Source organism: Cololabis saira, chromosome 7 (assembly GCF_033807715.1).
Source record: "Cololabis saira isolate AMF1-May2022 chromosome 7, fColSai1.1, whole genome shotgun sequence".
Taxonomy (NCBI): domain Eukaryota; kingdom Metazoa; phylum Chordata; class Actinopteri; order Beloniformes; family Belonidae; genus Cololabis; species Cololabis saira.
Window position 1 is genome coordinate 6,919,848 of NC_084593.1, and position 144,179 is coordinate 7,064,026.

Sequence of the window (144,179 nt, forward strand, 5' to 3'; positions counted from 1 at the left end):
AACCTTGACCTGTCTTAAAATTTTCTGTGAAAAGGTAAGACTCTAATATCACCTTTTTCAACACATTAATCTCATCCACCATAACATCGAGCTCCTGCCTTGAAAAGTTCCTGCATCTCTTTTTCTCCTTCTCCATGTTTAGTGAGTGACTGACGGTTAAGACGCAAACTACCTGTATAAATGTTGTTTGTTGGCGCGTGCAATGCAATGACATATTTTAAGAAGTTCTTAAGTAGGAAAAATAAGAAATTTGTAAGAAATGACAGTTCTTAAGAAAATATTGAGGAATTGCACTTAAGAACTTCTTAATTTTAGATCTAAAGACATTTCTTAAGATCGTTCTTAAGAACATTTTGGTGAATCCGGCCCCTGGTCTTTGGTTGCTGGTGGTTCTCCACATGCTTTTGCATCACTTTGTGTGGTTAAAAAAAGAAGAGAAAAAAACAAAAACATTTTAATTGTGCGATGCATTTTGTGTGTCATCAACATGCAAATGAAACCTTTGTTTATTTAACACTGTTCTTTGTAATATTATTTATCATAATACAGGAAAAGCTCTGGTTTCTAAACAAAACGATTTAGAGTTGCACTCTGTTTTTTTAATTAGTATGTACAGGACCTTGTCCTGGATCGGTGTTTATTACGGTTACCAGTATGCTTGACTGGACCGGTGCCAAAGCAAAATGCACATAATGGTACAGCCATTGTGTGCATTTTGTTTCTGTTACATGCACATTCCTCTGTGCCGAAGCATTCATCTATACGGCCTGGAATAAAGCCAGGCTTGATCATCTTTGTTGTAGCATGTTCGCACGCTAGTGTCCTTGTTAAGAGACACTTGGAATAGGGTTGTTAACATATTTCAGTTTAGATAGGGCGTCATTTGTGCTGGGCCTCTTTGAAGTGTTAATATTCTTTCCAATAAACTCGATCTTGACCACTGTAGCTGTTATAATATTGTTGTTGGGAGTATTTATGGAACTGCAGTCCTGTTGGAAGATCAAATTCTATACAAAGCCAAGTTTTTCCACAGACTACCCAACTCTTTTCTTTATTCTCCAGAACCTTAATACAGTCATTGTTTAATTACGTGATTTACTTTGACAGGGTTGCCTGACTAACCCATTGAAAAACAAGCTCAAAGTGTTGTATTCCCATTATCATGCTAGACCATGGGTACGGTGTCCTCAGCCAAACCATGTGTGAAAATTATGTCTCTAGTCTCCCAAACACTCTTTCACAAGTTTGAGCCCAATGAGTCCTGGTATTCCATCCATCCATTCACTTTATATACCCAGTTACTCCTTTAAGAGGTCACGAGGTTCTGCTGGAGCCTATTCCAACTCATTACAGGCGAAAGGTTGCCAGTCTATTACAGGGCCACATATATAGACAAAAAAACACATTTTGTTTTAACCACATTTTCTCCTTGGAAAAGGAGGATTCTTCTTTGCTAAAGGCTGAGTTATGGTTCTGCGTCAAAACAACGGCGTGGGCTACGCCGTAGGGTACGCGTCAATGGTACCCTACGGCGTAGCCCACGGCGTCACTGACGTGCACCTCCCAAAAATTGTAACTACGCGTCGAGGTGACGCAGACTAAACGCAGACCGAGAGGGCTGTGATTGGTTCGCTTGGTAGCATCGCATTTCCGGTTCCAGTTTGAAGCAGTCGTGAAATTTCAGAGCTCTTTTCTTCGTGTATGTGTGATTTCTTTTTTTTTTGTTTTGGTTTTTTGCACAATAGTTGTCCTTATCTCTTTGATTCACTGTGACCAGATAAACTGGATGATGACGACCGGATAAACCATTCAGGAAAAGATCGCTAACTAGCGGTCACGGGGGGTACTGCACCGCAGTGAAATGGAGTGACAGAGAAGTCCGAAGGGTTCACGACAGCGCCACGGCGACGGCGTAGGGACGGCGTCAATTTGACGCAGAACCATAACTCAGGCTTAAGATGTTGTGGCTCTAGTTGCCTGCATATAAAATGACCACAGGCCAGGAGTGCCCGTCAATCAAGTGAGTAGTCCACTGCCCCATCCTTCCAGGTTTTGATAACCAATTTTGTTAAGTTCTGTTCGATGATGACGCATAATAATATGGTCCCTCTGAAATGGAGAAACATTTTCTTCATGAATACAGGAAGATTCTTACAGCTGGATTATTTAAGGAATAAAAGACTTCCCTGCGTAATTCAGATTTAAATAACTTAAATAAGTTAGCTGAAACGCTTTAATCACTGCAGCACTTTTGCAGTAGGGGGTTCTAAACCTGTTTGAGTCCAGGTGGTGACTTTCCCTGTGGCGGAGCATATTTCATGTTGTACAGAGAAATTCAGCAGATATTTGACTTGAGTGAAAGAAGTCTTGTTAATAGTTCCAGTAAGCCGTCAACCCAACCAGTACGAATGCAACCACCACTCTGCTAAATGAAGCAGTTGTTGTAGATGTTATCAGTTACACCTGCACGTTCCATGATGTGAAAGGGGTCTATTCATGCTCTGGATTTAACATTTTACTGACCTTTGCTGTGATAACACCTACACAGCTTCAGTCTGCACTGGCATTAATTAAACACCCAGTTTTGAACCCGATTCATTGATACTTTATGTATCATGACCTTTCAGGTCCAATGATGATCTCAAACTGCATGTTCCTTTTCTGCAAAACTATCTGTATTTCCTTCATTGTGATAATTATTTTGGAGCACCTTCGTTGGAATCATCAAGGCATCGTGCTCAACACAAATCAATAACTAAAACAAACGCTTTAGTCTTTAGCCGTTAGACTTTAAAGATGAAGTCTATCAAAGAGCTTTTTGTAAAAGGGAGCAGGTTTGTGTCCCAAGATGTATTGTATGATGGTATCACAGCCAAGCACTTTCAGATGGAGCTCAGTGGAATTACTTCCAAATGGGTGTGGGGTTTTCCGGCCTTATCCCTCCTTTTCAAACTTTTTTTTTTTCCCCCTAAAGGAAAACCAAACACTGATTGTAAAGTCGGTTGTGGTCATTAGATAACAGGAGTTCCTCTCTTTCTAGTCAACTTTTTCATTATCTTTTGTTTTTTTTCAGCTGCCCCACGCAGCACGATTGTGCAGCTGAGAGAACGAGACTGCAGAGCGGGAGTCTGGTAACAATATCAAACAGCCATCAAGCTGCAAAAGGAGCTTTTTGTTCCCAGCGTGGGTGTGACTGGGTTGGCTTGCTCTCCAGTCACCAGGCTACCAGAAGTGAACCTTTTAACCGATAGCCTACGCCTTTCGAGGCGCATGCAGGGGCTCTGGCTTTGGGTGGACATCATGAAAGCTGTGTGTGCATTTTTCTGCTCCTCTCTGAAAATAAATCTTGACCCCACAAGCTGGTTGTTTCACCGCCGAACTGCGGAGCTCCTGGTTGTTTTGTTTTTGGGTGGTTCTGAGTTCTGGCTGCCAGCAGAGTCTGCTTGCTTCAAGACAAAAGACCAGGGGATTCGTGGCCAGTTCAGGCCACTGTAGGGTTCAGAGCGAAATAACAAGAACCAAATGTTTATGAGATACTTCTGTCTTTGACTCATTTCCCGCTGAACGTGTCTCAATGATCAGTTGATCAGCCATTCATCATAGTGCACAGACAGAATGTAAAATAAACAAGATTCGTTGAAAGGTAGGCGCTGATTGCAGAACATCTGTAAGGCATTGATCTTGTGACATTAACATCTTTGTGTTTTGATAAATAACTGCTGTGTAAGTACTAAAATGCCCCAAAGTTTTTGCTCTTGTAATAATTATTCAGTTGGCAAAATAAATAAATTGACAGAAATATCAGATGTTTATACGCTTAAGTAAAGGTTTTATGGTTACTTTGCATGTTTTACTCTTATAATTGGGTTTAAGATAACATTCCCGCTGCAGAGTTTGTTCACAAATGTAAACAAAGAAAAAGACATTGTTTAAAAGGAGAAAGAGCCCGACTCTCTGTAAGGCATATAAAGTTGTGGAATTGCTTCCAGTATCATTCAGACTGAAATAAGAGCAGCTACAAAACATCTCTAGTGTTTGGAGCGTTTCCCATTCACTTGAGTTGACCTTTCATTGTACTTTGTTAGTTTGGAACGGAGCAGGAGCAGCCTCGGCGGCGTGAAGCCTCGGGAAATGTGGATCAATCCAGCTCAGTGAGCCCCGCCACGACAGTCCAAGAAACTAATCCAAGATGAACAAGACTTTACAAGAGCCTGAAATGGATACAGACAGAGCACCACCAATATGCTTCATAAATGTCCTTAAGAAAACAGGTGTGTAACCTTTCCTGCAAAAGCCAAATACACCTGCTGCTTTTTCAGATCTGATTTGGACTGAAATTTTGAAAATATCTCCTAGCAAAAGCAGTACTTGTTGGAGGAATCTGTTCCAAACAGTTTTCCCAGCTTAACCTTGGATATTTCTCTATTAGCTTGCTTATATTACCTCTCCTGATACGGTTCCTCATATTTAATCAATAAAGATAAACAGATGGAGCATGTGATCCTGGAACGTGTTCCCCACGCTCAAAAGTATTTAAACAAGATTACAAAGGATATCAAGATAGTAAGTAAAAACCGGTGGAAGATCTTAATCATGACTCAAGAGAAACAGGTTGGATGCTGAGTCAGCATTCAACCAATAGATAATAATTGAGTTGTTTCCTCACACAAGAAAATACAATGACTTTTAAACATTTATGTCATGAGAACAAATATTTTACACGTTCTACAGAATTAACATGATCACTCGTATGATATAGACCAGCCTTTCTCAACCGGGGTGTCGCGGCACCCTGGGGTGTCATCTGACTGCTTCAGGGGTGTCGTCAAAAAATTACCTATTCTGACATTTCATATATAAATACCGTATTTTCTGCAAATTTCCCCTCTGTGGGACTATTAAAGGATTTCTTATCTTATCTTTTCGCGACCATTCGGCGCGCCGTGTGGAAAGACGTACCCTCAGTTTTGTGTGTCATTTCTGTATTTAAAACACACACACGGCGCACCAAACCTAAAGGCGCCGTCTACACACACACACGCGCCTCAGAACACACACACAAGCACACAAGTGTGCGTATTTAAAAATAGAGCGGGAGTAAAACTTTGTTTGATTGTACTTTATTTTAGTTTTTACATTAATCAAACCCATCGAAGTCTCATCCTCTGTTTCTGCATTAAAGAGCTCCGCTAAATCAGCTGTGCCAGTCCGAATTCCTCGCTGTCAGATTCACTTTCCGTGCCGTGCGGCGCCTCGGACATGCCGGCTTTTGCGAAATCTCGCAAAATAGTCCCAGCAGAGTTATCGTGTTCAAGTTATTGATACAAAATAAACGGGACATATGCATTTACAGTCAGAGCGATGCAGTTTGGTTTTTAATTATATTTTACTCTGGGATGGTATGCGAGCAGCAATAATGGTGGGTGGAAAACTCACCAGTGGGAAAAATACACTGACATTCCGAACAAACACTAAACTTCATGTTCCTTTAATTTTGAGGTATATTCTCTCAAGCTGAACATCTCTCATTGTGAACCACCAAGTAAGCAAGTCCACTCTTGGCATACTCAAGTCTAGAGAAATGTTTTAAATTGTGCCAGCACGAATCCAAACCAGAATCCCATCCAGAATCTGTGGATGGGAATTTCAGAACACATTGATGTCTGTTCTTAAAAAAAACCGGAGAAGAGGAGCTTTTGAAAATCCCAGGCAGGAAGTTTGTTTGCAATTAAAAGATTAAAGAATCATGGTCTTGTTTGGTAATTTAATAAGTAAATAAAGGCTTTTCTGATGATTATTGTTGTTTAAAACACTATGTCTAAAAGTGTTGTTAAAACATACGTTGTTTTTTTTTTTTATTTATTAACATACAGTGGAAACAGCGACAAAAGACGACATCAGTTACAATGACATGTATCTAGGTGTGTGTGTGTGTGTGTGTGTGTGTGTGTGTGTGTGTGTGTGTGTGTGTGTGTGTGTGTGTGTGTGTAAATTAGTGATGCACCGAAATGAAGATTTGTGGCCGAAACTGAAACCGAAAATAATAAAAAAACACTTGGCCGAATACCGAACATGGTTCTTCAGCAGTTTTTCATTTATTTTGCCAATTTTTTCACCATTGCATAAATCAAATACATTTGATTTAGGCATGCTTTTCAAAGAAAAAAATCTTTTACAAAATTACAAGGTAGAAAATATTTATTGAACATAAAAAAATGATACATTTTTTAATTTCCCAGCATTATGTTGTTTTGGTTCCACCTCCTGGTGAATGTTAGGTAAAATTCTTATGGGGTTCGTTTTTGGTTGGCCAACGATTTATGTAGTGCGCAACGTTACGGGACGGAGCGGCCAGTCTATTTCCTTATTTTACAACGCCGTTATTAATTGTTCGTTTTTTTCCCCACTTATTCCACCGAACACCGAAAGTGTTTTTTTGCCATTTTCGGCCGAACAATTTCGGTTACCGAACAATCGGTGCATCACTAGTGTAAATAAGATGATGAAAGTAGATTCATAATAAAGAAATATTAATTTGAGAATAAATAAGTAAACAAATAAATTATCATATAGAGTGGTGTAGCACGATATAATATCAATATAGCGTAATAATATAGTAATATCCTAATATAACATCATTTTTATAATAATACAACATAACAAAATTATATCACCATACTATAATATATAACTATTGTAGTTTAACATCCCATGAGATTTCATAACTTAATATAATAATACACATCACATCATGATAATGCCAGGAAAAATTATTAGAGTTAGAATTGGTAATTTATATATTGCAATGAGGGGTGAGGTCAGACCGGGGCGTCAGGGAACGTAAACGTACATTGTTGAATTGTAAAGCCAAGGCACTGATGAAAAAGCTGTGGGACCAAAAATCACAGTGACATTATACAATTGCCAGGTGACACAGAGACCGTCAGAAAATAGGGGAGAAATAATGTAGATTTGGCTCAATTACACATCATACGGGGTGTGCAGAGTTTTCGCTTCACCTCCCTTGTTGCTGTTCATTTCCCCGGCGACTGCTGCTTTATGAGTTTCAGTCATCTCAGCCTCAATTTACAAGCTCATTCATTGTTCACAGGCGAATAAGTCGGGAGGTAACGTTTGTGGTGGGAAACCGAAGCTGCCAAGAGGACGACAGGTGACTGTTAACAGATACATTTTAGAGAGCTATTACATATCCAGCTATAGTTCACGAGGAGCCCACCAGATTCTCGACCTCATATATTCAAAATTCTGCCAAAATTCCTTATGTTGTAATTTTTTCTGAATGGGATTCAAGTGCATATTGGGACAACATCTTTAACCATTTACATCTGAATTGTATTAAAAATTAGACTTCCTAATCAGTCCATCAGAAATAAGTCATTGCTCCTCATTAGTTGGGACAATCATTTAATCCTGTTTGGGCCCTGGAAGACTGTCGTAATCCCGGTTTAATCATCTGGGTTTTACCCCTCCCCAGCCATCAGAGATGGGATTATCATTTATGGAAACACATCTGTTGCCAATTTAAGATGCTCGCTGTCGTGTCAGTGACCCTGCGAGATTATACAAAAGATAAAACACACTGCATTGAAGTCTCCTTTACATGTAATCCTCTCAGATCTCAGTTTTGAAGCTCTAAGACATATCGTATATCCACTAATCATTTTCTAAATTGTTTATTGAAAATACCCCCTGTCTGGTGGATGGGAGCCCGAGGGAAGAAAGAGCTTTTTCTATATTTGCACACGGGATCACGTTCCGTTACATGTTTCGCCTAAAATATGCTAAACACACCCCGTTTTGGACTTGTTAATGGAAAAAAGAAATGTCCACTGTCATTTTGTTTTATTCACAAATGCAGATTCCCTCCACAAAAACTGTCTTGTTTTGAGTTTCTCAAGAAGTGCCGTAAAAATGAAATGTACTCCTGAGAACTCAGTACATTTACCAAATAAACAAACCATGACTGGAAACATTTGGTCATTGCGAAGGAATGAGAAAAGACAGTCATTTGTTTTTCCTGCATAGATTTCCGACAAAGAAAGGAGAAAAAATATCATGCACTCATTTGTAACGCTTACTAAGAATATGAATGTTTCTGTACATGATGTGCAAAAGTTAGTACCACTTCGGTTAATATTAATTCTTTAGTGGGTTTTTTCTGCGTCAAACATCTGATCGCTATGGGGGTCTTATCGGTTGGCAAAAAATATCAGACATAATAACTTTTATGAACAAAAATGTGGCCTCATTTAACTGACGGAGGACTATAGTCTCCGATTTAGAGGTGCTGGTTCCCATCCCAGCCACTTCACATTCGGCCGCAAACCACTTCAGCCAGCGTGAAGGCAGTTAATGTTGCAATGGTGGAAGGATGTAAGCTAACTGGGGGATGCTTACAAGAGGAAAAAAAAAAAAAGGACAGTGGACAGCGAATAATGAAAAACAAGAAGGGTATGAGATATTTTGGTGTTTTCTTTTCTTTGAGGATTGCAGGATCTGACCGTGGGGTACACTTGCTGGGATGTCCACACTTGTGAATCATTTCTCCCACTGGAAAACGAGAGAGGAGACCGCACACTCTTGCTCCCCAGTGCAGATTTATTTAGCACATCACACGTGACGTTTCGAGCGCATTTTGCTCTTACTTCAGACAGACAGAAGTCTGAAGAAGAGCAAAATGCGCTCGAAACGTCACGTGTGATGTGCTAAATAAATCTGCACTGGGGAGCAAAAGTTTGCGGTGTCCTCTCTTGTTTTTCCTGGATCTATGCTTTGAGAACAGTACCTGTTGAGATATTGGATGTGCACGACCTATTTTACCCTTTGTTCCTACTCATTTCTCCCACTGGAAATTGTTTTGTTACTATTTCTAGATTAAAGGAGACCTATTCTGGCATTTAATGTATATTTTAAACAGGCCTTGAATGTCTTAAAAACAATCTAAAGCTTGTTTATTCTACAGAAATCAGAAATTTTGCCTGTGAGCCATGTCTCTAGTTTTACCGCTTCTAACCTCCTTTTCTATGCTGGATTCTGAGGAGAGGAGGGGCTATGATAATGAGGCTCTGTGCTGATTGGCTGCCTGAATGACGTGTAGCAGGGGAGGGAACAAAGCTTATTAAAGCGTGTCCCATGCGATGCGATCGAACTTCAGTGACAAAATCAATTCCATTGCTTTATTTTTTTGTATTAGACTGTCCTAACTGGCCGCGGGTTTAACGGTTTCAGTGTGGACAGAGAGCGTCCGATGTCACGCAGCTCGACCTGATAGTCGGACGCTGGGATCTTAAGCCTGAATTACGGTTCTGCGTTAAATCGACGCGTACCCTACGCCGTAGGCTCTGCGTTGGTGTAACGCAGAACCATAAATCAGCCTTTAGTTACCTGAAGAGGGATCCGGGTCACCTCGTCTTCACACTAATTCACACAGGAAGATTTAATTGAATTCTAAACACGTACACCACAGTTCTTTACTCCGATTCCTCATCATTTCATTTGTTACAAGACATCATGTTAACTGTAAAGAAATCACAACACTGAAGGTTCACAAATGGCAACTTTATTGTTAAAAAAATAAAAGAACATAAGATGTATATAAATAACATTTATGCACTATTGCTGGCTCAAGGAAGGACCGTGCATCTTCTGAAGGTGTCTGAACAGCTGCAGGTGCTTGGAAGATCTGAAACCATAAACAGAAATAAATGTATTACGGTACTAATAGAGCTCCGTAACAAGGAGTAACACCGGAGCTAAGCTAAATACTTAGCCCATGCAAAGATCATACTTGTAAACAAATATAAAATAACATAAAAAATTAACGTTCTTACCACTGACTCGTGTGCAGTTGCCGGGTCCGTACTGTTGGTACTGATCCTTTTATGAGGGTAAGTGTTGATACAAAACCTCATCTTAACTGTCCCTCGAGTTATTTGTGGGCGTGGTTTCAGCAGCGGAGGAGACCGAGGCGTGGTTTGCATTTTGGTGACGTAACGAAAATGCACAAATCTGAACGGCTCGTAAAAGTCACATGACACTGGAAGGATCCTCCGGGCGGGGTGTACAGACACTGCAGAATTTAGTTGCTTTCCTCCTTGTCTGAGTTGTCAGGGTGAGGGGAGACCACTTTATATATGTTAAAGCAAGAAAAAACCTGTTTTTTGATAATAGGTCCCCTTTAATGTGCAGCTTCTTTTAGATTGTCGGTTTATGTCTTTCCCTCTTGGCGTTGTCTTAACGCAGACCTGAATACTCCACAACAGCAGAATGCCAAAAGGTCTTTAAAAGCTCTCCATATCTGCTCATGACCAATTTATTTGATGACTATCAGCACCTGGTTGCAACTTAGCCAATTAAGTCTCGTGGAAGCATTAAGTGAGTGCTTAATATTGCCCACATGATTATTTTTTGCTTTTGGCTTGTTTTTGGTTCAATAAATAAAAAAATAATGGCACAATGAAGAAAAGTTGTATGTTTTTACTTCATCGTGCATTCGCATAGTACAATAATTATGTTTTTACCCAAACAAACTATTTGAGGATGTTGTACAAACTTTTAGAAAAGACTGTAGAAGCATTTTTAAATTTGGATTAACTCAAATAACCTTTCAGCTGGCAGGTCGTGGATTTTTAAGGTTTATTTTGGAATCTGCTCAATACTGCAACAAACTGCTGAGGAACAAAAAGGCTGAACTCACTTTCTGCTTTCTTTTTTTGCCAGCAGTGCTGTTGTATATTTTACAGTGTAGTAAAGGATCTGCCAGCAACACCAGCTGAACAAATGTGGCGTACCATCACTGAAAGGGTTATGGTTAGGTGATTGATATCTTGTAAACCAGCAGCTTGGACTCATTAATTATCTGTATTGTATTGGGGTTATTGAAAGCAGAGAGAAACAATATTTCATATTATGAAAATCAAAAAAGGAGAAAGATCCAATTCTGAGAGTTATCTCTTTGTCTTGGTTTTAATTTTCTCCCATCATGCCGTAAAGCCATCACAGTCACCCTTGCCAAAACACACGGGAACAAAAAATAGATAAGTCACAAGACTCGCTGCATTCATGCGCAGTGTTGCTCATCTCGCCCACATCACAGTATCTCAAACGGAGCGCAACCCCCTCCCAACGCCACCTTCTCCCCTCAGTTTCATGCAACATCTGGCGCTGTGGGACCGTCTCCAAGCTCCAGTGGAGGTCTGTGTCGCTGCACTGCTGCGGGATGTCTCGCAGAGAAACCACTGCGGGATCAAGACGGACTCCGCTGGCAGCTCTGCAGCAGAGAAGCCCGCCGAGTTCGTCTCGCATTATCATCCGTCCACAACTCAGCGGGATACACAGGCATCGCTTTCCATTTTCGAGGGCAGAAAAGCCCTTGCCCTGTTTTGCTATTGTGAAGTGCGGAATTAGTGCACTCATGCTTGAAGATGATTATGCACTGCAGCATGCAAAGAGTGCGTTCCTGCGGTCGCATCTTGGGACGACTATAGTGGAGATTCATCATGGTTACGTTGCACACGTTCGTTCTGGCTGGAATACTGTGAAACTGGAATTTCATGTCGGTTTAATCTTGTGTATGCTTTACTTTTGTCTGGGAGCGTTCCAGTTGTGGTGCAGCAAATAAGGCCTTGAAACTTAAAAGGTGAAAGAAAAACGGATCAATCTTTCAACTTGAGTGATTACATCTTCAAAATCAGAGGATGCATCATTCTGAGATCATTTACACAACATAAGTTATCTCAGAATGATGCAACGTAGAATATACTCAGGCCCAACAATTTATTTTAAAGCATTTTGAAACGATCAGCAGGATGATTTCTCCGACTCCAACAGGACCGCTGCCCGACAGCTTGAAAAGCTAAAAGTTGACGTTGTTGTCTATATGATGTAAGTAAAGCATAAATGTAAGGCTGCATATTAATCTATAACTTATGTAAACAATTTGTAATTCCTTTGGAAGTCAGGTGTGGAAAATGAAATCTGTCTGTCTGTTCATCTTATGCTTATCTGTGTTCGTGTCACAGAGGAAGGAGCCTTAGCAGAAAAGCCCAGACCTCCCACTCCCTGTTTACCTCCTCCCTTTTTCCAGGGCAACACCATGACATCCCTTTTCAAGCTAAGAGATGTAATCCATTCACCGTGTCCTTGGTGTGCTTTAAGGCCTGATGTGCCTGAAAAGCTGTCCTGTCTCCTAAACAGATACTTTATCTGCTGAGCAACACGAATCCCTGGACTCAACTGTTCCTCCACAGACACACACCTCAACGACATGTTGAATGAAAGAGCATCTTGGAAATCGTTGCTTTATGGGATTTTTCGCTTATCTATTCTGGAGCACTTTCATGTGCTCATTCTGTGCTTCCATGAAGTTACATTTTTAAATAAAATGAATGTCACTTAACACTGCTGACATTTTTGGCATAAAAGAACTGGACAGCGCAGCTTCACTCATAAGTAGCTGATTGGAAACTAAATGTAACACCCACTTCAATATAGAAGTGATTAATCGGGAACTTAGTTTTTTATATTTGTGTCAATTTTAAAATAATATGAATATGATATGAACTATATGCGGCGCATAGGGGCACCACCATAGGAGGGGCCAAAGCGACGGGGGGGAAAAATGATTTGGAGAGTGCATTTTCTGTATTTAACAGCATTGATGTGTAATGTATATGATTAATAACAGCAGCATGTCAGTGATTAGGCGCCTCTGCACCCCCGGTTGCACCCCCGGGGGATTTTGAGTCAGTCACTGTGGTATAAATCCACACCATGGAAATGTGGGTTCTGATGTTCTCCTCTCAGAGTATGCAGAAGAACGGTAAGTGCAATTTTATCCTACCACCTAGCAAGATCAGCAGAGTTCAGGCAGTCCAGAGGAAATCAAACTCACCAAATCAGCAGAAATTTGAGGGTCCTGGTACAGTTGGCTCGCCACCTCTGGGCTGGATCAGCACGCAGAATCATACATCCAAAAAAAAACCTGACCTGTACAACAGTCAAGAGCGATATTCAAAAATATATTTAACTTTCTTAATCTTTCAATCACAGTGGTTAGCTCACATTTTTACTGTTTGATTTAACAGTGTAAACATAAAGTCATAAGACAAACCAAAAGTGATGCAAAAGGTTTTCTTACCAAAAGGAATACGTAAACAGGCTCTCCTGACGTCTCAAAATGGTGACGGTTCGCCGCCGACACACTACAGAACAAAATGCCTTTTTTTCAATGCATTGTAGTGTGCATTTTAGTTTCATTTGGTGCACAAAGGCACATACACACACTCTACAACGTACATATAACCCAGGGGTCGGCAACCCGCAGCTCTAGAGCCGCATGCGGCTCTTTAGCGCCGCCCTAGTGGCTCCTGAAGCTTTTTCAAAAATGTTTGACCTTTTTTTTTCCCTTTTTTTCTTCTTTTTTTCTTCTCTTTTTTTCTTCCTTTTTAATCCCGACATTTCGACTTTGTCGACATTTTGAATTTTTTCTAGACATTTCGACTTTTTTCTCAAGATTGTACTTCAACATTAATCTCGACATTTCGACTCTTTTCTCGAAATTTTGACAATTTTCTCGACATTTCGAATTTTTTCTCGACATTTCGACTTTTTTCTCAAGATTGTACTTCAACATTAATCTCGACATTTCGACTTTTTTCTCGAAATTTTTACCTTTTTCTCGACATTTTGACTTTTTTCTCGACATTTTGACTTTTTTCTCGACATTTCGACTTTTTTCTCAAGATTGTACTTCAACATTAATCTCGACATTTCAACTTTTTTCTCAAAATTTTGACCTTTTCTCGACATTTCGACTTTTTTCTCGACATTTCGACTTTTTTCTCAAGATTGTACATCAACATTAATCTCGACATTTCGACTTTTTTCTCGAAATTTCGACTTTTTTCTCGAAGTGCATAATGAAAAAAATAAATCTTCCCCCAGTTCTAACTAATATAGAAACATGCAGCATGTGTTGTCTTCATTCTAAGACTTATAAAAGACTTTTCATTTTTTTGCAGCTCCAGACATATTTGTTTTTTGTGTTTTTGGTCCAATATGGCTCTAAAACATTTTAGTTTGCAGACCCCTGGTTTAACCAGTGTCACTTAAACAGCATCACGTGGTACAACTAATTAAGAGTCTGCTCACAACAGAGCGGCCGCCATTAAAGTCATAACAGCGAATTACTCATTTAGAAACAGTTAAACTCACCCAGAAGAGTCCAAAATGAAGACAAAAATATCTTCACAGAACAGGGTTCGCTTCACCGGTGGTTATCCAGGTCTATCTGACAATTTTCTAACAAAGAAAAATGTCACCTCCGTGTTTTTTTTCTCTCTCGTCTTTTTTTCCAAACCGTCTTTAACTCAGACACCGGAAGTGGCGGAGTTTGCCTTCCTTTCTCTTCCGGGAATTTCAAAATAAGATGCATGTGTTTCCTTTTTAATAAAACTCACATTACATGATTTTTTTTCCACATGCTCATGAACATTTTTATCCTTTTTAACATAACATAGTAAATGTTTATATGAACAGGGTTACATAAAGGCTAAAGGAGACCTAGATGAGCGATGTTCCCAGCAAAATGGTAACTGGGATATGGGATATGGACGCTACCAAAAAGGTTTTGATTTGTTTATTTTAAATTATAAGATTTTTTTAGATCGTATTTAGCACTAAAATGGCACTTTTCCACTACAGGACTGTCTCAGAAAATTAGAATATTGTGATTTTCTGTAATGCAATTTAAAAAAAAAAAATGTCATACATTCTGGATTCATTACAAATCAACTGAAATATTGCAAGCCTTTTATTATTTTAATATTGCTGATCATGGCTTACAGCTTAAGAAAACTCAAATATCCTATCTCAAAAAATGTGAATATTCTGGGAATCTTAATCTTAAACTGTAAGCCATAATCAGCAATATTAAAATGATAAAAGGCTTGAAAAATTTCAGTTGATTTGTAATGAATCCAGAATGTATGACATTTTTATTTTTTTTTAATTGCATTACAGAAAATAAAGGACTTTATCACAAATTTTCTGAGACAGTCCTGTAGTACCTACTCAGCGCGCCTCGACTCGCCACGCCCCCGTCTTGCGCTTCTCCACTAGGGGTGGAGGCGAGTGGAGGCGTGCAGAGTAGGTACTTTTTCTGTATCTATTCTGCAGAGGTTCTAAGCGTGCTGAGTCGGCCCTGGATCTGACGTCATCACCCTCCTCGCCACCGATTGGTCGGGGGGCCATCAGACGTTTGAGTCAGGAAGCGGGAGTCAGCGCGAGAACGACTCGCAGCGATTTTATTCAACAGGCAATGGGAGTGCAAACGTCTGTTTCATGATCCAACTCTGAGGTGCAGATGTTTATAAACCTGGTGGCTGAGGAGAGAATTAAAAAGGGATCTAGACGGGCGATAAGGAACGATCAGATCTACCAGGAGCTCTGTCACTTCATAGCTGCTTGCAGCTCCAGCTGATTTCTCATGAGCGCCAACACAGACAAAAAAAAGGCGTTGCCGCTTGAAGCTTCTCCCACTCTCATTTTTTAAATGGATATTGAACACAAGTCACAGACCAAGCAGCACATAGGCTATATATAATCTCCTCCATGTTCTACATCTTTAGGGTTGTCTTCTCCGTTTAGATCACACAATCAAATACGTCACAGCAGCTTCGCTTCAACCTCCTACTTCTCACCACTTCTCTCCTGGGTGTCTAGAAACAAACGAGGACGAGGACGAGGACGAGGTGTGCCGAGTCAAGTCGTGCTGAGTAGGTACTAGTGGAAAAGTGCCAAAAGTTATATTCCTCAGTCCAGGTCCTTGGGTACCACAGGCCTGCATGATCCAAATGTTTCCCTGTTTTCCCCTGTTTCCCTGGTTTACCTTGCAGAACACCTAAGATGCCTAAACCTCCTCACCTTTGGTAAATCTGAAATGGTTCTATGATTCATTTTCTTTACAAAAGTGGAAAATCTGTTAATTTAAGCCAATACTTGCTGTTTTTGATCTTTTTACTTCACCCAGTTGCCATTAAAAGTGGATTATCTCTACGATGTTGACTGAGTTGTTTAACAATATTAAGACATTACTTTTAAGACTAAATCAAGAAAATAATCTGTGCATTAGTCAAAAAAAAACGCTGGTTTGTTGCAGTAACTGCAGTTATACACCTAAAAATATTGTTGGCCCTGAACATTTTCCAGCAGAGAAAAAACTACATATGGAAAACAGAATATGGCAAACATTATGACACACAATGAAAAATACAAGATAGATGGTCATATTTGGTGAAACTCTGTGGTTTGGATAGAAACCTGTAAGTGGAGGAAGACAATCTACCTCTGCAGTACCGTGTACTTTTCTTCTTGGCCTCGCGTCTCCTTGTGTTCAGGAGAACAGGGAGAACAGGGACAGAGGTAAAGTCAGGTCTTGAGTGTTTAATTCGCCTGCATCCAGTACAATTTGTTGCCTTCGCTGGATTTAAATCATAGAGTTTGAGAGTAAAGAGTCTGCTGCTTGAATGCTTACTCCACAGAGAAACATCTTCAGCTGCCAAGTGGCTTGCAGTAGATGAAATAAGAAGAACACTGTCATAGGAATGAAGATTTAAAAACGATGGAACAACAACTTCTGACATATTGACAATGTACAAATCAAACTGGATGACCGCTGGCTGGGAGAAAAGGCTCAAAAAAAGAAAACGTGTTTAATGCTTCTTGGACAGAAACTTTACTGAAGAATGCATATCTGGTCTTGGATCTCTTAAATTTGAATCAACAATTTCATTATCAATTTTTGGTCAAGAAGATCTGTGACACCCAGGCTTATGGTCTAGAGCGGGGGTCAGAAACCCGCGGCTCTAGAGCCGCATGCGGCTCTTTAGCGCCGCCCTAGTGGCTCCTGGAGCTTTTTCAAAAATGTTTGACATTTTTTTTCCTTTTTTCTTCTTTTTTCTCTTTTTTTCTTCCTTTTTAATCCCGACATTGACTTTTTTCTCGAGATTTCAACTTTTTTCTCGAGATTTCGCCTTTTATCTCGACATTTTCGACTTTTATCTCGACATTTCTACTTTTTTTTTTTTCTTTTTTTCCCTTTTTTTCTCTTTTTTCTTTTTCTTTTTTTTCTTCTTTTTCTTTTTTCTTCTTTTTTTCCTTTTTTTCTCTTTTTTTCTTCCTTTTTCCTTTCCTTTTTAATTTCGACATTTCAAATTTTTTCTTGAAATTTCAACTTTTTTCTCAAGATTTCGACTTTTTTCACGAAATTTTGAATATTTCCTCAATATTTCGACTTTTTTCTCGACAATTCGACTTTTTTCTCGACATTTTGACTTTTCTCGACATTTCGACTTTTTCTCAAGATTGTACTTCAACATTAACCTTGAAATTTCAACTTTTTTCTAGACTTTTCGACTTTTTCTCGAAGCGATTAATGAAAAAAAATAAATCTTCCCCCAGTTATAACTAATATAGATAAATGCAGCATGTGTTGCCTTCATTCTAAGGCTTATACAAGACTTTTCATTTTTTGCGGATCCAGACATATTTGTTTTTTGTGTTTTTGGTCCAATATGGCTCTTTCAACATTTTGGGTTGCCGACCCCTGGTCTAGAGTACTTTGGCATTTCACAACCTCCTGGTACTAGCCTAGTACTGGACCACAATACTCAGATTTTCAAATATTTATTTCTAAGGTGGAAATTTGAATGTTTTGTTTCATAAGATAAATAGGGAACATGCCAAATCTTCTCTGCCAAAGTCAAACAGCATGACTACCCTTGACCATCAAGCTTATTTTGCACTAGTGTCGTCAACACGTGCACTGCAATCGGAACATCAAAAAGAACATAATGTTTAGTTATGAGTCCAGAATCTGCCCAGGATCGTGGGATCTTAATGCTGACTGCTGCGCTGACTGGGTAACAGCTTTTGGCAGAGGCCGTGTCAAGGTTGTGGGGTGCCCACTCCCTCTCTGGAAAAACAAAGGCTTGTCATCATTGGAGGCAAACTCATTGCAGACATACTGACATGAGATTCTGCAACCGGTGGCATTTCCGCATCTCCACAGTCTGGGACTGAACTCTATCCTCCGAGATGACAACAATCTCCACCAGAGAGAAGGGTGGACCAGAGACTGGCTCCAGAGTTTGGGAGTGGAGAGGATGAAATGACCTGCCTGCAGGCCTGACCGCAACTATGTTGGAGGTTCAGCTTGGGCGTGCTGCTGTACGTGCCAGAGTGACCAACACAACCACGTTGGCCGACTTGCAACGGATGCTGGTTGAAGAATGGGATGCCATCCCACAGCAGGGTGTGAACAAGATGGTGACCAGCATGAGGAGGAGATGCCAGGCTGTTGTGGCTGCGCTTGGTTCTTCCACATGCAACGGAGGCTCCTGTTTGTTGAATGGATACATTGTTAAACTAGCAATATATCTTGCTTTTCAGACTTCAATCATCCAGTCCAATAAACGGCAGAAAACCAGAGTCAATAGCAAAATGAGCCGTTTGGCAATAGTAGAGAGGATTTGGCAATTTGTAGTCCTTTATGGGTGCAACCCACATACTCGACTCTGCTGCTCAAGCCACAAATGCATGTTCCGTACAAATGTGGCACCATTTACAGGGAAATAAACAGGGAAGATTTATTGCTAAGAGGCATGTTGTACACAAATTTCCTTGGTTTTTCTGTAAAGTTGTGTGTATGTGTGTGTGTGTATGTATATATATATATATATATATATATATATATATATATATATATATATATATATATATATATATATATATATATATATATATGTGTGTGTATATATACATATGGCAGTTTTCCAAGTGGGGTGGGCTTCAGCAGAGTGAATAGTGTAGGTCTTAACTACCCGCCAGCTTTGATCCCCCCCACCCCTCAGCTATTTCCAACAAAAGGTTCACTCCCTCCCAGTAGCCTTTCCCAGATGGCTTTGGCCCAGTCCCAATCCCCCCCTACTCCTACTTTTCAGCACTACCCCTAAATTTTGCGCGTTCCCGTGAGGGTAGTGGTGTCCCAATTCCTATTTGCAAGTAGGGGGAGTGCACATATCTAGGGTTAGGGGGCATCAATCTAGCCCTACTACAGAGCGAGGGTTTTCAGATGCACACTAGCTGACCGAGGGCTAGAAAAATTTCCCAGAATGCTTTTCGTCGTCATTTGCGGACTGAATAAAAAAAAAAACATGACGGACATTTCTTATTTTTTAGTGAATAAAATCAATATTTTGAGTTAGTTTCTGCATAAAAATGTGTTTTGATTACATTTATTTTACTTTCATAATATTCACTCAGTGAATGTACATAATCACTCGCTTGCCCGTTTTTGCGTTGTATCTTCAGATCTCGCCAGAATAAAGGCTGATTTATGGTTCCGCGTTACACCAACGCAGAGTCTACGGTGTAGGTTACGCGGCAACGCGGCGACGCGGCGACGCGGCAACGCGCGCCGTACGCCGTACCCTACGGCGTAGGCTCTGCGTTGATTTAACGTGGAACCATAAATCGCCGGCGGCTCTTCTCATCTCCGAAAACATCGGAGCAAATTTCTTAACAGGCGTTATTTGGATAAACTGAGCCCACATTGGGGATCTTAACGGTTACTTTTACGCCTGAAAAAATATTAAAACTTAATTAAGTGGCATATTAACAGCGCTACAGCTGAAATTAAAACAGCTTTTATCTCTGGGCTTCCTGATATGGTGTGACGTTTGTGCAAACGTAACTACGCAGTCGCTTACGTACCCGAACGTAAACCACGCAGTGACGTAGCAAGTGGTGTCCCAATCCCTAGGGAACATTACAAGGACCCTACGCCTGTGGTTTCATTTTTAGGGCTAGTGGTAGAAAGTAGGGGGTGTATTGGTATTGGCCCTTAGTGAAGTTGACATCAGGGAGGGCGCACGTGGAGAGTGGTAACCTGAGGTCCAGGTCCAGTGACAAGTACAAGTCCAACGTTGGAGGGACAAATGTCCAAAAGGTCTTCCAAAGGTAAACATATTTGCTGATCTTGTATAGAAGCTCCAAGGCCCATAATATGGTATTTGGGCCGACCCCATACAGCTCTCAATGTAAATGTTCCCATGGAGGCCAAAACTCAAAAATCAGGAAACAGAAACATTCCAACTAAAAATAATAATTTGCAAATGAGCAAAGTGTCATGCATTGACTCTGCACAGACACATCTCTATCTTTAGAGCATCCTGAATGTTCATTAATTACAGTTTGTGGTCATACTGGGTGCTCTGTCAGTACCAGAGCTCTGATAATGATTACTTTATCCTGCATCCTGTGAACAACAACAAAAAAGAGAGAATTTCCCCCAACTAGCAGGAGGAGCAGCGAGGTAGCGTATTCTGCAAAGTGGAAACTTCACCTCATGTACAGATAATAAAGAGCGTGTGCAGCTGGAAGATATTACAAGGACCAATCACCCTCGCTGGAGAACAAAATACACGAGGAAGAAAAAGAAGAAACAAGAAAATAAGAGACAACCTACAGATACACTCACATGTTATCTATTAGAGGAGACGTGCCCCCCTACAGCTCATTATCGGAAGTATGCCAGCATGGTGACTGAACCCTGCTAGATTTAGTCCTTTTTATATGCTCTGACTCAAGAAACGAGCTGACAAATGCTGCTTTCCTCAACTATCACTGTTGCAACATGTTAATTGCTGTGTGAAGGTGATCAGACCACGGGAATGAGTCTGCTGAGCTCATGGATGTTTCTCGGCATTTGACAGCGGGGTGAAACGTGGACTTTGACTCATCCACTGGGACATCTTGATTCTTTCATTTTCCAGTTTTACTGTTAATTTGTTCATGTGCTTGAGATAATTGTCCTGTTGATTACATATTATTTGATCTGTTTTTTTCTTTGTAACTGAGTATTTTGCTACACATTGGAGTGATTCAGTGGCTAAAAGATGCTGCGGGGCTCTGCTGCTGCAAATTCAAACCAAATCATCACCTCACCTCGGTTGCTTTTTACCCGAACATGGCAAAACAATTTGCCCAAAGGTTTTGTCGTTTGTTCAGATGCACAGCTGCAACCATGACATACTGTACTAATGCAGTCTTTGGGCCAGTCCCAATCCCCCCCTACTTTCTACCACTAGCCCTAAAAATGAAGCCACAGGCGTAGGGTCCTTGTAATGTTCCCTGGGGATTGGGACACCACTTGCTACATCACTGCGTGGTTTACGTTCGGGTACGTAAGCGACTGCGTGGTTACGTTTGCACATACGTCACACCATATCAGGAAGCCCAGAGCTAAAAGCTGTTTTAATTTCCGCTGTAGTGCTGTTAATATGCCACTTTATTAAGTTTGAATATTTTTTCAGGCGTAAATGTAACCTTTAAGATCCCCAACCTGGGCTCAGTTTATCCAAATAACGCCTGTTAAGAAATTTGCTCCGATGTTTTCGGGATGACAACAGCCTGCCGGCTCGGGAGCTGATTTATGGTTCCGCGTTAAATCGACACAGAGCCTACGCCGTAGGGTACGGCGCGCGTCGCCGCGTAACCTACGCCATAGGTTCTGCGTTGGTGAAACACGGAACCATAAATCAGCCTTTATTCTGGCGAGGTCTGAGAAGACTTATGATTATGTACATTCACTGAGTGAATATTATGAAAGTAAAATATATATTTCTTGCTAGAAATGTAATCAAAACGCATTTTTATGCAGAAACTAACTCAAAATATTGATTTTATTCACAAAAAATTTGAAATGTCCGCCATGTTATTTGGTTTGATTCAGTCTGCAAATGATGACGTAAAGTATTCTGGACCTGCACAGTAGAATCTGGGATTTAGTCATTGGGTTTTGCTCTTTGTTTTTTTGGTCAGGGTCTGTAGAAAAAGTAGGTGGTTATTTATTCTACCCACCATTTGTCACTTCTTCCTTCACATTACATGTTTTCTTTATGTTCGTTTAATTTACTTGCTTTTGTAGTAGTTTTTCACTGACCGTCCCGGGTTTGTTTGTTTGGTACCATGATAGCAACCAACATCACACATGTAGGTAGATAAAAGCAAACACATGATGTTAGTTTTATTTAGCTATAGGTTGAATATTTTTTTGTTTTTTTATTTAACCTTTATTTAACCAGGAAAAGAAACCCATTGAGACTAAAAATCTCTTTTGCAAGGGTGTCCTGGCCAAGAGGCAGCACAAGATTTCAGATTTCAGAAATTTACAGAGGTGTGATGTGAAATATTAAAATCAAATAAAATCAAATGAAAAAAAAAATGGAAATCATTTAAAACAGTTACAACTCAGAGATGCTGTCTCAAGTGCACTCATTCTAGACTTAAAATCACTCAGTGGAATAAGTTCTGTTATTTTTAAATCCTTTTGAAGTTGGTTCCATGTATAAGGGGCAGAGTATGTGAATGCTCTTTTTCCTTGCTCTGTGCGCACACATGGAACAGAAAGCAATACATGATCATTAGAGTTATTAGATATTGAGTTGATTATACTTGCAATTTGTTTGCTCCCTGTCTCTGACCAGCATATAGTGTTCTTGAAGGGCCAGCCCAGCATCTCCTGTCTTTTAGGACATTGGTGATGTCATTCTTGAATTATTGCCAAGTGGAGGCTTTTTCTTTTAAGTCATTTTTGTTTGTTAGTTTGAAAGCATAGGAACTTGTAAATTAAGTTAAGAGTGCATGTTTAAATAGTTTGGCTAAAGTGTTGTGACCTGTTTTTGGTTCATGGTTCAGTCAGAGTCTAAGCCTACAAGTGTAACTTGCTGTGTTTTAGGAAATGTAGTTTTGTGTTCAGGAGGGATGACGTCAGATGATCCAGTCAAAAATGTGATGGATTGATGGTTTCTCTGTGGAAAATCCTCCCTGAGAATATAAAACATCATCTGCATTGGCTCGTCAGTTTCCCTTCTTTGACACTCAAGACACACTGCTTTATAGTCTGACCTAAATATGAACTTACTGGGACTTCCACTTCATGAAATATTGTTAGCCGTGTTTAATATTGTTGACCAGTGAGTAATCTCTCTTATGGATCTTATTCAGATATGGCCTCATGGCGCTTCCCACAATTTATGGACAGCAACATTACATTTTCTGTGATTACTGCTGATGTCTTTCCTCTTCTGCCTTGCATTATCACACACCTGAATGCTCAAGAGCAGCAAAACAACCACATGGTCTCTTAATTAAGTGCAGTTGATTTCAATGGAAACAAAGGAATTCAACAAACTTCATGACTTTACACTATAAACTTGTCTATTTTGTTTGTATTATGTAAACTGGAAAGTCGAGAAAAACACAGACGAAAAAACAAAACCATGAATTAGAAATGAAAAAGAAATAACGACAAAAGGCTTAAATATCTGTCTGAATAACTGTATCTTCACCCAGAAAGACTTTACTTTATGCCCCATAAGTATGCTATTAGAAAAGCAAATTTTGATTAACCAATGGCTAAGCACTTTTTTGAAGCACATGACAGCAACCCAGGTTCACTTGAAGGCCTAGAAAGTATTCAAAAAAACATTAGAGGTGGTGACAGACTCAAATTACAGAGAGAGACCTTTTATATTTACCAAATGAAAGACACTATCTATCTTGGTTTAAATGAACACATTGATTTCAGTCCTTTTTTGTAACTTTTTTCATTACAGATAGTGTTCTTTCTTCTCCTATTTCCAGTATTTAATTGTTTAACAATTGGTGGAGCCATTTATTGGTCATTATCTGTTTATTTCTCTTGTTTATATTTGCCCTCCCACCTACCCAGGTGATTTCAATCACCCCATTTAAGGAGAATCAATGACTACGTTTACATGCAGTCAAAATTCGGGTTATTGCTAATATTCCGGTTACTGAAACATTCTGAATATTCCGTTTACATGGTAATTAATCATTTGGGATATCTGGATCAAACCAGCGACGCACGGAGAACATCATGACGCAATTCCCGTCATTTCTGCTTCTTCTTCCTGTATCCAAATTCAAAACAAATGCTGCTTCGCGCAACTTTTCTCTCTCCTTCTTGTAAATCTTCTATCCCGGTACTTTCTACCGTCTACAAATGCAGAAATGTTCATATCCTTCATTACATTTATGAAGTGATTAGTCTCCTCCTGGTCTTGCGTTTCTCCGTGTTTATAAGAACTTCCTGGACTCAAAAGACCAGGATTCCTTGTGAACAGAGCATGTGCAGAAAACAAATTCCTGTTCCGTTTGATGGGGATATTCCGTTTGGCGTTTACATGACCCAATATTCAGGTTTTAAAAGAAGTAACCCAGGGCTCATATTCAGGTTTTTAAAAACCTGAATATGAGCAAATTACATGGCCGTGCAAATTTGGGTTATTGCTAATATTCGGGTTTTAAAAGGGTTATTGACTGCATGTAAACGCAGTCATTGTGTTGAGTGTTACACCCTGAGGAAGGCTGTGGCCGAAACGCATGGGCTGTAACCCAGTTTTTTAATCTTCCACATGAAATAGCCATTTAAAAAAAAAGGCTTTTTATATTTGAAGAAGAGTGCCTTGGATTTTTCTTCTTTTTTGACAGTCATTTATGTGAATTTCCCTGGAACTGAACTTTTCAGCACCCCACCCCCCCACAGCCCCCCACAGCCCACCTCACTTCTCCCCACACGTGTTGCTCATGTTATACAGGTTACACAGATGTACCTAAATGTACCCAAAAGGCACTGGGAGAGGAAGTGCAGCAGCCGTGCAGCCATGATGGCGAAGCGCGGCGTGGGCGTGACGGCGCTGCGCTGTGGCAGCTCATACATGGGAACATTTTATAACGTTCAGGGTTCGCTCGCAGTGGAGACGCCAGCTTCATTTCCTTACTACGAAGCAGGAACACACTCGATATCGCAGTCATTAGATGTGGCGAAGGAACTAATGTAAAAACCTTCCTTATTTTTCACTTGGAGGATGAAGAGAACCTGAAACACTGGCTGGTGATCTTGTGACTGCTCATAAATCTAAGAGGCAAAGAGAAAGGGAAGACTTTCACTCACACAGATTTTGATTCCAAAAGAACTAATTTCAGCAAAGTACATTTACTCATGTAGCAAGATGGATAAGACAGGCTGAGACAAAAAACAGGATTATCCACTGTTGCAACCCCTTGAGGGATAAGCTGAAATAAGATCTAGAAGACGCTGAAGTATCCATGAAGCTCCAGTGTTTATTTAGACTCTGCTGCTTTTACTGACAGATATTTTTGCTGCACAGATGAGTCTTGTTTTAATTATTTCCGGTAACAATAAAGCTAAATGGAAACTGAATTACCCAAAATGTGTAAAACTTCAAATTAATGTCTTAGAAAGCATGAATTGTCGTCATCATTTTTACAAAAATGTAATTTGGACAAAATTAGAATGAATGTGATTATCTACGGATTCCAACAAATTGGACTAAATTGAAATATAACTGGATTGGATCTGACTGTGTTTAACTGAAATCCACAGCACTTTTGTTTTGTGTCTTGACATTGCTTTTGTTATGAATTGGCGCTACACAAACAAACTGAACTGAATTACTTCTTATTTTCATGTGAGAAAAATAACTTTCCTGTCTGTAATTCAGTTCATGTGAAGAAGATCCTTTTGTTTTATTTCTTTTGCATCAAATATCCAAAAACTGAAATAATGCACTTTGTATATTAATACATTCACAGGCGTAAATATCGGCGGTGCAACTGGTGCAGCTGCACCAAGGTTTTTGTGAATGGAATCCAGTCACCTTAGTAGGCGATCTGTCAGTCATGTTTAGTGCATGATGACACGATGACGGGAGTTTTTTAGCAAGAAAAAAAGTGCAGGCGGAGACTTCCCCAGGATGAATGTGGCCAGTAGAAACGTTAGCCTACAATGGCAGTTCTCTGCAGTTCTCTGTGCAAGTGTATGTGCGCTTTTGTTTAGGTCAGGGGTGGGGGGCACAAAAAAAAAATATTTGCACCAGGGCCTATCACCATGATGTTACACAACTGAATACATTTCTCATATATTTCTCAACACCAAGTATACCAAGATGGGAGTTGTATGATTGATAGTTTATACCAGGGGTCGGCAACCCAAAATGTTTTAGAGCCATATTGGACCAAAAACACAAAAAATAAATATGTCTGGAGCCGCAAAAAATGAAAAGTCTTGTATAAGCCTTAGAATGAACGCAAACACATGCTGCATGTTTCTATATTAGTTATAACTGGGGGAAGATTTTTTTTTTTTTCATTATGCACTTCGAGAAAAAAGTCGAAATGTCGAGAAAAAAGTCAAAATGTTGAGGAAAAAAGTCGAAATGTAGAGGAAAAAAGTCGAAATGTCGAGAAAAAAGTCAAAATGTCGAAATTAAAAAGGAAAGGAAAAAGGAAGAAAAAAAGAAAAAAAAAGAGGAAAAAAAGAAGAAAAAAGAAAAAAGGAGGAAAAAAGGGAAAAAAAGGGGAAAAAAAAGAGGAAAAAAAGGGAAAAAAAGAGAAAAAAGAAGAAAAAAAAGGTCAAACATTTTTGAAAAAGCTCCAGGAGCCACTAGGGCGCCGCTAAAGAGCCACATGCGGCTCTAGAGCCGCGGGTTGCCGACCCCTGGTTTATACAATACTAAACCTGATGAATTTGACTTAAAAAGCCCTATCTTCATAAATCAACTACAAAATGGAAATCTATCATCAAAATGTCATTATACAATAACCAGTATTTAAAGTTCAAGTGGAACTTTCTCCTCCTCCATTAGTCCTACTTCTAGTCTACACAAGTCTCATTTGGATGCATCTTGCATAAATGGACAGAACAAAAATGGGCTAAATCAGACTCTGAAGTGGAATAATGTCAGCTGCTACTGTTTTTGTGAATGTTTTATGAGTCTAGAAAGAACAAAAGAGCAAACAAGAACACATATTGGAAAATGTGTCCACCAAAACGTTACTCGGGTCCCGTGCAAGTTTAGGCTAATGCCTTTAGGAGCGATGCAGTAAAATCCAGGTTCACACGGGCCCAGGTTCCAGCCTCTAAGTAACAAACAGCGCTGAATCATTTCTGGGTAATAAACATTTTAGGAAGCAGGAGTATGGTTCCCTCTGATTACTGGAATCCTGTCTAAGGGGTACCACATGGTTAAATTACATGCACTGACCACAGCTTCATTGTTCACCACAGGTGATGGATGTAAATGTGAAAACATGTTTTGTCATAGTTGGCAGTGTGTCAAGTGTAATATAGCTGCTCCCACGGAGAAGGGCTGACATTTTATGTGTTATTGTATAAAGAGAAGTACTATTGTTTTCCTGTGCAGGTGGGCATACCTAAATCATTGCTTCAAATTAGTTTTATTACCAAAATAATCAAATACTGAAACAAAAATGTATAAAATAAATGTCAATAATGAGGCAATGACATCATTATGGGAATGAAACCAACAAACCAACGCTCAGCTGACTCACTTTGACTTTGGGTTCTCCTGGGCTTTGTCAGAGTTCAGTCCTAGCTGGGGTTGCCACCAGTCCCTTGAAGTCCGGAATTGTTCCGTAATTGGGAATTAAAAGTCGCGTTCCGTATTGAACCAATACAGACACATATTATGCTCTTATTTATTTATGTCATAATATACAGGTGACGGTCTGAAAATTTGAATATATTGCAAAACTTATAAACACCATATTCTAGTTGAATTATTGAAATAAGTTAACTTTTACACCATATTCTAGTTAAATTATTGAAATAAATTAACTTTTACACCATATTCCAGTTGAATTATTGAAATAAGTTAACTTTTACACCATATTCTAGTTAAATTATGGAAATAAATTAACTTTTACACCATATTCTAGTTGAATTATTGAAATAAATTAACTTTTACACCATATTCTAGTTGAATTATTGAAATAAATTAACTTTTACACCATATTCTAGTTGAATTATTGAAATAAATTAACTTTTACACCATATTCTTCACCTGTAGCTATATTCTACATCTGGGCTGATGTGGACATACATAGCATAGGAGGATATTTCAGTTGCTAGTATGGTTGTCTGTCTGTACAGTCATGCAAATTCAATGCTATTAAAGCACTTTAAACTTTAAATCAAAGCATTTAGTTTTTTCATATAAAATAAACACATTTTTATGCAGTTTAGAAGTTTTGGGGCTTTTTTTTTGGCTCCTGCGCTGCTGAAATCGGGACGTCCCTTATTTCTGAAAGGTGGCAACCCTACCTCCAGGCCAACTGAGCGACTGTTGCAGCGGTGTGTTGTAGTAGTACAATAAGCAGCACAGAAAAATATATCATCTTTAAAATAAGATTGACTACACACGGTTAGGGCATTATGGTCATTTCAGTTGACCACAGAGGTGGAGACAGGGGTGTGTGTCGTCTTTCAGGATGGTGAAAGTCTGCATAGATGGTCCTACTGGTCATTTGATGAAGTGCAGTCTTTCCAAGTTCCACATTTTCATTTCTGATACTATAAAGAAATGGGTCAATACATGTTCTGGTGTCTCCCTCCTTTCTTTTTTGCACAAAATCACTTAGTCTTCGCTTTTAAAAAAAAAATCTGTGTAGCCTCAAACCAGCTGAAATTATGACGTGGCACAGTCTGGGAAAAGTTTTATAGGCATGCTGTTGAAAAATGATGCATCAGTCTTTAATTCCTGAAACTGAAAGATTACTGTTTGAACGGTAATAGAAGCTTAATTTTGTTTACCACATTGTGCAGTATTTCAAAATCCTACTTGTCAGATGACGTTTGTGCTAAAACAGTACAAGTCTTGTTCTTGGTAGTAGTAAATTAAAAGAAAAAAAAAAACACAGAACAAAACATCACACTTACAGAAGAGGGATGCATAAATTCAGAGAACTGTTATCTGTTCCCACATTATTCCTCACAAATATACTCTGTCCCGGCTTTGGTTGGAATCTCCTAACATGATCTGCCGTTCCAGCAATGAGCGAGAAGTCGTGGTAATTTTTACATATCTGTGTGAAATGAGGCAATTGACTGTGTTCCAAACATCGTCAACTCCAGATCTGCCAGATATGAAGCCACAGAAAATGAGGCTTAATATCAAATCCTTTTCAATCATAACAGCACAAAGTGGCCTTTTCATTGTAGGTGAAAACTCTTGCAGTTTTATTTCACCAACCGCCTTATGATCCGTCAAGAGAAGAGAGTGGAAGAGGAATTTTGGTAAGTGCTGTTTTGCAGTAAAACTTCCCCATTGTTTCTCCTCCATGACTAACTGAATGATATGCGATTCTACAATTATATGGTCGCACAGAGAATAACCAGTTTTGTCATCACCCACTTAGCCGAGCCAATCAGCGTGGATTTAGCGTCATTAGATCATCGTCTGGAAGTGTGCCATCCCTCCAAATGTGGTGTCATAAAAAAAAACAAAAAACTGGAGGATTGTGTGAATGATGGATAGCGGTTCCAGAAACTGCTCCAGCTCCAGCTCCACTTCTCCAAAGACTCGGGACACATGTAGATAAATTCAGTGACTTACACTTCATAGCAGTCCCATAACGGCCACGAACAGTGAAGTTTTAAATCCCAGAGACTCGTCTGTCTGTCCGCCAATTTGAAAAAAATATATATTTAAAAAAGAATATGATCTGATATGTTGTGGGGACCAAGGCGAGGTCAACATTTTAACAAGTTCTCAGAAAGGATGAAGGCACAAAGACATTTTTGGAGCTTCTTATGACAGTAAATTATGAGTCACGTTCTTTGGTTTCTGATGTCATGCACTTCTGTTTAGTCTGTGAAGGCATATGCCACATTCAGTCTAAATTCATGTATATATATATACAAAACCACAACAGTGGTAGTGGTAAAAGCGGGGCATCATGCAGCTTTATTCGCAACAAATGTATGATTTGCAGTAGTGTCAAAAGTATTCACATTCATTACTCAGGTAGAAGTATAGATACTAGAGTTTAAAAATACTCCTGTAGAAGTTGAAGTATCAACTCAAGTTTTTTACTCAAGTAAAAGTATAAAAGTACTGGTTTTAAAACTACTTAAAGTATAAAAGTAAAAGTAATGTAAGGGGGAAAAAAGCCATTAAAGACAAAAGCCATTGAAAATGAATGCATCTTAGTATAATGCAGATATATTAAAGAAGCATATATGTGTACTATTGAGCATTAACATGTGTTTCAGAGAGCAGGAGATATGATGACTAGTTGCCTATAAGTATTGTAATGGTGCAAAAAGTCAAACTTCATGTTCATGTTATCATTTATCCTAACCTTTATTGGAATGTACATCCAAGTTTAGTTGCAGGAATCTGAGGGAACGGATGTAAGAACAAAACTGGACAAGAACATCTGAAACAACCACAACCAAATTCACTCTATCCGGATGGAGCAATTTAACTGGATAGTTTTTTTTTAAAGGCCGAAATGAAATAGAGTAACGAGGCTGTTTTTAAAATGTAAGGAGTAAAAAGTACAGATAATTGCGTGAAAATGTAAGGAGTAAAAGTAAAAAGTCGTCCGAAAAATAATTACTCCAGTGAAGTATAGATAACCAAAATTTCTACTTAAGTAAGGTAACAAAGTATTTGTACTTTGTTACTTGACACCTCTGATGATGTGACCAGCTATACTCTGACAAAATAATTACTTTTTACTCTCTGCTGCTGTATTTTTATATCACGGAGAAAATTACCACGTGTTGGTTCAAGTCTAAGCAGTGCAATGTCTTTGTGCAGACACAATCTGTTTTAATTAACTCTAATCACAGCAAGAAACCAGTAAACAGAGTGGAACTTTTTTGATTTCTGCATATTCAGATCTATTTCATAAGAAGAAAGAAATGTTGATCCATACCAAAGTGGCACCACTGCGAATGCTGGATCTTTTTTTTATTTCTGTTAACGCATCCTATATCCATGTGTGAATAAGGCCTTGACTGTTGGTGATTAACTTTTAGAGCTTCTCCAACAATGAACTTTTATGAACTTCAACAAATCAAACCACATGGTGTACAATAACACACACATGCAATCTGATGTCTCGAAGGCTTTAAACGCGAACAACCTGACAACGACAGGCTTTGAGACGAAACCAGGACGAGCGCTCGATCTGGATGCCATAAATTTCCTGTGGGTGGGCTGGTGGTTTCGTGTGGAGTTCTGTGCATTTTGCACAGCTATCAGTCACCGCGACCCTATAACCTGACTTAACGTTGGTTTCGTGAAGCTTCCTCCTCGACCAAACCACTTCCTGTTTGCTGTGGGCAGATGAGGCAGACAGATGTTCTCTAGGATTCATTTGGTTTGTGCTATTGTGTGTCTGTTCAAGGACTTCTTTACCCTTCAAAAGATGAATGGCCCTTTTATGACAATTGCCAGATGGATACATCTCACTAACGCACCATCATCTCTAACTCCCATTTCACAGATATGATCCACACAGGATTGCTGATTTTTCATTAATGTTTTTACCAGCACCAGGATGACATTTGAGTTTTGACGTGTTTAAAAAATTGTAAAATTAACTGCAATAAAGGTGGTAGAGAATTTTTACTTATTGTTCCCAGAGAGGTAACCAAATATCCTTTATGATCCCTCAGGTGTTAACTTAAGCATTATCTGGGTCATCTCCATATCTGACTGAAGGTAAGAAACTGCATCTTGTATAAACAGTCATGGTTTGATTATGACGGAGTTAGGGCCAGTTCCAATCCCCCCCCTAGTCCTACTTTTCAGCACTACCCCTACATTTTGCGCGTTCCCGTGATGGTAGTGGTGTCCCAATTCCTCTTTGCATGTAGGGCTAGTGGACATAACAAGGGCTAGTGGGCTTAACGAGGCCTAGTGTGTATCAGGTAGAAGTATACATGTAGATACTAGAGTTTAAAAATACTCCTGTAGAAGTTGAAGCTGCGTGCTGGCCTGCGGTCCCCACCCCTGGTCATCCCGTTGCTGCTTCCACCTGCCTGCTGTGCTGTTGCCGTCCCTGACCCACCAGTCTGGCCCTCGGCAGGAGGGTCCCCCCTTATGAGCCTGGTCCTGCTCAAGGTTTCTTCCCTCCTAAAGGGGAGTTTTTCCTTGCCACTGTTTGGCTTAAGGTTTTTCCCTACTAGGGGAGTTTTTACCTGCCATTGTTTATGTAATAACTGCTCGGGAGTCATGTTCTGGGTCTCTGGAAAGCGTCTAGAGACAACTCTGTTGTATTAGACGCTATATAAATAAAATTGAATTGAATTGAATTGAAAATTGAATTGAATCTAGCCCTTCACAGTGAGGGATTTCAGATACTGACTCGCTGACCGAGGGCCAGAAAAATTTCCCAGAATGCTTTACGTCATCATTTGCAGACTGAATCAAAAATAAAACATGGCGGACATTTCTAATTTTTTGTGAATAAAATCAATATTTTGAGTTAGTTTCTGCATAAAAATGCGTTTTGATTACATTTCTAGCAAGAAATATATATTTTACTTTCATAATATTCACTCAGTGAATGTACATAATCACTCGCTTGGTCGTTGTTGCGAAGTCTTTTCAGATCTCGCCAGAATAAAGGCTGATTTATGGTTCCGCGTTACACCAACGCAGAGCCTACGGCGTAGGTTACGCGGGGACGCGCGCCGTACGCCGTACCCTACGCCGTAGGCTCAGCGTTGATTTAACGTGGAACCATAAATCCGCTACCGAGCCGGCGGCTCTTCTCATCCCGAAAACATCGGAGCAAATTTCTTAACAGCCGTTATTTGGATAAACTGAGCCAGGTTGGGGATCTTAACGGTTACTTTTACGCCTGAAAAAATATTAAAACTTAATAAAGTGGCATATTAACAGCGCTACAGCTGAAATTAAAACAGCTTTTAGCTCTGGGCTTCCTGATATGGTGTGACGTATGTGCAAACGTAACTACGCAGTCGCTAACGTACCCGAACGTAAACCACGCAGTGACGTAGCAAGTGGTGTCCCAATCCCTAGGGAACATTACAAGGACCCTACGCCTGTGGCTTCATTTTTAGTGCTAGTGGTAGAAAGTAGGGGGGGGGATTGGGATTGGCCCGTAGCCTATTTTATTCCACTGCTTTCCATGAAAGTGTGGAGGGTGAACTGGCTTCTCTGCCAGTAAGTGCAGGGAAAGGTTTCAGTTCCTCCTGACGCTGAACAGGACTGGAATGATATGGAAAACGGGTACATAAGTACATCTATTCCTGTAATGAACAGATTCTGTGCCTGTTATTAAACACCGACATGCTTACAGAAAGAAGTTAATTTTTCTTAATTTTGGTCTAACAGGAATTTGATCCTGGGGGTCAGTAGTGGAACTGCTGGTCTGGATCCAGACATTTTGAAATCAATATATTCACAACTTGTCCACCAAAGTCTTATTTAGGGGCCGTCAATAAACTACCAACTGCTCTAACATCGCAGCTTTTTTTCCTTTCTTACCAACTGACCAAGGGCATCATTTATAAAAGAGTGTGTAGGATTCATACTAAAAGTGCACGTAAACCCAAAAGCCGAAAATGACGGGCGCAAAAAAAAATCTGGATTTATAAAACCATGTGCACGCACATCGGCACGCAATGTTCTCTTTATAAATCACAGTCCAGCTGGAAGGTTGCGCAGGTGAATTTGCCTCATATCCCGCCCTCTACACGCCCACTTCATACCATAAATGGGCAATGCAAAGTAGTATTTGCATAAGAATGAGCCTGCTGAGCATGCGCAGCGCCAAATGCAGTCTGTTTCTGCTGTGCATCAGGATGAATGAGATGTGTCGAGCAACCGTGCCGCTAAATTTCACGGAGACTGAGATGGAGATGTTGTGGATGAGGTGGAGGACAGGAAAACCACATTATTTGGTGGTCACAGTAAAAGTAAAAAAAGTATATTCATACTATAGAATAAAGCGAGTGAGTGGCAGCACTTCGTTGCTGCGCTAAACGCCGTGAGTGCCACGGACAGATGGTGCAGAAAAAAAAAGAAGTGGTGTGATTTGAAGGTGGAGGCCAAGAGGTACGGAGCCCCTAAAGGGACACAGATTTTTTTATATATATATAATGAGTTTTACGTGCGCGCGTGAAACCTTTAAGGCTGATTTATGGTTCTGCGTCACACCAATGCAGAGCCTACGGCGTAGGTGCGCGTCGCCGCGTACCCTACGGCGTAGGCTCTGCTCGTTTTAACGCGGAACCATAATTTAGGCTTACGCCCGCGCGTAAAGGTTTCACGCACGCCTAAAACTCATTATATATATTAAAAAAATCTGAGTCCCTTTAGGGGCTCTGTAGAGTGTCCCGGCACGAGTGTCCCGGTGTCCTCAGTCTCTCTCCAGTTGTCGCGGTGGGTGACGAGGAGGTTCCCGGCGTGTCCTGCACCGCGGCTGCAGCAGCACCAGAGTCCTGACTGACGCTGAGCTTCAAACACAGAGGGACACGATCAGCGCTATTCTATTATAAGTCTGATATGTGATGACATTAACAGTATGACATGAATATGGCTCCATTTCACCACCTCACCGCCTGCGTCGCCAGTTCCCCATATCTTCAAAATGTTTGTGCGCGAGGGTCAGGGTTGGCGTAGGGATACACACATTTTTCGGTTAGTTTTTTCTTTTTAAATCCCAACCCTTGCGTAGAAGGTGGCTTGCGCATCTTTCAAGCCCTGTTTTGTGCGCAAGCAAGCTTTATAAATGAGGCCCCAAGTCCCTCTTCACCGCAGCCAAATAGCTGTACTGATCGAGTCAAATAAAACACATTTATTGTGTTTAATATTGTTTTTAAGGACTTATTTCATTTATAAAAGAATTATACGAGGGAAACAATGTTTGTTATTGATCCTCGCCTGTTGTTTTTTCCTATTAACTTTGACATAGACATGTCACATTTACACCGATTTCTCTGGCTCTTATAAAAGTATGACACACAGCTCCATCCTTGCACTTTAATCCTGGTAAATTAACATTATGAAGCAGCAGTGGGGCCTGGGGTGAAGGTTTTAGCGTGCAGCCAGCTTCGCCCATGTACAGAGTCTGTGTTCTTTTCCCATGTTCACAACATAACGCACATAGCTGTATAAACATTCAACGAAAATAAAATTTCAGCCCAAGCTCGCCTGGCAAAGTCTCCATTTGGTTTTGCGTCTCTCACAATAAACCCTCCCTCAAAAATGAGCTACTTTCTGCTGCACACCCTGTCATTACAGTATACGTACCAAACAAAGACGCCTGCATTCTGTTATAGAAGGCCTCAATGTGGCTCACTCATCATGTCCATAAAGCTTTGTGTTTGTGTTTGACACACAGCGCTGTGAAACTCGACTTCCCATATCCTCAAATGGATTTGCCCAATGGGATTATTTCATCACAAATTTATTACCATCTAACCCTCAAGATCTCTGTCTTGGCGTGGTGCTTCTTTCAAACAAACAGACAAAAAAAAAGGGCGGAAATGGCATATAAGCCCTTAATCATCCTGGCCTCCACTGATTCATCTGGTGAAAATGGGGCTCTTCCTCTTTTTTTTCTCATCACTGGTTTAGCTCTTTTAAATTTTCAAAGGACAATTCTCCATAAAGACTCTGTAATTAGGGAATTGTCTTTGAGGATTTGAATAGAACAGCAAAAGGATGGCGTCATAGGATTTTCAAGAGGCTTCTGCAATCCAAAACTTCTGTCATCAGTGGAAAAAACAAACAAAAAACAAAACTGAAAGTGGTAAAAAGGTTTCATATTTGAAAATTTGCTTTTTTTTCTGAAATATAATGGAGAGAAATCATAATGCAATCTCTCAGACGTGACAAATGTCTCAACCGTAAGAAAAGCACATCGAACATTACAATGAAATTACTCACTCACTCACTCACAATGAAATTATTGTATTTCAAATAAAAAATCTAAAGTCAACTCTTCACCTTGAAGATGATGCTTGTATTTCCACCTACTGTACCTCATCACGGTGACTTATTAGGGAGAGCTCAGTGCTGGTCAGAACACCATTTCACTCGTTCATCTTCATCCATGGCTTCTCGGCAGAGGAAGTCCAATAGGGTGAGGTACTCTCCCGCTGGGTCCATCTGTTCGGACCGTTCTGTCATGGTTCGGTTTAGTTAGGACCCAAGTGCAGGAGAGCAGAAGCCAGGAGTTGCAACAAAAAAGGATTTATTCCACCAAAAAACAAGAACTAAAAGCGCTGCTTAGCAGGATCGAAAAAGGCAGACAAAGAACCAGAACTTAAACAGGATCAAACTTGACATGCCACATGGAGGGAGGAAACAGTACGGTCCGACAGGGGACAAAGGAATGACAAGACAAGATATACTGAGGGGATAACGAGACATGACGAGACACAGGTGCAGACATAATCTGGGCAGATGGGACACAGGCGGGGCAAGACAGAAACTGAAGGCTGGGGGGAATGTCAACCTTGACAGTTTGGCTCTGGACTACTTACAACAATTTATATATCTTTACCATCTAGTAGTAGAAATAGTTTTTTTTTTAACCCCAGAATATTCCTTTAACACTCCATCAAGTCTGTATTTTGAGGCTGGAGTGTAAAACGTTTTCTTATACGACTGACCAGCGGACCTGGATTCATCCCCTGTCCAACCCAATACTTTTAAAACTCCCATCTTCATTTAAATTACTTTTTACTTGTATTTTTCACCAACCGGTTGGTTGGATTTATGCTTCTGGGTTACAAAAACACCGTGCTCTTCACAATGTGCGCCATGTGACAGAAATCCCTTTTCTCCAGGTTACCAGGTAATGAAACTGCCAGAAATGTGATGCCTTCACAAAAGAAATTTCCCACAGAAATAAAATAGTTTTGAAATTCTGCTGGCATCAGGAGAAAGATAAAATGCTTGTGTCACTCAGCAACATTTAAAGGATTTTAATTTTGTGCCAATGCCACCGTTTACTGATCTCAGGAGCCTCTATTTTAAAAGTGTATTTGAATAAGAATCAGTGAATTCGTAATGCACAAAGTTAATTTCTACTGTACTGAACAAATCAAGAGCCTGAAGTGAAGCTGCATTTCTTCAGCCTGCTGCCAGGTACCATCTCTTGCCCGACTAATGTTTTGAATAACAGCCTTGGACTAAAATATATTATTTGAACCGAGGACTGCAGTTGACGAAGCCCAGACCGAAAAGAGAATGTCATGACAAGTAGCCGTGCAATAAACAGAGTAGTGAGTATGTGTTGGATGACCTTTTTTAGCCATAACATACAACTAAAGAGCTCTCTGGGATCAAGTCGGCATAAAAAAGAATACAATGTTTGGTCACAAAATAAAAAAAGGCATAAAAATCCTGGAAGCTGAAACAATAATTTGGATTAATTGTACTGAAAAAACCTTCCTAAATGAACAAGTTGGATGCAACTTGCATAACTACCATCCAAGCATAAGATATTTTTGGCACTCGTCTGAGTGTTTAAAGTGTATTTGTTTATAGTATTCATGCAAATCACCCTTTAGGGAGTGTATTGGAATGGGACTTCACGTTCATATTGCTCAATTTACTCATTAATGTGGCAATAAATGTTAAAGCCAACATTCTGTTACTAAAAAAGGTCCATGTTTTCAGTTTGGATTTTCAAGCTGAGTCTTGTCAAAATAAAATATTTATAGTTTTCAAAATGTGTTTTGTAAAATAAGAGCTGGTTTGGGACTTTAAAGCAGCACAATGTAACTTTCAGCTTTTGTTGAGTTTGGCGGCTCCTTTGGACAAAAGCGGTAGTGCTTTACCAGAAAGAACTACATTTCCCATGAGCACCAGCGCGTACTGCCGGAAAACTCCTGTCCCCGTCGCTGCATTTGTTTTGATAGTGAATGAGAGAAGACGGGACGGACTTTCAAAACTACTTTTCTGTTTTCAGTGGTCGTTTGCAGGATGGATAGCGAAGAGGTAATGTATCTATTTTTGGCAAAACAATATAATATGACGATGTTGAAAATCACTAAGTTCAACTTGGTTTTATTACGTTGTTTCAGCGAGATAATGCGCCCTACAAACTCATACGCTCTGCACCTTTTTCCTGTCACGTTTTATAGAGGGACTTCGTCATAAATTAGTAGTCCAACATACTTACTGACAAAATAAAAAAATACTTTATAACCTGTGAATAACTGAATGCCCATTCCTTATATTTTGCAGATCAGCCCTGCACAATTTTACAGTTCTCAGGAAAAAAACTAGAACCCAAGACGAATCCCCTGTATGTGAAAACATTGCACCCATGCATGGCATACATCGTTACATGCGTCTCCATCGTGCCTCGATGGGCATTACTTTTCTCAGTCAAAATGAATGCAATACAACCCTAAACACCTCAAACTGACATAGAACCACCCCAAACACAACCACTACAGCCCCAAACCAAAGCAGCAAGAGGGGACGAATGGGCAGTAGAGCATGCCCATATCAAAATTTCCTGAAATTTTCTAGTTTTGATTCTTATTGAACATAGAACTCTACATTTACATTTGTATCATAACAATTCTGTCTCTCTTGTCGGACATCCCTCAGCTTACGCCGGGCCAAGGTTTATTCTTGTCCGGGCATTTTTTATTTATTTTTTTTCCCGTTTGGCATTTAGCTTGTTACTCTCCCGCTTTCTTTTTTTCGCCTTCTCCGTTAAAACTTTTATTTTCTTTGGTTTTTCCGCTGCTTCGGCCATGACACCAGCTTCTGCTGAGCTCTGCGCTCCACGCCCCGCCCAGCTTTGGTCTGGACTACGAATCGGGAAGGAGGGGGAAGTGACGTATGCCGTAAAGCAGTCAAAGCCGTAAAAATGTGTAGTTTTTTAGTGTGGAAGGGTTCCTACCATGCTCCTCAAAGTTACATAGTGCCAGTGAAGGCGATACAGACCCATCAGACCATGACAGAGGTTCATTAAACCTGTTGGAAGTTGATGTTCCATCACAATGACTCTGGAAATATTAGATTAAGGTGGAAAAGTTACATAGTGCTGCTTTAAACTTGAGATTTGGTAAAGATTATATTGATCCCTGATTGTTACTTGCAACACTGCACAAAGACTGAGGCATCAACGGATGGAAAAGGTGTTCCTTTCCTTTTCCTACAGAGGTTTTCTGTTCACACCACTTTCCCCATAGCTCGACCTCAGCTTCATCTTTTTTTTTTTCTCAATATGTCAGATATTCCGACTTCTTGGTGGGATCAAGCTTATGAATTCCCAGACAGCAAAAGAATCCTTAAGAAAACATGAAACACTTCTGACTCACTCACATCTGCATCCACACATATCCCAGCATCCTCCCTGATTCCATACAGTAGCTTGTATATCATACAATATCACACAGCCTTTATAGAGCAGTGTGGGTGGTTACGAGCGTATACAGTTAGTACACCGATAAACTTCACAGCCAAGAGCACCAAAGTTCAGCGCTCAGAACCCGCGGCCTGAGAGACATTACTTATCAATGCTCTAGTGAATAACAAACCTTGTCCTTTAATGTGGCTTCTGTGATCACGTCAAGCTGCACAAAGCAGTCGTTCAACCCACAGCAAAGTGTGGTTTCAAAGGAATCCCTTTTACCCCCTGGTCTTAAACCTCAGAAACTCTCCTCCATGGGGATTCTGCTTCCCCGTTTCTCGGGGTACTGCAGATGTGGAGTTTAAAACCTGGCACAAGCTACGGCATATGACTTTGTGGGCTGCAAAGCTTCATTGTGGCAATGGGGATGGATTGGAGTGGACTGCAGACACTAAGTGGGCTGCTGCCAGTGCTTTGAACTGTGAAAATAAATACCAGGAGAACTACGTGGTGCTAGCCAGGCCCTGCGTCCCTATGTTCATCTGTCTTGGTATACACACCGGTGGGAGTGTTTGCATTGGACTTACGCCACCGCATGTGGTAGCAGCAAGAGTTTTTTTCATGCTGGATCACTTTAATAAATGTGGTTGCTGAATATGAGGGACAGGAATTCAGACTCAGTTTGTCCGTGTGATAAGTTTCCCTGGTTTCTGCTCTCCAGCACCGTCGAGCTGTCGTCAAAAACGCTGCTTCTTCGTGCATATAAGGTAAACTGGCAGGGATATGCTGTGTTCAAGGCAGGTGGAGATAAAAACCATTTTAAAAAGGTCTTCACAGCAGATCTAAGCATATTTACAGCCTGGTACCAAAAATGAACAATGTCGAACTCCACTGCTACATTTCACATTCATGACAACTGAAATGTTCTATACATTATCTGCAGTACTCGAGTTGTAAAAAAAGAAAATCAGGGGGGATGGTATATTTTATCATATGGGGACAGATAATTTGTGCTGATTACAAATAATATAATATATTACAAATAATAGCAGTGACCAAAACACCTGCAGAAATACTGCAGGAATGACATAGCAGCAGTTAAATGCAGCCTTCTGTAAGCTTTAAATATCCACTGGGCTTACATCAAATACATCAAAACACAACAATAAAAAACACTTTTCTGAACTTATGAATATGACTCTGTCCTTCACAGGATAAGTAAAATGGATCACTGCAAAAACTCTAAATCTTAACAAGAATATTCGTCTTATTTCTAGTTAAAATGTCTCATTTTAGTAAAAACATCTTATTACACTTAAAACAAGACTCATCACTGGAAAAAACAACAATTTTCACCTGTTTCAAGTAGATTTTCACTTGAAATAAGTAGAAAAATCTGCCAGTGGAAAAAGATATTCTTGCTTGTAATGAGAAGATAAATCTTGTCCCACTGGCAGATTTTCCTACTTATTTCAAGTGAAAATTTACTTGAAACAGGTGAAAATTGTTGTTTTTCTGGTGATGACTCTAAATGTTGAAATAGAAGTAAAACCACATTCATTGATGAAATGACATAAGGGATGGCAGTTTTACAGGGGGGGGTGATTTTGACCGTTTTTATTTCAGGACGGATGCCGTCCCCCCTTCATCCCCCCTCATCTCCAGTACTGATTATCTGGTGAAATTAAGTAAAGCCACAAATTTGGATTTTATTTTCTGTTTTTCGGCCGGCAGCTGTTTGCAGGTTACAATATTAATGGCTGGTGCCACTACTTTAGCTTTTTACTGCTTAGCGTTTTTGGTGAACGTGACATCTGAGCTGTGAAGACAGACCTGACAGCATAAATCACACTCATTGTAAAGATAATATGGCTCCTTGCATTGTTAAATGTCCTCAAAAGACCACCACGACCAGCTTGGGGTCAGCCTGGAAGTTTCCAAGGACAAAGCTTAGCTGAGGAACAGGAAGTAGCTAGCTGTTCCCACGGCCAGTGATCGCTAGTGGGGGTCTAACCAAAGAACGACATCGAGCTTGTCAGCCGCTAGCCCTGGAAACAGCTGGAAACAGCTGGAAACAGCCAGCTCTTCCAGCTGAGGAATCTTCCATGTTGGTCTGGATCTTTCCAGATCGATTATCTGCTAGTTAATAGTTGACTAGCCAACTTTACCTTGACCTCTGCTGGGACGGGTGTCAACTAGTTCCAGTGACAGTAGATCACCATTTGAACTCTGGCACGTCTTTGTTTTGGTTCCAGCATTACACATTTCAAATCAGAAATAAGGATAACGGCCGAATTTGATCGGAAGGAATGTAAACATTTATTAGTAATAATCAGGATTCAGTGTGAGTTAAAGTTGACCTATTATGAAAAACCCCTTTTTTTCTTGCTTTAACATATTTAAAGTGGTCTCCCCTCAGCCTGCCAACTCAGAGAAGGAGGAAAGCAACCAAATTCTGCAGTGTCTGTACAGCCGCCCGGATGATCCGTCCAGTGTCGTGTGACTTTTACGAGCCAATAAGATTCTGCTCCTGTCGTTACGTAACGGCAGGAGCGATGCGTGAAACCACGGCCACAACAACTCCGTCGGCCGGAGCTTCTGACATTTTTTCGTAGTGGCGTATCGCTTCATTCAGGCAGCCAATCAGCACAGAGCCTTGTAGCACCTTATAATGTAATAATTTCCTGAAAATGTAATAAAATTTGCACTTAACTCAATCAAAACATTTAATAAAACCCAATAACGTAATAACTTCCCCAATAATGTAATAAAATATCCTGACGGATATTGTAATAATATTTTTTACCAATAATGTAATACCTTATTACGTTATTGGGAATTTATTACATGGTACTCAAAGTCTGCAATTTAACCCAATAGTCATTCTGGTGTTTCAAATCCAGCGTATATAACATTCTTAGATACTTAAAACACAAAATATTAAACTCTGACTGAAAATTATTACATTATTTGTCAAGTATTACATTATCAGTTTTGGAAGAAAAGAAAAGACCCACCTGAAAATGTAATAAATTCCCAATAATGTAATAAGGTATTACATTATTGGTAAAAATGTTATTACAATATCAGTCAGATATTTTATTACATTATTGGATTTTATTACATTTTCGATTGAGTTAAGTGCAAATTTTATTACGTTTTCAGGCGTTTTTACATTTTCAGGAAATTATTACATTATAGGGTGCTACATGCCTCATTATCATAGCCCCGCCCACTCAGAATCCCGCATAGATAATGAGGTTAGAGAATGGGAAGATAAAGACATGGCTCAGAGGCTGAATTTTTCATTTATTTAGCAAAAACAATCAAAAGCTTGTTTTTAAGACATTCAAGTCCTGTATAAAATAGGTATTATACGCCATAATAGGTCCCCTTTAAATCACAGTAAAATGACTAACTTGCCATGACTGCGGTTACATGGGCTTGTTGGTTAACATTTGTCTAATTTTTAATTAACTGGGGCTGGGTGGAGTCACTTTCTACCAACATGGCATCAACCACACACATTTATAAAAAAAACAAAAAAACAAACCAACTGTTCATAAAAGCCTGTGGGTGATGTCAAAGATAGTTTGTCAAGTTATTTTTCTACCATCTATGGCCTCATCTGCAGTTTAAAAAAATGCAATAGAGGCCAGAAATTTCCCACTTAAAAAAAAAAACCAACATACTGTTGCACCGATCATGTCTATTAGTATAAAAGCTCTGTTTTTTGTGTTAATATGAAACCAGTTTGGACAAAAGCAGACAGAGCAGGGGATTAAAATACTGAATATCAAATAAGAACTTAGATAATGTTTGGGTTTGATGAGTTTTAGAGATGATTATAGGGTATGCCATATGATCTTTAGACTAAATAGCCTGCTCTTAGTTTTGATTGGAATGTCCCTCGGCAGTAAAAGGGGTTCGGTTGCTCTCCACAGACCCAGACAGACAATCTCTGGCATGTCATGATGTATTAATTGAACACCTTGATCTTCTGTGAGGGTCTTGATTTACAATGGCGTACCTCTGGCCGCATTTCACTCAGCAAGAAAAATATGGATTTACCGAGAACGTGTGTGTGCTTTTCAGTTCCACGTCATACAGTTGAAAGACATTAGTCTGGCCACAAGGCAGCTTCGCCAGAGCAATTGGAGTAATCCTCCCAACTCATGGCTTCATTCGAACTCAGTGCAGCTGCACATGTTGGCAGTTTTCATTGTGAAGGTTCTACATTAGTGTTTGTTGTAGCATATTAAGGTCCATCATTTGATTTTCTTTCCAACTTGGCTGTTTTTTCCCCTCGACCAGTTCGCTCTAAACATCAACTATTTTCTGCTTCGTCTTTTAGAAACATCATAAAACGTTTAAACTGTCTTTAACCGTGGGAAAAGCCATTTGGAAACACTGAAGTACTTTTAACCTAAAAAAAATAAAATAAAAACATAAGCGAAATGGAGTATGTTTTCTTATTTTGGGTAGTTAGTGTAGTAAGACTAAATTAAAGCTGCAAGCAGCGATGAACGGGCCCTCGCACTCACGGCCACCGTCCCCCATAAGCATATCAGAAATGACACCACCCACGACTCTTTATGTCAAACCTTTCAAAAGTTATGGCAGAGAAATGTTTTCTAGGGGGCGCTGTTGAGCCATTAGGCCACGCCCATTAATGCAAACCATGAAATATCAAATTTATCCCCAGGCCTGGCTTGCATGCAAAATTTGGTGACTTTTGGGGAACTATCAAATATGGACCAATAAGGTGAAGGGGGGGTGCGCTTTTTGGCGTCTAGCGTCGCCACGGTAAAACTTTTGAAAGAGAAAAGTAATGCGCGTAGTCGCAAGATGGAGACGCACATTTTGATGTATAATACACCTGGGTGCACGTTATGGTTCGGGCCGTATTAACTGCCGAAGGAATGGCATAAATTGCTCCAAAATTACGCGATTAATTCAGAATGTTCAAAATGGCCGACTTCCTGTTCAGTTTCGGCCATGGCGCCAAGAGACTTTTCTTTAAGTTGCGACATGATACAGGTGTGTACCGATTTTCGTGCATGTACGTCAAACCGTATTGTGGGTCTTGAGGCATAAAGTTTTCTAGGGGCCGCTGTTGAGCCATTTTGCCACGCCCATTAATGCAAACTATTAAATATCAAATTTTTCGCCAAGCCTGGCTTGCGTGCAAAATTTGGCGACTTTTTGGGCACGTTTAGGGGGACAAAAAGGCCCTCCTTTCGTCAAAAGAAAGAAACAAGAAAGAAAGAAAAATTCCTACAGATACAATAGGGCCTTCGCACTTTAAGTGCTCGGGCCCTAATGAAAAGAATAATTACGTTCCTGAATGCCATCTGCAATGAGAGTCAGTCAGAAACTCACAAACACGAACTCCATCATCGTCCAAGAGAGACATCTTGTATTTTTCTATTTTTCTGCTGCATGCTCTCAGCGCGTAAATGTCCATTTTAATAGCGCTGAGCAATTCTGTTGTCGTGGCACTGAGTTCATTCGAAACAGATTGGATTTCAGTAGGAGAAATGAACCATCAAGGTCCTGTTGACACTTTATGGTAAAAAGTTGAGGCAGATGTTTGTCTCTGACTTTCTGTCTTGAAGCAACTTTATCCCCTCCAAACCCCGGCGGTGGATACATTTGGGCCGAATCTGGGCTTTTATTTGGTTCAACTAAGTCCCTGGCAAGTGTTATGTGGGTCAGACATGGTCCAAAGAGGATGAACTGGGCCGGACTCTGGCCCAGCTTTCACATTTTACAGCAAGTGCTCAAATGGCAAAAGAAAATGCAGTTTTTGGTCATGTCTTTCAGATTATGTGGAGTTTAGCCATCTATTCTCATCCTGGGGTCAATATATCCAAATTTGGACATGTTGCCATCTGGGTAACCATTTGCCATCGTCTGCAGCGAATGAAACCTTAAGACATGTTGGACATAAAACTGCAATATATCTATGTGAAACCACACTCTCTGCGTGAAAAACAGATGCAGCAGGAGTTTTACGAGCATTTTTGTATGAAGATTTGGAGGAAGATTCAAAGATCCTGTATCTTAAGTTAAAAGGAGTTATGGCAAGCTTTCAAAAAAAGGACATAATGGTTATATCTCTGACATGAAGGTATAATGATAGAGATAAAAGAACCAGATGTTGATTATAAATCTAGATGATGTCAACTGTCAACCGGAGGAATTTCTTAAGAAGGATTTTTGGGGTTCAGAGGCTAAAGGGAGCGTTACAATGTACAAAAGATGTTCATATACATGTTCATGCTGATACAACCACAAAGGGCCAATCCCAATCCCCCCCCTACTTTCTACCACTAGCCCTAAAAATGAAGCCACAGGCGTAGGGCCCTTGTAATGTTCCCTAGGGATTGGGAACCACTTGCTACGTCACTGCGTGGTTTACGTTCGAGTACGTAAGGGACTGCGTAGTTACGTTTGCACAAACGTCACACCATATCAGGAAGCCCAGAGATAAAAGCTGTTTTAATTTCCACTGTAGCGCTGTTAATATGCCACTTTATTACGTTTTAATATTTTTTCAGGCGTAAAAGTAACCGTTAAGATCCCCAACCTGGGCTCAGTTTATCCAAATAACGCCTGTTAAGAAATTTGCTGCGATGTTTTCGGGAGCCGCCGGCGATTTATGGTTCTGCGTTAAATCGACGCAGAGCCTACGGCAGTGGTCGGCAACTGGCGGCCCACGGGCCAAAATTGGCCCCTCTCCAATAATATCTGGCCCGCCAGATGACATTGAAAATCTGATTAAAAAAAAAATAATTTTATTTTTTTTTTATTATTTACTATCACAAAAACGACAATTTCATAGAGAATTCAAAGCCTTTATTTAGAAAAGATAAAATAAAATAAAAGTAGAATCTTCATGATTCCGGACGCACACAATTCTGTATAGTTCCCTGTAGTTCCCTGTTCCCTTAATTAGAGGTGCACACAAATATTCAGGAGTGACGTAGGCACAGACTGCCGGCAAAACTCCTGAAGCTGTTGAAATGGTAAGACGTATACAAGTGATTTGTTGTGGTTTAAACTGTGAAAAATACAACTGATAACTTACCTTGAGTTTTGCTGTTGGTCTTTTAAATGGTAAACGTCCATTATATGTCTAAAAATACGTTGGAAAATCCGCCTCATTTGCATATCCTCTCACTCGCTTCAGGAGACACAGAGAGCTGCTGCTCCGTGACTGTCCCCTGTGCTACTGTTCATAGGTGCGTCATGGGTTTTTTCATGTGTTTAATGTCGTTCTGTGTATTTTAAAGAAGGACTGCATTTGTTAGTAGCTTGGCAGAAAATAATATTATCACCAAGTTACTTATAAGCGGTTTCATAACGGAGCCACAGAGTAGCGCTAAAGCAGTAAATAATAACAGTCTGTAGCAAATTCAAGTTACTTTATTTAAACTAATGACTTTCTTAAATTACTTTTTTGTACAAGATATAATAGTATAATAATACTAGTAGCCTATAGATAAGGGGAAAAAAGTTTTGTTTAGTAGAAAAAAAAACATGCTTCGCCTGATTGATGTGATGTTCTGGCCCACCATTCAGTTGCTCCGAAAAAATTTGGCCCGAGGCCAAACTTACTTGCCGACCCCTGGCCTACGGCGTACAGTAGGTCACGGCGTAGGTTACGCGGCGATGCGCACCGTACGGCGTAGGCTCTGCGTTGGTGTAACGCAGAACCATAAATCAGCCTTTATTCCGGCGAGGTCTGAAAAGACTTCGCAACAACGACCAAGCGAGTGATTATGTACATTCACTGAGTGAATATTATGAAAGTAAAATATATATTTCTCGCTAGAAATGTAACCAAAACGCATTTTTATGCAGAAACTAACTCAAAATATTGTCCGCCATGTTTTTTTGTTTGATTCAGTCTGCAAATGATGACGTAAAGCATTCTGGGAAATGTTTCTAGCCCTCGGGCGGTGAGTCAGCATCTGAAATCCCTCGCTGAGAAGGGCTAGATTCATACACACTAGCCCTCGTTTTCCCCACTAACCCTAGGTGCAAAGAGGAATTGGGACACCACTACCCTCACGGGAACGCGCAAAATTTAGGGGTAGGGCTGACAAGTTGAGCTAGGGGGGGATTGGAACTGGCCCAAAGTGTTTATCATTGCAGCCAACCACTTTGAGTAGATTATTATCTGATGTGACACAATATCTGCAAAAATCTGTAATAATTATAAGGATGATAAAAATCATCTGATCATAGCGGGTCTCAGGATAAAACAAATACAACCTCCGACAATCTGCATATATATTGTGTGTCAAGACATTCATATTGCTTATGATAGATATGAGCTGCAGTCTTGGAGAAGCAGTTTTTTTTCTGCACATCAGTCTGCAAGAGGTTAGAAAACCCATTTCTAAGAACTTGAAGTTCAACATAAGTGACAAAGATTATTCAGAAACAGGAAACATTAGAGACAGTTTCTTCTGATCCCAGGAGTGGACGCCCCAGCAAATATACCCCGACATCAGGTGTGCAATTATCAAAGAAATAGAAAAAGAAAAGAAACAAACCCAAGAGCTACATTTCAGACCCTACAGTCCTCGATAAGTTTGTTAAATCTTCAAGTCTACGACAGCACAGTTGGAAGAGGACTCGACCAATGGGTGGGATGAATGAGATGGATGAAGGAAAAGGAGCAAAGAGGCACCGCTGAGATTTGCAAAACTCCACCTCAGCAAACCCCAATCATTATTTCAGCAGAAACAGCCGTACTGACTGTCAGGGACGACAGCAGAGTGGTGATGATTAGGGGCTGTTTTGCAGTCAGTTGACACTTTTCTGTTTTTGACCATGAACTCATCTGAATACTGGAGTAATCTAAATGCAAATGTGAGGTCATCTGACCAGCAGCTGAAGCCTGGTTGAAAACACTCCAAAAACACGACAAATGATCTGAACCACACCAGCAAATCTACATCAGAATGGCTGAATTAAGGTTTTAGCATGACAGAGTTAAAACCTTAACACCACTGAAATGCTGCGGCGATGCAATGTGAACACATGCAAATGCCCCTAAACCTCAGTAAAATGAAGTTTAGTTGCAAAGAATAGGAACTGTCCCAAATCATCCACAGTCATGTGAGGCTGATGATGACACTGCTGCTAAACACACTCAGTACGTTTACATGCAGCAGTTCAATCGTGTTTCTGATCCTATAAGACATCGTTCGGACTTTTAAACTGCAATATAAACACCTGAACCCGATCTAGTTCGGACCTATGTCGGACATTTAGTAATTGGGTTGCAGCACCTAGATAACCCATTCGCAGTCGGAATGTTAACGTCATGTATCTGCGCATGCTCGAGAATTTCCTCTGGGGCATTCTCCCGGAAGTGAAAGGAGGACGGAGGGCGGAGGCTCCGGCACCGGAGCAGATCAAAATAACGGTGAGTTGCTAACTTAGTTGCTAAAACTTGTTGCCTTTGTTCAAAGAATGTTTTGTTCTGTATGTTTTGTAATGTTATGCACGTCGCTTTGGATAAAAGCGTCTGCTAAATAACGATTTAACTGTACATTTACATTTAACCCCCAAGTGTGCGGGGGTGAGGGGTTATTCAATGTAACTTATGCTCATGTTATGTTTCCCTACCAATAACACATTACATGAATCAGTGTCTCCCAACCTGGGGTCCGGGCCCCCCCTGGGGGGGCGCCAGAGATCTCTGGGGGGGGGGCGCGAAACTTTGTCTGCTTTGAAATTATGCAGTTGTAAAAATTATATTTGCGAATGAATCATTCATAAGACATTGTTAGGAATCATTTATGAATGTCTTGAATATCTTTTGTTTTTTATACACTGGTGACAAACACAGGAAATTATTTCATTCCTTATTATTATATCATTACTTAACATTTAATCTACTCCGACAGGTTGTTAAAGGAAAAATGTTAAAAAATGTTGGTCTCATATTAAGAGACATTTTTCAGAAATATTTTTATGTCCTTTTATGTCCTTTTGTGCGTATTTTATACATTGGTGACATTGGAGAAAAACAAAGTCATATGTATACAGAGTAAACCAAAGAGAAATGTATCAAAAAAACATAATTAATGTTCATTTCTTCAATTAAAGACTATTTTGGTGCCAGTACGTACGGGTCGGGGGGCCTGCTGGTCTTAGACACAAGTAGGAGGGGAAACAAGGAAAAAAGGTTGGGAACCACTGACATGAATTATAACCTAATTCTGTGTTAAATGTATTATTATCCAACTGCATTCCCACTTTACAGTACTTTTTTGGGCATTATTGTCTGACTTTAATGAAAATGCGTTTATATTATAACACACTGATCAGGTTTAATCAGAATACTGATTTAAAACCAATCACAGCTGTTTTCCTGGGTCAAAATGAACCCGGTGTGACTGTTTATAAATCAAAGTACCTAAAACACAGTTTAATGAAAGTAGTCATGATTATATTTGCAAAGAACATAATATGGAACCAATAATGTGATTATTCTGACAACTAGAATTCTTTACCCCTCTTTCCCGCCTTCCTCCCGTATTAGTATTTTCCCGTAAATTTCCCGTTTTATAATATAATAATTTTTAAAAAGGGTTATTGTGCCTTTTGCGCCTCTCGCAAGGTTAGTGGCAGCAAAGGGAAGAAACTCGGAACAACAAATCAGACCAGGTCGTTGTACGACATCTTTTCTTGTTAAGTGGAGGTCAACCGGAGGTTGCTCTTTGTTGAAATGGTTACCATGGTTACCATGGTTACAGCGCCACATAGCGTTACGGAGTCACCTGAATTTTTTTTTTTTACAGTTTCGATTTTTTTTTCGGTATCAGATCTTTTTTTTCAGTTTCAGAACTTTTTATTTCAGTTTCACATCTTTTTTATCAGTTTCACTTCTTTTTTTTCAGTTTCAGATCTTTTTTTTTCAGTTTCAGATCTTTTTTTTTCAGTTTCAAATTTTTTTTTCAGTTTCAGACTTTTGGCCCCGATGTGGCGTGACTGAGGAACGTCCCCCGCCTTCTCTCTTATGCTGTCACTCATGATGCCACGCCACTCTCAGTTGATGCTACGCCCCCCACGCCACATCGGGGCCAAAATTTTGAAACTGAAAAAAAAATTTGAAATTGAAAAAAAAAGATTTGAAACTAAAAAAAAAGAAGTGAAACTGAAAAAAAGATCTGAAACTGAAATAAAGATCTGATACCGAAAAAAAAAATTGAAACTGTAAAAAAGAATTTTTAGGTTCAAATTTTATTTTCAAATTAGAAAAACTTTTGGCCTTGATTTGGCTCCATCTCTTTGCTGCATGTAAACGTACTGAATGATGTGCGGCTGATGATGACGCTGCTGCTAAACACACTGAATCACTGGGGTACTTAGTATTGCCCATGGGATGTTTTTCTTCCTTTATGTCAGATAAAGATAAAGATAAAGATAATACCACAGTCATAAATTATATGTTTTAGAACCAGTTAAGATTGGTGTTGTAGGTCACAGATCTGTGAGCTTTTCACTTTAACAGACACCAAATCCTTTCGAATTACACTTTCCTGCAAACAAGGGACAGAAGGGGATCTGGATCTGCTTTCAGAGCAAAGCAGTGACGGCCAGAGGAGGAGAAGGGTCTGGAAACATGACTTGTGTGAATAACAGTTTACCAAACCCTCTTGTCTGTTTAGAATACGATTGGCAAGCAGCTGGTCCCGTGTTAAGTGGGATGTTTTCAACAGACCGTGCTTGTTTCGCATGCCCGGTACAAAGTGCCAGGCACGGTTTGGCTGAACTCCGGGCTGCCTACCCGCTGCACCACACGTGGCTCTGATTCATATTTAAGGCTCGGATAGCAACATCTTCTTGACATCACAGATGTTGGTCATTAATAGCACATGTTTGTCTCTTCTCCTTTTTCATCCCGTATACTAATAGCTTTCAAACTACCCTTCCTTTTTTTATCACTTACGTTTCCTGGATTTCTTGGACGCACATCTGAGAAAGATTGATGATTTAGTGCCTTGTTTGAATGAAGCTCACACGGAAAGTGGGGTATAATGTCATCCTCGTGTGAAAGTTATGCCTTCTCAGTGATGACTGAAGCCCTTGTTAGAATAGTTGATTTCCAGCTTTTGCTTGAACAATTAATTAAAACAAGAGTTAGAAGATGTTGGGAGGCTTTTATGAAGCAGCTGCGAAGCTCCTGATCCTGAATCGAATTTTTTCTGTCTTCGCTCACTTCGTTACAGGATATGACAACATGTCGGACATTCAGGAAGTTCGTATAAGCCGGCCTTGTGTTGAAAGTGTATAGGTTGTGTTTTTGTTTGACAAAGAAAAAGATGTTTGTTATTCCAAAGACGACAGGGTCATATTTTTCTTATTATCATTATCCGACTTCTTGTGTTTGCAGCTTTTACATAACCGTGATGAGGTGTGGTTACTTAAACAACAGCAATCTCAGAAACGTATATATACACGCAGGGGCGATTTTAGCATCAGAACTTTGGGGGGGCTCAGCCTCCCCAAAGTTCATGGACCACAGAACCCCTAGGGGGGTCCGGGGGCATGCCCCCCCGTAAGAAAAATTCGTAGATTTTAAGTAAAAATGGATCAATCGTGTGCACTTTGAGGTCAAAATGAAGAGACTAGATCTATGAAGACTTATACACATCAATATCTTCTTTACTGTTCTGTGGTTTTACAGCGATGAAAAAATAATTGTTTCCCTATATATATTCTGCATACAGGTTATGGTAGAATTTTGCTTGCATAAATAATACCAAAATCACTTCAGGGGAGACTCAAGTAAAGTAACATTTTGCTTTGTAGGCAAAACAAAAGTAAAATTAAATCAAATCAAATGGAACTTCCTAACTTATTGGCTAGAATATTATTCCGACAAGATAATAATATACTGTAAGCTAAAGCAGGAGTTTGCAGTCAACTAGTTGAAATTAATATGTGGCAGTATTTGTGGGGGTCAAAATCTATTTAGGGTGTACCTACTACCACAAATAGATCAGTGTATTGGAAACACTGACTATTCAATTGTGTGACTAGAAAGACACCAATAAATCTGAGAAAATGTAAGGGGGAAAAAAAAAATTGTCTCAATTTTTTGGGGGGGGCTGAGACCTCTTTTGGGGGGGCTCAAGCCCCCCCAAAAAGGGCCTAGTGGCGCCCCTGTATACACGTCTGTTTCGTGTTTAGTCAGAGAATGGAGACGCATGAGTGTATTTAGTGAAATAAGAGCTGTGCTGAACGTAAATACAGCACACTTACAACACACTTATTTACTTGAGAGGAAGTAACATGTTTTTCCACAAGGAGGAAAAAGTGAGAGAAATTATCCAAACGTGATTTAGCTGCTGAGGGAAAGTTCTCAAACACGTACAGTTGAAGTGGTTTAAAGGAGGGGTGTCGAACTCATTTTGCTTGGCGGGCCGGATTTGACCAATTTTTTTCTCGCGGGCCGGACGCTCAAAATAACAAAAACAGTGCAAATTTTTTTTTTTCTAATTCTTTTTTTTTACTATTGTTATCTAATCCAATATCGGTTTAGTTAATTTTAAAGGAAATATGCACTTTGTTTACACTATAATTATGTAAAATATATTTCTTCAGGATCTTTTCTTGAAATTTCTCGTTTTTTTTCAAATTATGTAAGATACTTTTAATATCATTTTACAAAGATAAACAGAAACAAGTATGTTTCTTTTTATATTTCGCTTTTTTATAGGAAATTTAATTAAAAGCTAAATCTTTCTTATTACATCCGATAGTGTTTCTTTGTGATTTAGAGATTTTTCCAGTACAATTAAGTGTTTTTATTTTTAAAAATTGGCGCGGATATTTACGCCAGTGTGCCGAAAAAGTCATCACTCGTATTCAAAACTGAAATTCTCAGAATAAATATCTTCTATCATCTTTTTTAACAGTGATATTTTTCCTGCGAAAATATATAATAGTAGTCAGTTAATAAAAATAAACGACCGTCTACAAAGAAATAGAATCGTCAAATGCATTCTAGAAAACTAAAAAAATGTCAAAAACTGCTCTATTTGTGGAATAACGATGGATTTGTAGAAGAAATATATTATCGGATATGCTGCGATTCATGGCAATTATTTATGCCTTCCTTTTCAGTAAATTAACATTGCATTTTTTTACGTTGGAAACTTCTCACGGGCCGCATGAAAATCTCTCTCGGGCCGCATGCAGCCCACGGGCCGCACATTTGACACCCCTGGTTTAAAGGAACTGTATTATTTGCTGGAGCGATGCAGCTCTACATGGCTGTGGAAGGATTGTGGACACACGTAACATTCAGGGACTTCAGGAAAAACAGCGGGATTGTTTTACAGTGAACGGTGTCGTGTAGATGGGGGGGAGCATCCAAGCGGACAATAGTAAAAATGGTTTTATCATCCGTGTTAGCGCTGTGGCCTCAGAAAGTTCCTGTTGAATCCCGCCAGGAGTGTTTCTGCGTGGAGTTTGCATGTTCTCCTTGGGCTTGCGTGGGTTTTCTCCAGGTGCTCTGGTTTCCTCCTTCAGTCCAAAAACATGCATGTCAGGTTGACTAGTTTTCCATAGCAGTCACTGTGTTGATCTTTGTCTATATGTGACCCTGCGATAGACTGGTGACCAGACCGGGGCGTAGTTCTGCATTTCACCTGAAAAGAGCCGGGGTCACCACGAGCAGATCCTCACCAACCTAGATAGGAGATGGATGGATGGATGGAAGGATGGATGGATGGATGTAAAGCATGAATCCAAAAGGTATGAGTTTAGGTGGTTGATAACTTGCCAAAAGCACTTTTTTTTCCTGCTCTATTCTGACTGCAAGTGCTGAGCTTCATTTTGTCTACTTGCTTTATTTTGTTCGGGTAACAATGGAGAAAATGAAGCACTTAAATAAAGTGTATCCTATCTTATCTTATCTTATCTTACTTCCCATCTGAGTTGCAACTGAGAAATGTTGAGCAAGACTAACTTTTACCGACAAGCAATCATTCCATCTTGCTTGAAATTATACAGAATTAGTAGTAATGGGAAATGCGTAGAAGGGAAAACAAGGCCACAAAGAGACCAGTCACATTTCTTGCATTCCAAATCAAACCCTTATAGTTACGATTCTGGGGATGAGCAAGTCAAGCTCCAGCAGAGCAGGGGGCGCTCAGCTCTGCCAACACACGTACGTTGTCGGTTCCACACAAGAATAAATCACTCATTATTGGTGTCTTTCAAAGCCAAGAATCTCGCTACAGTATATGGATTTGCTTCGTCTTAACCTCAGTCTGTCTATCCATCCATTTTCTGGGTGTAGAGTTTTACCTGCTGCCGAAGAGGGAGGATACACCCAACCGATGACCAGCCCGACACCAACAACTGATAATAAAGACATCCTCAATATCACCTTCTGACCACATTGAGGCTGCATAATCACACGAAAAGTCATGTCTCAGCCACTGACATGAGACACAAGGAAGTGCACCTCTACTGGATCAAAGTGATATTACAAGAAACATCAGACTGTTGCCAGACTCGTTAGCAAAGTTTTGTCAGTAGCTTTTTCGTCAACACAAGAGATCTATATGAAACTGTGTGGTTACCAACGTGCTACTACATAGAGTGCCTTTTAAATACATTTCTTTCACAGCACTTTAATTAAGACACAAACAAACAAGTTGTTTCCTTTGGAAGTTGAGGACTTTTTTTTGTTTTGGCCAAAGAAGGACCAGTCCCAACGGCCCCTAGTCCTACTTTTCAGCCCTACCCCTAAATTCCTTCCCGTGAGGGTAGTGGTGTCCCAATTCCTCTTTGCATGTAGGGCTAGTGGACATAACGAGGGCTAGTGGACATAACGAGGGCTAGTGTGTATGAATCTAGCCCTTCACAGCGAGGGATTTCAGATTCTGACTCGCCGAGCGAGGGCCTGAGAAAATTTCCCAGAATGCTTTACGTCATCATTTGCAGACTGAATCAAACAAAAAAACATGGCGGACATTTCTAATTTTTAGTGAATAAAATCAATATTTTGAGTTAGTTTCTGCATAAAAATGCGTTTTGATTACATTTCTAGCGAGAAATATATATTTTACTTTCATAATATTCACTCAGTGAATGTACAGAATCACTCGCTTGCTCGTTGTTGCGAAGTCTTTTCAGATCTCGCCAGAATAAAGGCAACACAGAGCCTACGGCGTAAGTTACGCGGTGACGCGCACTGTACGGTGCACGTCGCCGCGTAACCTACGGCGTAGGCTCTGCATCGATTTAACGCGGAACCATAAATCAGCTCCCGAACCGGCGGCTCTTCTCATTCCGAAAACATCGGAGAAAATTTCTTAACAGTTTATTTGGATAAACTGAGCCCAGGTTGGGGATCTTAACGGTTACTTTTACGCCTGAAAAAATATTAAAACTTGATAGAGTGGCATATTAACAGCGCTACAGCTGAAATTAAAACAGCTTTTATCTCTGGGCTTCCTGATATGGTGTGACGTATGTGCAAACGTAACTACGCAGTCGCTTACGTACCCGAACGTAAACCACGCAGTGACGTAGCAAGTGGTGTCCCAATCCCTAGGGAACATTACAAGGACCCTACCTATTTTTAGGGCTTGTGGTAGAAAGTAGGGGGTGTATTGGGATTGGCCCCAAATCTCCAGAAGAATAGATCTTAATAGGGGACAACAAAAGGTTAAGAAAATCAGTGGGCTGTTGGCAATGCCCACTGATTTTACTGGTAAATTTAAGGTTTCATGATCATGATTTAAGGTTCGCTGAATCTCCGTTGACTGTATTCAGGTCAACGGCATGTCAGGGAAAATAGACCTTTCACTGTCAGTGCCCGGTCAATATCAGCATTTTCTTACATCACAGTTTTATTCAGCTGGTAAAAAGTTCACATGCACCTGGAGACATTATAAAAGAATAATAAGAAAATCCACTTATTCGTATACTTCCAGTCATTATAAGTGGCTGCATCGTTTGCTGGATTATATTGTTTTATATCTCCTTCAAATTAAATTTGCCCAAAGGAACAGGCTGATAAATTGAGTTGGAAGCAGCTGGCACGGCGAGGAGGACGCAGGCTTCCTGCCCTCGCTGGTTTCAATGGGTTTCCGTTACCAGCAGCGGGTGGGCCGTCCTGCTAATAATGCAATGAGGGACTCCGGGTGAGAGAAGGTCACTCTCGCTGTGAGGAAACTAGGCTCTCTAGAAACAAATGGAAAATATGTCTGCACGTTAAAAACAGCCTTGGAGGCAACAGTGGCAGGATTGGAGCCAAACTATTGTTTCAGGCCGTCTGTTTCAGTTTCCCTTCTGGTTTTTACCTTTGGTTTTCAGACGAAGAAACATGTCTGTTTGGTACGGAAGAGTATTAGGGCCAGGCAGGAAAAAATTAAAAAAAAATATTTTAGAGGAGGAAGATTTTTATATAATATAATAATAATGTTGAAGTACAATTTCGAGAAAAAAGTTGAAATGGCAAGAATAATGGTGAAGTACTATTTCGACTTTATTCACGAAATTTTTACTTTATTCTTGAAATTTTATTTTAATATTAATCTCGAAATTTCGACTTTATTCACGAAATTTTGACTTTATTCACGAAATTTCGACTTTATTCTCGAAATTTCCACTTTATTCTTGAAATTGTATTTCAACATTAATCACGAAATTTCGACTTTATTCACGAAATTTCGACTTTATTCTTGAAATTTCGACTTTTTTCTCAAAATTGTACTTCAACATTAATCTCGAAATTTCGACTTTATTCTTGAAATTGTATTTCAATATTAATCTCGAAATTTCGACTTTATTCACGAAATTTCGACTTTATTCTCGAAATTTCAACTTTATTCTTGAAATTGTATTTCAACATTAATCACGCAATTTCAACTTTATTCTCGAAATTTTGACTTTATTCTCGAAATTTCGACTTTATTCACGAAATTTCGACTTTATTCTTGAAATTGTATTTCAATATTAATCTCGAAATTTCGACTTTATTCTTGAAATTGTATTTCAACATTAATCTTGAAATTTCGACTTTATTCACGAAATTTCGACTTTATTCTCAAAATTTCGACTTTATTCTTGAAATTGTATTTCAACATTAATCACGAAATTTCGACTTTATTCTCGAAATTTCGACTATTTTCTCGAAATTGTACTTCAACATTAATCTCAAAATTTCGACTTTATTCACGAAATTTCGACTTTATTCTCAAAATTTCGACTTTATTCACGAAATTTCGACTTTATTCTTGAAATTGTATTTCAATATTAATCTCGAAATTTCGACTTTATTCACAAAATTTCGACTTTATTCTCGAAATTTCGACTTTATTCTCGAAATTTCGACTTTATTCACGAAATTTCGACTTTATTCTTGAAATTGTATTTCAATATTAATCACAAAATTTCGACTTTATTCACGAAATTTCGACTTTATTCTCGAAATTTCGACTTTATTCACGAAATTTCGACTTTATTCTTGAAATTGTATTTCAACATTAATCTTGAAATTTCGACTTTATTCACGAAATTTCGACTTTATTCTCAAAATTTCGACTTTATTCTTGAAATTGTGTTTCAACATTAATCACGAAATTTCGACTTTATTCACGAAATTTCGACTTTATTCTCGAAATTTCGACTATTTTCTCGAAATTGTACTTCAACATTAATCTCAAAATTTCGACTTTATTCACGAAATTTCGACTTTATTCTCAAAATTTCGACTTTATTCACGAAATTTCGACTTTATTCTTGAAATTGTATTTCAACATTAATCTTGAAATTTCGACTTTATTCACGAAATTTCGACTTTATTCTCAAAATTTCGACTTTATTCTTGAAATTGTATTTCAACATTAATCACGAAATTTCGACTTTATTCTCGAAATTTCGACTATTTTCTCGAAATTGTACTTCAACATTAATCTCAAAATTTCGACTTTATTCACGAAATTTCGACTTTATTCTTGAAATTGTATTTCAATATTAATCTCGAAATTTCGACTTTATTCACAAAATTTCGACTTTATTCTCGAAATTTCGACTTTATTCTCGAAATTTCGACTTTATTCACGAAATTTCGACTTTATTCTTGAAATTGTATTTCAATATTAATCACAAAATTTCGACTTTATTCACGAAATTTCGACTTTATTCTCGAAATTTCGACTTTATTCACGAAATTTCGACTTTATTCTTGAAATTGTATTTCAACATTAATCTTGAAATTTCGACTTTATTCACGAAATTTCGACTTTATTCTCGAAATTTCGACTTTATTCTTGAAATTGTATTTCAACATTAATCACGAAATTTCGACTTTATTCACGAAATTTCGACTTTATTCTCGAAATTTCGACTTTATTCTTGAAATTGTATTTCAACATTAATCACGAAATTTCGACTTTATTCACGAAATTTCGACTTTATTCTCGAAATTTCGACTTTATTCACGAAATTTCGACTTTATTCTTGAAATTGTATTTCAATATTAATCTCGAAATTTCAACTTTATTCACGAAATTTCGACTTTATTCTCGAAATTTCGACTTTATTCTTGAAATTGTATTTCAACATTAATCACGAAATTTCGACTTTATTCACGAAATTTCAACTTTATTCTCGAAATTTCGACTTTATTCACGAAATTTCGACTTTATTCTTGAAATTGTATTTCATTATTAATCTCGAAATTTCGACTTTATTCACGAAATTTCGACTTTATTCTCGAAATTTCGACTTTATTCACGAAATTTCGACTTTATTCTTGAAATTGTATTTCAACATTAATCACGAAATTTCGACTTTATTCACGAAATTTCAACTTTATTCTCGAAATTTCGACTTTATTCACGAAATTTCGACTTTATTCTTGAAATTGTATTTCATTATTAATCTCGAAATTTCGACTTTATTCACGAAATTTCGACTTTATTCTCGAAGTTTCGACTTCATTCTTGAAATTGTATTTCAACATTAATCATGAAATTTCGACTTTATTCTCGAATTTTCGACTTTTATCTGGAAATTGTACCTCAACATTAATCTCGAAATTTGGACTTTATTCACAAAATTTCGACTTTATTGTCGATATTTCAACTTTTTTCTCGAAGTGCATAATGAAAAAAAAATCTTCCTCCTCTAAGATATTATTTTTATTTTTCTCCTGCCTGGCCCTAATACTCTTCCGTAGTTTGGAACCTCGAGGCTTGAGTTCTCTTTGCTTTTCCAGCCACTCAGCACACGGCTGCACCTCACTCTCAGGGATGTTAGATCAACATTTTTGGGGTTATGTGTGCCGCTACGCGTGAGCCCCGTGCTGTAGGTCGCCAAAGCCTGTGTGAATCAAGGGCTTGATCAGGTAGTTATGCAGGGTTAGCTAAATGAAAAACCAAATATACTCTCGGAGAGAGTAAACGGCTTTATCTTAAGCCTAACCAGTCGTGATCCTATGAACTCATTATTCTCAGAAACGCATGCCTGCCTGCATGTAGTGCCACGAGGACACATGTGGAGAGTGGGATGCGTGTGTGGCACCCCTTTGTACTGAAATAAAGCTTCAAACCGCTCCGATGAATAGGAGTTGTGTGCTCATGCTCACTGGGGATTTCCTGTCATATAGTCTCCCTATATTGCAGCCAGGGGTAAAACCTGATCGAGGGGCCCCAAAAAAATGAAACATGCGAGATCCTTGGCACGCCGGCTTAGTCATAGAGAACTGTGTCAAAAACATATTGTTTTCTTCCAGAAAAAAAAGTGCAATAAAGTGGAGTATAACATGTCATACAGTAGAGATGCATCAGGTGTGATGGAAAACACCTGGAGCCTGCAGGGTGGATAAGTCAGACAGCGGAGCCGAGGGTCAGCAGGTGGATGGAAATGTTTTGCAGAGCTGATCACAGAGAGCAGTGTGTTAATGAGACGCAAACCCCTCTGAGTATCGCCCGTCTTAAATCAGTCACCGCTGGTTTTCATTCCACCAAAGAAGTTAACCCTTCCACACGTGACGTGTCCAGAGAAGGGCCTCAGACAGATTTAGTTCATGGCTCTTTGTATCAGTCCTTTTGAAATGAGTGTCTTTTTCCTTCAAAGAAGTGGAGCCAGTTTGTAGGAGAATCTGAGTCACAGTAAAAAAACACAATGTACTTCATTTTCATTTCATTTAATTTTATTCTTTATTTCATTAAAAAAATAAAACAAACAATTCAATACAAATACAAATACAAATGTTCATAAATTGTGAATGAAAAGGGAGCAGAAAGAAGAAGAATCTTATCTAATCTGCCCCTTTTTCCAAGAAATAAATTCACAAATAACATAAATTAAAAAAAAACAAAAAAAAAAACAACTAAGTGTCAGGGTTTTGACACTTCCTCCCAGTTTTAGTTTCAGTTCTGTCTTGCCCCGCCTGTGTCCCATCTGCCCTGATTGTGTCCGCACCTGTGTCTCGTCTTGTCTCGTTATCCCCTCAGTATATCTTGTCTTGTCATTCCTTGGTTCCCTGTCGGTCCGTACTGTGTCTTCCTCCATGTCTCCTCGTACCTTTTTCTTGATCCTGGTTTTTTGTTCATCCTGCTTTGCAGCGCCTAGTTTTGCCTTTTTGGAATAAACCCCTTGTTTTTGAGAACTACTGCCTCCAGCCTCCCTCTGTCTCCTGCACTTGGGTCCTAAAACAACCTAACCATGACAGAACGGACCGACCAGGTGGACCCAGCGGGAGATTACCTCACCCTTTTGAACTTCCTCTGCCGTGAAGCGGGTAAAGACGTGCGCTGGGCCGAGGAGGAGTATGCTGACCCCTTTTGGGGAACACGCCTGGCTCTGGGTGGGCCCAGGAGCCTGCAGAGGCAACGGCGACGGCGTCAGCTCCAGCCTGTTCCGGCTCCAGCTCCTGCACCTGTTCCTGTGGTGGTCCCAGACGCACCTCCCCATGTTCCTGTGGTGGTCCCGGACGCATCAGCCCCTCCTCCGGTGATGGTTCCGGACCCCCCTCAGCCGGCTCCGAGGACTCGTGTCCCCCCCCAGCCGGCTCCGAGGACCCGTGTCCCCCCCCCAGCCGGCTCCGAGGACCCGTGCCCCCCCTCAGCCGGCTCCGAGGACCCGTGCCCCCCCTCAGCCAGCTCCGAGGACCCGTGCCCCCCCCCAGCCGGCTCCGAGGACCCGTGTCCCCCCTCAGCCGGCTCCGAGGACCCGTGTCCCCCCTCAGCCAGCTCCGAGGACCCGTGCCCCCTCTCAGCCGGCTCCGAGGACCCGTGCCCCCCCTCAGCCGGCTCCGAGGATCCGTGTTCCCCCTCAGCCAGCTCCGAGGACCCGTGCCCCCCCTCAGCCAGCTCCGAGGACCCGTGTTCCCCCCAGCCCGCCCTGGATGTGGACTGTGGGGACATCTGGGATCTGTCCCTTGAGGGGGGGCCAGCGCCCCGGACCCGGGTACCCCCGCAGCCGGCACCTCGGACCCGGGTACCCCCGCAGCCGGCACCTCGGACCCGGGTACCCCCGCAGCCGGCACCTCGGACCCGGGTACCCCCGCAGCCAGCGCCACGGACACGGGTCCCCACTCGGGCAGCTCCGGGGATCCTCTGCCCCCCGACGCCGGCTCCCCGCATCCTGTCTGCTCCTGTCCCGGCTCCCCGCCTCCTGTCAGCCCCGACTCCGGATCCTGAGGCGGTCCGGCAGCCCTCTGTTCCTGAGGCGGTCCGGCAGCCCTCTGTTCCTGAGGCGGTCCGGCAGCCCTCTGTTCCTGAGGCGGTCCGGCAGCCCTCTGTTCCTGAGGCGGTCCGGCAGCCCTCTGTTCCTGAGGCGGTCCCGCAGCCCTCGGTTCCTGAGGCGGTCCCAGAGCCCCGTCAGGTTCCCGAGCCCCGTCAGGTTCCCGAGCCCTGTCAAGTCCCCGAGCCACGCCAAGAATCCCCGTCACGCCCCCCGCCAAGACCCAGGCCTAGGCCTCGGGGACGCCCCCCCGAGCTGTCTCGCTGGTCTGCCCGGTTCCGAGGTCGGCCCCCGGAACTTTGGCCGTGTGTGGCTTGGGCCCTCCTCCAGGCCCCCTCCGCCCACCCTGGGTTAGGACTCTGTGGACATCTGGGATCTGTCCCTTGAGGGGGGGGTACTGTCAGGGTTTTGACACTTCCTCCCAGTTTTAGTTTCAGTTCTGTCTTGCCCCGCCTGTGTCCCATCTGCCCTGATTGTGTCCGCACCTGTGTCTCGTCTTGTCTCGTTATCCCCTCAGTATATCTTGTCTTGTCATTCCTTGGTTCCCTGTCGGTCCGTACTGTGTCTTCCTCCATGTCTCCTCGTACCTTTTTTCTTGATCCTGGTTTTTTGTTCATCCTGCTTTGCAGCGCCTTGTTTTGCCTTTTTGGAATAAACCCCTTGTTTTTGAGAACTACTGCCTCCAGCCTCCCTCTGTCTCCTGCACTTGGGTCCTAAAACAACCTAACCATGACACTAAGTGACTAAAAAACTAAAATAAAATTACCGCCGTCTATGGGTATGTCAATCAAACTTAACTAACATATTTCATTATATTTACTTAACATACAGGCTTTAATTGTTCTTTTGAATGTAATGTTTGATTTTGATTCTTTGTTTTCTTTATTCAGATTGTTCCATAAACTGATTCCTTTCACAGAAACACAACGTTCCATCAATTTAGTCCTGAATCTTGTTTTTTTTTTTAAATCTCTGTTCCTTTTAAGTTATACTTGCTTTCTCTTTTTTCAAATCTTTTCTGAATGTTGATTGGTAAAGTTTTTTTATGAGCTTTAAACATAATTTGCAGAATACTATAGTCTACTAGTTCATGAAATTTCCACAATTTTAACTGAAGGAATAATGGATTTGTTGGATCTCTATATCGTTTTCTACTGATTATTCTTATGGCTCTTTTTTGCAGAATGAAAATTGATTGAATACTATATGTTTTACAGGCATTTCCCCAAACTTTAACACAGTAGGTCAGATACTACTTCAACACGAACAACTGCTCTTGTGCTGGAAGGAAAAGGGGAAAGGACCTACAGACTAATTAAAAAAGATCAAAAGTAATCTCAAAGTGTTTAATCAAAGTGTTTAATCAATAAATCCACACTTGTGTCCTGGGAATCTGGTCATTTGGAATAATTTCAGAGGACGTCTGTGATATTAATCCAGTGCTAATGCATTTGTTTTTTCTGAGCATTCCCTACCAATTTCAGCAATTACAGAGGTCATAGGATCATTTTTCATCCAAGCCACTTCCAGTACCATAACTGATGATAACTGATTAAATAGTTAGATTATTTAGCCCCTGTGGGTTGTGGCGTTGGGTCTCTGTGGATTGGGTTGTTCTCCACATATGCCATCAGTTTCCATTGGTCTCTGGGGGGTCTGGAGACCAAATTAACACCTCAGACTCTGTTCTGTTATTTCAGCACTTCCTAAAAGAAACTGTTGAGGGCTCCACTGCTGACCTGCTACTGGAGGAGAGTGATGCAGCCGTGTCGGGGATGTAACCAGTACTGGAGTTGAGGGGGGATGAGGGGGGATGGCATCCCCCCCTGAAATAAAAACGGTCCAAATCATCCCCCCTGAAATAAAAACAGTCCAAATCATCCCCCCTGTAAAACTGCCATCCCGACTTTCCATCCCTTATGTCATTTCATCAATGAATGTGGTTTTACTGCTATTTCAACATTTAGAGTCATCACCAGAAAAATAACACCAGAAAAATAACTTATTTGACCATTTTCACCTGTTTCAAGTAAATTTTGACTTGAAATAATTAGAAAAATCTGCAAGTGGGACAAGATTTATCTTCTTATTACAAGCAAAAAAATCTTGTCCCACTGGCAGATTTTTCTACTTATTTTAAGTGAAAATCTACTTGAAACAGGTGAAAATTGTTGTTTTTTCCAGTGATGAGTCTTGTTTTAAGTGTAATGAGATTTTTTTACTAAGATGAGACATTTTAACTAGAAATAGGACAAATATTCTTGTTAAGATTTTGAGTTTTTGCAGTGCAGGTGGAAGCAGCAACAGGATGACCGGGGATCGGGGGGGGGGGGGGGGGCGGGACCGCAGGCCAGAACGCAGCTCCCGAGGCTCCGGCCTGCAAACATGCACAAAAGAGAAAAAAAGGGGGGCCAGCACAAGAAACTACAGGGGCGATGGACAAAAAATGATAGCTATGAGATACTTATAATAAATAAAAATGGAAATGGAGAAGAGAGGAAGGGTGAGAGGCACCGCCCAGCGGATCATGTTGGTCCCCCCTGCAGCATAAGCCTATGGCAGAATATCTACCACAAAGCTGTATTTGAGACTAACTATTATAGTCTTGTTCTATAGCTGCAACTATGACTACTGACTCTAACACACTAGAGTTTACACTAACTAGAGATTTACCAACACCAGCTGTCAAATGACCCCAAGAGAGTTGTGTGTGCCAGACATAACTGTCTGAGCTGAAGTACTCTCAAAATAATGGTCAAATATGATTCCTGGGAAAGCAGAGTGGATTTGATGTAGTCAGGGATGAGACATGTTCTTCAATCTGCAACCTGCACGAACCAAGCATCTAGTTCTCGTCTCCTCTCTGGATGAAGGCAACACAGAATATCCCAGTAATTGCAGACACTGACTGAAAATTTGCAGATAGATAATTACCTAATAGAGAACAGTCAAATGATTGGAAAGAAAGTAGTGATCAAACAAAATGTGTGGTGTTAAATCTAAACTACTGTATGAAAATATTTCCTTTATGTCTTACTGTAAATATGTCCAGATATGAGGAGAGCAGAGTTTACAAAGACGAACTCAATCACTGAAAGAAGAAAAACTTATACGGTATGTTCTTGTTGCTGTACGAGTATAATACAATACATATACAATACAATACACGATACATGTTTACTTTCAGTTCAAATAATGAAGATAGTCGTAGAAAATTTTATTTTAAACATAATCTCTTTGCCCAAACAACTTTAAAGCAGATGAGTGTTTCTGTTGTTGGAGTTAAGTTATGGAATTCATTACATGATGATTTAAAGGGCTGTATAAACATATTTCAGTTTAAAAAGAAATGTAAAGAGAAAAAAATAGCAATGTATGGATGAAATAGTTAAAATTTATAATATATGCGTATGGAGACAGACAATCTATCTTTGATTTTTTTGTTTTTCTTTCCTTGTGATGTTAACTAAGTAATTGTGCAGACCATCTGTTATTATTGTTCAGTTTTGTTTTGAGGGAGGGGCAGGTATAATAAGATTTTCTTCTTCCTGCTCTTCTCTGTTTTTGGAATATGCTTTTGATTGTGTTGTCATTTTACTTGTTTGTTTTTTTTGTTTGCATATTACCATGATCGGAATAAATAAAAATGAAATGAAATGAAAAATGAAAATAATCAACAGAACATTACCATCGTCATGGTTACTGGCTCTCAGTTCTTACATTGGCACATTTTGGATCATGGAACAAGAATACTTTAAACACACGTCACTTTTAATACTCCAAAGTCAACGTCATTTTGTTTCCATTTTTTATTTGGGGACATCTGTTGTCTGATGTGTTTCAAATGATGAATAATTTAGACACACGAGTGGTTTTCCAAACTTTAAACATTGCTGAGTCGACATTAAAGGACAATGAACTAACTTATATTCTCCCAGATGGCAACAACAGGAACCTAAACCTACATGTCAGGAGCAGCTGGTGATTTTGAGGATTGAGCTCTGGTGTGTGGTGGAGTTTCTTTCCCCCAGAAGATTCAAACTCAGACTGATAAATCACTCCCGGCTCTCTGGACAAAACTTCCTGACTGATTGATTTCAGCATAGACCTGGATAAAAAATAAAATAAAAATACAAAATCAAACATTTGGATCAATTCCCACATCTATAACCAGGAGCATTTTAATTAATTCAAAAGATTTGTCCAATCTTCTACCCTTTTAAAAAAGGGAAGCACCACCAGTCAGTCAGTCAGTCAGTCAGTCAGTCAGTCAGTCAGTTCCTTCCTTCCTTCCTTCCTTCCTTCCTTCCTTCCTTCCTTCCTTCCTTCCTTCCTTCCTTCCTTCCTTCCTTCCTTCCTTCCTTCCTTCCTTCCTTCCTTCCTTCCTTCTTTTTTCCCTTCCTTCCTTCTTTCCTCCTGCTCTCTCCTTCCTTCCTTCCTTCCTTCCTTCCTTCCTTCCTTCCTTCCTTCCTTCCTTCCTTCTTCCTTCTTCCTTTCCTCTTTTCTCCCTTCCTTCCTTCCTTCCTTCTTTTTTCCCTTCCTTCCTTCTTTCCTCCTGCTCTCTCCTTCCTTCCTTCTTTCCTCCTGCTCCTTCCTTCCTTCCTTCCTTCCTTCCTTCCTTCCTTCCTTCCTTCGTTCCTTCCTTCCTTTCCTCTTTTCTCCCTTACTTCCTTCTTCCCTTCCTCTTTCCTTCCTTCCTTCCTCCCTTACTTCCTTTCCTCTTTTCCCCCTTACTTCCTTCCTCTTTCCTTCCTTCCTTCCTCCCTTACTTCCTTTCCTCTTTTCTCCCTTACTTCCTTCCTTTCCTCTTTTCTCCTTTCCTTCCTTCCTTCCTTCCTTCCTTCCTTCCTTCCTTCCTTCCTTCCTTCCTTCCTTCCTTCCTTCCTTCCTTCCTTCCTTCCTTCCTTCCTTCCTTCTGCTCTCTCCTTCCTTCTTCCCTTCCTCTTTTCTCCCTTCCTTCCTTCCTTCCTTCCTCTTTCCTTCCTTCCTTCCTTCCTTCCTTCCTTCCTTCCTTCCTTCCTTCCTTCCTTCCTTCCTTCCTTCCTTCCTTCCTTCCTTCCTTCCTTCCTTCCTTATTTTTTCGAATTTTGAAATAGTCTATTTGGAGAGAAATGCTGAAAATTAGAGAAAGTTAAGAAGGTAGATATTGGAAGTTGAGATAAGCATATTCAAGCATATTCAATCCTTCCTTCCTTCTTCCCTTCCTCCTTCCTTCCTTCCTTCTTCCTTTCCTCTTTTCTCCCTTACTTCCCTCCCTCTTTTCTCCCTTACTTCCTTCTTCCCTTCCTCTTTCCTTCCTTCCTTCCTCCCTTACTTCTTTCCTCCCTTACTTCTTTCTTTCTTCCTTCCTTCCTTCCTTCCTTCCTTCCTTCCTTCCTTCCTTCCTTCCTTCCTTCCTTCCTTCCTTCCTTCCTTCCTTCCTTCCTTCCTTCCTTCCTTCCTTCCTTCCTTCCTTCCTTATTTTTTTCCCTTCCTTCCTTCTTTCCTCCTGCTCTCTCCTTCCTTCTTCCCTTCCTCTTTTCTCCCTTCCTTCCTTCCTTATTTTTTCGAATTTTGAAATAGTCTATTTGGAGAGAAATGCTGAAAATGAGAGAAAGTTAAGAAGGTAGATATTGGAAGTTGAGATAAGCATATTCAACTTTTGAAGACGGTTCTGAGAAGTACTGTAACCTTTGAAAACACTAAAGTGTCTCAAAATCTTAGCTAATAAACAAAGATGTCAACCAGAAAGTGAAGGATTACTTGGAACCTTGAAAGGTAACTCAAAGAGCATGGAACACCAGATAAATGTGGATGTTGGTCTTATCAATCTGTGTTTAGGAGGTATTTTGGCTGAAAGACCACCACATTTGTTCAGTTGAGGAAACATGGAGGTCAGTCTGTACTGCATGGCAGCCACTCGTCCACTGAGCCTATACCTGCTTAATGTATCCTAAATGTTTCCATTCATAGCTGATACTTTTTCCTCAGGGCTGTGTGGACACGAAAAGTCAGTTGTCAAATCTTACTTCCAGACCGGACATGTGTCCCTTCAGTATCTGGCTCTAGATCAGACGCATATCACATTTATGCCCTTGTAACATCAATGAACGACAACATTGTTGAATTCCTGGGAGTTTTGCCTGTACATATGTTGTGAGTCATGTAGCGGATGTGCATTTCTCAGCAGTCATACAAAGGTTGGCCTAACACCAACAGCACAGCAACGATGGAGGCTGGTGACAGTCTCCAGTGGCGAGACGTCACCAGAAACATCTGCTGTCGCTTTATTCTGCAAAAACGTTTACTGTTGCTGTGACTTTTCACTTTCAAATAAAAGAATGATGCAGGACATTGTAGTGACTTGTAGTGAACACGGGGAAACTAAACGCTTGTGCCCAGAACACAGCTCAGACTTTCTGGAGAGTTAGCTTGTAAAGATAGAAATTGTGTATTTATGTTCCAGTCAGGAAGCAAATAGTTTGTTTCTTACCTCGTTATATCCAAGCATTAACTTCAGCTTCAACTTTAATGACATTCTTCTTTATCCTCCAGAGAGAAGGCATACAGAGGGAATAAAATGTCATTCCTACAGAGTGAGTGTAAGACAAAAGGAGCTATAAAAATTAAAGACTTAAAACTCCCTTATTAAGTAGGAAATGGGATTTACAGAGAGTACAAACAAGGGATAATAGTGCAAGAAAAGTGCAGAATAGGTTCAAGTATCCGTGTGCATTTTGTACATTTCTTGTCCAGTGTATCGCTTTAAATGTAGAGTGAATTAATGAATGAATGAAAAAGCCTGGCAATTGGCCGGCACACACCCACCTTACCTCAGTTAGCACAAGCTATCTATTTTAGTTCTGCTCACACCAACCAAATGTCCTACCTACAGTAGCATCATCTTATTCATTGTGATCAAATCCAGCCTTTGTTACTCATTTCAGGTGTCACTAACAAAACAATATCTGAAATGTGAATTGTTGGCATAAATGTAAGAGTTAATACAAGTAACACAACATGGAACTACTGTTACCATACCTCAAACACATGTATCCACACCTTAAACAAAATCGCTGCTTTGCACTCTAGTTACAACTCTGCAAGACACTTACTCCATTATGCAACACACTTGGTCCTGCAAACTACACTATTTCATACATAAGACACTTTTTCTCAAAAATGAGATGTCAGGCTGCCATTTGGAAAACACAATACAAAAACATCGAAATACAAAACACATCAGGTAATTGCAACTTCTCAAATACACACCTGAAGCCACTTACTTCCTAAACTGAACACCAGTCCACCAGCTACAAAAGGACAGTCAGTTTAACCATTTCAGGAACTCTCCAAGAATGGATGACGACATCGTCAAGGTCCAAGTCCAAGTCAAGGTCAAAGAGGCCATGCACGGACCCCTATTTCTGATGATATTGGAGCAACTTTGGTGGACCATGTCATCAACCACGGCTTGACTATGAGGGAAGCTGGGCAGAGAGTCCACCCACATCTAAGCCACTTCACAGTGGCATCTGTAATAAGAACATTCCGACTGGAAGACGGGTGTGTCTTCACCTCTCTACCTTCTACTCTACTCAGATAGTATTTATAACACTGTACTACAGTATATCCCAGTACCACATCACAGGTAAAGGATATTGCATGGTGCTAATGCTCCTTTTGCAGTAAAAGTGGTAGTTTTTGTGAAACACACTCTGATTACTTATATTGAGATGTTGAAGCATTGTCATGGTCGCATTAGGCAGTTTCTTGTTTCATTTGGGAGAAGACAGGTTGAGGGTGTGTTTGGTTTTGTTAATTTAACTTTAAACAGGCCCTAAATAGTTTGTTATCTTTTTGAGTTTTTGTCAAAGAAAATAAATGTAACCTATTTTTTGATAAGCTTTTTGAGTCTGTGTCCCTGTGTCGACTACTGGGTCCCTCACAAGCATGATACAGTAAAGTGCTGTAGAAAAAAAAAAGCAAACCGATGACAAGTTGTGGTTGTATTTCTCTGGAGTGACTAGAAGACCTTCAGGGGAGGACGCCCACGCCTGTTCACACAACAGCAGGAACTTGCTATCCGTCTCCACCAGCTAGGACAGAAAATACTTGCAGACAGGCAAGAGTTCAACAACATAAACCATGTGAGCATCACCGCCACCAGACAATCTTGGGAAAACAAAACATCACCATGAAGCATCTCTACAGGGTCTTTTGAGGGGAACTGTCAAGGTTGACATTCCCCCCAGCCTTCAGTTTCTGTCTTGCCCCGCCTGTGTCCCATCTGCCCTGATTGTGTCTGCACCTGTGTCTCGTCATGTCTCGTTATCCCCTCAGTATATCTTGTCTTGTCATTCCTTGGTTCGTACTGTTTCTTCCTCCATGTCTCCTCGCAGTTTTTCTGATCCTGGTTTTTGTCTTGATCCTGCCCAGCAGCGCTTTGTTTTTTGCCTTTGTTAAAATAAACACTTTTTTGTTGTAACTCCTGGCTCCTGCTCTCCTGCACACGGGTCCTCAACAACCACAGCATAACAGAACGGACCGACCCCATGGACCCAGCAGGAGAGACTCTGGATTTGTGGGAATTTTTCTACCCCAACAGAGTGGAGTTCCTCCACCACTTGGTGAAGAGGACAGGGGGCTGTTGCCAGCCCCAGCCTGCTCTCATCGGGGTCCTGGACGCACCTCACTTTGTTCCCGAGGTGGTCTCGGACGCACCCCATCCTCTTCCCCCCTTCTGGGGAACACACCTGGCTCGAGGGGGGCCCAGGTGTCTTCGACCCCAGGGGAGGCGACGTCGGCACCCGCCCCCTGTTCCTGCTCCGGCGGTGGTCCTGGACGCTTCGCCCCCTGTTCCTGCTCCGGCAGTGGTCCCGGACGCCTCAGCCTCAGCGCCGAGGACCCGGGTTCCCCCTCAGCCAGCGCCGAGGACCCGGGTTCCCCCTCAGCTAGCGCCGAGGACCCGGGTTCCCCCCGAGCCAGCTCCGAGGACCCTGTCTGCCCCTGTTCCGGCTCCCTGCATCCTGTCAGCCCCTGTTCCGGCTCCAGCTCCTGCTCCTGTCCCTGTTCCAGTGGTGGTCCCGGACGCACCTCTCCATGTTCCAGTGGTGGTCCCATCACGCATCAGCCCCTGCTCCGGTGATGGTCCCGGACCCCCCCCAGCCAGCTCCGAGGACCCGTGTCCCCCCCCAGCCCGCCCTGGATGTGGACTGTGGGGACATCTGGGATCTGTCCCTTGAGGGGGGGCCAGCGCCTCGGGCCCGGGTACCTCCGGAGGCATGTCAAGTTCCAGAGCCCCGTCAAGTTCCAGAGCCCCGTCAAGTTCCAGAGCCCTGTCAAGTCCCCGAGCCCAGCCAAGAATCCCCGTCACGCCCCCCGCCAAGACCCATGGCCTAAGCCTCGGGGACGCCCCCCCGAGCTGTCTCGCCGGTCTGCCCAGTCCCCATGACGGCCCCCGGAACGTTGGCCATGTTAACACTTCATAGAAACAAAATAGATCGAGGGATGAGGTCTGAAAGATCTGTTTTGAAACGTTGCTTAATACGTTACGCCATTGAACACAACCCTTTCTGTCGGCGAGATAGAGCAGCAGGACAAAAGGTTAAAATAGCACTAATAAATGCATATATTGATCTTTTCCATCACATACATCTACCCACAATATAAATATACATTTTATGGTCACACTTTGTCTGTTGAAAAATGAGCGGATATATGATTTCTGAACCCTAATGTCAACATCTTAACCCTAAACCGGAAGGATGTTACCAGAACTTTTTTAACTTTTTTTTAAACATTTTTTTAGATATGTTTGCATAACTGTATGTGTAGAGCTGTAGTAATATGTTTTTGTTAGAGAATCGTGACAATGGATGGAGCTGCACAGCCCCATGAATTCATTTTGATTGATCCAGCTGGATTCCACCTGAGCAAGCAACAAGACAACGGGATCCTAATGTACAGTAATTGGCCAAAGGGCAATTGTGCACTTCCCAGATAACGCAGGGTAAATATCACATTGTGTGCCGCCATAAGCATTCGACAGCTTCTGCATCATTGTGCAAAACTATGTCCATACAATAGCCAACACGTACTCACATTTCTAGATGCTCTCTATAATATAGTTGTACAGACCAGATCAGCCCAGGTTTGCTGTGGTCTGGGATAATGTCAGTTTCTATCATGCTGCTCTTGTCCAGGCCTGGATCCCCAACCACAATCAATTTGAAGTGGTATCCTTGCCCCCGTACTCACCATTTTTAAACCCTAAAGAGGAATTCTTTTTGGCTTGGAGATGGTGTGTATATGACCGCCAACCACATGCCCGCATGCCTCTACTGCAGGCAATGGAACAGGCCTGGGGCGACGTTCAGGTGACGGCAATCCATGGATGGTTTCGACAAGCAAAGGGATATTTTCCCCAGTGCCTAGCGGGAGAAGACTTGCGACATCGATGAGGTCCTGTGGCCAGACCCCAACAGACAGTGGGATCCATGAGCCCATATATGCACAATTGCCATGATTTTCTGTGTTTAAAATATATTGTTTATATATTTATTTATTTTTTTCCTTTATCTGAATTCATGTACCTGCAGTGTACAATATTGAGTAGGCCTATTTGTGTTTTTTGTTGTTTGAAAATGAATTAATGAAATCAAAGACTGGAGTGTTTTATATAAATATGACTAGTATGTTCCCCCTGATTTGACAGTGTATTTGTGGCAGGGTGGAGGAGCAGCCACTCAGCTATCAACCTCTCCACCTTGCCTGTTTACTTGAACAGCGGCTGCACACAAGCAAGGGGCTCTGCTGGGAGGAAGGACAGAGCTACTGAGGGTGCTGTCACACTTGTGTCTGGGTGAATAAAACGTTTCCTGCACGAAACCCTGTGTCCTCTGTCCTGTCGGTTGGCCCCAGTGCCAACGAGGTTGCTACAGTGGCGCCCAACGTGGGGCCCGACAGGATGAAGGAGGAATGCGGGGAGCGGACCCTGGAGGCGCTGGCACAGGTGCTGGCAGACCTGGCAGCCCTGTTGCAGAGCAGCTGCCAATTGGCTAGGCCGGATGGTCCCCGGCCTAAGTCGGGCGATAGGGGTGTGTGGCAGGGTGGAGGAGCAGCCACTCAACTGATTGGGCACAGGTGTGCCCAATCAATCTCTCCACCCTGCCTGGTTACTTGAACCACAGGCAGGGTGCACACCAGCAAAGGTCTCTGCTGGGAGGAAGGAGAGTTTCTGAAGGTGCTGGCATGCGTGTCTGGGTGCAAATAAAAGAATCTAATTTCTGCACTAAACCCTGTGTCCTCTGTCCTGTCTGGTGACCCCCAGTAGCACGAGCATTGCTACAGTGTTCATATGATGCAAGTCTGTGTGATTTTTGTCATCAGAGTTACATTTTGACAAAGGATTGTTAGGTTTCTATAGCAGAGTTTCAATTTTACCCAAATGTGTCTCAGTGTTGTGTCATGTTTACCGGGCAAAAACTATTCCTGTCACACCAGCCTATCATTGCATCTCTTAATGTGATAGTGATCAACTCAGCACTTTTTTCCAGCTCCTCAAGTATCCTGTAAAATAAGAGGAGTAAAAGGAAGAAGCCTGAAGCTCAGTAACACAATAGTTGCTTATTGTATAACTATATATTTTTTTTCTTTTCTAAGTTGCATTACTGTCTTTTAAACTGCAACTTTTAGTTCCTGCCACTTTCTCACTGTTTGGGCAGAAGTACAGCTGCCAAATATTCTTAGAAATCTTACAAATCTAATTTATGGCCCAGTGAGGAAGATCAGAGGACTGTCTTTTCTTCATTACGCACAAGGCCGTCGTGCCACAGACGTCTGTAGAGACGTTCCTGACTAGATTTAACAATGCATATTTCAGCGAAGCCTTATGGATGAAAACCAGGCGAATGAAACATCTATGGTATGAAAGAGATTTTCTGTAACATGTACATATAAAAATCTTTCCTGTTTTGATGAAGTGTAAACTTTGACCTTAATATAAGTTAAAAGGTATTACAAGTTGTGCAGTCCTTTGAGGAAATCTCAATTTAATGGAAAGTTTATCATGATGAGTCAGAAAGAAGTAGAAAAAGTCAAAGTTTGTGGCCAGTATTATCGACCCCTTTTTGTTATTTTAATTACAACTTTGAAGAGCAATGGAAAACATGGGAAGATAGAATGGGGGCTGTCATGCAACTACAGCCTGTGACCAGACTTCAATCCAGATCGTTAGGGTTTTTCGGCATGTGTTTTAAACCGCCGTGGCACCAGGGCACCGCGTTTGATGGTTTTGTTGTAGGAAAGAAACAATGTTCAACTCCTAGGGGTTCGTGTCATGGCACCAATAATAAAAATAAACCACGGAGATGGCATTTTTACATGATCTACACAGGAAGAGCTGGGGGGGGGTTGGACTGGGATGAACAGTCGTCCCATTTGCAGACTTGTTCCTCAAAAACAATTGTGCTTTGTTGCTGAATCAAACCTCCACATATTTTCCAATTTTGTGATCCTGACATGATGTTTAACATATTCGAAATTGTTCCACTTAAGACAGTGCAAACAAAGTGAACAAAATTTCACAACACGCACATTTTCAATTGTAGTCTACTGTTAATGTTATCATTGGTCTCTTCAATCGGCTAATTGGTGACAAAGCCTGAGATGACTCGTAATGTAATATGATATATAATAAACATGTCAGTACTTGCATTGTTTTGGATTGACTACAGCGGCCACAATTTCTTCTTCTACATCCCTGCATTCAAGAAAACTCAGTTACTTTGGACCACAGAAATCGAGATCCGATGACAACTTTAAAAGACACAGATGTCAAGAGTAGAATTACATTCATCAGGAGAAAACTGATTTTGAAAGAAACATTTCTGGCATTAAAGGGGACCTATTATGGCATTTAATGTATATTTTAAACAGGCCTTGAATGTCTTAAAAACAATCAAAAGCTTGTTTTTTCTACATAAAACAGAAATTCAACCTCTGGGCCATGTCTCTATTTTTACCACTTCTAACCTAATTTTCTGTAAGGGATTCTATGGGGCGGTGAGGCTATGATAATGAGGCTCTGTGCTGATTGGCTGCCTAAATGACGTGTAGCAGGGGAGGGAACAAAGCCTCTCTGGGCAGAAGAGCAGCGGCTGCGTACACAAAGCGTGTCCCATGCGAGCGTCAGCGACAAAATCAATTCCATAAAGCCTGAATTACGGTTCTGCGTTAAATCGACGCGTACCCTACGCCGTAGGCTCTGCGTTGGTGAAACGCGGAACCATAAATCAACCTTTAGTTACCTGACCGGGGTCACCTCGTCTTCACACGAATTCACACAGGAAGATTTAATTGAATTCTAAACAGGTACAGTTATTTACTCCGATTCCTCATCATTTCATTTCTTATGTTACAAGACAAATGAATCATGTTAACTGTAAAGAAATCACAACACTGAATTCTCACAAATGGCAACTTTATTGTTAAAAAAAATAAAACACAAGTTGTATATAAATAACATGTATGCACTATTGCTGGCTCAAGGAACGACCGTGCGTCTTCTGGAGGTGTAGTTGAACAGATTCAGGTGCTTGGAAGATCTGAAACCATAAACGGAAGAAAAATGTATTACTAATAGAGCTCCGGTGTTAACGGGTGAGTGGCTCCGTTAGGGAACACTGGAGCCGCCGGAGCTGCTCACCGGTCCGGTCCGGTGAGTGGCTCCGGTGCTCCGGAGCTAAGCTAAATACTTAGCCCATGCAAAGATCATACTTGTAGACAAATATAAATAACTTAAAAAATGAATGCTGACTCGTTGCCGGGTCCGTACTGTTGGTACTGATCCTTTTATGAGGGTAAGTGTCGATGCAAAACCTCATTTTTACTGTCCCTCGCTGTTGAAACAGCCACACAATTCACCGCTTCCAAACAATGGCGGACGCTGCCGGTGGAGTTATTTGTGGGCGTGGTTTCAGCAGCTGAGGAGACTGAGGCATGGTTTGCATTTTGCTTACGTAACGAAAATGCACAAATCTGAACGGCTCGTAAAAATCACATGACACTGGACGGCTCATCTGGGCGGCTGTACAGACACTGCAGAATTTAGTTGCTTTCCTCCTTCTCTGAGTTGGCAGGCTGAGGGGAGACCACTTTATATATGTTAAAGCAAGAAAAAACTTTCAATAGTATCATACAGTATATACCAGAGAACACCTCACTTATCAACTGTGGTACAAGAGTGATCACCATCAACATTTAGACTGCAAATTAGCGTTCCCTAGTAAATTAGCTTGTGGAGCTACTTTGAGTTTAAATGATAGAAATCCCCTCAAGACTTACAAGAATATAACCACTCTCACATAGCCTAAATACACACTGGAGTTCTCCTCATCTTCCACCTTCACTCTCTAGCTGTGCATTCAGTGTTCCCATGGAGGTGCAACCAGGTGTGTGTGCTCTCAGAAAGGATTACGACGTTCCACAATCTCAAGTTCCTGCTTGGTCGCTCCCATAGGATACATACACACACACACAATAATGCTGGCATCCATGTCCTTGTTGCTGCTGGTGTTTGGTGTACTACTGCCACCGAAGGAGAGAGATGGTGCCTAGCTTCAGCAGGAGGAAGACCATAGGCTGACTTCCATTAGCTTAGGTCCAGTCCCAATCCCCCCCTAGTCCTACTTTTCAGCCCTACCCCTAAATTTTGCGCGTTCCTGTGAGGGTAGTGGTGTCCCAATTCCTCTTTGCATGTAGGGCTAGTGGACATAACGAGGGCTAGTGGACATAACGAGGGCTAGTGGACATAACGAGGGCTAGTGTGTATCAATCTAGCCCTTAAGAGCGAGGGATTTCAGATACTGACTCGCTGACCGAGGGCTAGAGAAAATTTCCCAGAATGCTTTACTTCATCATTTGCAGACTGAATCAAACAAAAAAACATGGCAGACATTTCTTATTTTTTAGTGAATAAAATACATATTATATTTATATATATATAAATATAAATATATAACAAAACAGAACTACTTAGGGATAATCAAACGTACCCGTCCAAAAATAAATAAACCAAAAGACAAATCCCTAACATCCCCAACTAAATAAATAAGAGAAAAGTGGAAATCAAAATCAAAATTGTAGCCTACAAACTCCAGCATTTACAACACAGTAATAAGAGCATCATGAGGTAGCTGGAGAGAAGTGAATGTGTCTCTCTGGTGTCCAGCGTCCTGGCCTTTTTCAAGCGTAGGTTCCTTCCCACACAGCCAATCCTCTTCAAACTATGGAACATCTCACCAATCCCAGTCTTGCATATTGCAAGTTACATACATCATGTACAAAATACACACATATCTGGTGAGAACATGCAAACCAACAGTGTCTCAAGTGTGACAACATGCTGCAACTGCATGAATTTGTCGTTTCACGACATTATTCATTATTTTCCACGTCTGAGGTGAGAGTCAGGGATGCAGTCCTGATGACTAAAATGACTGAGAACAGAACATGTGTTTGCAGAAAAACTGTATTTTATACCTAGTACATGGGGGAAATAAATAAATAGATATTTATTCAGAGTGGACAGGGTCCCTACAGACAGAGGTCATTTTTAACTGTCTAAATCAGGGCTCGGCAACCCGCGGCTCTGGTTAAAGGTTAAATTAAATTAAAGGTTAAAGGTAATAATTAAAGGTTCAAGCTAGCGCCGCCCTAGTGGCTCCCTGGAGCTTTTTCAAAAATGTTTGACCTTTTTTTTCCTTTTTTTCTTATTTATTTTTCCTTTTTTTCTTATTTTTTTCTCCTTTTTTCTCTTTTTTTCTTCTGTTTTCTTTTTGTTCTTCTTTTTTTCCTTTTTTTCTTTTTTCTTCTTTTTTTCACTTTTTTTTTCCCTTGGCCTTTCGACTTTTTTCTCGACATTTCGACTTTTTTCTCAACATTTCAACTTTTTTCTCATGCATGATGTAAAAAAAATCTTCCTCTAAAATATTATTTAGATTTTTCTCCTGCCTGGCCCTAATACTCTTCCATAGATTTGCGTAACAAAAAGAGTCATGTGGAAAGACATTAATATGCTACATTTGCAGCTGAGGACCCAGTTATAACTAACAGATACATGCAGCATGTGTTGCCTTCATTCTAAGGCTTATATACAAAACTTTTCATTTTTTGCGGCTCCACACATATTAGTTTTTTGTGTTTTTGGTCCAATATGGCTCTTTCAACATTTTGGGTTGCCGACCCCTGGTCTAAGTGTACAGAGGGCGTATAAGAAGGATTGTTTGAACAGGAATCTCCTATTGATTCCTATCTAATTACTGACCACTTCAATGAAAGCAGTGGCCACTGACTCTCTTTATGTGTCTATTGACTGTAGTAACATCGTTTATTTACCTTTTACAGACTCATATGATGGATGACAGTTACTCAAGTCAGGCACTGCCTGTACAGATCTTCTTTGATGCACTTAAAAACTTGAAATTACTTCAATTTGTCTGTAGGGACCCTCTCCACTCTATCGTTTAAGTGAAATTACATCTTTTCGTCTTGTCGGAGGATGAAAATAGGAATTTATTGTGATGGAGGTCAAAATTAAATGCCGTTTTACTACAAACGCATTGTGTTCTCAGTCAAAATTGCTTTGATTCACATCGTTTTGGTCTGGAGTTTTACTATTGAGTATTTAGAAATTAGTCTTTAGACAGCTATTGACTTACTGTCAGGCAACGTGTCATATTCCTCTTTGAAACTACAGCAGCCTGTGTTTGGTTACTTGGACCAGCTTGGAGCTTAAACATTTTTTAAGCTAGATAATGAATTATACATTATTAAATATAAAGCTAATTGTGTATGACACACCATGTTAACAATAAGCAATGGAGAGGGAATAAATGGAGCCATTTTCTCCACTTTTTCTCCACTTTGTTAATGTGTTGTTCACAGATGGAAACAGACAGTTGGCAAATTCGTCCAGCTTAGTTGGTCCTGAAAAAAACATGAATTTCAAAAAAAGGCAGAGGAAAAATCACATATGCCATTGACGAACTGTCTGTTTAATAGCTGCATAAAAAAAAAGGAGTGCAAGGGAAGAAAAGTGCATGCTTTATGAATAATCTTCTCCAGGCCAGGTTCAAGCCTGATATTTTTCTAAAAGTTTCACAATATAAGTCAAGATGTGATGATGTCATTAAATTCCCAGGAGAACAGAAAAGCTTGAGTTAAAAAAAAAAAAAAAAAAAGACGAAGGTGCACTTTGCAAACCTTCCAGAGAATATACTCTCTGGGCAACGTCTTAATTTTATGCTTCCAAGCTGAAAAGTCACAGAAAAGCAACCCCAGAGTTCTGTGTTAGTGCACATCTGTTTCAGAGCTGAGCTAAGACTTTGCCAAATAAAGGTTAATATGATTTTAAATTCAATGTGTATCAAACTATGTTTATGATACAGGCAGGAACATGTGTAATGTTGAAATAAATGATCACTGAGAGCTATCCTGATGTCTTGTTAGTTACAGGCGACCAGGGAACGTTGTTGGAGGCTATTTTGGTGGAATATTACTGAAACCCTAGACTTTCTTGTCCCGCAGCAATGCATGCATCACATCAGATAATTTAGTAAATATAACAGGCTATCCAAGTTTTAAAATGGGACAACTTCTCTGAATTAAATCTAGTGTTTTACTGTAATTTTATTTAAGTTATGTTGAGAGTTAAAACACAAACAAACAAACCAAAAAAAAAAAGAAAAAGCAGAGGATGTAATCATCTTGGTTTCCAGCAAAATTAAATTAATTCTTAGTTCTTTGCAATAAGAACTGGCAGCTTTTCTTTTCAACTCAGAACATGTTCCCAAACAAAGCCAAAACCTTGAATGTGTTAGTTCATCTTCCAGGTCTTTACCACACTGTCAAAGGCCTTAACAAGGAAACTCAAACTGCTCCAGAGCAGCTGGGCTGAGTTCACATGACTTAAAAAACAGCAACAACCACCCTGTAAATTGGTGGGACACACACACACACACACACACACACACACACACACACACACACACACACACACACACACACACACACACACACACACACACACACACACACACACACACACACACACACACACAAACGAAACAAGTTAAATGTACTTAAAATCCTTCCGAAGTCTTAAGCCATTTGAATTTCAGATCAAAACTAGGACTGGTTTTTGAAGCCTTTCATTAATGGGCCTGGGGGTCACGTCTCTATTGGTTCTTCTCATAATATCGGGGGAATTTTCCACAATCTCCAATATCGTACATCAGATTGAACATGTTATTTAACCAAATCTGGTTCTAATTTTAAATATGTTTTTATATATATAACTAATTACTAATTATTTCTGCACGATCAATAAAAAACAAAAACAGATGCCTAAAATTTCCACTTGATTCTCTTTTAAAAAAGGGATAGTTTTGAGTTGTGTGCAGTACACAGTGTTCTTAGAAAATCGGGGGGAAAGTTCTGATTGAGATTTGAATTGTTTTAAATGGTGTAATTCATTCACCTATCAAACTTCATATACATTTAGGTAAACATTATATTGTGGAGTTTTAAACTATGGGCCATTTGAGAAAGGGTTTCAGTAGCAGTAGTCTGATGTTAACTCTAAGAGGCTGGGAGTGACATGCATTGAAGTGACGGGTGAAGACAGAAGAAATCTGTTTATTTCTACTGTACTTGGTCAGATACAGACTTGAGAATTATTGGAACAGTCCAAAAGTACACAAGAACACAATTACACAAATGAACGCATATTGAGAAACAGCCTATGCGATAAACATGGAAGGAAGCAAGATGGTACAAAGAGACATATAGAGAACATTGTCATCTGCATACAGCAATCAGCACTAAGTCCCAGGCCAGCCAGCGGTTTTCCAGAGCGGTTCTGAAGTACGTAACCCAAGGCTAGGACTAGGCCCCATAGAAGTTTCCAAAAATATTAATTTCAGGGATGTTTCTGGGAAAGAAGCAGCTCAGGCCTTGTAAGACTACCTGAAGCTCCTGCTAAGGGAAACACGCCTTTTTCAGATACTGAGTTTGAATATTATGTTATTATATATTATAAAATGCCTTCTCCGGGTGGGTGGAGAAGTCCTGCCTCAGGTGGAGGAGTTCAAGTATCTCAGGGTTTTGTTCACAAGTGAGGGAACGATGGAGCGTGAGATTGACAGACGGATCGGTGCAGCGTCCGCAGTTATGCGGTCGATGTACTGGACCGTCGTGGTGAAGAGGGAGCTGAGTCGAAAGGTGAAGCTCTCGATTTACCGGTCAATCTACGCACCTACCCTCACCTATGGTCATGAACTTTGGGTAGTGACCGAAAGGACGAGATCGCGGATACAAGCGGCCGAGATGAGTTTCCTCCGCAGGGTGGTGGACGCTCCCTTAGAGATGAGTTTCCTCCGCAGGGTGGCTAGACGCTCCCTTAGAGATGAGTTTCCTCCGCAGGGTGGCTGGACGCTCCCTTAGAGATGAGTTTCCTCCGCAGGGTGGCTGGACGCTCCCTTAGAGATGAGTTTCCTCCCTTAGAGATGAGTTTCCTCTGCAGGGTGGCTGGACGCTCCCTTAGAGATAGGGTGAGGAGTTCGGTCACCCGGGAGGAGCTCGGAGTCGAGCCGCTGCTCCTTCACATTGAGAGGAGTCAGCTGAGGTGGCTTGGGCATCTGTACCAGATCCTCCTGGACGCCTCCCTAGGGAGGTGTTCCAGAAATGTCCCTCAGGGAGGAGACCCTGGGGAAGACCTAGGACACGCTGGAGAGACTATGTCTCTCCGCTGGCCTGGGAACGATTCGGACTCCCCTGGAAGAGGTGGAGGAAGAGTTGGAGGAAGAGCTGGAGGAAGAGCTGGAGGAAGAGCTGGAGGAAGAGCTGGAGGAAGAGCTGGAGGAAGAGCTGGAGGAAGAGATGGAGGAAGAGATGGAGGAAGAGCTGGAGGAAGAGCTGGAGGAAGAGCTGGAGGAAGAGCTGGAGGAAGTGTCTAGGGTGAAGGAAGTCTGGGCATCCCTGCTGAGGCTGCTGCCCCCGCGACTCAGTTCCGGATAAGCGGCGGACGATGGATGGATGGATGGAGTTTGAATATTATTATCAATGCTAGTATTAACCAATTTAATCCCACATTTTTCCCAGACACAACAATATCCAAATAATGTGTCATTAGTAGCCCTTTGAGAGAATGAATCATAATTTCTAGAAATGTTCACGGAAAAGTGTGTGAAAAATTGTTTTCTGAACAATCACAATTGTGACTGGTGGGATAATGTGTATCAACCCTTGGACAGAGTGAATATATGCCTATTTGATATATGCACTGTGTGTGTGTGTAATAGCATTTAGATGCAATGGGTTATCCCACCAGTCACTGTTGTTGCCAGTGACATATTTGCAAGTTCTTTGACCACATTGAGCAAAGTTGAGTAATTGCAAAAGCATATATCAATACTAAACACCTTATACATGATGTTTACCAAAAATCTATGTCCTATCTTTAACATACTTTACTATATTTTTCTTTGGTACCTACTGTAGGTTGCTGCCATCCTCTTTTATCTGCTCAAACATTGTCACACAGTGGTGAGTTTGTCTTGTCTTGGGTTTGTTTTGTCCTGTTTTTTCCTGTTTTACTTTTGAAAAGTAATTCTCTTCTCGTTTCAGGTCACTTGCTCTTCCTCACTTGGCTCAGTCTGATTGCCCTAAGTGTTTCCACCTGTCCCCTATTTCCCTCCATGTGTTTAAATAGTCTGTGTTCCCCTTGTCTTGTCCTGCACCAGAGCCTTGGTCCATGTCCACAGCCGTAGTAATCGCCATAGTAACCGTATGTTCCTCGTGACGAGTGATTTTTTTTTGTTTGTAATTTTTTCCTCAGCTAAATTTCATAGCCCTTCGTTTTCCTCGTTCAAGAGTGATTTTTTGTTTGTTAATTTATATCCTAGCTTAGATTCATAGTTCTTGGTTTTTAGGTCTTTTAAGAGTGATTTGTGTTTGTAGCCAAATTATTTTATATTGTATTTATATATATATATATATATATATATATATATATATATATATATATATATATATATATATATATAATATTTTATATATATATATATATATATATATATATATAATATTTTATATAGGCAGGTTTTTCCTCCATACGGAGCATTTTGTGTTTTTGTTTCTTTTTATAAATTATTTATTTTATTTGGAAAATCATCATTTGGGGATGACACCAGAGACGAATTGCCTGCTTGCATAGTAAAAGATGCACATATTTTATCCGAAAAACCTGCTATTCTTAAATGTGCAGGGGGATTGCCCTCATTCACCAATCAGTGCTACGGCTCCACGATTTGATTTGACTCCTTTTGAAGTAACCGAGGTCGACAGAGCGTTACAGCAGTTAGATCTTAATACATCTGTTGGACCTGATAATCTTGAGCCCTTCTTTCTGAGGTCAGCAGCAGACTTTATTGCAGAACCCTTGTGTCATATTTTTAATCTTACCATTTCTGAAAATGAGATTCCGAGCATATGGAAGTCTGCTTATGTTCTTCCTCTGATAAAAGGTGGTGATCCCTCTGTAGCTAATAACTACAGGCCAATCTGTAAATTGGGTGTTCTATCCAAGGTTCTTGAAAAGTTGGTCAGTGAACAATTTAAATAATTTTTAAATGCTAATGGTCTTCTTTCACATCATCAGTCAGGTTTTCGCAAACAGCACAGTACAATAACTGCTGCTATTAAAGTGGTAAATGATATCATAGAGGCACTAGATGGCCGAAAATATTGTGCAGCTCTCTTTATCGACCTATCAAAGGCATTTGACACTGTCGATCATGTTATCCTGGCAGACAGACTCCACAAGATTGGCTTATTTGACCAGGCTGTAAACTGGTTCTCAAATTATTTATCAGGTAGAACACAATGTGTCCAGGCCGCTGGATCTTCTTCCTCCTTTCTTCCTGTTCTAAAGGGCGTACCTCAAGGCTCCATACTAGGGCCGTTGCTGTTCACAATTTATGAGAATAATCTTTGGGATAATCTGGCTGATGCTGTGTCTCATTTCTATGCGGACGATACAGTTATTCATTGTTCATCTTCGTCAGTGTTACAATCGCTTGAGTTCTAGCAAACTGCCTTTGATGCTGTTTAATCCCGTCTGACTCAGCTTAAACTTGTATTAAACGCAGATAAATCGAAGACCATGCTTTTTTCAAATGGCAGCTTCCATCTCACCTTCCAAGGTTGTTAACTGTTCAGGGGATTGAAATTGAATTGGTCAGTTCCTATAAATATCTAGGCAATCTGATTGATGACAACTTGTCTTTTAAATCTCATATTGATAACCTTGTTTCTAAGCTGAAACTAAAATTAGATTTATTTTTTAGGAACAAATCATGTTTTTCATTTTGGGTCCGGAAACATTTGATCACAACAACTTTTTTACCCTTGTTGGACTATGGCGATCTGCTTTTTATGAACGCTCCTGAGCAGTATTTAAAGAAATTAGACCCGGGTATCATTGTGCTTTGCGTTTTATCACCGGTTGCAGCTATCAGGTACATCACTGTTCTTTGTTGCTGCCGCCAATTGTCCTTCTTTGCCTCCGTAGACTCTCCCACTGGCTGACTTTTATTTACAAATCCATTTTGGCACGTCTCCCTACATATTTGTGCGTGCACATGTGTAGAAACGTTGGCCATTATGAACCTGAGCTCACAGAACTTTATTCAAATGCAGGTCCTGAGAGCCAGAACTGAACTGGGTAAAAAGGCGTTGAAGTTTTCTGCCCCCTCAACCTGGAATGATGAGAGAAGGACTTGAAATTGGTTGATCTTGTATCCTTGGGTGAATTCAAATCCATTTTAAAAGACAGAGAAATTAGCTCTCTCGGTTCTTGTGACTGCCCCGTTGTGTAAATTTTACTATTGTTTTACTATTGTTTCCCCGGAATGTGTGACTGACTGTCTGTGTTTGTATGTATTGTTGTATTGTTTTTACGCTGCCATTTTGGCCAGGTCACTCTTGAAAAAGAGGTTTTAATCTCAATTAGTTTTTTTTCCTGGTTAAATAAAGGATATATATATTTTTCCCTCCTCTTGGAGTGTTTATTGTTCTCTATAGTCAGAGTTTAGTGTCTAGTCTTGTTTATAGCCATTTGTTTGTCACTCGGTCCGAGGTCTCCGGTGAATTCAATAAAAGTCTTTGTTATCTAATATCTCTGCATCCAAGTCCTGCTTTGAGTCTCGGCCTGACAAACAGCAAGTAAACAGCTCTGGTCATGTGACAATTTACAATTTTCTTATTTCAATATTTGTGTTAAATAAGTTTTTCACTGGTACAAGGAAGGAGACTGCAACTCATGATTCCATAATTACTTAATGGACAAACAGCACAATAAGGAGTAGTGATTAGTCCAAAGAAGATGATTCGCATAAATAATCATTGTAAAGATTTCTATGAACAGCAGTGATCAAAACCAGCTTTACTAAGTGGTTTACACAAACATTACTGGTGAAACCAGCATGATGAAAAGGAAAGAAACTTAGAAACTGAACTTGACTGATTATGACAGCAAAGTTGGACATGATGAGAGGCAGACACAAGGAACAAAATATAGAATAACACTTTGGATAACCAAAACTATGAATGTGAAAATGGAAAGAAAATTGTGTAAAAACCATAGAATCAGTGATGGAAAATGCAGTGTAACTTAAATTCAGTGCCAGTTTCAATCTATGACAGTAAATGGGTAAAGAACATTTACTAAGAAGCCTTGTGAATCTCTAAAATTGGTTCTTAAAGAAAATACAGACCACTACTGAGTTAAATATCCAAGGAAACCCCACGTTAAAAAAGTGCATCTTTAGTCTTTAACCCGTGTACTGTCTTTGGGTCAAAATGACCTAATTCTCCTGTCCTTCTTTCCTTCTGCTCTCTCCTTCCTTCTCCCTTCCTTCCTTCCTTCCTTCCTTCCTTCCTTCCTTCCTTCCTTCCTTCCTTCTTTTTTCCATTCCTTCCTTCTTTCCTCCTGCTCTCTCCTTCCTTCTTCCCTTCCTCTTTCCTTCCTTCCTTCCTTCCTTCCTCTTTTCTCCCTTCCTTCCTTCCTTCCTTCTTTCCTCCTGCTCTCTCCTTCCTTCTCCCTTCCTCTTTTCTCCATTCCTTCCTTCCTTCCTTCCTTCCTTCCTTCTTTTCTCCCATCCTTCCTTCTTTCCTTGTTTTCTCCCTTCCTTCTCCCTTCCTTCCTTCCTTCCGTCCTTCTTTTTTCCCTTCCGTCCTTCCTTCCTTCCTTCCTTCCTTCCTTCCTTCCTTCCTTCCTTCCTTCCTTCCTTCCTTCCTTCCTTCCTTCCTTCCTTCCTCCTGCTCTCTCCTTCCTTCTTCCCTTCCTCTTTTCTTCCTTCCTTCCTTCCTTCCTTCCTTCCTTCCTTCCTTCCTTCCTTCCTTCTTTTTTCCCTTCTTTCCTCCTGCTCTCTCCTTCCTTCTTCCCTTCCTCTTTTCTCCCATCCTTCCTTCCTTCCTTCTTTTCTCCCATCCTTCCTTCTTTCCTTGTTTTCTCCCTTCCTTCTTCCTTCCTTCCTTCCTTCCTTCCTTCCTTCCTTCCTTCCTTCCTTCTTTTCTCCCCTTCCTTCCTTCCTTCCTTCCTTCCTTCCTTCCTTCCCTTTCTTCCTTCTTTCCTCCTGCTCTCTCCTTCCTTCTTCCCTTCCTCTTTTCTCCCATCCTTCCTTCTTTCCTTGTTTTCTCCCTTCCTTCCTTCCTTCCTTCCTTCCTTCCTTCCTTCCTTCCTCCCTTCTTCTCTTCCTCCTTCCTTGACCCAAAGACAGCACAAGGGTTAAATGTGATGTGGAGGCTGCCAGTGTCAGCAGATTTCTTCCGGCTGATCTCAAGTCGTGACTGCAGTAATTTAGACCCAGGCCAGGAACAGCTTTAAAAGTAATGGAGAGAAGAAGAAAAAAGTCATTAAAACTAGGGACATACTGTATGATTTAATAAGTAATCTGTTTCCTCAGTTTTTCTTTGGTTGTGCTGGTGTTTAGAAATGCAAAATCAGTACGAATCAGCTGTCTGTAACAGATCGTTGAGCAGCCCAACAAGGACAGACTTAGTGGGTTGCTGTGAAAACATGTAACACGTGCATCTTTCTTACAAGCTTTGCAATAAAGTGCAGTTTAGAAATAAAAGTGGAGTTGCCTTATTCTGATGGATCAAAAGGCATATTTTGTAATGAGTGGCTGCACACAGCCAGGCTTCAGATGTTCTTGGACACAACCGGAGGACAGAGAGCTGTTGACTGTTGAAAGCAACCAGGGGGCAGTCACATCAATTACTTCACACAGAACTTTGGGAGTCATTAAAATCAACAGACTGCATCAAATAATTCATAAGCTCATTTAAGGGGACTGCCAAAAACTAGATAAAGTACCACCGTTGTCAAAAGGGACATGAATGAACGTATCCGGAACGACAATTAATTCTGTGATATCTAGTAATATTGAAACGATTTTTTAATTGTGAAGGATTCTTTAATAAACTACTGATTAAAACAAGGATTTCTAAAACATTTGTCACTGTTACAAAAAGCTCTGAGGTTATGCTTGTTAGTGGGAATTAAAAATGCTGTTGCATTCTTAATTTGTTTATACGCAGGAAAGAAGTCTCACTTGTTAGTAATGAACCTTTAATCTTGGATTCCTCCATCCTTCTACACTTTATTTTTCTCTAGGTTATACAACCATTTTTTGGAGTCGTGAGCTCATTTTAAGTGAAATCTTCAAGTATTAATAAGTATTTTGCTTTTGTTTCCAGGATGTCTCCAAAAAATGTGTTTTAGGTTGTGAGGTAAAGTTTGCCAAGCGTGTCTGAGTGGATGCAATTTGTTTTGCAGCAAATGCATTTGTCTTCTTCACAAGATGTCAGAGGTGTCAAAAGTATTCACATTCATTACTCAGGTAGAAGTATAGATACTAGAGTTTAAAAATACTCCTGCAGAAGTTGAAGTATCAACTCAAGTTTTTTACTCAAGTAAAAGTATAAAAGTACTGGTTTCAAAACTACTTAAAGTATAAAAGTAAAAGTAATGTAAGGGGGAAAAAAGCCATTAAGGACAAAAGCCATTGAAAATGAATGCATCTTAGTATAATACAAATATATTAAAGAAGCATATATGTGTACTATTGAGCATTAACATGTGTTTCAGAGAGCAGGAGATATGATGACTAGTTGCCTATAAGTATTGTAATGGTGCAAAAAGTCAAACTTCAGAGGCATGTTATCATTTATCCTAACCTTTATAGGAATGTACATCCAAGTTTAGTTGCAGGAATCTGAGGGAACGGATGTAAGAACAAAACTGGACAAGAACATCTGAAACAACCACAACCAAATTCACTCTATCCGGATGGAGCAATTTAACTGGATAGTTTTTATTTAAAGGCAGAAATGAAATAGAGTAACGAGGCTGTTTTTAAAATGTAAGGAGTAAAAAGTACAGATAATTGCGTGAAAATGTAAGGAGTAAAAGTAAAAAGTCGTCTGAAAAATATTGACTCCAGTGAAGATGTCGTGGCTGGGTGATTATTTAATTAAGGGAGTTTTTCTGTCCCCAGGGTAGATTTTCAAGAAAAAAATATTTTTAGAAAAAACAATTATTGCATTTGTTAAAGTTAGGTTGTAGTAGCTATGAAAAAAATAACTGTGTCTCAATGATGACATTTTAATACTTTTTCAGTGTGTTGGAAACTCAAATGTGCAAGAATTTCACTGTTTTGGGTTTGTCCCCAACCCAGACTTTTTGACCGCCCCTCTATAATAAAGCAATAAAAAGTGCTAAATTCATTAAAACTTTACTTTGCATTTCCTTGTAACAACTTAAAAAGGCCTTTTTCAAATTCATATTATTTATATTTGTTCAATTTGCAATTTATTTATAGTTAAATATCGCTGTCCCTCATACATCTGTCATTACCATCACACGCAACATTTTAGAGAGCAATAAAGTTTTTACAAACAGTTATTTACATTGTTGCATGCAAATTAGATGCTCCACAGGAACATTCCCAGACATGAGGCAGAAGCCTGATCTTTTGATGCTCACATATGTAAGTAATTTGATGTTTTATACATCCTAATCTGAGAGTAGGTTTATTAGGCGTCATTACCAAACAAGTCACTAGTTGAGTATTTTAATTCATTAATAGGAGATTTCCCTTTATTTACATATATTCAGTGTACAGTGTGCCTAGCTAACCAGTTAGCTTAGCTAATCAAAAAAATTTGCCAACATTTTCTGCAAAGAGGGAGAATTGTCATTACCATCACGTGTCATTACCATCACAAAAGTGACTGTGATGGTAATGACTATCAGTGATGGTAATGACAATTTATCTGTTAATCACCTTATAACTAGAATATATTAGCTTAATTTATCATGCACTACTTTACTATGATACATAATTGAACAGTGACAAACCATAATTTACATTATTTTTGTTTGAAGATGTCAACATGGCCCCATCTAAACCAGCTCAACGGTCAAAGAAATACAGAGACAAAATCAAGGAAGATCCTGAGAAATATCAGCAATATCTTGAAAGAGAAGAAGAGATACAAAAAAAGAAAAGAGACATGAAAATTGAAAGCCATCTCACAATTATCAAAGCGGGAACAAAGATGCAGGAGACGACAGTGGAAAGTTAATCAAAGAAACAGTAGGGCCAGTAATAATTCTGCAGTGTCTGTACAACCGCCTGGATGAGCCATCCAGTGTGATGTGGATCTACGAGCCAATAAGATTTGCCGCGTTTTCATTACGTAACCAAAATGCAAACCACGCCCACAACTATAAAACCGTGTAACTGCATGCGAGCGTCCGACTATCGTAGCACTGCGTGACATCAGACGCTCTCTGTCCATCTCCCTCCAGCAGCTGCCACTTAATTGAGGTTTTTGTAGTGAAATGAGGAGATATCATAGAGATAACTTCTCATTTCAACTAACTGGATCAGCCGTTCCCCATCCGTGACCGTTTCCTACAGCGCTTTCAACCGGCTTTCAACGCGAGCGACAGGAAGAAAATAGAAGCAGGGCCAACAAATGTTCAGCTCAAAACGGCGCACTGCGTCGTGCTGCGTCGCTGCGTCCAGTTAGGACAGTCCAATAGAAAATAAAGACATGGAATTGATTTTGTCGCTGGCGCTCGCTCGCATCGCATAAAGCCTGAATTATGGTTCCGCGTTGGATCGACGCAGAGCCTACGGCGTAGGGTACGGCGTAGGGTACGGCGTAGGGTACGGCGTAGAGTACGGCGTAGGGTACGGCGTAGGGTACGGCGTAGGGTACGGCGTAGTGTACGGCGTGGGGTATGGCGTAGCCTACGGTGCGCGTCGCCGCGTACCTTATGCCGTAGGCCAGGGGTGGGCAGTCCTGGTCCTCGAGGGCCGGTGTCCTGCATGTTTTAGATGTTTCCCTGCTTTAACACACCTGATTCGAATTAATCAACGTCATCAGCTTGTCATCCAGGGCTGCACAATTCTGTTAATGACACGGTCACTTGTATCATGTTCCAATGAAGCAGGGAGACATCTGGGACCTGCGGGACGCCGGCCCTCCAGGACCAGGATTGCCCACCCCTGATGTAGGCTCTGCGTTGGTGTAACGCGGAACCATAAATCAGCCTTAACTCCGCCGGCTGGAGCTTCCACCATTTTTTCGTAGCGGTGTATCTCGTCATTCAGGCAGCCAATCAGCACAGTGCCTCATTATCATAGCCCCGCCCACTCAGAATCCCACATAGAAAATTAGATTAGAAACGGTAAAGATAAAGACATGGCCCAGAGGCTGAATTTCCAATTTATTTAGAAAAAAACAATCAAAAGCTTGTTTTTAAGACATTCAAGGCCTGTTTAAAAAATACATTAAATGCCATAATAGATCCCCTTTAATATGGGTCACGCCACTGTTGCTGTGCATGAATTAAAATGCTACACACTAATTTGAGAGTGCTGAAATCTTTATTTTCTATTTTATCATTTTTGGATTGACACCCATCATATGGGAAATTTGAGTTGAGCATGCCAATTCTCTTGTTTGATCCTTTTTTATGTCAGAATCGAACCAGCCGGCCCGAAGAAGATATTATTACATAAGCAATGCTGTGGTAGTTCACCAAATAATTATTTTAGTGGAAGGTTAAGTGTTCAAAAGGTGTTGTTTTTAAAAAGTAGTGTTTTCTTTATCTTTGTTGTCAAAAAAACAACAAAAAAAACACCAGTGTTAATTTTTATGTCATTACCAAAACATGTTGTCATTACCGGAATACATTGTCATTACCGTCACAATACACTTTTTGACAGAAAATGTTGCTTTTTTGTTAACTTGGGTTTTACCTCAATCATTGTGGTAATGTTTAATTGTCTACATTTGCATTTTCTGAAAAAATATGCATTGCAATTCAAATATTCTCATTAGTATGCAATATTTCATTGTTGTGACGAGGCAATATATTAAAAAGTTAGAGAGAACATGGTGTTAAAATGTATTTTAAATGTACTTACAAATATTTAGAACATGATTCTTAAAGAGCATGTTTTGTACTTACTGGAATGATTGTGAAAACTTTGCTTGTCAAATCATTTTGTTTTAAAATCAGTGTTTTGTTTTTGTGATGGTAATGACATTTTACTGTGACAACTTTGAAAAAAGCATCATAATATCAAAATGATCATGAAGTACAATCAAAGCTTTGCTAAGATCTTTGTTCCAGACCAATTGATAAACCTTTTGAAATAGAAAAAACAGAGATTAAAGAACTTTTTTTTTTCAAAATTCCAAAAGTCAAAAGTGCCCCGAATTGAATAATCACCCGGCTACAAACGAGGTCCAGAACGCTGCTGGGTTTGCAGAAAGACCGGGGCCGAGAGCTGCATCGCTAGAAGCTCGAAAGGTCTGAACAGCAAGTGGTAACTGTGTTGTGATGGCAACCGTCGTGTTTGCACAGTTTAGTACAAACATAGTTTCTAGCACGTAACAGAGAGAGAAAAAAAATGCATTTCACACACGCACACACAAAAAGCGCAATAGATTTGCTGATTATCGTGCAGAGACAATTTCAGATGTTGGCAACCGTGGAAACAAAAGTTGTTGACAGCATCATTCATTTTCAGCTAATTTTAGCTTTTTCGACTGCATATACACACAGCTTGAATAAGTTTCATCTGCGCGGCGCCTGGAGTTGCCATTAGAAAAACTGGGGGACACGTTTCGGACAAATTCTCGAGGGAGTTTGACTAATTTAAAAGCACTCTGGTTAAATCTGCTGATTTTCAGGAAGAGACAATCTCCTCCCAGCAGAATTACGCTTCAAACTCGTTTAAGGCAACTACGCAGTTGTCTTAATGTCATTTTGATTTGATTGAAAAGGTGGAAGGTGAAAATCTGTAATTTTCATCACGTCAGACTAAATACAGACAAATTGTGAACGTCTTTTTTCTTAGGGCTGAATCTCGACCATGATAGATGGGTTCAACACGGACAACGGTTGAGTCTTTTGGGGGATAAATAAGGGTAGCATTAGCGACAATAACATTTAGCCCAAAAGAGATGCCAAGAACGTTATTCTTTTTGGAGTTTAGTTGGGTGCAATGCTCCTCGAGAGATACCAGAGTTTAAAATTATAAGCAGTACTGGAGTTGAGGGGAGACGAGGGGGACGGCATCCCCCCCTGAAATAAAAACGGTCCAAATCATCCCCCCTGTAAAACTGCCATCCCCCCTTTCCATCCATTATGTCATTTCATCAATGAATGTGGTTTTACTGCTATTTCAACATTTAGAGTCATCACCAGAAAAATAACACCAGAAAAATAACTTATTTGACAATTTTCACCTGTTTCAAGTAAATTTTCACTTGAAATAAGTAGGAAAATCTGCCAGTGGGACAAGATTTATCTTATTAAAAGCAAAAAAATCTTGTTCCACTGGCAGATTTTTCTACTTATTTCAAGTTAAAATCTACTTGAAACAGGTGGAACTTGTTGTTTTTTCCAGTGATGAGTCTTGTTTTAAGTGTAATGAGATTTCTTTTACTAAAATGAGACATGTTAACTAGAAATAAGACAAATATTCTTGCTAATATTTTGAGTTTTTGCAGTGATTCATGTTACTTATCCTGTGAAGGACAGAGTCATATTGATAAGTTCAGAAAAGTGTTTTTTATTGTTGTGTTTTGATGTATTTGATGTAAGCCCAGTGGATATTTAAAGCTTACAGAAGGCTGCATTTAACTGCTGCTATGTCATTCCTGCAGTATTTCTGCAGGTGTTTTGGTCAGTGCTATTATTTGTAATATATTATATTATTTGTAATCAGCACAAATTATCCGTCCCCATATGATGAAATCCACCATCCCCCCTGATTTTCTTTTACAACTCGAGTACTGATTATACGGTTAATGTGAGCATGAGATTGCTTTACTGTAAAAAATTCAACAGCACAACCAATCAGCCATTAATTTGCTTTTACCGAATCTGGATCAGAAATCAGAAAGAAAAAAAAAAACACATGAGGGTCTAAAGAAGTGAGAAGTAAAACCAAGACAGTCGGATCAACAACCATCAATCTTTGATAGATAATTATCAATCATGTTATCAATGATAACATGATTCATAAACATTGATGAAAAGTTATTTATCCCCTTTTTTTTTTCTTATTTTGAATGTCTGTCCTGGGATTCTGTTTTCTTTATCAATGATTAATAAACAGGAGTCTCTAATGATGATAATAAACAGGGTTTAGCAGCTTCCTCTTCCATGTTGGATGCTTTTTCGTGGCCATGCGTGTGAATAGTTCAGACCTGACTCATCATCTCCTATTGTTCAAGTCAAACAGTCACTAATTAGAAGAGGAAAGAACCCTAAAATGTGTTATTCATAAATTCTAGTTCTCTGCCCTGTTAACCTGTCTGCTTGAGTTAGACACCAGGGTACAGTTCAGAGGAACAGCCCAGCGGGAGGACACGGCCCGGCCTTTGAAAGGATTTGAAACAGTTGAGATGACATAGGAAGGGGCAGGAAGTGGAACAGTAATGGCAATGCTCTTTAACACTGTAATCCCATTGTCACGTTCAAGGATTAAAGTCCTTTTAATCAAAGTCATTATTGTTTTGGCAGGTTGGGCATAATGGCGTTTAGTTGTTGAACCACAGTCAGTTCCAGGTCAGTCTGCCTGAACCTTTAACTCCACCTGTTGCTCTATGATTCCAGTTTCTATCCTGCACTAATAATAATAATACAAATATTATTATTATTAGGGCCCGAGCACTGACAGTGCAAGCCCTATTGTATCTGTAGGAATTTTATTTTTTTTCCCCATTTTTGTTTTTATTTTTCCAATGAAATGAGGGCTTTTTTTTCCCCCTAAACGTGCCCCAAAAGTCACCAAATTTTGCACACAAGCCAGGCCTGGCGATACATTTGATATTTAATGCTTTGCATTAATGGGTGTGGTAAAATGGCTCAACAGCGCCCCCTAGAAAACTTTGTGCCTCAAGCCCCACAATACGGTTTGACGTACATGCACGAAAATCAGTACACACCTGTATCATGTTACAACAAGTCTTTTGGCGCCATGGCCGAAACCGAACAGGAAGTCGGCCATTTTGAATTAATCGTGTAATTTTGGCGAAATTTATGCCATTCCTTCGGCCGTTAATGCAGCCCGAACCGTAACGTGCACCCAGGTGTTATACATCAAAATGTGCGTCTCTTTCCTGCGACAACGCGCATTACTTTTCTCAGTCCAAAGCGTTACCGTGGCAACGATAGATGCCAAAAAGCGCGCCCCCCCCTTCATCTGATTGGTCGATATTTGATAGTTCCTACTTTCTGCCATAACTTTTGAATGGTTTGACATAGAGAGTCGTGGGTGGTGTCATTCTGACGAAAAAAAAGGTCAAGGACTTAAAATTAAGTCGGATGACACCACCCACGACTCTTAATGTCAAACCATTTTTGGCGTCTAGTGTCGCCACGGTAATGCTTGAGAAAACTGAGAAAAGTAATGCGTGTAGTCGCAAGATGGAGACGCGGTGCAGTACCCCCCGTGACCGCTAGGTCACAATCTTTTCCTGAATGGTTTATCCGACTTTTCCGGTCACAGTGAATAAAAGAGATAAGGACAACTATTGTGCAAAAAAACAAAACAAAAAGAAATCACACATACACGAAGAAAAGAGCGCAGAAAGTTCACGACTGCTTCAAACCGGAAACCGGAAATGCGTTATACCAAGCGAACCAATCACAGCCCTCTCCGTCTGCGTTTGGTCTGCGTCGCCTCGACGCGTAGTTACAATTTTTGGGAGGTGCACGTCAGTGACGGCGTCAGTGACAGTGTGGGCTACGCCGTACGCCGTAGGCATGGTGTCGTTTTGACACAGAACCATAACTCAGCCTTAAGAGCAGCTTAAAAAAAAGGGATATCCTTTGTGGGAGAGGTGGAGTCCAGTCGGGTGGTTCAAATGACTCCATCCCCTAAATCCAGCTGCTATGGACAGAACTGTGGATTTATGCATTTAATGGGAGCTTTTGTACAGTTTTAAGAGTATTTTGATCAATATTTTATTCAGATCTCAAGTAACTGTCAATCTTTGAAATAAAAGGGACAGAAGTCTCCTAAAGTTCCATCCTATGCATTTGTGATCCTTGTCCATATCGTTTGTTTGCCAATCAAACTGTTGAACGCTGCAGTCTAAATCTTTGTGTGCTGTGAGCACCGTGTTTGGTCACCCCACTCTGGTGTTATTGATAACCGGTCTCACACCGCCCTCATTTCTGGCGTCATGTGCCACGGAGACAGACGGTTGGAGGAGGTTTCTTTTCAAACTGAATTACATGTCAGCAGCTGTGATGAAACGCTTTCAGCTTCAGTTGGGATCTGATCATCATTTAAAACAAAAGTCTGGACTCAGAGTGGTGAGAAAGTGCTGCCAAAAAAAAAGAGAAGGAAAGTAGTTACCATTATAAGCTACGATTGGAAGCAGGTGGAATAAAGTTGTGTTTCTTCCATTTTGTTAAGTCCTATGAAATACAAAAAATAAAACGGAGCAGTTCCCCTATTTCACAGGTTTTGCATTAATATTAGTGATTGCTTTCAGGGGTCAACTGGTCAAATTGGCTTATTTTTATTTTTTTTTACCTTGTCTGCACACATATTATTGGTTGATACCATGCTGGAACCTAAGGCATATATATGTGCATTATTACTATATTTAATATATATACATATATATACGCATACATACGCATACACATACATATATATACACATACAAACCCAGTTTTTTTTTGTTTTTTTTGGGGGGGGGGGGGGTGACATCCGCTGCTAATCCAGGAAGCAAGAACACATGGAGGCGCACGTCGAGCACTGGAAATCTGCAACAAAAACCACAAACGAAACACGAAACCGACACGGAACCGACCAAAACACGAGCAGCAATCGACCCAAATCTCGAGATCTGATCACAGTCTGAGCTAAACTACCGCTAACTAACCCCAAAAACTACAGAGCAAGCATGCAGGTGAACAAGCCAGTGTGTATGGCAGTGTGTATTTAGTGTATGTGTGTGTGCGTGTATGTATATGTCTGTGTGGCTATGTGTGTGTATGTGTGTGTATGTATGTGGCTATATGTTTGTATGTTCCATGTGTATATGTATACGTCTGAGTGGCTGTGTGTGTGTGTGTGTGTGTGTGCAAGCGTGTGTGTGTGTGTGTGTGTGTGTGTGTGTGTTTGTGTGTGTGTGTGTGTATATATCTGTGTGGCTATGTGTATGCATGTATGTATGTATGCAAACTGGCTTATTATTGTGATTTGATGGGTCTGAGAAGAGATCGTCCCGCGTGCGCTGCAGGTTGTCATGACGAACACCACACAGATGAGCGGGCAGGGAACCGTTTCTGTCTTCGGATGAACAGGTGGAAACATTAACAACAGTTGGCAGGTTGTGCTAACAAGCTTGAGGGCGTTGGCAGAATAACTGGGGTGCGTGTACGTCTGCACTGCAGCTAATTAATCACAGATTACGGACACACTTAAAACGAGGCAAACGCTTCCCAGGGAACGCGGAGACAAATGAGTTCACGCTCTAATCGATTCTTCATCGTCAGACTTCAGGCGCAAACAATATTTTTAATCAGATTAGCGTCCTGGACGACTCCAAAAAGTATCTCCCAAATAAAACAAAAATGTTCAAGTCACTCCCTCTTGAAGTTGCTGATTCTTCTCCACAATGCTGGGAATATAATGACCCTATGCTAATCAGACTAGTGAGGAAAAGACAGATAAAACATCCCCCCTCAGGGTTTTCCAAAGAGCTGTTTTGGGTTAGATGTTCTTTCATGTCTGGGTTTGTTTTACATTTATTCAAAAGTAAGCAAACTCTTGGAAACTGGGATAATCTCTCCGAGTCGCAGACAATGCTGAGTAAAAAAAATTCAAAAGAGAGGATGGTCCTCCAGCACTTATTGAATTTCCACTTTATTAGCTGGTTTACATAGTTTTAAATATCCGCTGTGTCAAACATCTGATATCCATTCAAACTATTAACTTAACGGTGGCTTAAGGATAAGCAAAAGCTGTTGTGTAGTAGAGAGGATTGGATGTCACAGTTGGTCTTGGATGAACGAAGTATATGTTATGAGTGGGTACTTTTATTTACACAGTCAAGATTGAACAGAAATGACCTCATATTGAAGGACACGCTCCAAGATGAAGACTGTTTGTCACAGTTTTAGTGTATGTATAATCTTTAATATCCCAGTAGTTTATTTATAGTGAGTGGGATCCGATTACATTTGAGTTTTCACAAAGCAACCCCTCGTTGGACTACAGTCGGTGTCCTTGTCTACAGTCTTTATTACTTTGGAAGTCCCACCGGGTGTCTGGCCCGGATGAATTTACATCATCATCCGTACTATAAATAATCTTTTTTGCATTTCAGCGGGGGAAACGTTCCAGCTTCAAGGGTATGATTAATTATTGAGAGGGAAAACGTCTCATCTTAAAACCTCTTGAAGACATCAAAGCTATTCAGCTTATTGTTAAACTCACTTTTTATCCTGAAGCACAGCTAACAGCAGTTTTATTGAATATGAGGCAAGGAGGAAAAAAAAAAAAACTGGCAAATGAATTGTAAGCTGTCAAGACCGTATTTCATTCCAGCATATTTATGCTGCGAATGTATGTTCAGTTGGGTTTGAATGGGGTGTAAAATGCATGCGAGGACATAAATGTTTAGAGTCACATATACACTGGTCCGGAGAATTTTCCATACAGCTAATCACGACGCGCCTAAACCTAAAATACAGGTCAGAGCACATGCGTGCATCGTCTGTGTGCCAAGTATAACATTTACCGAGTGCAAGAAAAAGAAGGGTGCAATGCTGAAGATGCAGAAAGGTGTAATTTATGACACCCACTGCTGTTAAAGTCAAATTCATCCGTATTCCCTAATACAATGAGCAGTTTTCCCATTGATGACATTAAATCCACGAGACAGGGAACATACAGCCTGTATCTCCAAGTGAAAACACTCTCAACACATGATTTGTAACTTCCCTCATTGACGAGCGTCGGGGAGATCCAGGAAAACCCAGAGTAAGGGACAGAGCCAGACTTTTGTTAATCTAAACTATGGAAACATGCCCTCTGAAGTAAACCTGATAGAGGGTACGTTTATGCACGCCCGCCGATAGGGGGGGACAAACGGGGGTAGGGCCAGAACTGAAAAAAAAAATATATATATATATTTTTTTTCTCATTAAATTATGGAATCCTTTTTCAAAATGCTTCAAAATATGCCTATTTGTGGAAAAAATATGTAGTATTTGAGTTACATAAAAGCTTGTTATTTGTTTTCTTCCTAATTGTCCTTGTGGTCAAGAACCCCCAACACAAAAATGATTTGGCCGCTGATCAAAATTTGATGTTATCATTTAATTCAACCATTAGAATGGTCAAAATGTCCGGTCAGCACAAGTCCGGTGCTCAGAAAAGAAGAGAAAAGAGAAGAAGAGAAGAAGAAAATAGAGGCCTCAGAGATTCTCTACACAAATATTTTAAAAAGGTGGTGACGGTGAAGCTGGAATTAATAAAGTCAGCGTAGAGCAAGGTCAGAAACAGCGCAGCCAACGTTTACCAACCTTGTAACTTAACCTAACTGGCTAGCTCTAATGTTAACGTCCATTAGCTTGTATAAAAACCTGAAGAGCAGAGGGAGAGGAGAGGAAGAGGGAGAAGGAGAGATCCGGGCGCAGGGGGGCCATCTTAGATTATTTTGTCCAGGGCCCCGGCAAGACTTTCAGCTGGCCTGCGTTTATGTTCAGGCTATTGGAGTAAAACGGTTACCAGAGCTGCGGCCCGGTCACTGACCGTCAACAAATACAGAGGCACAGATAATCTGGGCTGGACTTCGCGGTTGATGTGCTTTTCCTGGCCAAATCTTTAATATAACTAAACAATCTGCAGCTTGACATTTCAAATATGTCTCGCTGTGGAGATGCCCTAACATCTATGCAAACACTCTGCACTCCTCTCCATGTGTCCCCTCTCTGGGAGATGTGAAGAGCTGGGGATGCAGAACATATTCACAGGGCAACTGGTCCGTCACGTACAAGGGAAGCACCGAAGAAACTGGACTGAGATTAAAGGGAACATTTTTGAAAGGAGAAAAAACCATTACCATTGTCATTTTGGATCTAATGAAACAAATTTTCCTAGATCATCTAAAAAGAGCCTTTTTATAAATCCCGACACTTTGTGCCATTGTTCACTCAAACATCCACGCGGCCAGTAGGGCTGGGTATCGATTCAAATGTCAAGAACCGATTCGATTCTGATTCTTAAGATTCAAAATCAATTATCAGGATTCGATTCGATATTGATTTGGGTTAGTGTTATAAAAATGTTTTCAGTTATCTGATTATATTATATGATTGTAAAATAACTAGTTAAATAATAATTTCACAATAATTATTGTGAAATAACTAAGAAATAAATAACTCAAATAGGCCTTTCAATATCCATTTAAAGTGCAAAAAAAGAAGGAAATTGCAACAGCTCATGCAGTAAACAAATAATTTTAGCAGTGTCCCCGGCTTTTAGTGACCCCTCTTGGAGCATTTTGTCGAAAGAAAAGTTAATTCAGTTCAGGAGTTTTAAAAACCAGCGCTTTATTAACGCTACCGCTGCTCTCTGACGCCATGTTCATTGTTTGATAGTTTCACACCACGTGCATGTGTGAAATAAATTATGTGACTACTGGGATTAAAGTTCACAGGGCGAAAAGTAATGATGAAAAAAAAAATAATTAAAGGAGCATGAGGCAGGATTGAGCCAGGATTTATGAAAAAAAATTGTATACGTTTTAAGTTTTCTAGTAATAATGTCAGATGAAGCGTTCCGAACCAAAAAGAATGAGCCCTCTAGTGTGTCTCTCCGTTGCCTTGAACAGGCTGTGTGCTGCAAAATGTGCTGCAATTCTGTCCCGAATTTCCCGCGCTGTCCTGCGGATGTGACGTCACATGACGCTGCATGCACGTTCTCCCCGTTCTCCCGTGCCGGCTTTGCTGTTGGCTGCAGTACCCCCAACGGCCCTTGTGGTGAAGGGTGGCGCTAGAGAGTCTCATTTCTTAAAAGGAGCCTCATGCTCCTTTAAAAAAAATAAAAAAAATCGATCTTTAGACATAAGAATCGATTTTTAGGAATTAATATGAGAATCGATTTAGAATCGGAAAATCGATTTTTTCAACACAGGCCTAGCGGCCAGTACTTCACTTATGCTCCTTCTTAGATGAGCAAGCTTTTATTTCATTTTTGTGAATTATTTTGTGAAGTGTTCATCTTCATAAGCCTCTGGAGGAACGTGTTGCTTTAATTGCTAGATGCTTGTTACCCTTTCACCGTTATGATTGTAGTTTTTAAACTGCATAAATAACATATATCGTACAATACGGTGGCCAATAAGGGCCAAACGCACTGCAACGGCCTAATCAGTTAAGGAAAACGGTTTCAAGTACAGAAACGATTCAAATTCACAAACTCAAAACAAGGTACAAAAAGAGGAACGTGGTGCAAATGAAAAAACGTGCCGCAAAAAACAAAGACAAATGCAGCATCATCAAACGCTGCAAAAAGAGTAAGGATGCAAAGCACAAAACGATATAAAACAAGAAACCATCTTCAAAAGAAAAACGCTTCATAACCGGTCACTACAACCGGAAGTGCTCCAAACCTGCAGGGGGAGCTCTGACTGAACCACAGTGTTTACATCCATGGTTTAAACATACAGCGGGAACGGTAATGTGATTTTTATCTGACTATATTTTATATTGTTTTGTGCTTTGCATCGTTTCTCTATTTGCAGCGGGTTTGATGATGCTGCATTTGTCTTTGTTTTTTGCAGCACGTTTTTTCATTTGCACCACGTTCCTCTTTTTGTACCTCGTTTTGAGTTTGTGAATTTGAATCGTTTCTGTACTTGAAGTCGTTTTCCTTAACTGAGACGCATTAGGCCGTTGCAGTGCGTTTGGCCCTTGTCGGCCACCGTAGTACAAAGGTTTGCTGTGAACTCACAAACCTGGTTTTACTAAAGCCGGAGTTGGGTGAACTAATTCGTAGCCAGGGATGAAAAACGGATAGCTCGGGTTTAGATCGCGATGATGGTTCCAAATCTATCACTTTTCAAAATAAGAGTCCCTAAATGCTCCACAATTGGTACTTCAATTGTGAAAAACCCAAGTAGACGGTAGAGAAAGTTAAAAATAAAAGAATAAAAGGCTGAGTATCAAACTAAACAAGCCATAATAGTGCATGTGACTATATAAACACGTTAGAGATTTATCATCAGTAGTTTTTGTTGCAGCTCCAAGGCAACATCCATATTAGTCTGATTTCAATCTGCATCCACATTAGTGTTTCATCGCTGCGTCTGACAAGCTCTGCACTGGCATCCCCCTCACTGAGCATGCGCACGCAAGTGGAAACAGACTTAAGACGGCGCTGGAAACAACCTGTGCTGCACATGTGGACAGCTGCAGTGTCGTTAAATGTGGACAAAATTACTGGATTATTAGATACAAATGGATATGTGGTTGTTAAGTTAAATTCATTTAACAGTTTTGTTTATTTTTTGATAATAGCCGCAAGCTTTCTGTTCGTGGAGTCATTCCCAGCTGCAACCACAGTCATCCAAATAATGCTCAACAAGTTCTGTTTTCTTTCCATCTTTGTACATCTCACATCCTGCAGGGGAACTCCAAGCTCGAAAGGATTCAAGCAAAGGGGTCTGGGCAACCAGTCAGAGGAGTGCTCTGGTGATTGGACCTCTGTCAGTAGAGCTGATTAAATGAAGTATCTTCCAGAAACTGACAGGATTGGGAATCAATTTTCAGTCTCTTCAACCTGGAAACGTCTCACCAGCTGATCCAGGAAGACGGATACTCACACCAATCAGTCACTCAGTCATTTTATTTATTTGTCCATAACTCTTTGGAAAAGCCTGTTTACAACCATTTTTTGGGCCAGTCGTTATGGTTTTTCACGGTAAATCTCATTCAGTAGCAACTTTGTCTCCGAGCCTCTGACAACATCTGCTTTGGGAGATTTCGGATCGGTGTCAGTTTGACATCTTTGCAGCACTGGTGGATAAAAAGTGGAAACTGTGCTGGAGTTCCTGCTGCGTACTGCGCCGCAGGCATAGCACGGTCTCACAAACGCTCTGTTAATCTCAAAGCCCACAGCCTTCCTCTTTTTTAATTAATGTCCTCTGAAAATAATGAAATCAAAAGGACACTCAAGATTATACAGTACGATATGCAGTTCTGACGAGTTTAAAGTACTTGACCTTTAAATGTCCACACAGTATACTAATAACTAGTACATAAAGACAGCAGGTAAAAAGAGCATTTATAAACAGGAACAGATGTTATATAATATCAATGAAAGCAGTAAAAACAAGAAATTCATAAAAATGCTGTGGAGACTCAGGAGGAGGGCTAAATCTGGTGTAGGAGCCAAACTAAACATAATAATAATTAAAGCTGCAAGCAGCGATGAACGGGCCCTCGCACCCTTGTGCACGTTCAGGCTGCAGTGGAAGCTTGTATGACTTGATGTAGATTCTTCAGGACTGGACATTTAGAGGATGACACCACCCACGAGTCTTTATATCAAACCATCAAAAGTTATGGCAGAAAGTAGGAACTATCAGATATCGACCAATCATATGAAGGGGTGGGGCTAATTTGCACCAATTATGTTCAAGGACTGAAAACCGAGTCCGAGGACACCACCCACGAGTCTTTATGTCAAACCATCAAAAGTTATGGCAGAAAGTAGGAACTATCAAATATGGACCAACCAGATGAAGGGTGGGCGCGCTTTTTGGCATCTATCGTCGCCACGGTAACACTTTTGACTGAGAAAAGTAATGCGTGTCGTCGCAGGATGTAGACGCACATTTTGATGTATAACACACCTGGGTGCACGTTACGGTTCAGGCCGCATTAACGGCCGAAGAAATGGCATAAATTGCGGCAAAATTACATGATTAATTCAAAATGGCCGACTTCCTGTTCGGTTTTGGCCATGGCGCCAAGAGACTTTTCTTTAAGTTGCGACATGATACAGGTGTGTACTGATTTTCATGCATGTACGTCAAACCGTATTGTGGGGCTTGAGGCACAAAGTTTTCTAAGGGGCGCTGTTGAGCCGTTAGGCCACGCCCAATGCAAACCATTAAATATCACATTTTTCGCCAGGCCTGGCGTGGTGAATTTTGGGGCATGTTTAGGAGGAAAAAAAGGCCCTCATTTCGTCGGAAAAAAAAAAAAAAAAAAATCCTACAGATACAATAGGGCCTTCTCACTGTAAGTGCTCGGGCTCTAATAATAATTAAAAAACCTTGATATTTTTACATTAAACTGTTGGCCCTAACAACCATCAAGAGATCTTTGGGATGTAGAGCATCGTGCTCTATACAGTAGGTTTTGGTTTGATTTGTTTGGGTTGTTGTTTTTTTTTTATTTTTTTATCTTTATTAACTTCATTAGTTGCTTTTGTTAATTTATTGTTTTGGGATTGATGGGAATTTGGTTTTATTTGTAGTTTTATGTTAACAATACAGTTTCCTGACATCTAAAGGTAATTTTTTTTACATATATTTACATTAAAAACACAATAGAGTGACTTTCAACCACATCTTGAAACCTCTAGCGGTTTCACCTGACTCCTCTTTACTCTCCTCCTTCATGGGTTTGTCCTGTTTGACATCTGTCCTGCAGCTTTGAGCTACTGCGTTCAAGAAATATGCTGAAAAGTATATACTTTTTAGCCTCCAATGTTTGTTATTAAAGTGTGAGAGTGCATACAGCACTCCCCACACCAACATGCCAAAGCTTGTTAGACTTTTATTTTCAAATTCTCACATTTCTCTCATTTACCGTTCAGCCGCAGGGACACTCATCCGTCATCTAGACTCCATCTTTTCTCCAGTCCAAGCTGAGCAGAGACCTGTATTCGCAGATGGCCTTTGGAGCTCCAGACACTGAAAACCCTGACTTTTGTACCATAACATTTATTGTTTAGTCTCGCACCGGCAATTGATTTTCTCCAAAACCCACATTAACTCACAACAGACTTGAGTAAGTTTTCGTTCATGCACATGGTGCCCACAAGAAACCGCAGTGACACAGGAATGCGCCATAAATCCATGATAGACTCATTTAAGAGGTATCTGAATGATAACAAAAGGACTTTCAGTTAATATTTGATGGTGTTATGAAAGTGGGGCTGCTGTATAAGAGGTCAGTGGTTTCGATGTGAGAGGATTTGGTCGGGGGATTGAAACCCATCAATGGCTATCAAACTTCTTAGGGTTCACTAAAAACTGAGGATTCAGCTTCTGCTGTTTTTCTCTCCACACCCACAAATGTAGTAAACATGAACAAGCCCGCAGAAGTTAAGATGCCGTTTCTTGAGCAAAGTCTTGTTCTTACTGTGGAGAAGCATAAAATAACCATTACGTTTATCTTAACTGCAAATTTATTCAACCGAGTCTGCGAGACGGATCTGCTGCATCATCCAGATCCACGCTCAAAGAGCGAGTTCCTAATGAGAATTCAACAGGTTTGTTTCACTGACTGCGTTTACATGCAGTCAAAATTCGGGTTAATGCTAATATTCCGGTTACTGAAACATTCGGAATATTCCGTTTACATGTTAATTAATCATTTGGGATATCTGGATCAAACCAGCGACGCACGGAGAACATCATTATGCAATTACCGTCATTTCCGCTTCTTCTTCCTGTATCCAAATTCAAAACAAATGCTGCTTTGCGCAACTTTTCTCTCACCTTCTTGTAAATCTTCTATCCCGGTACTTTCTACCGTCTACAAATGCAGAAATGTTCATATCCTTCATTACATTTATGAAGTGATTAGTCTCCTCCTGGTCTTGTGTTTCTCCGTGTTTATAAGAACTTCCTGGACTCAAAAGACCAGGATTCCTTGTGAACAGAGCATGCGCAGAAAACACATTCCTGTTCCGTTTGATGGGGATATTCTGTTTGGTGTTTACATGACCCAATATTCGGGTTTTAAAAGGAGTAACCCAGGAGCAAATTCGGGTTATTCAAAGGGGTTATTGGTGTTTACATGGCCGTGCAAAACCGGGTTATTGCTAATATTCGGGTTTTAAAAGGGTTATTGATGCATGTAAACACAGTCACTGATGTCACCACGGACAATTATTAACCGAGAAGGAAGCAAGTCCATTATTCAATTCAAAAACAGTTAATGTCATGAATTATCACCAAAACAATCAATCGATCAAGTCACAAATCAATCAGGACACATTTGAAAGACTTGACATGTCCTGGGTCTCCACCAGGTCGGGCGTGTGGCTCTTCTTGATGTGGAGTACAATTTAATACAAACTACTTTTGGGTGTTTTAGATATCCATAAAATTGAATTAGTTGATTTTGTTCTTTTCTGAGCGATCCAGAAAAACACTCAGCAGAACCGAGCTTCCTTGGCAGAACTGATATTGATGGAAGTCTGGTTTAAAGGTCCACATTACCCATGTCAAAATGCCTATTTTATGTGGCCGAGGCTTTAGTTTTGAGCCTTTGTCCTTCTACAACCCCACTGGCCCCTTCCCAAATTTTGAAATGCAGAAATGACTGCATTGAATATGAAATTGACATGAGAACGTGTGACGGCCAGTACTCGAGTTGTAAAAAAGAACCAGGGGGGATGGTGGATTTTATCATATGGGGACAGATAATTTGTGCTGATTACAAATAATATAATATATTACAAATAATAGCAGTGACCAAAACACCTGCAGAAATACTGCAGGAATGACATAGCAGCAGTTAAATGCAGCCTTCTGTAAGCTTTAAATATCCACTGGGCTTACATCAAATACATCAAAACACAACAATAAAAAACACTTTTCTGAACTTATCAATATGACTCTGTCCTTCACAGGATAAGTAACATGGATCACTGCAAAAACTCACAATCTTAACAAGAATATTTATCCTATTTCTAGTTAAAATGTCTCATTTTAGTAAAAACAATCTCATTACACTTAAAACAAGACTCATCACTGGAAAAAAAAACAATTTCCACCTGTTTCAAGTAGATTTTCACTTGAAATAAGTAGAAAAATCTGCCAGTGGAACAAGATTCTTTTGCTTTTAATAAGAAGATAAATCTTGTCCCATTGGCAGATTTTCCTACTTATTTAAAATGAAAATTTACTTGAAACAGGTGAAAATTGTCAAATAACAAGTTATTTTTCTGATGTTATTTTTCTGGTGATGACTCTAAATGTTGAAATAGCAGTAAAACCACATTCATTGATGAAATGACATAAGGGATGGAAAGGGGGGATGTCAGTTTTACAGGGGGGATGATTTGGACCGTTTTTATTTCAGGGGGGGGATGCCATCCCCCCTCATCCCCCCTCATCCCCCCTCAACTCCAGTACTCCCGACGGCACAGAAGCCACCGGTGTTCCCAGTTTTTGGCGACTTTGACTTTTGACGGGTTCACACAGTGTCAAAAGTAAACTCTGCATGGCAGGATTTAGAAAGACAAACCAAAACAAAGTGTGTCTCATCAAGTCCAAACCTAAAGGAACTGATGTTTGTGCTGCTCTGGTTGGGTTTTTCCGGTCTTGGCCTCCCTCCTCTGGCTCCATGTCTTATTTCAAATAGATTTTATTGCTTATTTTTAGAGTATTAAATGGAGTGGCGCCATCTTACCATCAGATCTTCTACACCTCCAATAAAAGCAGTGCAGTCAACCAGCCAGCTGCTCCAGATGTTCTAAGATCCAGATTAAAACATTGAAGCAATAAAGCTTTTACAGTGGCTGCCCCGAATCTGTGCAGACTGGAGACAAAAGTGGTTTGCAAAAGTGGTGCTTTTCTTGTCTTTGGGTTTTGTCTGGAGATGAGTATACAACCAAACCAACCATTTACAGTCAAAAACCCATTTCTCTTCTTTTACTGTTCATTTGTTCCAATGAATTGTACGTTCATAATCTACATCTTATTTTCCTTTTGACTGTAATTCTACTTTGGTCAATTTCATTGGTTTTAGATACTTTGATCTTAACTTTTTAATTGCTTTTGAAAATGCTGGAGTAAAACGGGTGCAGCCATAGAGGGGACGACCTTGCAAAAGCTCTGGAAAGACTTAAAGACAAACATATGACACAGCAGCTCACAACTGAAAACCTGTCTGTCTACTGAAATCTGGGATCTGTCGTCAAAAACAAAGTTCCTATTGGTTTTTGATGCTCACTGTCAGTACTGGAGTTGAGGGGGGATGAGGGGGGATGGCATCCCCCCCTGAAATAAAAACGGTCCAAATCATCCCCCTGTAAAACTGCCATCCCCCCTTTCCATCCCTTATGTCATTTCATCAATGAATGTGGTTTTACCGCTATTTCAACATTTAGAGTCATCACCAGAAAGATAACACCAGAAAAATAACTTATTATTTGACAATTTTCACCTGTTTCAAGTACATTTTCATTTTAAATAAGTAGAAACATCTGCCAGTGGAACAAGATTTATCTTCTCATTACAAGCAAAGAAGATCTTGTTCCACTGGCAGATTTTTCTACTTATTTTAAGTGAAAATCTACTTGAAACAGGTGAAAATTGATGTTTTTTCCAGTGATGAGTCTTGTTTTAAGTGTAATGAGATTTTTTTTTACTAAAATGAGACATTTTAACTAGAAATAAGACAAATATTCTTGTTAAGATTTTGAGTTTTTGCAGTGATCCATTTTACTTATCCTGTGAAGGACAGAGTCATATTGATAAGTTCAGAAAAGTGTTTTTTATTGTTGTGTTTTGATGTATTTTGTAGCAGGGTGGATGCTACGGGGCCCGCCCGAAGGATGGAGAGACACGGAGTTTTCGTGCAGAACCTTTATTTTGGCTTTTCACCAACAGCAGATCACCCAGTGCACAAGCACCTCACGCAGCAGCTTCTTCATTCTGAGTGTCTTATGAAGGCTGGCAGAGTGGAGAGGCTGATTGGGCCCACCTGTGCCCTAATCAGCCTGAGTGGCTGCAGCTCCTCCACCCTGCCACATATTTGATGTAAGCCCAGTGGATATTTAAAGCTTACAGAAGGCTGCATTTAACTGCTGCTATGTCATTCCTGCAGTATTTCTGCAGGTGTTTTGGTCACTGCTATTATTTGTAATATATTATATTATTTGTAATCAGCACAAATTATCTGTCCCCATATGATAAAATCCACCATCACCCCTGATTGTTTTTTACTTAACTCGACTTTACTTAACTCGAGTACTGCTCAATGTACCTCACAGAACATGATGAATGAAACAAGACTAAAGACTGACAATGTGACAAACTTTTGAAGTTGTCTTAATGTCGGTACGAGGAAAAAAAGTCTGCTGATGACCACACACGCTTATGACTGCGATCTGGGACTCAAACAAGACACTTCAAGATGTTCTTCGTCTTGAGTTCTCTTTTGAAATTGTACATTTTAAGCTCTTTGTCCATCTAAAAATGTAAGTGCAGCAGGGATCATCTTTGCCTCAGCTCTGGATCCTGGTGTGGAAGCGCTGCAGCGGGGCTGCACTGCGACAGCCGCTGTGAAGGGCACTAGTCAGTTGGAGTCATCCATCTCAATGCTGCAGGGAGGTTTACAAGCATCCCAGAAGTGGCCGTCAGCTCTGCTTCGGCAGAGAGACGTGCTATGCTTACTTTGGTGCTCAGCTGCAGCCAACTGCATCCATTTACCTTGTCAAACCGAGCCGGCAGGAAGTCGGAGAAGAATGGCGCAGAGAATCAGTCAGGTTTCAGAATAAAGTGCCACAAACAGGCCCTGTTTCACATGTAGAAATTGTTAACCCATAAACATTTCAAAGGGTTTCAGAAGCAACTTCAACCGCCAATGAAAGCTGCAAGCAGGGATGAACGGGCCTCCACCCTTGTGCACGTTCAGGCTGCAGTGGAAGCTTGTATGACTTGATGTAGATTCTTCAGGCCTGGACATTTAGAGGATGAAACCACCTACGACTCTCTATATCAAACCATTCAAAAGTTATGGCAGAAAGTAGGAACTATCAAATATGGACGAACCATATGAAGGGGGGTGCGCTTTTTGGCCTCTATCCTCGCCACGGTAACGCTTTTGACTGAGAAACGTAATGGCAATCGTCGCAGCATTGAGACGCACATTTTGAGGTATAACACACCTAGGTGCACGTTGCAGTTCGGGCTGCATTAATGGCCGAAGAAATTTGCATCTATTGTGCCAAAATTACACGATTAATTCAAAATGGCCGACTTCCTGTTCGGTTTCGGCCATGGCGCCAAGAGACTTTTCTTTAAGTTGCGACATGATACAGGTTTGTACCGATTTTCGTGCATTTACGTCAAAACGTATGGTGGGGCTTGAGGCACGAAGTTTTATCTGTATGGACCAATCAGATGAAGGCGGGGCGCGCTTTTTGGCGTCTATCGTCGCCACGGTAACGCTTTTGACTGAGAAAAGGAATGTGCATCATCGCAGGATCGAGACGCACATCTTGATGTATAACACACCTGGGTGCACGTTACGGTTCGGGCGAAGAAGCGGCTGAAGAAATGGCATAAATTGCGCCAAAATTACACGATTAATTCAAAATGGCCGACTTCCTGTTCAGTTTCGGCCATGGCGCCAAGAGACTTTTCTTTAAGTTGCGACATGATACAGGTGTGTACCAATTTTCGTGCATTAACGTCAAACCGTATCGTGGGGCTTGAGGCACAAAGTTTTCCGGGGGGCGCTGTTGAGCCATTAGGCCACGCCCATTAATGCAAACCATTAAATATCACATTTTTCTCCAGGCCTGGCTTGGTGCAAAATTTGGTGACTTTTGGGGCACATTTAGGAGGGCAAAAAGGCCCTCATTGTCTGTCAGTGCTCCGGCCCTAACAAGGAGGAGATGTTCATTTTAAAAGTCAAAGTACTCAAAATGTTAATATGGATCAAACTAAGGTGCAGGACTGCAGTGCTGGAATAAGTCACTTTATTTTCGTGGCTGATAAGTACCTGTGTTAATCTATAGTGATTCTCAACAGGTGGGTCAGGACCCAAAAAGTGTGTCGGAAACCCATTTTCAGTGGGTAGAGACCTTTGTGTCTGATAAAAGTTAAAAATCTGTGGTAAACCCGTATCTTTTTGGAATCAAAAAGATATGGGGATATGGCAAACGGCACCATCTTTTCATTTAATACATTGAAGGGATCGAAAATATTTCTGGGTCATACCAAACCAGAGGCTCATTTTCATTTAAATGGTTCACTGTCGTCTAGATCAGTGGTTCCCAACCTTTTTTCCTTGTTTCTCCTCCTACTTGTGTCTAAGACCAGCCAGGCCCCCTGACCCGTACGTACTAGCACCAAAATAGTTTTTAATTGAAAAAATGAACATTAATTATGTTTTTTTGATATATTTCTCTTTGGTTTACACTGTATACATATAACTTTGTTTTTGTCCAATGTCACTAATTTATAAAATATGCACAAAAGGACATAAAAGGACATAAAAATATTTCTGAAAAATGTCTCTTTTAATATGAGACCAACATTTTTACTTTAACAACCTGTCACCACTGTATAAAAAACACAAAAAATATTCAAGACATTCATAAATTATTCCTAACAATGTCTTATGAATGACTCATTCGCAAATATAATTTTTACAACTGCATAATTTCAAAGCAGACAAAGTTTTGCGTTCCCCCAGAGATCTCTGGAGCCCCCCTGGGAGACACTGGTCTAAATCACTTATTGTGTTAAATGCTGCATTGAGGGATACTTTTCTAAAAGAAATGTTAAAAGCATTCAAGAAGGCAATTTAAAACAAAAAAAAAATAGAAACAAGGCAATAAACACGCCCCCCGTAAATGCTGTCACTCTTGAATACACAAATACCCACACTAGACACATTCCCCCCCTAACATTAGCACACGTCGATCTTAAGCGTTACCATCTTTTTGGAAAACCGTCCCCTTTGACTTTGATTCTAACAATAGCTCCGTTTCAGAACATTCCCACATCTTACAGCAAAACGTGGCCGTCTGGTTAGGATCATATTGTACTAATTTTCCACCAGTTTAGCCATCATGAACCAATCTAAACCAAGCCCGAGAAGGTTCTTGAGAATGACAATTAAAACGAACAAAGAGCAGCCGGAGCAATGAACCCCAACGAATGGGAAGAGTAAGCCGTTTCCAAAATCTACAACTGTGCTGCAAAAGTGCAGAGTTTGTGAGAGTTTGCAGCGATAAAGCGGTGATTTCATCCTGCACCTGCATCCCTCCTCGCGCCACCAACCAACGAAGGAACACATGACTGGTCGTTTCTCCCAATATGCCAAAGATTTTAATTAAATAGTCCAAATGGGATTAGTATTAGTCGGTCTTTGAAGTTCTGTGTTACTTTGCTGTTGTAAAATATCAAGACACGGTTCTTCTTTTGATCAGTGCAATCAAAATCAACTCCGGAGTGGTCCCCGCTGTGTCGGATCCTGTCCAGGACTACAAGCTTCCGCATGGCTTCACCTCCTCTGGGAAAGCAAAGGGATTCCCTTATTTGCCACAAAGAGTTCCAATGAGCTCATGGTTTATAAACTCCTTGGATGCTACTGCAGCGAGGATGAAATAATGTTCCCTTTCTTACCCGAGTTAGGGACGTTAATTCAGCTGGAGAAATCCCGTCCTTTGCAACAAACTGACATCCCCCTTCAAAGTTTTTAACAACTCATTTCATCACCTCCAGGGGTGCGTCTGGATGTTTTTTGCCTGGACATCGGAGCTAATTAGCGCTTTCTTCCGGGATGGGGTGGGGGGGAGTAAATTCACATTCTCGATCTATAGCTCGATTCAAAAAATTTCACCTCCGGGGTTTTCGTTCGTGAGAACTGGCGTTTCAGACTTGTTTTGGAGGAAAGTTCAAAGTCATTGAGGGAGGATGGCGCTTTGTGTCGCCTTTAATCACTCTGAAGAGACTGAAAGGAATGAAAAGCATCACCATGACACGTTCAGTCATCTGTGAAAATAAAAGCTGGCGTATTTTCACTATCATTAACAAGTAGCCACGTGTTGTGTAGAAAAAAAAGGGTCTAAATAGTGCATACTCTTATTCGGAAGGGAGGGCTAATATGTATAAAAACCACTTAGTACGTTGGTTAACCAGTCTACTTTAAATCTATCCGATGGGAAACTTTCACATCCCCTTATTTGTCATATTTTGCCAAAGTTTCTTGAATCCGTCAGCTACTCGGTTTCATTTCTAATCTTGGCAGATATTGGCGAGTTGGACAGCTGCGTAATTCAAAGGAGGTGCTAACGTGCCATCTTATTGGATTTCATGTGACAGGATATTCAGATTAGCACTCGTCTGAAGCTCTGTCAAAACCTTTTTTTTTTTGTTTTAAACTTGCTCACGCTGCTTCTTTATGAAAAAGAAAATTCCTAACAGACATCTATGAAAATATGGTGCTTTATGAACAGAAACGTCTGGCACAAAATAAGACAGAAAAAGGAAAGAAAAGAAAAAAGAGCATGATGAAACACTAGGCACCCAATCAAGTTTTCACACCAGCACAACCTCAGGTTAAGTAACTCATGATGCTGTTAAACTGGGACTTGAGTGCTCACACATGGAGGAATAACTAGTAGTTTTTGATGTCATGAGCACCTGAAGGTTTACGAGGAGTGCGAAATGCTGGAAGATGCTTCTCCACGTAATCGAGCAGCGTTTGGCAGCACGGTAAATAATTAAGTCTTGCATTGAACTATGTCTATCCCTTGCTGCACGCTTTTTTGCGAGGCAAATTTTATGACCGAAAATTAGATCCAGTCTATTACGGGGCCGAGTGGTATGGAGTTCATTTAACACGGTGAGTAAGAGGTCCGCCCCAATAAGTGCACGCGTCCACATGGACTCATTTATGGTCAACACGTGTTCCTTAGCTACGCAGTGCGCCGCTCAAAGAGTTATGGATTGGTCTGCGACATGCAAACAGGTGCACGCGGCCTGAAATATCAAGCAGCAAAGCTAATGTTTACTGTGAACCGCAGCGGCCATAAATGATTATCATTCCACGAACAGTCCAAGATTCCTCGTGCTGCATTAGCTGCATTAGCAATCACAGTGTTTGTGCTTTGTTTTTTGATTCCCCCATCAGCTTGATGGAATATCAGACGGACATGTTGACTCCAGATGCGGAGAAGAAGAAGTGAAAGGGAAGGTTGAAATGTTTATCTCCTCCAACACTGCAGTTGCTCTTCCCAATGCAAAACAGCATTGTTATCTTCCCCCATCGGTTTTGTAATTTCATCAGTTAAATCGTTGTCACCTGCAGGACTGAAGGGAAGTCTCGCTCAAAGGTTCTGCAACAGAAAACAGGTGGGCGTGTGGTTGTTTAAACACCGGAGGTTAACTTGTGCAACAACGGTCTCTTTGTGTCATGCTTCATTATCTACTTATTGTTTAATTGTGAGCCTTTTTGTGGAGAATGCAAACTGCATGAAGCTTTTAAGTAAACACTTTGTGTGGATTCTCCACCAGATGGAGAGGTTTACAAATCCGACATCAGTGCTTTGGAGACGAAGAGCCTTGGACACACCTACACAGTCGTTTTGAAAAAAGGAACAGGGGCCTCATTTATAAAGCTCGCTTGCGCACAAAACAGGGCTTGAAAAATGTGCAAGCCACCTTCTACGCAAAGGTTGGGATGTAAAAAGAAAAAACTAACCGAAAAATCTGCGTATCTTTACGGCAACCCTGACCCTCCCATAGGAACAGGCGTAAGATATGGGGAACTGGCGACGCAGGCGGTGAGGTGGTGAAATGAAGCCAGATTCATGTCATACTCTTAATAATGTCATCACATATCAGACTTATAATAGCGCTGATCGTGTCCCTCTGTGTTTGAAGCACAGCATCAGTCAGGACCACTAGCGGAGCAGGTGGGGGGGCAGAGGGGGCGAAGAGGAAAAAAAAAAAGGTTCTAAATAAAATAAGAAAAGTTGGACTATATAACAATTGCGTTCATAAGGATAAAGTTTAAAAAAAAAATAAAATTAAAGAAATAGTCTCTTCTCCCCTTGTGTGTCTGCCTGTCATGCCGGGTACGTGCGCGCATGTTGTGTTTACTTTTAAGCCTGAATTATGGTTCTGCGTTACACAACGCAGAGCCTACGCCGTAGGGTAAGGCGTAGGTTGCGCGTCGCCGCGTACCCTACGCCGTAGGCTCTGCGTTGGTGTGATGCGGAACCATAATTCAGGCTTGAGCAGCACTGAGGGGAGGGAGGAGGGGGGAGCGGGGATCCCGTCCCGTCTTCGCATCGCTTTCGAGTGTCTTGATGATTTGCAATTACAGGCTGAGCCTACCGTTAGTTTTTAAACTGTAAAAAGTGGGGGGGGCAAATACATGATTTTGAAAAGTGGGGGGGACATGTCCCCCCCTGTAGCGCCGGGGAACTCACGTTGTTTAGCGCAGCAACGGCGTGCTGCCACTCGCTTTATTTTATACTATTAATATACTTTTTCTACGACCACCAAATAATGTGGTTTTCCTGGCCTCCACCTCATCCACAACATTTCGATCTGTCTCCGTGAAATTCAGTGGCACGGTGGCTCCACACGTCTCATTCATCCTGACGCCAAACAGGCTGCAGGAAGCCACTGCGCATGCTCATTCATATGCAAAAACATACCATTTATGGTGAAAAGTGGGCGTGTAGAGGGCAGGGCGGATTCACCTGCGCAACCTTCCAGCTGGACTGTGATTTATAAAGCGAACATTGCGTGCAAGTGTGCGTGCAAGTGTGCGTACACGCGGTTTTATAAATCCGGATTTTTTTTTGCGCCCGCCATTTTCGGCTTTTGGGTGTACGTGCACTTTTAGTATGAATCCTACGCACTCCTTTATAAATGAGGCCCCAGAAACGGAGAAAAAATGTCGTAATAGAGCTACATGAATGCTCCCATCAGCTCTGAGTATTTCAGCTCTTTGTTCTGGTTTTCTGGCCCGTAACTTTACAGTTACTGTTTTTAACCCACCTGCCTTCCAGTATCTGCGGTCAACCATCAGTGAAGGAGAAGGTCCTGACAGAACAGACACAATTAAACGGCAAACCAGTGCAGGAGCTACGACATTTAGCTGCTTAAGGATTCAGGTTTCACCTTGGACTTGTCCTACATGCACCTTTCAGACCTCCCCATTAATCTGAAGGCAAGTGAGCGAGTCGTTTTTATCTCTGAATTAACCTCCTGGTGCTTTTGCTGAATGTTTTATGACAACAATGTCGCTGGGTCAAACCTGGCAGCACCACTGATGTGTAACCAGTATTACAAGTGTAACCTTAGGACTTTGAAGTGTCAGATTAGGAAGAAAAAAACACACACACCCTCCTACCCCAACTTTAATGTCTATCCTGCAGCCACACTGTGGTTTTATTAAGAGACATGCACACCCGCAACAAAATTGCCCCTGACACGTAGAGCCGACTGCATGTGAGAGATTTCTAGGACTTCATTGTCGATGAAGGCTCATGCAACTTTTGATGAGTTATTTGAGGCAATGACTCAATACATCATGCTCAAGGAGGCCGAGTTGTGCATACAAGCTTCTGTGACTCTTATCAGTGTTGATTGATTGAATTGTTTATTTCACATAAGGGAAAAATATAAAATTTTAAAACAAATTCAAAACATACAGAAAAAAAAGCAACAACAACAAAAACGTAATACAAACAGGGAAAAAAAAAAAGTGTCCGAAAAGGAGCAGGTAGAAGTAAAACTTATTTAACCCTGCCCCTTTGTTACCTCAATTGTAAATTAAACATAAATGTGGCAGGGTGGAGGAGCTGCAGCCACTCAGGCTGACGGGACACAGGTGTGGCCCGTAAACCTCTCTACCCTGCCAGCCTTATAAGGGAGAGACAGAGAAGCTGCAAGGAGGACTGGGAAGCTGCTGCTGGTCATGGTGCTTGTGCACGTGTGTCCTGGGTGTGAGGTTCCGGTGGATTAAATAAAGGGTTCTGCACTAAACTCCGTGTCCTCTCTATCCTGTCGGTCGGGCCTCGTGGCACTCGCCGTGCTACAATAAATATTAATAATAAATAGCTGCTAGTTTACACTATTAGGCTACAGATTTTCCCATTGGTTGAGCCTTTGCACCTAACCAGCTAACAAACACAATCTTTCCTTAACATAACTCCTCCTCAATCAAATAACTTCCCAGAATTTCCTTTTTGTACCGTTTTTTAAATTGATTTATATTTGTACATTGCTTCAACCATCACCCAACCCATTAGATCCACTCCAACAACTGAGATACACATGCTTTTCCTTTTAAAATGAACACATTGTTTTTTTTAAATTTCATTTTACTCTTAAATTACAACCCCCCTCCCTGTCACGAAACATTTTCTGTAAATTGCCTGGAAGTGAATCAGTTCTCGCTTTGTATATGATTTGAGTTTTTAGTTTGACAATGTCCCAGAATTTCAATTTTCCTGCAGGAAAAGAAACTCCCAACGCAGTTGAGACATTTCGTTTTTGGATTTTCAGGGAAAAAAAACACAATTTAATTCCAGTTTATCAATGCTGTTATATATATTGGAGCGTTTAACATTATTGATGTTTCTTTTAGATATTTGAAAAGAAAAAGAAATGAATGGGGAAAAATGAGTGATCTGAATAATTTGCCCTAATTAATTTCTCAAAACCAAAACATTTAGCGGTGAGATTAAAGATCTTCCTTATCCCAGTGAGTCTTTCACATCGTCCTCCTGCAGTGATGTAGAAGTCCCGACGTTTAAGCTATGCTATCTATGTGCGCAGTATTCCATGGGCTTTGGTCAGTGTTCGTATTTCCAGGTGCTGACGTTATCTCAGAGCGGGCCGACATGCCAGCTGAGCTCCTGGCAGTCTGACCCGCTAAGATAGAGCCGCCCTTCGGATCTCAGCTGCTGCATGGATTTACTCCAGCCAGGACTTGGCCGGGGCTTTAAGCTGACGGAGCGGGTCACGGCTAACGGCTCAGCAGATAAGCGTGAGCTACTGCCAAAACGATAACAGTTCTGATATTCTTGAAAGCCCAAGGGGGGGGGGTTGCATATTCACAGGAAACTTTACATTTCATAGAGGGAAAACCACAAAAAAAAGGTAAAAGAAAGATGAATATCCATCTGAATGGAAAATGACGGGGGTGAAGAATGCTGCCATTTGACCCTGGTTTGACCTTTTCTATAAACACCAGCATCTTCATTCTTTCTGAACAGCTGCGGGAGTTGTTTTTACTGCATGATGCACAAACACACTCCAAATATGGTTGAGCATCTTCTTTTTTGTTCACTCCATCTAAAGTAGAAAACTTTTTGCACACCAGATATGCAGAAAGGTGCGTCGGAGGAGGAAAGCCGCAGCCAATTTTAAAAAGAAAACTCCCGCACACGTTCTTCTCACCAGACTAGTGTTTTATTGGGCCAACGTTTCGGTCATAGACCTTTCTCAAGGCATCAAACAGATCAGAACCACAGCTTGTCTATTATAGGCTGGTAGGCCTATGTGGTCCAATCAGGCGCCGCCACACCTACACCTGAGCATCTTCAAACAAGGTCACATACTGAAGTACAGTCAGTATGTATCACCAAAACACAGGGAAAAAGGAAAAAAGGAACACAACACCCCAAATGTGCATGCATGAAATACATCAATCGAATCCAAAGGTATAATCATTAAAAAGGGAAGATGATTATACCTGTAAAGTGTCGATCAATTTAAAATAATTGCAATGAGGGAAGAGTGTCACACAGCAAAAATCCCATCTAAGTGTTCTGATCAATACAGTATAACGAGTAGGGAGAATGAATGTCCTGTAAAAACATCTTAGAATAAATAAAATGTTCACTCCATCTGAAAGAAAAATCTGACATATAGATGTCTTAATGGACAATTACGCGGTTGTCAGAGAGCCGTTTGATGAAATGCGCTTTTCCTGCAGAGGAATTCAAATGCACAAAATAACCCAAAATCTTCTGGCATACGGAGATAATTTGGCATCACAAATGTGCTATTTACTTAACGGTGGAGAGAATAAACAGTAAAATGTGTGAAATTGAGGAAGTGATGATTTATCATGACACAAAGAGTGAAGCGGGGCCGTCAGAGAGGAATGTAAGAGAAATAACTGCGATCAGCGTCAACAAAACGTCAAAGTGTGGAGCCAGAGATTGTAGCTGCAAATGATACATTATCTCTGCAGTCTGGAGGGTCAATCCACATGATTTAGATTTAAAGACCGCCGTCCAAACATCACACTTTTGAACTGATTCACTTTTCATCTCCAGGTATTTCTGCCCAAGCAGAAAAAATCTGTGGCTAAAAATAACCGTTAAATACACAAACCGTTGCAGTGAGTTCTGTGATTGAGCAATAAGCTCTGACTGAAACTTATCTGAAATTGCAGACTGTGTTAATAAATCATATTTGATTCAGGACAAAGGCCGTGCAATGAAACGTGAGAATGTTTCGTCTGTCAGGTCGACGTCTGCACAGTCCTGCAGAACTTCCTCCACGCCCTCTCGCCTCCCGTCTGCTCTTCTCACTAAGGTTATCCTTGACATTTTGGGGGAGGTTTGACGAACTTTTCTTGGACCCCTGGGAAATAGCCACACAGCACGAGGCAGGGAGGGATGTAATGCGTTTTCCAGAAGTGAACTTTAAACCGGGAAACAGAGACATCAACATGCCTCACAAGAGGTAAACATTATATCTACAAATTATACCATCCGTCTCTTGTTTTTGCAGCATGAACGCACCATTGTACCGTCTCTCAGCTTCGCGGCGCTTATGATCATTTTTCTTCATGCAGCGCTACGAAGCTTCGGCTGTTCACTTCTCTCATACATCATTTGAGCTTTTTTTTCTTTTTTTAAGGCTCAATCTACAGATTTGTGTAAAATATAGCTATATAGTCGATCCATTTAGAGTGATTTACAGCCGACACGCAACTGTTTAACCCGGCTTAACAGCTGCGGCATTAGGTGGAGACACAGTTTGAGAAAATAAAGGCTTAATCTGAATAAACAAGTAACAATCTAGAGGCGAACACGGCGACCTGCTGCAGACTTTACATAAACACACTCACAGGTGCTGCCAATTAGGATAATTAGCACTCGGAGGCCTGGAACTACCCAGAGACGCTGCTGCGCTGCCGCAGCTGCAGCCGCAGCCGCCGCTGCCGCCGCCGCTGCAGGGCCTGCAGGGATGGGCAGGGGGATTACACTCCTACAGTAATTGCAATATTCAACCCTTTCAATCCAGTTTCAGAGGAAATGTTGGTCCGACAATAAATCCACCACTTCCTGAACTTAATTTCTGCATGAAACTTGTTTTTTTTTTTACATATTTTTTTTTTTGGAGGGGGGTCTGTAGCTCATAAAGACATGAGTGGCTTGATGAATGAATTATGTGTTCGTGCAAGAAACAAAATAAAACAGATTTAAATTGATTAAAGTAGAATAACCTAAAAAGATTTTAAAAGGAGCTTAGGTCTTAATACAGAACAGTTTTTTTTTCTTTTTCCTCCACACAGAGATTAACTTGCCCCTGTACCAACCTTTCCTTGGAATTAGCCTAGATATTCATAAAATGATTGCTTAAATATGATAACGAATAACGAATGTTATATGTTCTGAGCAAAGAATAGATGACTGTGGTCGAGGTTGCTGCTGAATCATCTACTATTGTGGGGAACCCCAGTCCAGATCCTCACGACTCGCTGTCCTGCACGTTTTCAGTACTGGAGCTCCGAGCTACGGCACACCTGGATTAGCAGCTCATTAAGGGCCAATCCCAATCCCCCTCCTACTTTCTACCACTAGCCCTAAAAATGAAGCCACAGACTTTAGGGTCCTTGTAATCTTCCCTAGGGATTGGGACACCACTTGCTACGTCACTGCGTGGTTTACGTTCGGGTACGTAAGCGACTGCGTAGTTACGTTTGCACAAACGTCACACCATATCAGGAAGCCCAGAGATAAAAGCTGTTTTAATTTCCGCTGTAGCGCTGTTAATATGAAACTTTATTAAAGGTGACCTATTATGGCATTTAATGTATATTTTAAACAGGCCTTGAATGTCTTAAAAACAATCTAAAGCTTGTTTTTTCTACATAAATCAGAAATTCAGCTTGTGGGCCCTGTCACTAGTTTTACCGCTTCTAACCTCTTTTTCTGTGCTCCATTCTAAGGGAAGGGGGGGGTATGATAATGAGGCTCTGTGCTGATTGGCTCCCTGAATGACGTGTAGCAGGGGAGGAGCATAAACCTCGCTCCGCCAGAGCAGCCCGAGCCTGTAAATTATCACAACACTGAATTTTCACAAATGGCAACTTTATTGTTAAAAAAATAAAATATGAATTGTATATAAATAACATTTATGCACTATTTCAGCCGGAACTGCCCGGCGGATGCTGAACGCTGGCCCCGGCGTGGCTCCGGGGCGCATCGCCCGTTACCGGTGATCAAACCGACAGATTTGGCTGAAAATCTCGGAGGGTGAAGCTGGTCCAGCCTGGGACAGATCCCCGAGGACCCAGCTCTCAAACCACCCGGGAACCTGGATGATTTAACCTGGATCTGCTCCGCCGCGTCCGACTGGCTGAAGGAAGGACCGCTCCAGCAGCGGAGAGAGCTGGTTGTGGGCGTGGTTTCAGCAGCGGAGGCCGAACCTCTGGAAATGAGCGCCTATGGTGACGTCACCATAGGCGCAGATTCAGAATGGCTCAAAAAAAGGTCACGTGACACTGGGGGACTCTGTCCGGCGGGGGTCAGAGACCCTGCAGAATTTCATGGTATTTTGTCTCCCCTGTGCTGGCAGGGTGAGGGGAGACCACTTTATATATGTTAAAACAAGAAAAAACTTGTTCATGCTCATAATAGGTCCCCTTTAAGTTTTAATATTTTTTCATGCGTAAAAGTAACCATTAAGATCCCCAACCTGGGCTCAGTTTATCCAAATAACGCCTGTTAAGAAATTTGCTCCGATGTTTTCGGGGATGAGAACAGCCGCCGGCTCGGGAGCTGATTTATGGTTCCGCGTTAAATCGACGCAGAGCCTACGGTGTAGGTTACGCGGTGACGCGCACCGTACGGTGCGCGTCACCATAAATCAGCCTTTCTTCTGGCGAGATCTGAAGATACAACGTAACAACGGGCAAGCGAGTGATTATGTACATTCACTGAGTGAATATTATGAAAGTAAAATATATATTTCTCGCTAGAAATGTAATCAAAACGCATTTTTATGCAGAAACTAACTCAAAATATTGATTTTATTCACTAAAAATTAGAAATGTCCGCCATGTTTTTTTTGTTTGATTCCGTCTGCAAATGATGACGTAAAGCATTCTGGGAAATTTTCTGGCCCTTCGTCGGTGAGTCAGTATCTGAAATCCCTAGCTGTGAAGGGCTAGTTTCATACACACTAACCCTCGTTATGTCCACTAGCCCTAGATGCAAAGAGGAGTCCGTTAGGGACTGGCCCTAACGGTCTTGTGCAGACTTGGTGACTAGCTGACAGGGATCCATTCACTTGAATCGGGTGAGAGAATCACGATACTTTCATCTTTTATTTAGTATGATTTTAAATTTGGATTATGATGCAAAGAACAACAAAATGATCCGTCTTTGTGCTGGTTGCCATACATCCTGGAAGTAGCATCGGCGGACGCTCCCCTCAGTGTTTTAGGTGCTTTCCTGCTCAAACAAACATGATTAAAGCAAAATGGTGAGCTTAGCATGAAGCTTAGCATGAAGCTCAGCGGAAGCCTGAGTGATCCGTTCGTTTGAGCGGGACGAGATCCTCGGGGGCAGGACTGAGAAGCACCACTATAAACTCAACTTTTATAAGTGAAGAAGATTATAGTTAACATTTCTGCCAATGGAAACCTCTTGGGGACTTGGGGACTGCTTTTAATTATCTTTCCCGAGGTAAAGAGCAGCTGAATCTGGACAAACCTGGCCAGTAGATTTTAGTTTTTAAGAAATGTCTGGGGATAATGCCTGTCTCAGTAACACGTCTATCCTCCGACAAATAATCTCTGCACAATAAGCTCTCTGAAAGTTGAAAGATGACACACGGGGGAAGTAATTATGAAAAAATGGTGTGCCTCAATCTTAATAAGCATCTATTTTCAAATTGCTGGACTGTTTTTGCCTCTTTAATTAATTTGATTGCAATATCAAAGTCTGGGCGTTGTAAAAAGAGATTTGATTGGTTGCAGAGTAGGGGTGTAACATTATATCGTGCCATGAAATTTCTCAATACAAAAACGTCACGATACGTGTCGTGGAGGTGACAAACTGTATCGCGATATTGGGTTATTAATATTAATCTATTGTGTTGACTAGTAACGCGCATCTGACCGCGCCTCGACCCGTGGACCAAAATCTGACTCCACTCAGAAGAAACTAGTACCGTTTTGCGGTCCTGTTTTGAGCTCTGAACTTTTACTTATGTAAGGCTGGTGTAGAGTTAAGCCTTACCTTATTAAATTAAACCTTTTTCAGGTCGTGAGTAGGATAAACACGGGGACACTTCTGCTGAGTTCCAGTGTACTTTAATGTCCCTCAACAGTGTAGGATTTTAGAACATCAACACAGCACCTAGTGCTGTACTGTGGCGTATCACTCCGCCCAATCTAAAACAGACTAATCACTACAGATAAACTGACTAGTGTCATTATAGTCCCTGATTTACATCAGAATATAAAGAATATATTTATAAAATAATGAACCCTGAATTACCAAAATAACTTTCTTAACAAAAATAAATCTCCTCTTACATTTATAAGGTGAGCATGAATCAATCTGTTTTATGATGTAAAATTGTATGTATTTATTTACTTTTATTTATTTATTTAATTTTAGTTGTTAAATTTCTGGAAAAGAAAAAAGTCAAATCATACATGAGAGAAACTATTCAGTTGGGGGAAAATATTTTTCCTTGTATGAAACTGAAGATCATAATGCAAACCTGACATTTACTTTTAGTTCAGTTTGTGGAAAATGGTTGGCCTGGCTTTCTCTTTAAAACAGTTATAAAGCATTACAAACTGTAACAATAGGGCAAACGTACAGTATTGTTTTGTATTTTGTGTCTTTCAAATAAAAGACATTTTTTTCCAGTCATATTTTCCTCATTCAAGGTTGTTAAAAAAAATACTGCTATAATATCGTTATCGTGACCTCAATATCGTGTATCGTACCGTATCGTGAGATTAGTGTATCGTTACACCCCTACTGCACAGAGGCTTCAGTGATGGGGGTTTGCCGCTGTTTCAGCTTCCATTTATAGGGTGGCAGCACTTCCTGCTATTGTGAGCCAGGAAAAGCCGGAGCCTCCTGGCTGCTCTCTAATGTCCTGCCTCTCGTATCCAGTCTGAACCTCCACGCAAAAAAGAAAACACACACTCAGAGACGATTACAGACACACACACACACACACAGCTCCTAACGCTGACTGGCGAGCAGAATCCAAGAAGAGAGGAACTGATTTTGAATTTCTCAAACTCAAGCAGGGGCACAGGTTCTCATAAGGGGAACGTTCTGGATTTCCGAAAGTCACTTGAGACTATAGCTTGAATTGGAAAGTTCTTAATTTGGGAAAAAACTTCTGTTTCTGGCCTCGCCGTCAGACGCGCTGTCGAGGAAGCATTTCATTGCTACACCTCATCAAGGAGCTGCACATTGCAAGATTTAGACTCCAGGTTTCCCTCTTTTTCAGCATCACTCACGTCTCATCCATCTGAGCGACTGGCAACACAGACTCCTTTTGTTTCTGACGCCAAAGGTCCAGGAGTTGGGAAAACCATCAGGACACAGTAAATCATATTCGGGGTCGAATGTCAGCCAAAGTATCCACAATTACTGGACCACAGCTCTGCGGATCACAGTTGTGGTCGACCTCTAACTGTACACGTCTTTTAACATCGCTCTTGTCTCTAAGTGGAGAGCCGAGCCTCTCAGCTTGACGTGAGTTTATGGAGATGATCTAATTACTTTTGCAGAGAGCGGATCACGACCGCCCTTAACAGTATCACTGAAGAGACGTCGCTTCCAGCATTTTTTTAAAATCTCTGTCTTGTGTGGAGACAATTAGAGCTGAAAAATAACCTCACAGAACTTCCTTATTGACGATCATTCAAAGTGACTCATGTGTTGCTCAATCTGCTCCACCAGAAGAGTAAACACATGTGAGGTTGCAGCACAAAGAGGACCAGGTTACACCAAACGACGAGCCTTGTCACGATACAAACGCTCAGGGGAAAAGAAACTGTGGTGTGAATGTGATGCAGTGTAACTGCTCGTGTTCTTGAGTCGATTTTGCTTATTTGAGATTCGTTTTGATGCAGATTTTTTGGTGTGTTTCAGATCACTGTTGCGTGACCTAGTTTCCACTAACGTTATCACAGAGAAGGCCTCACGTTTCCCTCTGGAATACTTGGGTACACAGATGACTTCATGGTCAACGCCAATGCCTGCAAGGCACACTAGTCCTGTAGAAGGAAGGAGAGCCTGATTGTAACTCACCCCCCCAAAATAAATAAATAGATAAATAGACTAGGTCAGCCTTTCTCTAATGGTACTGTTGTGCACCTCAAAGGCCTGAGAGATACCTCTTGGACAGAGCTGGATAGAGTAGCCAAAAATTGTACTCAAGTAAAAGTACTGTTACCTCAAAATAATATGACTCAAGTAGAAGTAAAAAGTAGTCATCTGTAGCAGGGCGAGTGCTACGGGGGCCCGACCGACAGGATAGAGAGGACACGGAGTTTAGTGCAGAACCCTTTATTTTCCTCCACGACACCGCCACACGTGCTTCAGCTCCAGCAGCAGCCTCTCCAACAGCTTCAGTCTCCCACCACCTTGCTGCTGTCCAGCCCTGCCTTATAAGGCAGGCAGGGTGGAGTGGCTGCAGCTCCTCCACCCTGCCACACATGCCTATCGTCAAACTCCGGCCGGGGTCCAACCGGCCGAGCCTACTCCCTCCCCGCCCCCCTCGGAGCGGGAGAGGAAGCCCGGAACCGCCGTCTGCGCCCCCTCGGACGGACGTCGAGACCGGTCGGGAGGCCGCCCTCGGCGTCGGGCCGACCAGCAGGAACGGTCAGGGGCCGTCCTCGGCGACGGGCCGACTGCCAGGAAAGCCGCTTTCGGGACTGGGCCCATGGTGGCCTCGGGCCAAACGGCATCCGCGGCCGTGGCCGGGGTGCGTCCAGGACCACCCCCTCCTCCGTGACGCGGCCCTGCGCCGGCTGCCGGTCCGCCTCCAGGACCGCCTCCTCCTCGACGCAGCCCTGCTCTGGCCGCTGGTTGCTGGCGCCGCTGCCGCCTCCGCCTCCGCCTCCGCCGCCGCCTCCCCCTCAGGACCCGTCGCCTGGCGACCTGTAGCCACTGCCTCATGGCCGGTCGGCTGCAGCCCCGCCACCTCAGGCGTGGTGCCGGGGTGGGCCGCTCCGCGGGTCCCGCCGCCTCAGGAGCCGTCGCCTGGCGGTCTGCAGCCTCTGCCTCCCGGCCTCTCAGCTGCGGCGCCGCCAGCTCCTCCCGCGCTGCTGCGGCGAACCTCAAACGTGGCGCAGGGGTGGGTCGCTCCGCCGCCACCAGCGCTTCGATCACAGCAAGCTGCTGCTCCCCCTGGTCACGGAGCAGGGCGGCCAGGTCCGGCATGGCATGGGCGAGTGCTTCCAGGGCCCGCTCCGTGCCTCCCTCCTCCATCCCGTCGGGCCCCACGTTGGTCACCAGTGTAGCACGGCGAGTGCTACGGGGGCCTGACCGACAGGATAGAGAGGACACGGGGTTTAGTGCAGAACCTGTTTATTCACTCACACACGTGCACCAGCTTCAGCAGCCTCGCAGCCCACGACCATCAGCAGCTTCCCAGTCCTCCTTGCAGCTTCTCGGTCTCTCCCTTATAAGGCTGGCAGGGTGGAGAGGTTGACGGGCCACACCTGTGGCTGCACCTCCTCCACTCTGCCACATCATCCAAATAATTACTTGAGTAAAAGTAAAAAAGTACCTGGTGAACTCTTGAGTATCGTCTGATTTATTTTAACCATTCAAACAGACAAAAGTACAAAATAATCATCTTCAGGCAAATTAAATCAATAAAATAATAAAATAAATTACAATTAATAAAAAAATAAAAAATAGCTTAAATTAAAATAATCTTAAAGTAAATTCAAGTACTTTAATAAAATACAAAAATAAATTAAGCACAAGTAGCACAAAATTTCAAGCCTTTGTACTTTTCTTTTTTAACCAGGCAGAACTAGAACAAACATGAACTCATAGAAACTCTGTGTGTGTTTGAGTCTGTGTAAATGTGACAAAACATGCAAAAACAAAAATCTTTCCTAAAAATTACCCAGTGATGTCATGAGATTGACGCGTACGCGGATAAAAGGGATAAAAGAAAAGTAACAGCTCAACGTAGCCTAATGTAGCGGAGTAAGAGTCTACTCAAGTAAAAGTAAAAAGTATAGTGATTCAAAACTACTCCTAAAAGTACAAAATTTCCCAAAACTTACTCAAGTAAATCTAACGGAGTAAATGTAACTCGTTACTACCCAACTTTGCTCTTGGATTTCTTTTTCTTCTGCATCTCTGCACAGATGGCCTCACATTTTTCTGCTCAATTTGACGTTGTAATAAATTTTCTGGGACGTTCAGTCCAAGTAATTTTGGCAGTGGCCTAGATTAATTCAGTTTGTGAATAATCTTTGTTATGGTGGTGCACAGAACTTCACATTGTTCAGAAATGGTTTTATGACCCTGCAGCAACAGTTCACTGGTTATGCCATTTCCTCTCGGCACTGTCGTAAAAAACACACACCTGAATGTTTCAGACCAGCAAACCCACAAAACTCTGCTTTCATAGACGTCTGCAGAGCAGAGTTTGATCAGTTCATCAAGGAAGATCGTAAGCAGCACTCAGCTGCAATGTCTGCCCTAAAGCGAATGAAAGCAGAAAGGGGGTACTTAGTATTGCCCACATGATTTATTGTTTTTAGCTTGATTTTTGTTACAGAAAAAATGAAAGTAAGAAATAAATAGAGATGTTATTTTATTATATATTATAATACTATAATACATTTTCACTACTTATTCTAGGTAGCCTTAAGCTCCAAACTCTTTAACCCTTGTACTGTCTTTGGGTCAAAATGACCTAATTCCCCTGTTCCTTCCTTCCTCCTGCTCTCTCCTTCCTTCTTCCCTTCCTATTTTCTCCCTTCCTTCCTTCCTTCCTTCCTTCCTTCCTTCCTTCCTTCCTTCCTTCCTTCCTTCCTTCCTTCCTTCCTTCCTTCCTTCCTTCCTTCCTTCCTTCCTTCCTTCCTTCCTTCCTTTCTCCCTTCCTTCCTTCTTTTCTCCCTTCCTTCCTTCCTTCCTTCCTTCCTTCCTTTTTCCCTTCCTTCCTTCTTTCTTCCTGCTCTCTCCTTCCTTCTTCCCTTCCTATTTTCTCCCTTCCTTCCATCCTTATTTTCTTCCATCCTTATTTTCTTCCATCCTTATTTCCTTCCTTCCTCCTTTCCATCCTCCCTTCCTTCCTTCCTTCCTTCTTTTCTCCCTTCCACCCTTCCTTCCTTCCTTCTTTTCTCCCTTCCTTCCTTCCTTTTTCCCTTCCTTCCTTCTTTCCTCCTGCTCTCTCCTTCCTTCTTTCCTTGTTTTCTCCATTTCTTCCTTCCATCCTTATTTCCTTCCATCCTTATTTCCTTCCATCCTTATTTCCTTCCTTCCTTCCTTCCTTCCTTCCTTCCTTCCTTCCTTCCTTCCTTCCTTCCTTCCTTCCTTCCTTCCTTCCTTCCTTCCTTCCTTCCTTCCTTCCTTCCTTCAAGGGTTGAATTGCATAACTGACTTTTCAAACTGAGAGTATGTTATTTCGTCCACTGCAGGTGACACACTAACTTCACACTAACTTCATCATACAAACTTTATACAACGCCACCTCAAAAGGCAGAAATCTGTTTTTAAAATGTCATGATAATTCTGTTGCCTTCAGACGTGTTGAGCAAAGATAAGGGTCTTTATAACACACGGTAGAGGAGAGGGGTCTGTCTTAAGGCAAGCAATCATGTTTTTCTCTTCGGAACCAAGTAGCAGCTAATCAAAATAACTGTCTAAGCCTAAAGGGCAAGAAAAAAGTGGAAAAAAATAGAAATAAATCTCCCCGGGTGGATTTCTGCCTGATCGGAGATATTCATCCTTTACAATCTTTCCCTACTTCTTCTTTTTCCTCCAGTTACAAGATTTCTTTCCCAAAAACATTCTTGATATTCAAATATACTTTTCCATGGTAGGATCAATTGAAAATATTAAAAGCAGGAGTCAGACAGTCTCTGTGAATAAACGGTGTGCACGCTCAGCAAATTCCTTTTTGGCTCATTGACAATCATGGCTTCATTCAGCGCCTCCTGCAAAACCTAAAGCAGTTCAGCTCACATTCAGTCTATGGCTTTGATTACTTGAGCATCTTCTGTCTTTGATCATTTATTTTGATCTTTTGCTTTCTCTCTGTACTCACACCCGGAGCTGACTGTGGAGGACCAGTAAACCCACGCCCGCCGATAGGGGCGGACAAACGGGTCTGTCCCGGGCCCAGGGTAGGGGGGGGCCCTCATTATTATTATTTTTTATTTTTTTTATTCTCATTAAATTATGGAATCATTTTTCAAAATGTTTCAAAATATGCCTATTTCTCACTCACTCACTCACTCACTCACTCACTCACTCACTCACTCACTCACTCACTCACTCACTCACTCACTCACTCACTCACTCACTCACTCACTCACTCACTCACTCACTCACTCACTCACTCACTCACTCACTCACTCATCTTCTTCCCGGGTCGCGGGGGCAGCAGTCTCAGCAGAGATGCCCAGACTTCCTTCACCCCAGACACTTCCTCCAGCTCTTCCTCCAGCTCTTCCGGGGGGAGTCCGAGGCGTTCCCAGGCCAGCCGAGAGACATAGTCTCTCCAGCGTGTCCTGGGTCTTCCCCGGGGTCTCCTCCCGGAGGGACATGCCTGGAACACCTCCCTAGGGAGGAGGGACATGCCTGGAACACCTCCCTAGGGAGGAGGGACACGCCTGGAACACCTCCCTACGGAGGAGGGACATGCCTGGAACACCTCCCTAGGGAGGAGGGACATGCCTGGAACACCTGCCTAGGGAGGATCCAGGAGGATCCGGTACAGATGCCCAAGCCACCTCAGCTGACTCCTCTCAATGTGAAGGAGCAGCGGCTCGACTCCGAGCTCCTCCCGGGTGACCGAACTCCTCACCCTATCTCTAAGGGAGCGTCCAGCCACCCTGCGGAGGAAACTCATCTCGGCCGCTTGTATCCGCCATATGCCTATTTGTGGGAAAAAATATGTAGTATTTGAGTTACATAAAAGCTTGTTATTTGTTTTCTTCCTAATTGTCCTTGTGGTCAAGAACCCCCAACACAAAAATGGTTTGCCCGCTGATCAAAATTTGATGTTATCATTTAATTCAACCATTAGAATGGTCAAAATGTCCGGTCAGCACAAGTCTGGTGCTCAGAAAAGAAGAGAAAAGAGAAGAAGAGAAGAAGAAAATAGAGGCCTCATAGATTCTCTACACAAATATTTTAAAAAGGTGGTGACGGTGAAGCTGGAATTAATAAAGTCGTAGAGCAAGGTAAGAAACAGCGCAGCCAACGTTTACCAACCTTGTAAATTAACTTAACTGGCTAGCTCTAATGTTAACGTCCATTAGCTTGTATAAAAACCTGAAGAGCAGAGGGAGAGGAAGAGGAAGAGGGAGAAGGAGAGATCCGGGCGCAGGGGGGCCCATCTTAGATTATTTTGTCCGGGGCCCCGAGCCCCGAGCCAGCTGGCCTGAGTAAACCTATCATGGTTTTTATCGGCTGCTTCAATGACGATAGCTGTGCAAAGCGCAGGAATTTACCGCCATTCATTAACCTTCCAGCCACCTCTGCTTGTCGAGCAGTAAAAGCCCAAATGTAGACCATTCTGACAGTTGGGGAGATGGAAATTCAGACCTGCGGGGGTTTCTGCATCCAAAGCCGCCGTCTGATCACGTGATCTGTTTGCTGACAATGTTCTCCAGAGAAAAGGAACCATGTGAAGGAAACTTGGTGCCATAGTTTCTTTGAACCCTCTCATAAAAATACCTGAACACCATCCAAGATTCAGTCGTCCAAATGGTTGGTACAAAAAAAAAAAAAAAGCATTCATATATCTCGTAATTGTTGTACAGACTGTACAGCGTTTTTGTCTTCGTGCCCGACTGCCAAACCTCAATAAATCCTTTTTCCCCAGAAGGCCAGACTCCTCACCTCAACCTTCTCATTCCTGTAGACGCTTCTTAAGCACCAGCCCGCACTATTTTATATCTCAAAGAGCTGAAATCAAATCAGAGGAAGATGCAGGATCCAAAGAAAGCAGATTGTGGGGACTGAATCTGGACCAGGTGCGGAGTTTGGAGGGTCTTCACAGGACGCATGCCACTGAATTTAATCCCTTGGAAATATTCAAGAAAAGCCTCTTCTTAACCGACTCGCTGAACTCTCAGATGCCTCTCAGTCTCACAGAACTTAAGAGTCTTTTAGACATTTATTAGTAAGTAATTATTCCATCCCTATGGCTGCATATGTGCGTACCTCATGTAAAATCTCTCAATGAACACACACTGAAAAAAATAAATCTAAGCGCATGTAAATATAACATATTTAAATCTGTGATATTAACAATTAAAAAGGAAGTTTGTTGCTTTACATGAATACATCTAGTTTTGAACTTAATCTGCATTTGTTCAAAAAACAAGACATTGTGCATTTTTTCCTGAACCAGCAGTATTTATGTGAATCCCAGGTAATCTTTTCATTTACACACAAACAACAAGCAATGATCTTGTTGTGTTTACTTTTCCTTTAACAATTTTAATCTATTGGGCAGATTGACCAACGTTTAGATGACACATGCTTTATTTGTTTAAGTAGAACACCACAGGAAAAAATATCTTGCTTGATCTACTTTCAAAAAATTAAGGCAACTTTTTCGCATTAGATTTTTATGTAGATCAAGAAAGACTAGTCTTTGTATAAACTACTTAATTTTTAGTATGTACAAAATTCATTTGCAAGTAAAGTCAACTTAATTTTTGAAAGTAAAGTCAACTTAATTTTTTTCTCTCTCTTTTTTTCTCTTTTTTCTTTTTTTTCCCCTTTTTTTGTTTTTTCCTTTTTTCCTTTTTTTCTTTTTTTCCCTTTTTCTTCTTTTTTCATTTTTCTTTTCTTTGTTTTCTTTTTTTTCTCTTTTTTTTCCTTTTTTTCTTTTTAAAGTCAACTTAATTTTGATAAATAAAGTAAAATTAACGCAATTAAGTTGACTGTACTTGCAAAATGTATTATTTACATACATAAAATTAAGTACTTTATACAAAGACTAGTCTTTCTTGATCTACATAATAATCTCATGCAAAAAGTTGACTTATTTGTTTTAAGTAGATCAATCACAATATTTGTATCAGTGCACGTGTTCGGCTGCCGTGCAGCAATGTCTTCTTGTCTTTAGATGATGACGTTTGATTTGTCTTTCGTGTCTCTCATGTTGCACCTCTCTTCTCACCTGGCTGCGCTTCTCGCCTCTTCATCTGGACTTTAGATTCTTGGGTGTCCTACGTTGGGCCGTTTTAGTTTTTAGTTTTGGTTGAAATAAGGGATTATGTTTATTTTTCCTGCGTCTTTCCTTTGGTTCCTTCTCCATTCCCAACAGCTGTTAGTCGTCGTCGATTCATTTTTGTTGCCCCGCGCCCACAAGGAGGTCGCCCTACTAAATGAAAAGCTGTCAAATATTATTTCCATCTAGGAAAATGCAGTCTGTTTCATTTCAGTACCTATGTGGTTGGTAGCATTTACTGTTACTTTGTTAAACTGTTCTTAAATGTTAGTCTTAAAACAAAAATCTGAATCCCTGAACCTGAACCTGAGATCGGGGGGAAAAAAACAATGGATATTCACACAATCACCAATCCTAACATTTGTGTGGAATGTAAACATTAACGGATGAAAGTGGACCCTGATGTGTACCACTGGACTGAATTAAACGGGTCATAGATCACTCAATATCCCAGTTGTACAGTTATGCTCCAGTGGACCTTAGACTACATCCGCATTAGTCTGTTTTCTGTTTGGAAACTAAACCAATCCACGATGTAACGATGTAAAAAAAAGACCTCCGTTCCTTTTACACCATCATAAAGACACACAACCTTTCCTGCTCACTTTAAAGGCATGCACGAGGTAAGATAAGCTTTTTTATCATTTCAACCTTGTTAGAAATGTGCAATTTACTTTAGTGTATAAATGACAGCTGTGACATTGAGGTGCATAATAGTGGTCCAGTTTAGAGCTCTGAAATGATCGTGCAGATGACGTGATGAACGCTCCTCCATCCTTTCAGTCTTAATCCTCAAGCAGTAGTAGGCAGTACTCAAGTTGTAAAACAAAATCAGGGGGGATGGTGGATTTTATCATATGGGGACAGATAATTTGTGCTGATTACAAATAATATAATATATTACAAATAATAGCAGTGACCAAAACACCTGCAGAAATACTGCAGGAATGACATAGCAGCAGTTAAATGCAGCCTTCTGTAAGCTTTAAATATCCACTGGGCTTACATCAAATACATCAAAACACAACAATAAAAAACACTTTTCTGAACTTATCAATATGACTCTGTCCTTCACAGGATAAGTAACATGGATCACTGCAAAAACTCAAAATAAGAATATTTGTCCTATTTCTAGTTAAAATGTCTTATTTTAGTAAAAAATCTCATTATACTTAAAACAAGACTCATCACTGGAAAAAACAATAATTTTCACCTGTTTCAAGTAGATTTTCACTTGAAATAAGTAGAAAAATCTGCCAGTGGAGCAAGATTTTTTTGCTTGTAATGAGAAGATAAATCTTGTCCCACTGGCAGATTTTTCTACTTACACTTATTTCAAGTGAAAATGTATTTGAAACAGGGAAAAATTGTCAAATAAGTTATTTTTCTGGTGTTATTTTTCTGGTGATGACTCTAAATGTTGAAATAGCAGTAAAACCACATTCATTGATGAAATGACATAAGGGATGGAAAGGGGGGATGGCAGTTTTACTGGGGGGATGATTTTGACCGTTTTTATTTTAGGGGGGATGCCATCCCCCCTCATCCCCCCTCAACTCCAGTACTGGTAGTAGGTGAGTAGAGTATTCATGGTGGCTGTTTGAAGATCGTCCTCAAATCAATCGCTCTCATCTGACGTTTCATGTAAATGTCCTGCGGGTTGGGGCGGGTGGTTCTAATGATCCGCTCGGCTGAGCGGACCATCCTTTTAAGGGTTGAGATGTCCTGGCTTGTACAGTTTCCCACGCAAGAGGCTCTCAATGTTGCAGATGTGAAAGCCCTTTGAGAGAGGGCTTGAAATCTTTGAGTCATATGGGGATGCAGAGATGCAGTCTGGCATTCTTCACAATTGTCTTGATTCAATTCAATTCAATTCAATTTTATTTATATAGCGTCTAATACAACAAAAGTTGTCTCCAGACGCTTTCCAGAGATCCAGAACATGACCCTCGAGCAGTTATTACATAAACAATGGCAGGTAAAAACTCCCCTTGTGGGAGAAAAACCTTAAAGGGGACCTATTATGAAAAACACGTTTTTTCTTGTTTTAACATATATAAAGTGGTCTCCCCTCACCCTGCCAGCACAGGGGAGACAAAATACCATGAATTTCTGCAAGGTCTCTGACCCCCGCCGGACAGAGTCCCCCAGTGTCACGTGGTTTTTTTTGAGCCGATTAGAATCTGCTCCTGTCGTTACGTAACGACAGGAGCAGATTTCCATAGGTTCAGCCTCCGCTGCTGAAACCACGGCCACAACCAGCTCTCTCCGCTGCTGGAGCGGTCCTTTCATTGAGCCAGTCGGACGCGGCGCCGCGGCGGAGCGGATCCGGGTTAAATCATCCAGGTTCCCGGGTGGTTTGGGAGCTGGGTCCTCGGGGGTCTGTCCCATGCTGGACCAGCTTCACCCTCCGAGATTTTCAGGCAAATCTGTCGGTTTGATCACCGGTAACCGACGATGCGCCGCGGATGCGCTCCGGAGCCGATCTGTGCGCCTGCCGTGCGGTTGCAGCGCCAGCGCGCAGAATCCGCCGGGCAGATCCGACTGAAATTCCGCTGGTCGGTCCCCGGGAGTCCCTGCTATCAGTCCAGGCCGGTTCCTGCGGTCCCGGCCGGTCGGAACCGGTCAGATTCCCCCGTTAAAGCCGCGGTGATGCGCGCTGCTCCAGCAGCGCTGCTCCCGGGCGCCTGGCGTGGCTCCGGGGCCAGCGTTCAGCATCCGCCGGGTAGATCCGGCTTAAATAGTGCATAAATGTTATTTATATACAACTCATATTTTATTTTTTTAACAATAAAGTTTCCATTTGTGAAAATTCAGTGTTGTGATAATTTACAGGCTCGGGCTGCTCTGGCGGAGCGAGGTTTATGCTCCTCCCCTGCTACACGTCATTCAGGGAGCCAATCAGCACAGAGTCTCATTATCATACCCCCCCCTTCCCTAAAAATGAGGCGCAGAAAAAGAGGTTAGAAGCGGTAAAACTAGTGACAGGGCCCACAGGCTGGATTTATGATTTATGTAGAAAAAACAAGCTTTAGATTGTTTTTAAGACATTCAATGCCTGTTTAAAATATACATTAAATGCCATAATAGATCACCTTTAAGCCAAACAGTGGCAAGAAAAACTCCCCTTTAGGAGGGAAGAAACCTTGAGCAGGACCAGGCTCATAAGGGGGGACCCTCCTGCCGAGGGCCAGACTGGGGGGTCAGGGACGGCAACAGCACAGCAGGCAGGTGGAAGCAGCAACGGGATGACCGGGGGTGGCAGCTCCCGAAGCTCCGGCCCAATCATCAAGTCCCAGGTTGGGTTGCAGGGTCGGGGAAAGGTTGAAAAGGGGCAGGGCCAGGGAGAGGAGTCTTGACGGACAAACCTCTCCCCCGCCTGACCGGGCCATTACTAGGGCTGGGCAATATGGACCAAAAGTCATATCTCGATATTTTTTAGCTGAATGGCGATACTCGATATATATCGATATTTTTTCTGTGCCATAATTGGGGTTTCCCCCAAAGCATTATAGCATAGCATCTCTGTTAGCATCTCTGTTAGCTTCATTTTTTTCTGAGGCAAACCCTTAAAAAAACAGTCAGTTTTAATACAAAGCCTCGTGCCAAATGTCACACAGGTTCCTTTATTAACAGAGGTCTGCACAATATCAACATGTATAAAACAAATGAAATAAAAATAAACTACCTGCATATATAGAATAAAAATGCTTCTTGAATAAAATAAAACAAATATCCCTTTCCTGCATAACAATTAAATTCAAATACACAGTAACAGGCAGACTTTTCCACTGAGGTTGACAGTTGTGCAAATAACAAAACATTTGTGCAAATCTCAAATAAAACATTCAAGTCAATTCGTCACAAAATAAGCTATATCAAAATCATAAAAAAAAAGATTTTTTTTTTTTTTAAATCGATATAAACGATATTGTCTGGTACCATATCGCGTTTGAAAATATATCGATATATATTAAAATCTTGATATATCGCCCAGCCCTAGCCGTTACCCTGCCCCTCTCACTCCCACGCTGCAGGATCCGGTGTTGTGCATTCAGAGATGCTCTTCACCACCAGCAGAGGATGCTGCACCATGTACAAAAGAGATGATGATGATGTCCCAGGTATTTGAAAGTGTCCTTTCTTTCCACCTCAAAACCACTGACGAGAAGAGAATAAAAGCCCCTCTGCTGCTTCCTGCTTAAGTCAGCCATCAGTTGTTTTGTTTCCCTGTCATCCTAGAGGAGATGGTTCATCCAGGTGGAGGACCCGCCATCTATTGGCTCTCTCATCATTCTGGGAAATGAGTCCCACAACAGCGCCGTCATCAGCAATGTTGTCATGAGTTAAAACAGGCTGGAATCTCTTCTGGAAATCAGCTGTTTTCGTCAATCACCCTCCTTTGTTATACATGTAGGCAGTTACAATCTCAGTAAATGTAAATGGTAAAAACGAAGGCCAACAAAGTCGGCAGCCGTTCCACCTCCTAAGTAATTTCTATTTATACAGCACCTTTCAAGATAAGAAGCACAGAGTGCTTCACAATAAAACACAGAACAACTCAGGAAACATAACACATAAAGACAAAACTAAGCAAAAGCAAGTTTAAAAAGATATGCTTTTAGCTGCTTTTAAAAAGAGATCACAGTCTATAGATCTACTGGTCTTCTTGACCATTTAGATTGCTAAGTAAAAAACTTGGAAAATGTTGTTATTAGCCTTGCAGCAGCGTTCTGGACAACCTAAAGGCTTTCTGGTGATTTTTTTTGCTTAAAAATAATAAAATAGAGTTATAATCAAGGTGGTGAAATGAAGGCACAAATGATCACCTCCATCTCCGATCATCAGACAAGTGGACTCAGCTAGGCAATATTTAAAATAAACATGCGCAAACCGGCTATTTAATATGAGAATCGATAAACAACAAGAGTTACTCCGAGGTTCCTCACTGAAGGCTTAATAAATGAGGCAAGTGGGCAAAGACTATACTATCTTAGGGAGAAATTTGTCAGAGGTACAAACATGGACTTGAGTTTTCACATCATTCAGTTGAAGAAAATTGTCATTCATCCTACTCCTGACAGAATCCAAACACCCAAGCAAGATCTGTATCTTAAAAACACCCTGAGGTTTAAAGGAAGGATGATATCAGCATAAGCAGATAAGAAATGTCTTTAAAAGAGCCTAAAATATGTTACAAATGGAACAGATATAAAATAAACAGTAAAGGCCCCAAAACAGACCCTTGTGGCACCCCAAACGTAAGTAATGAAGAAGAGGACTTGAATTTGGCAGCAGCCAGAAAAAAAATATATTCCTGATAGATATGAAGAAAACCTATTCAAATTAAAGCTGCAAGCAGCAATGAACAGGCCCTCACGCGTGCAATTTCCACCAATAAAGGTCAAGGACTCAAAACAAAGTCCGATGACACCACCCATGACTCTTTATGTGAAATCATTCAAAAGTTATGGCAAAAAATAGGAACTATCAAATATCGACCAATCAGAAAAAGGGGCGGGGATAATTTGCACCAATTAAGGTGAATGACTCAAAACCGAGTCCAATGACACCACCCACAAGTCTTTATGTCAAACCATTCAAAAGTTATGGCAGAAAGTAGGAACTATCAGATATGGACCAATCAGAAGAAGGGGGGGGCGCGCTTTTTGGCGTCTATCTTCGCCACGGTAACGCTTTTGACTGAGAATAGTATTGCGCTTTGTCACAGGATGGAGACGCACATTTTGATGTATAACACACCTGGGTGCCATTACGGTTCGGCCGAAGAAACGGCCAAAGAAATGGCATAAATTGCGCCAAAATGACTTAATTAATTCAAAATGGTCGACTTCCTATTGGGTTTTGGCCATGGCAACAAGAGACTTTTCTTTAATTTGCGACATGATACAGGTGTGTACCAATTTCCGTGCATGTACGTCAAACCGTATTGTGGGGCTTGAGGCACAAAGTTTTCTAGGGGGCGCTGTTGAGCCGTTAGGCCACGCCTATTAATGCAAACCATTAAATATCAAATTTTTCGCCAGGCCTGGCTTGCGTGCAAAGTTTAGGGGGGCAAAAAGGCCCTCATTTCGTCGGAAGAAGGAAAAAAAGAAATTCCTACAGATACAATAGGGCCTTCGGACTGTCAGTGCTCGGGCCCTAACCAGATCCTGATACCCCAACCCAGTGTTTCAACCATCGAGACTCAATCACCAACTGTGTCAAAAGCTTGGGTCAAGTCCAACAACACTAACATGGAACAATGTTCTGCATCAGGATGGCATTGGGGACTGCTGTTTCGGTGGAAGGAGCTCTGTGAAAAGCAGACAAAAAATGGATGAAAAGTGATGCCGTGTCTATGTAAAGCTGCTGTAGGTCGCTTAGCAACAACTTTTTCTAAGATCTTACAAATAAATGGCAGGTTTGAGATGGGTCTTTAGCTGTTGAAAAGGGAATTATCAAGCCTGGGTTTTTTTTAAGTGGGAGGATGACAGCTTTCTTGGAATAATCAGGGACTTGAACAGACAGCAGGGAAGAGTTCATTACTGCGAGCACACAAGGACCAATAGACTGGAAGACATCTTTGAATAGGGATGGAGATAACACATGAAGAGAGAACAAGAAGAAGCCTTCATTGAGCCGACTAAGCTGACCAACTGTGATAGAGAAATAAGTGAAAAATGTCCTAAAATCACAAGCCGAGCTGGACTCGGAACAGACAGTGAAACAGCTGAGGGAAATACAAAACTTCTCACAGTTCGGACTTTTTCAACAAAAAAGGCAAGGAATTTTTCAAACGTTGTTTAAATCTCCAATAAGGAATGTCTATGTGTTATCGTCCAGCAACGGTAATGTAATTTAGGCTTGGTGAATCAGGAAAGGTTAGAAAGTGACCCAGAAGAGCAAATAATGAAGCAAATCGGTACAACCACATAGTTTCCAAACGCTTTTGCTTTACCCATCCACATTAGACCGTAAAAGTTGTTTAGAAATGAAAGAGCTCTCATGGCAGACAGATCTGTCCAAACAATACTGTAGTTCTGGTAGATCTTCTCATGTTTTAAGTAACGTATTTTGGTACACATGGATTTCTGTCATTGCAAAAAGAAACCAAGACTGCTACAAGTGCTACAAGTTTACAAACTCGTCACATGATTGGGACCAGAGCAGACGAAGTAAGGAGTGAAAACAGTCCCGAGACACAAGACTGAAGGTCTGTTTTTTATAAGTTGTTTTGTTACGCACCGAATGGTTTCCCTCATGTGATGATGATCATACAGGATCCATGTAGTCACTTTCATGCCCCGCTTTGATCCAGACCAGCATCTTAGTGGGTGGAGTGAGAGCCCAAAGAAAGCTGATGTGGTGTAAAGATTAAACACCAACTCCAAACAAAGTGACCTGTGAAATCAAGTCACTGGAACTGGTTTGGTTACGTTTGAGAAACAAAACCACTGTACTTGTTTGCCAAAACATTGTTTGCTTTTATAACCATTTCACAATGTTCAGATGGGACAGTTCTGTCTGTAATCTGCTACCCAGTTGTTCCGTGTGATTTAGGCCACAGACTTGGGTCTTTTTCATATGTTGATGAACTTCCGATGAATTCCTTAAGACTACCTTACACATTGATGAATTTGTGATACATTTTAATCCAGGGAGTTAAAATGTTACCCAGAGTCCTTTTTGATGTTGCATGGTTAAGTTATTTGATCTAAAATCAAAACGGTTGCGAGGGGCCCCGCACGCGGACCACCTCGGCCGCTGCCGGGGGGGAGGGGGGGGGGCCTCGCAGGCGGTGGGTTGCCTCCCTCCCACTTCTCCCCTCTGTGGGGTTGCCGGTGGCCTGGGTTCCGGGCTCTTCCGTGTCGGCCTCAGGTCTCGCGGGTGGCGGGGTTGCTCCCCCCCCCTCCCCCACTATAGATACACTTCAGGTAGAGCTTTGTTTGGTTTATCACACACACACACACACACACACACACACACACACACACACACACACACACACACACACACACACACACACACACACACACACACACACACACACACACATAGCCACTTAGTCACATGCATATACACAAACATACACAGCCACACAAACATATACATACACACACACACACGCTCAGACTGCAATCAGTTCTCAAGATTTAGGTTGATTGCTGTTGTTGTTTTGGTTGGCTCCATGCCGGTTTCGTGTTTTGTTTGTGGTTTTTTGTTGCAGATTTCCAGTGCGTGTTTCCATGTGTTCCTGCTTCCTGGATTGGCAGTGGAATAATAGCACTGACCAAAACACCTGCAGAAATACTGCAGGAATGACATAGCAGCAGTTAAATGCAGCCTTCTGTAAGCTTTAAATATCCACTGGGCTTACATCAAATACATCAAAACACAACAATAAAAAACAGTTTTCTGAACTTATCAATATGACTCTGTCCTTCACCAACCCAGTCTCACACAAAAACGTACCCTGCCTACGTTGGTCCAAAGTGCAAAAACGTAGAGGGGCTACAATATTAGCCCTTGAAATGTATAACTGTTACGTTTTTTTAGCCCTTAAAACGTATAACTGTTACATTTTTCTGCCGATTCGTTTTGCGCCCAAGTCACGTGACTTTTAAGATTCTGGCCGTGATACCAACAAACACGGTGGACATTTTTCATTTTTGAGTGAAGAAAATCAATATTTTGAGTTAGTCTCTGCATAGAAATGCGTTTTGATTACATTTCTAGCAATACATATTTCACTTTCATAATATTCACTCAGTAAATGTATATAATCTCTTGCTTGCTCGTGGTTGCAAGGTTTTTTCAGATCTCGTCGGAATAATGTAAATCTGGAACGTTTTAAAAACGTGAAATGGTTACATTTTTGGTTGCTGTACACGCTGTGAAGAAAATCAATATTTTGAGTTAGTTTCTGCATAGAAATGCGTTTTGATTACATTTCTAGCAATACATATTTCACTTTCATAATATTCACTCAGTAAATGTATATAATCTCTTGCTTGCTCGTGGTTGCAAGGTTTTTTCAGATCTCGTCAGAATAATGTAAATCTGGAACGTTTTAAAAACGTGAAATGGTTACATTTTTGGTTGCTGTACACGCTGTGAAGAAAATCAATATTTTGAGTTAGTTTCTGCATAGAAATGCGTTTTGATTACATTTCTAGCAATACATATTTCACTTTCATAATATTCACTCAGTAAATGTATATAATCTCTTGCTTGCTCGTGGTTGCAAGGTTTTTTCAGATCTCGTCGGAATAATGTAAATCTGGAACGTTTTAAAAACGTGAAATGGTTACATTTTTGGTTGCTGTACACGCTGTGAAGAAAATCAATATTTTGAGTTAGTTTCTGCATAGAAATGCGTTTTGATTACATTTCTAGCAATACATATTTCACTTTCATAATATTCACTCAGTAAATGTATATAATCTCTTGCTTGCTCGTGGTTGCAAGGTTTTTTCAGATCTCGTCGGAATAATGTAAATCTGGAACGTTTTAAAAACGTGAAATGGTTACATTTTTGGTTGCTGTACACGCTGTGAAGAAAATCAATATTTTGAGTTAGTTTCTGCATAGAAATGCGTTTTGATTACATTTCTAGCAATACATATTTCACTTTCATAATATTCACTCAGTAAATGTATATAATCTCTTGCTTGCTCGTGGTTGCAAGGTTTTTTCAGATCTCGTCGGAATAATGTAAATCTGGAACGTTTTAAAAACGTGAAATGGTTACATTTTTGGTTGCTGTACACGCTGTGAAGAAAATCAATATTTTGAGTTAGTTTCTGCATAGAAATGCGTTTTGATTACATTTCTAGCAATACATATTTCACTTTCATAATATTCACTCAGTAAATGTATATAATCTCTTGCTTGCTCGTGGTTGCAAGGTTTTTTCAGATCTCGTCAGAATAATGTAAATCTGGAACGTTTTAAAAACGTGAAATGGTTACATTTTTGGTTGCTGTACACGCTGTGAAGAAAATCAATATTTTGAGTTAGTTTCTGCATAGCATTTTGATTTCATTTCTAGAAATACATATTTCACTTTCATAATATTCACTCAGTAAATGTATATAATCTCTTGCTTGCTCGTGGTTGCAAGGTTTTTTCAGATCTCGTCAGAATAATGTAAATCTGGAACGTTTTAAAAACGTGAAATGGTTACATTTTTGGTTGAGGAACACGCTGTGAAGAAAATCAATATTTTGAGTTAGTTTCTGCATAGAAATGCGTTTTGATTACATTTCTAGCAATACATATTTCACTTTCATAATATTCACTCAGTAAATGTATATAATCTCTTGCTTGCTCGTGGTTGCAAGGTTTTTTCAGATCCCGTCAGAATAATGTAAAACTGGAACGTTTTAATAACGTGAAATGGTTACATTTTTGGTTGCTGGACACGCTGTGGAAAAAATCAATATTTTGAGTTAGTTTCTGCATAGAAATGCGTTTTGATTACATTTCTAGCTATACATATTTCACTTTCATAATATTCACTCAATAAATGTACATAATCTCTTGCTTGCTCTGGTTGCAAGGTTTTTCAGATCTCGTCAGAATACCCTGGCTACGTTGGTCCAAATGCAAAAACGTAGAGGGGTTACAATATTAGCCCTTGAAATGTATAACTGTTACATTTTTCTAGCCCTTGAAATGTATAACTGTTACATTTAAGGAAAAATAAAATTGCTGCCATTTCTTTGATTCTCGGTCTAAATTGCAATATTTTAAGATAGTTTCGCCATGAAAAGCAGATTTTATCATATTCATAGCAAGAAATATATTTTGTTTATTTTACCCTCATTTAATGGATCTTATTGACGGAAATGTATGAACCATGTGCTTGTTTTACTTCCTTTGAGTAATAAAACCACCAATTCTCTTGCATGGCCCCGTTATTAAAATATATGCCAGGCCCAGTGCTTAATTTCTAAAGTGGGAGGTCCCGGAGCGCAGACGATGAGTGGCTCCGGTGCGAGAGAAAAAACACACACACACACACACACACACACACACACACACACACACACACACACACACACACACACACACACACACACACACACACACACACACACACACTGTTGAACTGTCCGTTTTGACGTTAACGGCGATTTTCACAATGATATCTGCAACATTTCTTAAGGCAGAAACACCACTGTATCATTGTTAATTACACAACATTAGTGGGTTAATTTCCTGCAAACCAATTTTCATGTTTTTCCCTTCGATTGTGAGAAAAAAAAGAGTTGTTTCACGCTGAGAGCATCATGCCAGCCAATCAGAATCCTGGAAAAAACATCAACAAATGACACGTGTAACGTCCAGGCTGATTTATGGTTCCGCGTTACACCAACGCAGAGCCTACGGCGGAAGTGATACTAGTAGCTGATTGGCCGATATGTGATCATCATCATCATCATCATCATCATCATCATCATCATCATCATCATCACCATCATCATCATCATCATCATCATCATCATCATCATCACCATCATCATCATCATCGCTACCACCATCATCATCATCATCACCATCATCATCATCATCATCATCAGTCAAGTCAAATTGCACGTGCGAGGTCCCGTTCATCGCTGCTTGCAGCTTTAATTTATATATAACTATTTTAACATTTCTAAACACAAAAAACACGAAAGTGTCCTTGATAATTCAATAATACAATAGGTTCATGTTAAGGACATCCGTTTTAATTAGTTCTCCTTCGATTATGAGATGTTATTAATGCTCAGTAGACACAGGAGGTTTGTTATGTATTG